The 118,210-nt window shown below is 31.7% G+C and overlaps 11 protein-coding genes and 1 pseudogene across 18 annotated transcripts; 10 read left to right on the forward strand and 2 right to left on the reverse strand.

Moving 5' to 3' along the window:
• Nucleotides 1-4,229: 4,229 nt before the first annotated feature.
• On the forward strand, nt 4,230-7,702 carry LOC110821975 (ARM repeat superfamily protein). Its single transcript, XM_022051964.2, has 2 exons — nt 4,230-4,968; nt 6,697-7,702. Exons 1-2 carry the CDS (start codon nt 4,487-4,489, stop codon nt 7,541-7,543), a joined length of 1,329 nt encoding a protein of 442 aa, XP_021907656.1. The 5' UTR covers nt 4,230-4,486; the 3' UTR covers nt 7,544-7,702.
• A 2,460-nt stretch (nt 7,703-10,162) lies between these two features.
• On the forward strand, nt 10,163-27,651 carry MEE18 (maternal effect embryo arrest 18). 5 transcript variants are annotated; one of them, XM_088206838.1, is made up of 14 exons: nt 10,165-10,542; nt 11,435-11,551; nt 15,787-15,907; nt 16,654-16,750; nt 16,960-17,003; nt 17,347-17,503; nt 18,878-18,949; nt 20,879-20,962; nt 22,853-22,954; nt 23,546-23,593; nt 23,843-23,968; nt 25,991-26,101; nt 27,013-27,223; nt 27,354-27,651. In XM_088206838.1, exons 1-13 carry the CDS (start codon nt 10,368-10,370, stop codon nt 27,106-27,108), a joined length of 1,350 nt encoding a protein of 449 aa, XP_088062964.1. In that variant the 5' UTR covers nt 10,165-10,367; the 3' UTR covers nt 27,109-27,223; nt 27,354-27,651. The 5 variants fall into 5 exon arrangements, with proteins under 5 accessions (XP_088062965.1, XP_088062964.1, XP_088062967.1 ...); XM_088206837.1 differs by having other exon boundaries at nt 10,167-10,542; nt 15,775-15,907; XM_088206840.1 differs by having other exon boundaries at nt 10,169-10,542; nt 15,775-15,907; nt 26,009-26,101.
• A 1,801-nt stretch (nt 27,652-29,452) lies between these two features.
• Nucleotides 29,453-31,116, forward strand: LOC148252896 (senescence-specific cysteine protease SAG12-like). The gene is made up of 2 exons (XM_088206842.1): nt 29,453-29,989; nt 30,346-31,116. Exons 1-2 carry the CDS (start codon nt 29,560-29,562, stop codon nt 30,918-30,920), a joined length of 1,005 nt encoding a protein of 334 aa, XP_088062968.1. The 5' UTR covers nt 29,453-29,559; the 3' UTR covers nt 30,921-31,116.
• A 10,156-nt stretch (nt 31,117-41,272) lies between these two features.
• Nucleotides 41,273-42,908, forward strand: LOC110821918 (senescence-specific cysteine protease SAG12-like). Its single transcript, XM_022051887.2, has 2 exons — nt 41,273-41,808; nt 42,165-42,908. The coding sequence occupies exons 1-2, from the start codon at nt 41,379-41,381 to the stop codon at nt 42,737-42,739; spliced, it is 1,005 nt and encodes a 334-aa protein (XP_021907579.1). The 5' UTR covers nt 41,273-41,378; the 3' UTR covers nt 42,740-42,908.
• A 2,255-nt stretch (nt 42,909-45,163) lies between these two features.
• LOC110815518 (senescence-specific cysteine protease SAG12 pseudogene) lies at nt 45,164-46,441 on the forward strand (annotated as a pseudogene).
• Nucleotides 46,442-48,121: 1,680 nt separating this feature from the next.
• LOC110815527 (senescence-specific cysteine protease SAG12-like) lies at nt 48,122-49,525 on the forward strand. Its single transcript, XM_022043360.2, has 2 exons — nt 48,122-48,641; nt 48,869-49,525. Exons 1-2 carry the CDS (start codon nt 48,200-48,202, stop codon nt 49,447-49,449), a joined length of 1,023 nt encoding a protein of 340 aa, XP_021899052.1. The 5' UTR covers nt 48,122-48,199; the 3' UTR covers nt 49,450-49,525.
• An 18,640-nt stretch (nt 49,526-68,165) lies between these two features.
• Nucleotides 68,166-69,828, forward strand: LOC148252897 (senescence-specific cysteine protease SAG12-like). Its single transcript, XM_088207981.1, has 2 exons — nt 68,166-68,702; nt 69,058-69,828. The coding sequence occupies exons 1-2, from the start codon at nt 68,273-68,275 to the stop codon at nt 69,630-69,632; spliced, it is 1,005 nt and encodes a 334-aa protein (XP_088064107.1). The 5' UTR covers nt 68,166-68,272; the 3' UTR covers nt 69,633-69,828.
• Nucleotides 69,829-79,979: 10,151 nt separating this feature from the next.
• Nucleotides 79,980-81,636, forward strand: LOC110821998 (senescence-specific cysteine protease SAG12-like). Its single transcript, XM_022051992.2, has 2 exons — nt 79,980-80,508; nt 80,866-81,636. The coding sequence occupies exons 1-2, from the start codon at nt 80,079-80,081 to the stop codon at nt 81,438-81,440; spliced, it is 1,005 nt and encodes a 334-aa protein (XP_021907684.1). The 5' UTR covers nt 79,980-80,078; the 3' UTR covers nt 81,441-81,636.
• Nucleotides 81,637-90,763: 9,127 nt separating this feature from the next.
• LOC110822088 (Ribosomal protein L34) lies at nt 90,764-94,012 on the reverse strand. 3 transcript variants are annotated; one of them, XR_015813482.1, is made up of 4 exons: nt 93,648-94,012; nt 92,434-92,688; nt 91,257-91,315; nt 90,764-91,066 (listed from the first exon to the last, which is right to left on the reverse strand). XR_015813482.1 is itself a non-coding variant. In XM_022052094.2 (3 exons), exons 1-2 carry the CDS (start codon nt 93,874-93,876, stop codon nt 92,435-92,437), a joined length of 483 nt encoding a protein of 160 aa, XP_021907786.1. In that variant the 5' UTR covers nt 93,877-94,012; the 3' UTR covers nt 90,764-91,066; nt 92,434. The 3 variants fall into 3 exon arrangements, 1 of the variants encoding a protein (XP_021907786.1); XR_015813481.1 differs by having other exon boundaries at nt 91,157-91,315; XM_022052094.2 differs by lacking the exon at nt 91,257-91,315.
• A 9,884-nt stretch (nt 94,013-103,896) lies between these two features.
• Nucleotides 103,897-106,699, forward strand: TBL38 (TRICHOME BIREFRINGENCE-LIKE 38). The gene is made up of 5 exons (XM_022052130.2): nt 103,897-104,365; nt 104,491-104,662; nt 105,499-105,680; nt 105,850-106,008; nt 106,141-106,699. Exons 1-5 carry the CDS (start codon nt 103,929-103,931, stop codon nt 106,427-106,429), a joined length of 1,239 nt encoding a protein of 412 aa, XP_021907822.2. The 5' UTR covers nt 103,897-103,928; the 3' UTR covers nt 106,430-106,699.
• A 1,188-nt stretch (nt 106,700-107,887) lies between these two features.
• Nucleotides 107,888-111,605, reverse strand: LOC110821994 (50S ribosomal protein L34). Its single transcript, XM_022051989.2, has 4 exons — nt 110,924-111,605; nt 110,713-110,789; nt 110,103-110,214; nt 107,888-108,148 (listed from the first exon to the last, which is right to left on the reverse strand). Exons 1-4 carry the CDS (start codon nt 111,214-111,216, stop codon nt 108,019-108,021), a joined length of 612 nt encoding a protein of 203 aa, XP_021907681.1. The 5' UTR covers nt 111,217-111,605; the 3' UTR covers nt 107,888-108,018.
• A 992-nt stretch (nt 111,606-112,597) lies between these two features.
• On the forward strand, nt 112,598-116,351 carry LOC110822106 (Tetratricopeptide repeat (TPR)-like superfamily protein). Of its 2 annotated transcripts, none has more exons than XR_015813470.1 (6): nt 112,598-114,043; nt 114,445-114,576; nt 114,675-114,856; nt 114,939-115,050; nt 115,816-115,970; nt 116,104-116,189. XR_015813470.1 is itself a non-coding variant. In XM_022052112.2 (6 exons), exons 1-6 carry the CDS (start codon nt 112,820-112,822, stop codon nt 116,233-116,235), a joined length of 1,920 nt encoding a protein of 639 aa, XP_021907804.1. In that variant the 5' UTR covers nt 112,600-112,819; the 3' UTR covers nt 116,236-116,351. The 2 variants fall into 2 exon arrangements, 1 of the variants encoding a protein (XP_021907804.1); XM_022052112.2 differs by having other exon boundaries at nt 112,600-114,043; nt 115,833-115,970; nt 116,104-116,351.
• The last annotated feature ends 1,859 nt before the right edge of the window (nt 116,352-118,210 follow it).

Consider the following 118,210-nt stretch of genomic DNA (forward strand, 5'->3'; position numbering starts at 1 on the left):
AAAAATTTAAATTAAATTCATTTTTATTACCCACTAAATTCAATAATTTTTTCGTTTTAAGAGAATTTGTAAAAAAATCGAAACTTAAACGAAAATAAAATTATAAATTAAATGCGGAAGATAAATAATAAAATTAAAGTTTACGTTCTTTACGCAATACTTTAAAAGGTCCGATAGGATTACGAGAATATCCATTTTAAAAGATCAAACGAAAATTAAAAAAAATAAACGAAAGACAAATAACTAAGCAATTCTAGAACGACCTTCACTATCTCTTGAAGGGAGTCCGGATGGTGAACTATTCACAACTCCATTGTTGATCGAGATCTGGATCTTGATCTTTTTGATTTGAAATAGTTAATGAAGGAGTGAGTTATAGTAACCCATTAAAACTATCATACTAATCACAGATACAAAAAATTAAAGATTATTAAAAATCAGAAAAACAACACTGGAGCCCTTAATTTCATGTAAATTCATTTACTATAAAGAAAACTATTTATTTCATATCGTGTAATAAGTCATTCCCAATAATAACTTATGAAAACTCATATTCATGCCCTATTATTTATTACATATAAGATGACAAAAAATGATCATTTTATATTTTTACTCACTTACTGGTACCCTGGGAGTTCATAAGGATGTCCTCCTACTCGTGAACTCAATATTCAATTAAAAAATTAACTGACCGTCCCTATATCCCGTCCGGTAATGGGCACTAAATATTCTGGTATGAAGGTGAACCATATCTTTCAAACTTTACCGGTAAGAAACTTCTTACCGACTGAAGTAACATTCATGATAGGAATTTTTATGTACCGGACTTATTCGCCATTTTCCAAGTACCCAGTAAGTCTTTCCTATACAGATTTCCATCAGCATAACAATCAACCATGCAATAATGATGTCTCATTTTATATTCACCGTTCATTTAAATAACAATATAACTTAACACAGCCAAATAACCAATGACTAGAATACTGACATGCAATGGAGGAGAAACAATTAACAAAATAACTAAAAAGATCCTAAAAACTATCAACTGAGTTATGCACAATATAATAGTAAACAAATATGAGTAATATAAAAAAATAGACAGAAAATCAAAATGACTGTTAACTAAGCGGTTCCAACTTCACTAATGACGTATAATTTTTTTTTAAGATTCTCTAATTTTTTCATAAAAACACATAATTATTAATTATTAAGCCATAATTTGCTGTAGCGGAGAAAATGGTGAGAGATCCTAATATGAATCGATGTCCAAAATACTGAATTTTCTACTGCACCTACTAACGGTCCCTAGATTTTCTGAATTATCCATACAGAATCTAAAACACTTGTCACATATATAAAAATATCATAGGAATAAAAAATCGATGTAAAAAATTCTTTTCGACCAATTTTGGGATTTCAGCACAACTACACCACCGTGCTTGGGAGACGGCACCACCGCTCACGGTGACGGTTTGCCTTGGCCTGGTCGTTTTTGGTCAATTTTGGTTAGTTTCGATCGACTTTATACGTATTTCTGCGAAAAATACGTTAGGGGGACTTAGTTGGCCGAAAAAAATTAGAAAATGAAAACCTACAGGCAGTGGGGCTTTCTGGGTGCGGCGACTCTGGCGAATCATCTTCCCAGTTGGAAGATAATAGTAAAAAAATCGCACAAAACTGGAAACGAAAAGGGGTTCATCGGAGAAGGTTGTGTGTTTTGCCTGCGGCAGTGCTGTCGGGCTTTGCCTGCAGTTTTTAGCTTACCTGTTGTTCATTTTGCTCTGATATGGCCATAGGGATACTCGAAATCGAATTCCGGGGGAGTAAAATTTTTTTTACCTTTTTTGGTGGTCGAAGGTGGCTCTGGTGCGACGTTGGTCGACTCCCTTCTTCGGCGATTGGTTCTTCTTCTCCAGTGGGAGGCTGTCGGCTAGGGTTTGGGTTTAGTATAATGCGAAATATTTATAATCATCTCGCGTTTATCTAGACTGTTCATCGCATTTGATCTCGACCATTCTATCGCATTTAAAGAGAAAATAAATCTAAATTATTCATTGCGATTTAATCTCGATCATCCGATCGCGTTTAAATAGAGAATAAATTCGGACCGTCGACGCATGCAGGATTGATCCTGAGCCGTTCGATCTCAGGGCACACGGATCGCCCGTGTGGCATCCCACGTGGCACCAACATTAGTGCGCCTTGCCACGCGACGTACTCTCGTTCGTCGGGATTGTTGATTGGGTAGTCCTACGTAGTAAATTTTTTTTTATTTGCACTATAACCCTCAAGTTTTTGATTTTTTTTTTTCAAAAACACCATCCGAATCCGAATTTTTACATATTTTTTTCAAAATTGTTTTCAATTTCATCCATAACATATATTTTCATAAATTCAACAAAAATTAAAATAAATTAATTTAAAAATAATTTTTTTTTAATTTTTTATATATTTAAAAGGTTAAAATTAATTTCGGGTTTAAGTATTACAGAATTAAATTGAGATTAATTAGTGGGTAATTCATTTCAATAACTTTCTTTACTTTGCTAGTATTTACCAAAATAAACGTGAGATTCAAATTCTTGAAGTCCAAACAAAGTGTATGAATAATAATTTACTTACATTCTTTCTATTAAATTGAAAGAAAGAGCATTTCTTAACATATGAATTAATTTAATTATTAATATATAACATTAGTTAAGTTGTGTATATAGTACTATAAATTATTACATAAATACCTCCAAAAAACAAGGAATTACCGACAGTGAGATTTCAAAACAAATAAAGGGTGTGTGTGTGTGTGTGTATGTATATATATATGTAATATGAGAAAATTTAATAATGCTGGAATATTAATGTTTAATACAAGGTATTGGGAAATTTTAATGAAATGTCAGTGATCCATTTCCTTCAGATAAAAATACAAAATCTGGCATATCCCATGTGACCATATTTATCATACCCCGATGCAGATCACATTTCTTGATTACAAAAAATTATAATCTAAAGAAAAAGTAGATTTAGAATTTGACAGCCTTATTTTTCACTGCATGGTTACGATATGAAAATAATGCATTATATTTTGTATGTGTGTGTGTGTGTGTGTATATGTACCTTCATAAGTATTTTTGGTTACTAAATTGCTATTTGAAGTATATTAGTGAAGTTTATGAAAGGCTAATTGTGTCTTAAAAGTTAATAAAACTATAATTTATTTTGTTTATAATCTAAAATAAGGTTACAAAGATCTTATTAAGATAAATTTTTCTTAAGTTGATAATGTTAATTGACTATAGTATTTTTTTTATCAGATTAGTAATAAGATTTTTATAGAATTACATATTTATTAACGCTTAATTTAAATTATATATGCTGGGTACTTCTACTACTAGATCAAATTATATATATATATGTTTATTTATTGCAATATATACAGCCCGAAAAAATATGGTGATCATTTAGGAGTTACAAGTGCTACGATTTAGGGTATCAAAACTAAGCAATATCCGTAGTGGGTATATAATTAGAAGTTACATAAGCAGGGTGACAGTTAGAAATATGTATGTCTATATACACTATATACATATATATATATACACATTGTTAGCTTAAGCGAGGAAAAATTAAGGGTATAATGAATACCCAGAAAAAGAATTAAGTGTAAATTTTTTTAAAGATTAATATGGTCAGCTTGTGGTTTTGTATATTTGTTTATATATTTTTGTATATTAACAAAAACATGAGTCACTATTTAATAAATTTTCATTACTTTATTATATTTGAATAAAAAATTCATACATTTTAACTTATCTGATTTAAGTTTGTATAATAATTAAATATTGAAATTCAGTCTTACGAATGGGCTTTAAAAAGAATTACAATATTTTCTCGTAAGTAAATTGACTTTTTTTAAAAGTAAACATTTGACTGATTAGGGTGTGTTTGGATGAAGAAGAATGAGAAGAAAATGAGGGGAAGGAAAAGGATAATCACTTCCTTTCTCCGTCATTGAGAATCATGTTTTTGAGAGAAGACCTTAATTAATCTCATTAATTAAGGTTTATTATAGTTAATAAGGGCAGTTAGTGATTTTTTTGTTAAGGTCCAAGAAACTTCCCTAAAATGGGGTTGGGTGGCAATCCACACTCTTTATTAATTAAATTAACAAAAACCCTAATTAATCTCCTGTCCAAACACATGCATACCAATACATGTATAGAAAATTAATTAACATTTTTTCTTTCTGCTCTCTAAATTAATCTCTGCATGTCAACATGTCTCCCAGCTTAAGCAGACAACACTGTTCTTTTACATGTGATTTCATCTCCTAGCTGCTACTCCTATATTGTTCTTGTCTTCCATTTTTCCTTCTCCCTTGTCGCCATCTACACACATACATATTCCCCCCCTTCTCTCTCTCTCTCTCTCTATATATATATATATATATAAACGCCCATAGAAGTCTTTCTCTCATCAGGAGCAGATCATGTCTACTTCTTCCTCGTCTTTCCCATCATCAGCATCATCACCACCATCATCATCATCATCATCTCCTTCCTCTGTTTGGTTAGTTGCTTACATGAAGCTAAAGTTCTTCACTCGAATCCGTAGATTCCTGCGATCCAAAGCTCCCCACAAGCGTAACAGGGCAGCGTCCGATCATCACGCCGCAGAGAAACCAAGAATAATAGATGCTGTTGTTGATGACGATGAGGAAGAAAAGAAGGATACGGATAAATCCATGGTGTTGCAGAAATCGGTGAAGAGGCTTCACTTTGGTACTTGGGAAGAGAAGGAAATGGCTGCCGAACAGATACAGAGGCTCGCCAGAGATGACGTCAGCGCCAAGAAGTTGATCGCGGAGCTCGGTGTGATACCGGTTCTTGTTTCCATGGTCGCCGCCGACGAGTCTGGTCGCCGTCGAGCGGCCATTAAGGCCTTGTTGGAGCTCGCTAATGGAACTTACACGTAAGGTTTTATTATTATTATTATTAAGTGTATAGTAATTTATTTTATTAAAATATTATAATCATGCATGATAAACAATATCTTACCTCGCCTACATTAGAGGGTGAATTAATTATCTCGCTTAATTTTTTTTTTAATTTGTCAAAATACTGTAATTAATTACACTTAGTAAAAATCTCACCTCATTAATTATTTTGATAAATGTTAATTGAAATTGAAATTGATAAATATTAATTTGGTAAAAAAAGAAAAATAGTAGCAAGTGTTTAAAATGTTGAAATTGGAAGGATAAGATGGCATCTTTTTGTACAACTTGTGGGGTTACTTTCCTCCTTTCTACAAATCAGAATTTGGAAAGGCTGCAAAAATTTGTCTTTCTTTCCAACATATTTTGAAATAATGTTTTTCTACATCTTTCTCATGTTCAAAATTAAAAAAAAAAAAAAAAAAAAAGTTTATGAAATTCATAGTAGCTTTCAAAGACGTTCTTTCTATGTTCTACAAGAATGCATAAAAGATTGTCAACTCTCATAATTTATTAAGATGACATTGAATAATTTTGTGCATCTCGTATATTTGTGTTTATTATACAGCTTTTAATTCTTTAGAAGTTAAATAATTATTATTTTTACATTATTTTTTAAAGTTAAATATATTTGTAATTAATCTCATTTTGTTGGAATTTAGAAATTTTAATTAATATTTGTTTAATAATAAGATGGTGTTGCATTAGGAAAGCACGAGTTAGATGCTCCTCCACTACTTCATTTGTGGGTAGGAAGACTTATGAGTTTTTCTTTAAAAAAAAAAAAAAAAAAGAATTATTCAGAGGAGGAACAAACAACACAAGGTATAGAAAATTTAAAGCAATACCAAATTAGGAAGAGTTTGATTTGAAGATGTTTAATTATATAAACCCATTTGCTATTTTCAATGGGTCAATTGGTGGGTGGGTTGAGTTGACTACTAAATTTAATTTAATTTAATTTAATATTTTAGACGATAGACTACATTATTATACATACATATATATATATACACACTCAATTGGAGATGCTAATTACTAAAATATTTGGTATGATTATTTTGAGATTCCAATTTCTAAGCCATTTTCTTTCTCAAGATTTAATAAGTTTACTTATTGATATGACATTGAATCTTGTTGACTCTATTGCTAAACTAATTAAATTCTTTATATTCTTTGTTTTTTAGTGGTTAAAATATGGATTATATATTAATCTATAACTAGAGATCTTTGGCTGTGGTTCTCTTTCCACAGGCTTATGCTTCTTAGCTACTTGGGTTTTTCTTTTTTTGTTTTTGTTTTTGTTTTTTCACAAATTTTGAAATAATTATTATAATTTTTTTAGATGAGTAAAAAATAGAATCCAAATTTAGTGTCAATAACTCTATAAAGTAAATGTCACACTATTTAAATATAAAATTAATCAGTAAGTACAATAATAATGCCACACTCCTAATTATAAGCCTTTTAATAGTTGTGGGTTTTAGTTTTTATTCAAATTAATTAAGAATTGTTTGTCTATTTATTAAGTTTTATGATTTATATTTCAGTAAAAAATATAAATACAAAAATAAAAGAAGAATTTCTGAATTCATGTGGGTTTAACATATAAAAATTATTTAATTGTCAAAAAAAGTTTAAAAATTAATAATAGCAAAAATTATGAGATGAATTCTAATCAAGTGTGATCTTAAATATTTCAGGAACAAAGCTCTAATAGTGGATGCAGGACTTTATACAAAACTACCAAAAAATATAGAGGAGATTGATGAATCAACAAGACAAGAGTTTGCAGAACTTATATCTTCATTATGTTCTCTGGCAAATACCCAATCTTGTCCTTCGTCATATGAAATTATATCATTTCTTATTTCCATTCTTGAGTCGAAGAAATCAAGCATAGAAACGAAAGAAGTCAGTTTAGGTGCACTATATAAGCTATCAATAGTATTAGAGAATGCAGGAGCTTTGATCTCAAATGGGGTAGTTCAGACTTTATTGATGCTTTCATTAGAAAAACAACTATCAGAAAAAGCCCTAGCAATATTAGGGCACTTAGTGGTGACCCTAATGGGGAAAAAAGCAATGGAAGAAAACCAGATGGTGCCAGAAAGGTTGATAGAGATTTTTACATGGGAAGAAAAATCTAAGTGTCAAGAACTTTCGGTCTACATTTTGATGATATTAGCTCATCAAAGCTCAACTCAGAGAGCTAAAATGGCAAGGGCAGGGATAGTGCCAGTGCTTGTTAAAGTGTCCTTATTAGGGTCACCTCTAGCTCAGAAAAGGGCGACAAAGTTATTACAGTGGTTCAAGGATGAAAGGCAAGCCAAGATGGGTCCTCATTCTGGTCCGCAAACAGGAAGAATTTCAATAGGTTCACCATGTAATCCTAGGGAAGCTGAAGAAGGTAAGAAAATGATGAAGAATTTGGTGAAGCAAAGTCTTTATAAGAATTTAGAGATGATTACTCAAAGAGCTGCCTCTCCTTCCTCTTCAAATCTTAAATCTTTTGCTATTAGCACAAGCTCTAAGAGCTTGCCTTATTGAAATCTTTCCTCCTTTAACACCATATTGTGTTTTGGGATTTATTTTTATTTACTCTCATACATATACAACTCAACTCTTTATAAGACCACGTTGTAATTCTTATATTGACAAAGAAGATTGTATATCACAACAAATCAAATTAGTGTCAAATTTTCTAGAGATGGAAAAAACTGTATATAAATAGAAATTTTTTTTTTCCAAATTATTATTAAGCCTAATATGTCAAAACGATGAATTATATTTGCATGACATATTTAGTAATCATACATTTTGTATTTATGTGCTTGTAAATTTTCTTCAATCCATCAAAAAAATAATAATACAATTTAGATTCGTAACTAATTTTGACTCGTATTCAAGTATTGAATCAAAATAAAATTTATAAATTTCATAACTAATAGCCAGTAATGTAAAATTACTTTAATTTCACACTTCTAGAAAATAACTATTGGTTATTTGGATGTTTATACTCAAAAAACAATCAAGTCACAAAATAAAATATTTTCAAGTGCTTATAGAAAAAAAAACAACTAATTCTTATTTGCTTTCACTAGGTAAAGTTATAAATTTGTTTTAGTTTTTTGAATCTATAAACTATTTTCTTAGATTAAAAAAATTATAAGCATCAATAAGTAGAATTTCACCTTGATTTACAACCAATAGATAATTATGTTATATAAAAAATATTTAAGTGCTGAGCTATTATCTCAAACTTTTCATATTTTTTTTGATGTTACTGTAGAGACCCAGAACTTAAATAGAAATAAATTCATAAATTAAATGCGGAATCAAATAATAGAGTTAGGATTTACATTACTTACACGATAGTTTAGAATACTAAATAGGAATATGAGAATGTTCGTTTTAAAAAATAAATGGTAATTAAAGAAAAACGAACAAATAAATATTTTAGAACAATCTTCACTAGTATTTGAAGGAAATCCGGGTGGTGAACTGCTCATAACCCTATTACTAATCGAGATTTGAATCTTGGTATTCTTGATATGAAATGCTTAATAAAAATGTGAGTTACACTAGCCCAGTAAAGATATCATACTAATCATAGGTACGAAAAACTAAAAATCAGAAAAAAAAACTAACAGAACCTTTAATTTGATGTAAATTCATTTAATATAAAAAAATCATTTATTCTATATTTACGTAACGAGTTTTTTCAAAAATAACCTATCAAGATCCATATTCATACCACTTTTTATTTTCATGCTTATGATAACAAAAGATGATAATTTTTCTTTTTTACCTACTTACCGGTCCTCTTGGGGATTTATAGGGATGTCCATTTACTCGTAAATCCAATATCTAATTTAGACAATTAACCGACCGTCCCATACCACGATCGATAATGAGCGCCAAACATTCTATCGCTTCAATATCTCGTCCGGTATGAGCATGAACTATATCTCCAAAACCTTATTGGTAATATTCATGGTAGGGTTCCCTATGTACCAGCATTCTCTGTCATTTTTCGGGTACCTAATAAGTCTTTTACATACAGATTTTCATCAAACAAAACAACTAATCACATAATACCAATATTTCATTGTATATTCACAAATCAATAAAATGACATTTAAGCAAGCAATTTAATTTATCATAACCAATAACTGAGTAATCGGATAATCAGATAAATCATGAAGGAAGGGACCAAATATCCCAGATAATCGAGAAGACTATGAAAACTATTAATGTAAACATGCACAATGTAGTAGTAAACAATTTAAGCTGTACATAAAAATAAACAGAGAATCACGGTAGGGTTATTATAGTTACTATCCAACATTATTTTCAATCATGTACAGTACAGGAGTGCAACACCACATATGCAATAACTTACCACCCAAAATAAAAGAATTTTTACCAAACTTCATCATAAAAATATCAATTACAACATCATTAATTTCTAATACTATAACAATCGTATTTTTATTTTTATTTTTTTCTATCAACTTTATTGTCTTTCTTTTTCTCTACGATCCCCCTTCTCTTTCATTTTTCGTATCTTAAACAGCAGTTGAAAACATCTTCAGTAGTTCTTGAATTTCAAAATGTTACATACTTGAAAATGAGGCTATCATACAAAAATAATTATTAATGCAAACTCTCGCACGCCTAGCCTTATAATTGATAAAATGAATAGCTATTGCTTTTGATCTTTCCATTGGTTAATTTCTTATGATTGATTTTTCTACATTATTTGGTACGTGTCTAATTTATCCCTCTTGAAACATTTGTTCTTGTAAATGCAAAGTTCCATTAGTAGATCTTGCCACGTAAAAATTAGAATAATAATTATACATAATACTTTTTTGTCACTCATTAATTATTTTTTTATTTATTTACACTTGTGCTTGTCACTCAATATTTTGTATCTTTTTCGACTTCTTTCACTAATTTTTTTTTTTTTGACCTTTACGTCTGCTAGTATGCGAAATGCTTTTAAAATAAAATATTATTGAAGATATTGGTAATTAAAAAGATTAAAAAAAAAAAAAAAAAAACTAAAGAGATTTGTAAATTATAATTTATTTATTTATTTTAAAACTTGGACAGATGGGTATATACTTAATATATCCAAAAAATAAAGAAACAAAAAAAAAAAACTTACATAGCAGGTGGAAAGGAAAGGTCAACCCTTAGCCAGACCGGAGATCCGCCAAGAACTTTATGTATACATATAGATATATATATATATATATTATACTGTTGGTGGTTCGAATTCGATACTTTCCTTTCTTAATCGCAAATATTTGTGTCTATTTATTTATATACCAAAAGCGAAAAAATCTGGAGTAATTGCGGGAATATGGCGGACAGTTGGTGTTCGTCAGGTCCCGTTTTATCCAAGCTTCCTGTCTCGCCTTTTCGATTCTGTTGCCAACATCTTCCTTCCAGACCTTTCTTCGTTCCAATGGCTTCTCGTTTCCGTTGCTCCTCCTCCGCAGCTGCACCCGACCTGCCCTCATTGCTCGTTTTCTCAGGTATTTACGAACGAAACAAGCAGAGGATGCTTCTTGATTCTTCTCTGTTTTTCTCGTATTCTACATATATTTGTGCAGGATATCTTTGAAGAATTGAATTATTTTTTCACCTAGTAATGCACATAATGTTGACAGGGAACTGGTAAATTAATACTTTAAATTACATGCACATTTTTGCTTTGACGGGGAGTTCAGATTTTGAATTAGAGGTGATTATGAGAAGTTAGGAATTTAAAGAATTAGGGTCATTTTTAGTTTAGTGAAGAAGGTTTGATGTATTATAAGATTAATGGAATTAAACATTGTTAGATTAATTAAATTCAGAATTCTAATGAAAATTTCAGGTACTCGCTGTTTTGTGTTTACCTTATTAATGTAGTGATGGTAAAATGTGTTCCTAAGAACTTTTTATCTTGATTGATCTAATATTGAGGACGTTAAAGTATAATAATGATTACAGAAATGGGACTACACCAACGTGATCCATTTTAACTCAGGTAGGTTGCATAATTTATGTGTTCTTCCTTTAGGTATGGTATTGCCTGTTAACTCTCTGTTCTTGCCAAAAGGAGTTTTGCATGCAAGTTTAAAACTCAGTATTGGTACTTGCTTGTACGTTTCAAGTGAAGGAACAAAATTCATGTGATGAAATATAAAGATTATAGGGGATGTTTGATGAATTTTGCCTATGAGTTGTCCTGCATATTGTTTGTTGTATTATATTTCTTTTTGTTACAAGATCCCCAAGAACCTGTTAAACATTGGAAGTTCAGCTCTCTTAAATTATTTTTCTCTTAACTGCAATGTTATTAATATTATTCTTTAAAAAGAAATGATGTAAATCCAAGCTTGGTTCCAGAAAAGTTTTTCAATTAGTGTAATGTTGATGTAGGTGGCACTGGATTTAATGGTGTTGTTGAAGAGCTCCGGAGGTTAACAACTCGTGTTGCCCATGTCCTTCCTGTTTCTGATGATGGAGGAAGTACAGCTGAGATTGTTCGTGTTCTTGGTAACTTTCGTAACGATCAAAAGCCACACAAGCGCACATCACTCACAAATACATACATAGATCAGTTTGATTTGCTCCTGTTCCTAAATCTAATTGTTAGTGCCTTGTGCACTAAAATTGAACTGGACATACCAGAATGCTTCTGATTCTTCCTCCCTTTTCCTGACCTATTTGAACTAAAATTATTGGAGCTCGCTGGAGAGGACCTAAGATCTCCTAGAGTTGCGTACTCAAGAAACTTTGTAAATTTTCTCTGCATAATTTCAGAACAGCCTTTTACAACTTACAACAAGAAGAAGAATAACTGCTTGTTACTATTCCTAACAAATAGTAAGTCTAACAAGTGTATTTTAAATGGACTACTGATATGTAATTGACAATAATAAAAACAGTAAAATCCCTAATCTATAAGATACTATTCAGAAAGTTGTCTTCACAAATAAACAGACATACTGCTCTGATTAAGATTATCCGTTTGTAAGAAGTTGCCGATTAACTGGTGGCTAGGATCAAAGTATTACTCCCCTCTCTTACTAGGCTCTTTTCCTCAAGTGCAAAGGTTGGAACTACAATCTTTGTGATGAAGTTCAGATTCACGAGAATCTAAAATGCCCTATTATGTTGCAAACTCTAATTGATCTTCTAAAGCCTCTGGCTACTAATGCTTCTTAGACTGGTGATCCGGTGTAAACACTTCATCATAATTAAAACAAAGACCTTTGCCCATCTAACTCCAATTCCAGGCTGGCTGAGGCATTTAATTGCCTGTGTTTGAGAAGAAAGAAGGATCTGGACCATCCCTTCTAGTGTTAAGAACTCATGTTGATGAGGACTACCCCGGCATTCAGAAGTATTCTCACTCCTGGCACTTGTCAAATCTGTTGGTTGATGTAGTTTTGATGTAAGATAAAAGTAGAGTTAATTTTTCTACTCGGACAATTAGGGAGGAAACCTAAACATTACACCTAGGATTTCTTAAATATCACACCAAATAATTCTTAAACATCGCACTTAAGGATTTGATCACATTACTCATTAGAAAATTGAGAAAATTCTCAAAGAAATCTTCATTGAATAACTGAACTGTTTTAAAAAGTGAGATTATGTAGGCACTTGCAGTGTTTTACAAGTAACATTTGCCAAATAGGATTAAACTAATAAATGCTAATGCTAATAGAAAAGGAAAACTAATTAATAAAAAGCATAAAATCTTTTTTTGTTTTTGTAAAAAGACACTGGTTCACCCATACTGACTGAGCCTCTTCTAGACTAGTTTTAAGATTTAATACATTTATTTTTTTTAAAAAAGGTTTGATACATGTTCTCTTTTGACATGGTCTTCTTGCATTTGTAGTCTTCTTCACCAAAATTGCACTATACTGTTCTTTGATGAAAAATTTTCCAGTATGTGGAAATCAAGAAAGAGAACATGTCATCTTCAGTAGATGTTAGACTTGATAAATTTCTCTTCATTGTAGTTAAACACAACCGAGCACTTAAAGTGGAAGAAAGTTGGAAACTTTTTCCAATTTTAAAACCCTAGTAAGTTCAGGAAATAGAAGTAGGAAACTTGTCATTCGTGAGGATTGTTGCAAGAACTTCTTTCAATTCCTATAGTTGAACAATTTTGTTTTGAAAGACAGTTAAATGACTTAATCTTTCAACATAATGACATCTCCAACTATACATATTAGCTTGGATGGATAATATACTTATTTTAGTAACTCGACAATGTGATATTTTTATTATCATGGTGCTTATTGTGTAAGGTAGGACAAATAGGATTAATGTGCCTACTTAAGTATTTGGGCATAAAAACCAATACATTTATCTAGGGTTTTGTGGAGATCGTATCTAATAAATCTCAAGTATCATAACATTTAAGAGTTTGATTGCATTACATATCGAAAAATTTGATAATAGTCTCAAAATACTTTATTGAATAATTGACCTATTCATTGCTTATGTGCTTGCTCATTGGATTGAGTGTGTGGTAGATACTTTTGACCGAACTGCTCTTTGCTTCACCAAATATGCTGTTTTCTTCTATTTATTATAGAATCATTTTTAAGTCACTTCGTTAGTGTTCCGGGAAAGCAAAAGATTGAACAAAAGATTGACTATATTAAACAAGCAAGCACAAAAATCAAAGCTGTTATTTTTATATAAGTAACGGCCCAGTACATTGAAAGTTCCTATGTATAAAGATTGATTCTAAAAAAAAAAAAAAGAGTTCCTTTGGAATTGTAACCTCCCATTGCTCTATCGGAGATAGCATGCAGCCCATAATGGGGACAGATATATAGAAAGTGTGCAGTGAGGGAGGTAGTCAGTTTTTACTTAACTCAACCCAAGCTTGACTTAGTAGTCCCAGTAATGCCCAAAGACTCCCATGCCTTTCTTGGTTGGACCTTCCTAACCAGCGATTTCCGTCTTCCTGAATTGGATTCGTCAGAATCAGTCTCTCTTTCTTTTTTTTGGGGGGGGAGCAGAGCGAGAAAACCAAGTGGGCTGCGGTGATGTCAGAATTTGCACCTATTTGTATCTATTTAGTGATTAGTCCGCTAGTTTCTTTGATCCTACTCAGTCTTCCTTTTCTATTATCTTCCAATAGTTCGACCTATCCAGATAAATTGTCGGCCTACGAATGTAGTTTCAATCCTTCCGGTGATGCCAGAAGTCGTTTCGATATGCGATTCTATCTTGTTTCAATTTTATTTATTATCCTTGATCCGGAATTCACCTTTTTCTTTCCTTGGGCAGTACCTCCCAACAAGATTGATCCGTTTGGATTTTGGTTCATGATGGCCTTTTTATTCATTTTGACGTTTGGATTTCTCTATGAATGGAAAAGGGGTGCTTCGGATCGGGAGTAATCACTAGTGATAGGGCAAAAATAAGGGAGAAGGACAAAGGATTAGGAAAGTGAATTACAAACAGAACTATAGTTTTAACCTACCATTAACTACTCTATGATATAACTTGGTATTAGCATCACCCTTCTTAGTCCTTTTAACCTAATTTTTGGTCTGTACTTTTGCTCCTTTTTATTCAAATCTCCTCGAGTTCATTATTGATTTCGATCATCCTAGACGTTTGGCTTGGGGAAATTGTATTTTTGGAAGCCAAATTATCCAAAACTTTAGCTTCTCAAGGATGTCTGCCTTTCTTCTTCCTAGTGTTGCCAAAAACTTATTTGCTCATGCCTAAACTTGAACCCTTCCCACATCTAATCAGATCCTCCTGCCACCATTCCTTCACTCTCTCTAAAAACTCAGGATCCTGAGCCCATATTCTGAAAGGGGTGGGATCCCCAACTCACCCATTGGAAATCCAGAATAATTGGAAAGTGATCAGATACTAGACATGGTATTTCCTGTACAAAGTCAGGGAACTTATCCTCCCAACATGATGATACGAAAAATTGATCAATACGGGATGAAATTCTTTCTCTTCTAACCACTGTCCAGGTAAATTGGGCATTACTCACCAGTAAGTCCCACAGCTCAAAAGTCCTATTTAAAGGCATTAAAATCTCTCATATCCTTGTCTCCCTTCCCCAAGTTTTTTGTGGGGAGACCTACATGAATTCAAATCACCCTCAGTGCACCAATGTGGATTACATAATCCTAAAAGACAGGACGGTTCCTCCCAGAATTAGTTCCAGTATATAGTGGTCGGTGGCCCATAAACACAATTTGTTGACCAAGATCTTTTCCCTTTCACGTCTACTATAACAGACAAAGAGAAGGATCCTTCGAGCACATCCATTCTCGTAACAACTCTGGTACCCCCAAACAATTAGCATGCTACCTTAAGAATCAGAGATGCGGCAATGTGAAAATTTTTCCTTTCTACCGGGAATGTGGCATTCACCCTCTACCCATTTCTAAACTCAAAATTCTGGACTAAAATCGAATCAAAATTCATTGAATAATACATCCGTATATATACAAGTTTTAGGAATAAGAGAAAGAAAGCTACAATTAATTACAAATAGTGTAGCCGTTGAGGAAGAGCAATGGGAATTAAACAAATGGGAGTTACTCTGCACTAAGATACATGCTAGAAAAATAAAATAAAATATTATTATGGTATTGCTCTGATTATTATGTTGAAGAAATAATATATGGTATTTATAGAGTTATCTATCATAAGAACAGAAAAACTCAAAAAATATTTTCTTTATATGACCGGAGATTAACTGGGTAAATGTGTTTTAGGTGGTCCTGCAGTTGGGGACATAAGATCGAGATGTTTGAGATTGTCTGACCAAAGTACTTCTGAGGCTCTTGCTGTCCGAAGATTACTTGGCCATCGTTTGCCTATAGATGTGAAGAAGGCAAAAGCAGAATGGTAATTTATCGTTGATATTTTTTATAAATTATAGTAAGCTGCGGAGATTATGTCTGCTAATGAATGTTCTGGATATCCTATTTAAAGTTAGTCTTGATTACATTTAAGCTTATCCTCCTTTGTCTAGGTCATAATGTAGCAATTGTTTCAATTTACATGTTCTTTCTGTTTCATCCTCTAAATGGCTTATTGCGCATGTTTATTTATACTTTTTTTTATTTAATTTCTTTCACAAATATCTTCTCTTCATATATTTTTTCCATTTCTCCTCACATTAGCTTATGGAAAGCAGTTGATGAAGCCACATTAGCAAATTGAACTTGCTAATGAAGTAGATAACCGACAGTAGACTCAAGTTTGCGAATTTTTACCGGTGCTATGTTTCAATTTGACCTGCAATATCATACATTGCACATGCAAAAATTCATAAACTAAAAATTAGTATGTAAGTAAACTGTAAAATTTAATATATAAGAAAGCTGTGAAATTTAACATGTAATCTTATGTGTTATTTGTAGACATGTTCCATTATTGTATATCTTTTCTCACTACTTTTCCCCTAATTTTTTAATAAAAATAATATTTTATTCTTTTAAATCCTTTAAATAATGAAAAATGTCAATGTCCTCCTATGTCATACCGTTTGGCCATCATATATTATATTCTGAATTTCTTTCATTGATTTGCTAGGTGTGACTGTGGTGGGGGTTTCTGAGTAATAGTGTGCTGAGTTGGGAATTTGACAGGTATGATATTGTGGAAGGGAAACATTCTTTATGGGAAGGTGTATCAAGGCCCTATAGGGAAACAATTCTAGCTTTTCTGGTGTATTTTCAGAACGAGGTAAGCTTCTTAGGAGACTCAGTTTGAGTGTTTTACTTGTAATTCATGTTTTGTATCTGCTCTGGTTTTTGGCCCAATGCATTCTCCTGTTCACACGCACATGTGATCTATTTTACAAAGCATTTTCTGCTTTCCTGCTTCCAGAATAATCTCGTAAAGATTCTAAAATAATGCTTGATATGAAACTAAGATAGACTCTACAAATGCAGGTCCTCCGCCGGCCTAGTGAATCATTTTGTTTCAGTAATGGCAGGTACTTCTACTTTTGATTGTTTCTAGTTTATTGTTTCAGATAGATATGTCGTATCCTGCAAATTATGATGAATATAATCTTAGATATACTTGGTTGAATTATACTTCCTGTTGTTTATTCTTTAGTAGTAGTTTGGCAGCAAACATTTTGCTGTATCATTCTTGCAAAATTTATATATTATATCATTTTTGCAAAAGCTAATCAGAAAACAACCTCCCTGGCCGTGTTTTGAGACATTTTGCTGACCAGATTTTTGTAATTTTGCTCCATTGCTCAGTTGCAGTCACTTCATGTATTTATTTTTTCTGATTTATTTTTACTTGCTTATGCTGTCATTTTGCAGCATAGGAAATTTTTTCTTTGCAGGAGCAAGAATATTCTTTCAGTCTTTGGATGCTGCAATTTTTTTGTTCTCGCGCGTTTCAGATATTCCTTCTGAAAGCCTGGTTCTCCCTGTGATTTCAACTAATGACAGGCTTACATTAGGATGTGAATTATGGGTATTATTAACAATGACTCTCTCCATATACACATATTTATTCTTTTGCTAACAAATTTTATATTTAGCCTTCTTAACCTTTCAGTAGTTTTTCTCCAAGATCTTCAGATATGATACATTAAGTTTTGTAGAACCACCTACTTTCATGTCTCCCTAATATGGTTCATTGAGAATATTTTTACCTGATTGGACATGCTAACAATCAATGAAGAATGTATCTGATTCAATATTTTGCTGTACTACCGTCGTTGCTAATACTGTTCTAGTCAAAGAAGCTGGGGGAAATTTATTAGTGATTGTTTGGCCAGGCTCCCGCCTCTGCTTTTTTTGCTAAAAAGCAGAATTCTAGCCAAATACTAAAAAATTGGTTTATAGGTAAATATAGCTTCCATTTTTTGATTTTGATAAAGGTGAGATCAAAAGCTGAAACAGATACTTCTGAAGTATGACATGTGTGTTGGGAGATCAGTATATTTTTTATTAGTATATTCCTTAATTTTATATTTTTTAATATATTATTCATTGTTTTAAAATAAAAATATAATAGCAAATGATTATTACTTGTTTTATTATGAATTATTTAAATAATTTATTTTGAAATCAAATAATGATAATTTAAAATTCATATTTATATTAAAAAGTAAATAAGATAATTAAAATAAAAAATATATTTAAAGTCTAATTATTAGAACAGTTTTAAGGGAATATTATTTAAGTAGTATGATTATTACTTTTTATTTTTATGCAATTTTTATCATTTTAATATTTATTAGTAATCTAAAAATTATTAAACATAAATATCCCATTTATTTTAAAAGTACTTTTTATTACAAATTTTGTTGAATGCTATACTAATTTCACTTTAGAACTGTTTTTACTAACAATTATTTTATAGTACTTTAGCAGCTCACAGCATAGATATTAGTCAAGTTAAACTGACCTTTAGTCTAGGTGCTTGTGGAAAATTTATATCATACTCATGTTCATAGTGTTTTACCGAATGTGAGGGTACAAACCTACTTACTGATAACAAAAGCACAACTCAGTTAACAATTTTGGATGATGAGCCCCCTACAGCTACAAATTGATGTGTTGGATGGTGGGCCAAGAGGTCTCTATTTGTAATATCTGGGGCCTGAGAGGCGATAGCCCATAATCATTGTGAACGTTTCAATATTAGGAGCTTGCGACACCTTACAAAATTCATTGGAAGTGTTTGACGAAAAGTGATGCTAATAATTTTTGAAGCACTCACTTCAAAAGCACCAATGCTTTCGGATGATGGACTATGGTGTTAGTCATTATAATAAGAATGTTAATCTCTAGAATCCTTCCCTGTTTCTTGCACTCATTTCATTCTTAAACTTATGTGTAGGATGGGACTATGATACGGGGTCAGAATGAAATTTCTCATCCAACAAATGGCTCTGTGCAACCAATTGATAAGGTAACCAGTATTTTTTTCTCATGTTTTCAGCTGATAATGTTTTTAATTCTTTCTCATTTCTGATGATAATCGGTGATATAGGATTGAAACCTTACTAGAGAATTAAAGGAAATTTAGGTGAGAAAATAGAAGTGTGGAAAAAAAGTAAAATATTTCTTAACAAATAAAGGATACGCGTTCAGTATTCATATAACAAAGGTGTGCCTAATCAAGAAAATTTAACCTTAGAATCAATTTTGAAATCTGGGAATCCTAGGATTTAGGAATCAATTAATCCAAATTATAACCAAAGAGAAATTAGGGGCTGAACATGATTTCTTAGCTGTTAAATAAATGAGTGAATGTTGTACATATATGGAAGTAAATGAGCAGTGCTGAAGATAAATTGAGAGTCATGGCAGATGGAGTTTGTGATTTATTATGGTGGAAGATAATCATTGCTCCTTAAAATAAAAGGGGCCTATGAAGCTCCACTCAGATAATAAATTTGCCATCAATAGTGCACATAGTCCATGCAATATGTTGGAACTAAAGACATCTAAGTAGATAGCTTCATATAAACATTCCGTAAAGGAGAAGTATTTCATGAAGAGAGTCAGCATCTCACAGGACAATTTGGCTTGAAGTGGCGATTGTACAATACTAGTCGGTGTCACTTGTGGTGGTCGAGAAGTTGGAGATCTAGCAACGACTGAGGTTGTTCATCATTTTTTTTGAGTAAAAAATTGTGCTTTCTAGCGATTTCTGCTGTCAAGGTTCCTGGTATAGGTTGGTCGGACTTGTCTGAGAATAGCTATTGTGTGGTGTTAATGAACATTCAACCATCGCTGAAGATTTTAAGTTGTCGATGGTGAGTTTGAGTCTGCATTTTATCTTTATTTTCATTTCATTTTTCAGGCTGCTAGGACTGTTTGGAATTGTTTGATGGTATTCTGACAAAGAGGGTTAGAAACTAGTTTATCCTACTATAGTAGGGAATGAGAGGAAATTTAGATGAGAAAACAGAAATAGGAGAAAGATTAAAGTAAATCCAAGATTAAGGTGCACGGGAAGAGACAAACAAGTTAAATAGGGTGGAAGAAACAAGAATCATAGAAAGAGCAATAAGGAGATAACATGGAATAAAAAGCCTAGTAAAATAGTTCTGAATTCAACATTGTTTACTGTGTATAGGTTAATAACCTTATATAGGCACTAATTGCAACTAATGAGGAAAATACCAAAAGAACAAAAGTGGAAAGAAAATTCTAAATCCTAATAAACCTCAAAAAGCTGTCCTTTCCTTCAGAGAAAAAAAGTTGAATGACACCAAACAAAGCCCAAAGAAGGTGTCACCCTGTACATTTCCAGATCTACGTACATTGCCTAAATAACTAATGATAGGAAGTAGTTAAAGTAGTAAAAATAATAATTACATAGAAAACCTCCTGGACACTAATTACCCAACTTAGGATCTTTATTTTTATGCATCAATCATTTAGCTAGCATCCATTTAGTGAATTTCACATTAGGAATTTGAAGTTGCTAACTTGTAATGGTTGGGAGATAATGGATCCTTGTGATCGCAATTACTGGGATGTAATGGCAATGGTGGTTTTATGGTGTGAGCTCTAGTTTTTGTAATTGACTTTTTATATTGCTTTCTGATTTCAAACAAAATGACTTTGTACATTTTAACTCAGAGCAGCAATTGATTATTCTAATGTATCCTTGAAAAGGACCTGATGATGGTTAAGATTACTTTGGTGCTTGAGATTTCAATTTGAATTTAGATATGCATGTGTATTTGAGATGCACATGTACAACTCTGAGTGTATGTAATATTCACTTATATCTGTCTTTGTGTGCATGTAAGGTATGTCGCTGCTATTCCTTGTACTTATGTTTCATATCCTTCTCATTCCTTAAAGTGGTAAGTTTTAATTGTAGGAAAATTCTTCAGCCTCTGTGCTTCCTTCAAGAATAAAGAGGGTGTTCTACATGTCAAGTGAGGGCAATAATTTTCTACATGAGGTGAGTCTTTTGTTTCTCCCATGAGTTGCATAAGAATATTTTTGTTGATTTATTTACATGCTTTTTGCATATTGCTTTTGGAGAAAACATGTTTGCTGCTAGAAATTTCACAGGAGGTAATGATGTAGGACGCGCTTTCACAATTATAATGTGTTAACAAATATTTTGACTGGCTGCAGTTCTAGCCAAATGTTAAGAGGGAGAAAGAAAAGATTAGGACAGAAGAAAGAAATAGCAGGGAAAGACAAGAGAAAGGTGGTGGAAAAGCAGAAGGAAAAGAGGGAGAAAGAAAAAGAGAAGGACAGAAGAAAGGACTTGTTACCTTAATTTTAAGAAAGAGGCTTCAAATTCTATTTGGATAACTTAATAAGTTTACCAACTCTATTAAAAAAATCCATTAGTCATCTTGTTGACAAATGAGTCCAATAAGGAGCTGCTTGAACCAATGAGAAACAAGACCACTTGACATCTTGGGATTGCCACCATTTTTCGACTAACGAGATGTGGCACAAGTTGGCCAGTTTCTTTTGCCTCTTTCCACTCAATCAAAATCTAATACGTAAAAGAACCAATGGAGAGTAAGGTGGTGCATCTCTTAACCAGTAGTAATTGAGATGTCAACTTGTCCAATCAATAGGAGCTAAGATACCACATTATCCTTCTCATAGGAAGAAAGATAAAAGACAGAAAATAAATAAGACTAGAAAAGTTGAAGTTAAGATGCAAATGATATTGCAACCAGAGTTATGAAGGTATTTCAACTTCCAGTCTTGCGTATATAAATGAGTCTAGAGTCTCTTGGTGCATTGGATGGTCCTCCCTCAGATAATTATTTTTTCAACTCTTGCACTTCGCAAGTGTTGAGCCTGAATCTCCCATACGGTGAGAGCAGGGGGTAACCAATGGGTAAAACAGCCGTTTGTGATAAAAATGCTGAACTTATATTTAGGAGTTTGTGGGATGTTATGTTTATTGTAGAATCTTCCTGTAACTGTCATGATGGTAAACTTTATATCATTACGGCTCAGCAATCAATAGAAATAATGATTTATCTTCATTTAAAAGTTGTTTTTTTCTTTAGCATTTATGTTGCGCTATTCTCTCTTTGTCTTTGTTGCATCAAGGCTGAACCATCTCCTTTTTTTCCTTTCTTTTTTCTTTTTCTGAGGGTATCTAATCCTCCGCCATTCACTTTGTATACTCCTTTTCTCTTACTATTAATTTTTATATTTAAGAAAGCAATTATACTTTTTGTGTTCAAGAGTTTCCCATGAAAAAATGGGAGAAAAGGAATTAATATCTCAAAGACAAGTAATGATGTGAACAACTAAGAAAGCACTAGCTCTTTATTGATATTTTACTATGTCATTTTTTTCTGAAATATTTACTAAATCATTTTAACATAAAAGCTGAGCTTTTTAATTTCTACTGTCATTCAGTGTATTTTGACGTTATTGCCCATTGCTAATTCATGGATGTATCACATCAGAATTAGAAAAGAGAGAAAAATAAAAAAGTTCAGTTTACTATTAGAGGGATTGACTATCCATAATTACCAGGTCGGAAAAAATAAACATAATCACAAGGTTTGGATAATATCAATGACATGACTTTTTTCAGGTCAAAAGTATGGGATAATATTATATGTTATGCAGAAACAATGCATAAAATAGAGAATCACACATGTATTTATATTACTCTACTGGAACAATAACTTTGGAAGGCATTCCTAAACCAACGAGAATACACTCTCCCATCTAAGCTCAGAGTCTCACATCCTTTATTTCTGAAACTTCAATGTCTTTCATACTCATTCTTTGATGTTACTAGAACATGCCTCAATGATGGATGGAGTGCCAATCTTGTTTATTTACTATGTTACTTAACCAGGTCTTCCCAGCTGTGAACCCAACTGTTCTAGACCAGTTGCGCAATGTGGATTGCATTGTTTATGCTATGGGATCTCTTTTTACTTCCATCTGCCCATCTCTGGTAACATTTTCTTGAACATATTCACATGCTTTATGTTGCAATCGCTTTCCTTTGTGAATTTACCGATATCATGGTAATATAATTACTTTCTCTTTGTATTTAATATAATTGGCTTATATATTGAGTTACCATGAGATAATGCTCTTTAATTCATAATTGTCAGATTTATTAATTTATTTTGTAAGCTTGTCATGCAGTATGAACATTGTGTGTCTATGGTGCAAAAACTTGTCTATGTGTTTTTGATGTTCCAGTATATAATTGCAACTTTCGATGAGCACGTAATTCGTGGGGTTGGGGTGACAATCACTTGATAATGCCAAGTGATTATGTGACAAACAGTGAGCACGTGCAGTGTTGTTATCAAGAATGTCTTAGTCGGGTTCTCCTTGTTCTTTATATCCAAAAAATTGATAATATTCATATGTAAATCATTTTTTTGTGTGTTTATGGATAGGGTTTTAGGAGTCCAGGCACGATATTCACCATCGAAAAGCTTAATCTGCAAAATAGTTGGGACTGTCTTTATGTTTTGTATCTTCTGATACCTGATAACTGGAATAATGATAACAACCTATTTCTTACTTTCAGGTATTACTTGGTATTGGAGAGGTTATTTCTTCTAGGTCAGTTCCCAAGGTACTACAAGAAAAACTATTTTGGTGTTTTTGGGTAAATTTATTAACAAAGTTTCTTCCTTGTTTATTTATGTGTCATCTACCTTTGTAGTCATCTTAATTAGCCACATCTGAGAATCTTAGTTTCATAAGTTCATAATTCTTTTCCTCCTTTAACACCTACATTAATTAGTGATTGAGTATGAGAGGCCACTATAATTAATAGGAAGCTTACTATGTGTTTGTATCAACTTGTTCCGCACAATATTAGGTACTTTTGTTGAATGGCACTCATGATCGTGAGACAAGTGGCTTTTCTGCATCTTGCTTTGTAACTGCCATTACAGATGCTCTAAATCGGACACATGGAGATCCTCATAACTGTCTATACAACGCTGTGAGTGATGGAGTTATGCTTGTTTAGCTGTGATTGCACATACTTTCATTAATAATTCTTGTTATGTTTGGTAAACATATAGATATCTATTCTTTTGGTTATGAAAATTAAGTTATTTCCAATATGGAAGCGCCTCTTATGGCAATATTCTTTGCTTATTAATTTCCCTTTTTTCCTATAAGAGTCAATCAGAGTCAATAAGAGAGTTTTTCTATTGAGAGAATCTTTTCTACAGCTCTGTTGGGAATTTCTGGTTCTCTTTTTCTCTTTTTTTTTTTCTTTTTTTTTTCCCCGGTTTTTACCTTTTCCTTTTTCCAAGAAAGCATTTAACGGTATAGAGAGAGTCTCTTTGATATGGTTCAGGGAGCAGAAATCCAAGATATTCTTTAGGTTGTTGAAAATTAAGTTAGAAACAAATTTTTGATTTATCCTTTTTACACGTAGTTGTTACGTGGCCTTTTGAGATCTCCATGTGAGTCCCTTTAACTCAGAGGTCATGACTCCTGGATTACAGTTCAGAAGGAGAGGATCAGATCCTTCTTTTTAAGATGAAATAAAATACTAGAGAGGTCAGTGTTCGGAGATCGGAAGGCACAAAGGTTCCATGAGGATGCTGTTGGTTATAGAAGGCGCCAATGTTTGTGGAGATTAATTGGATTGTATCTTTGAACTTGAGGGGTCTAAATAACTTCAGAAAAGTGCTATGATGAAGGGGTCCATAAAGGAGTGCAGTGATGACTTAATTTACCTTTAGGAATTGAAGGCTGAAGAATTGCGGATGGACTGATGCTCTTTGATCTGACTATTTGGTGGCACCTGGATTTGTCAATTTGATGAAAAACATCATCTTTTTCTCTTAATTGACATATTTTTTGGGTGTCTTTTAAGGCTTGAGGACATGATGCTGAATTGGCACAAAAAATTGCTCCTCTGAGTCAGTTCCGATCGCCACCCTCTTTGTTTTCTGAGTGGATAGATGGGTCTTACACCCATAAGTTTTGAGATTGGTGTTAATGGCATTGTTTTGATGAGTTAATTAGTAGCAGGTGGGAGGAGGAGAAATTTGAGGGTTGTGCTATCTTTTAAGTCCCCAGAAAGCCTGAACATGTTAAGAAATAGGTCAGAGTTCGGAGTTCCATTTTTTTAGCGTGGGGCTGCTGCAAAAATTATTCTGACAAAGTGATACAGGATAAAGAGAGCTTGAACAAAATACTTGGAAAAATTTACCAAGAACTAAAATTGAAGATGTCGGATCTCAAAAATCAAATTAATGACTCATTGTTTGTATAATCATCATATTAATAGTTTACCTAATACTAAGTTAGGGTATCCTATTTATAAGTACTAGATTAACAAAAGATTTTAAATCTAGCTAGGAATTCAATCAAATAAGAAAATTAGCTAATTAATTAGAACCTACTGTAGAAAATAACTAAATAAGCTATCTAGATGCTAGTTCCTTAATAAGCTAAATGCCTTAATAATATATTAAGTTATAATTACATTAATATATTTTATTATCGAAATCTGTCTGCTTTAGGACATTCTTGTTCTGCTTCACATAAGGAGATTAACGAGCTTACATAAATGTGCCAGTTTTGGCCCAGACTTTTAGAGGGAGAGTTGATAATAGGCAAGATTGGAACTCCCCAATCCCCAATTGGATGCTGATGGATCAGGTGGTTTGGAGGCATATGTCCAGATTTTTATGAATTAGAGAGAGTGTTGTGGTCCCGGTTTATAGATCTTCATGATGATGATTAACTCGAAAATCAGTAGGTGTCATGTCTGCTATTATAGCTATTGATCTTAAAAATCTTGAATATTTTGTTAAAGGACCATCATGTCTTTGATGGAAAGGCTCTAAGAAATTTGTTGATCTTTCATTGTGATTTGTCTGTGATTTTTGTAAATGAGCGGCATCCCGTTGGTGCCCTCATGGTCAATTTTTTTGTATTTAATGACAATATCTTCTTGTCTTAAAAAAAAAACTTTGCTTCTTGAATTTCTTGCTTATTGCAGTTGTCATGTTCCATGCAGCCAAGACAGTACATCAATACTCTTCTGGTGCCAAAAGATGGTGAAATTCCTATAGATTATGAATGCTTGGCTGGCCGGGGAATTCTGGATGTGGTATGCATGCTTTTCCCAAGATTTTTGCCATCATAGTTTTATGTTATTGCTTGTGCCGTTAGTGAATAATATTGTATTTTCCTTACAGCCTTTTCCAGTTGGCTTCTTCATTGGTCATAGTTCTCGGTGTCCCTTTGGTTTATTTTACTTCATATTCTTTTTACCAAGTTAATAATGTGTTCTTACGATGCAGCAGAGGATCATAATTTCCGTGTTTGCATCTTTCCACTGGTACATTGAATTCTTTAAGAAAAATGCTATTCCATACTTCTTTAAGCTAGAATTATAATCCTATTTCCAAGGATCCAATTTAGGAGTGAAATTATTATATCACTCTACTTTGAAGTATATGTTCGTAATTAAATGAAAATAATAGAATGAGAATTGCATCAAATGGGTACCGATATCTATGGGATTTCTTGTAACTTTTCTTTATTCTTCTCCTATAAAATTAAACTAGCTATTTCATGAATTGGCTTCAGTTTCCGAAGCTTACATGAATTAGTGAATATGTAACAACTCAATTTATTTTGATGAAGGCCATATGCCACGTACAGTTAAACTACCAGTATCTTTGCTTGCTTTTGAAGTTGAATTGCTGATATCCAGTTCCTTCTTGCAGATTTTCCATTTTTTACTTATTTTCTTCCCCCATTTTGTGGAACTATTTGGCTCCTCTGGTTAAGAACATTTTCCAATATGCTAATGTCTCTTAACTTGCTTTATTAGTCAGGTTTCTCATAAATGTTAAACGTTCTAGGCCTGAAAAGGGATTTCCATCACTATTGCCCCTTCCATTTGTATATAAGAAATCTAAGTAGGGCCTTCTGTTTTCTTAACAATTCCTCGTTCCATTATTCAATAATCATTGGCTACAAACAAGAATGTGAATATTGATATTGTCTTTGCAGATCAAAGTTGACTCTGTACATGATCCAAAAGTTGGAATAGTATTTGACTCGAAGTCGTTAATAGATGCTCTTGCAAATCTGTTGGGGAGAAAGTAGGCAAATAACATGGCAGCATAGAAAGTTTTGATCGTACAAGCAAATTTCCTTATCAAGTATGATGAACTTTAATCGAATATCCACTCAAGTTTATTTGGTACGATCTTTCTCAAAGGTACAGGTTAGAGGGAATTGATTGCCATTTCTTAATTCAAAAATCGAAATCTGGTTATTCTAATAATATTATCCTGCAATTTTGTTCGCATTAATATTGAAAATGTATAAAGATATTTTCTGATTTGCAGGTGAACTCTCTTATGTATTGTGTTGATTGTTTTCGAACAACTGGTTGGAGAGGAAAAGATGCAACTCCTTCAAAATCCTACTTTTCTGCTGACTGCAGAAAAATGCTGTACCATATTGCCTTCTATGTTTGATGCTCCACTTCTGACTCCAAATAACAAAGAGGGTGCGTCCAACTTTGCAATTTGCAGTCCTTGAGATTATATATACATATATATAAATGTATCATGACATTATGCAAATTTTGTAGTATGTATGAACAGTTTGTTTTCTATTTGGTATATAGTCATGCTTGCTGAATGGAAGATTTATGCAGTGTTTCTTGAGAAAATAGGTTCTGACAAGGTCTGAAGTGTATTTTCACAAGCTGATATATAGCGAATATCACACCAATAAACAAGCGTTCATGAGAAAAAACATCTGAAGTGAGATTTATTAAAGGTAATAGCTTATTTTAAGTTCCTTAGAAGGAGTTTTGGAGATGTACTTAATAAAAGGATCTTCATTTCCAACATGAGAATTGAACAAGAGGAGAAATTTATGGTATGTTTGGAATATGAAAATGGGGTTAACAAATGAAAGTGGGTTGACCAGATTAATTAGTACAAACAAAATTAGGGTATTGCAAGAATTACTTTTGTGTCTCAACCGGATTAATTATAAGATATAACCTAAAGTTTGTAGGTCTATGTAACTTTACTTAATTACATTGTTAATCAATAGATTGATAATCTAACTAAGTACTAACTAGATAATTAAATGTAATATGTTACGTATGTTAATCTAATATATCTTTTTCATTATTTGAATGATTGGATTACTGTTCCATATATTGAGATAATCATAAAGTTAAATCAATGATATTAATTAAATTTAATATTATAAGATTTTATTACAGAATTTAATGAAAAAGTATGTGAATTAAGATAGAAAGACAATGACTATGTCTCAACATTAGGTCAATTTAATTACGTATGAAAATATAAGTTATCACAAAATTTTATAAATGAAGTAATTAAAATCTATCAATTCAAGAAAAATAAAACATAATCAAAGCAAACGTATACAAAAAATTATATTATTACCAGCCCATGCAGACCATCATAATACATATTATTCCTCTAAAATAAATCCCTAGATCGACTTGACTGCATGTAAAGACTTCCACCATGACTTGCGGCAAAACTCATCAAACACAAAATTACTTCAAACGCCAAACATGGTCTTTGCTTTGCTAATAAACCAGAGTCAACCCAAATCGACAAATAATACTTTAAGACTCACTTTGCCGTCAACTTTCGTTGTAGGAGTCATATTTACACACACACACACACACACATCAATTAGTACTTGTATATATATACACACACACACACACATCTCAATTAGTAAATTTATTGACTGCGTAAACACATTTCATATACGGGTCATATCAAGAAACACATATTAACATTTAATATGTAAATATAATAATTAATCTAAAACATATATAATTATTTTTTAAAAATTAGTAATCAATACATAATCATATTTTCAATCTAAGTATATTATACGCTTACTAAATTCTCAAAGTAGTTAAATATATCTTTAAAAAATAACATATATATGTATATATAAATTAACAATCACCTATATAATATAAAATTGAACAACTACATACCATATTCACAAAACAATAAAATCAGGATCCTGTTGATCAAGTGCAATTTTGTTCTTCTAAATATTTTTGTATGAACAAGCAAAGGCATTCATATAATTTAAATAATTCCATATAATTATTAATTTCAATTTTATTTATAATAATTCAAGTTAATGCATCATATGCTTCACCAAGAATATGAACAGATGGTTACATATATTAATCTATTACAAACGTTATATATATATATATATATATATATATACATACATACATAGCTGTATGCCGATTTTGAATTGATTTACACGGCAAATAGAAAAAATGTTTTTTTTTTTTCCAATTTTCTCACAAAAATTTCTTTTCAATTAAGCAAGAATTATTGGAAACAATGCAGTCTCATTCAAAACCCTACATGAAATAATCTCAAGCTATTCCACAACATCCTCTATATATACCGACCTTAGCTCTATATATTTTTATCTCAAGCTGTGCCTCAATACCTCTACCTTGTTCCTCTCTCCTTCATTAAACCTTAAACCATTCGTACAATCTCCAGCAAGTATTCATTAATGGCTTTAAGAGTTGAAGCAAAAATCATCATCATCACCTTGGTGATGATTCTACAAACTATCGATTTTCTGGTAATGTCGCGGACGCTTCAAGACACTCTCATAGTCGAGAAACATCAACAATGGGTGGAAAAACATGGACGTGTTTATAAGGACAATGCGGAAAAAGAAATGCGTTTTAAGATATTTCAGGACAACATCAAATATATTGAGAATTCCAAAATTGCCAGAAATCAGAGTTATCAATTAAGTCTTAATAAATTTGCAGACATGACTAATGAAGAATTTTTAGCTTATTATACAGGATTCAATATGCCCACAAGGTCTGCATCAACCACATTCAAATACGATAATCTAGCTGACGTCCCACTCAGTGTCAACTGGGTTGAGAAAGGAGCTGTTACTGGAGTCAAGAATCAAAAGCATTGTGGTAACTAAAAACATCTCTTATCTTATAGCAAATTTTAATTTGATATTTTATAGTTTAAAATTTTTTAAGTCAAGATTATTTATTTATTTTTTTTACACCCACTATCTTATCATTTAGATATTAATCAAATTATTAATCTGTCTCTTTTATGAGTGTGTAATATAATTCTTTTTTACTTTTTTAAATAAAAAAGTAATGAATTTAACTAAAATCTGAATTATGAGATCATAAATTATAAAAAAATATTACAATATCTCAAATTAAAAACTTTAAGCACAGTGATTCAAATTAAATTTTGCCCGTATAAATGCATACATAATTATTTAACATAACCATATTTGTTTATTTGCTTGCAGGATCTTGTTGGGCATTTTCAGCAGTGGCAGCAATTGAAAGTATCAACCAGATCAAAAGCGGTAAATTGGTATCATTATCCGAGCAACAACTGATAGATTGTGTATCGAAAAACCATGGATGCTCTGGTGGTTGGACGGATTACGCATTCGAGTACGTGAAAAATAACGGAATCACCACCGAAGAAAATTACGAATACACAGAAAGCGACAACGGAGTTTGCAACACAGAAACTCCCGTCGTGGAGATCATTAATTATGAAGATGTACCAAAAAATGATGAGAAAGCATTACAACAAGCTGTTGCAAATCAGCCTGTCTCAGTTGGCATTGATGCCTACGGAAGTGATTTTCAGTTTTATTCAGGTGGGATTTTTACTGGAAGCTGTGGAAATTCACTGACTCATGCAGTAACAATAGTTGGTTATGGGAGTGAAAATGGAATGGATTACTGGTTGGTTAAGAATTCATGGGGTGAAAATTGGGGTGATGCTGGCTACATGAAAATTCAAAGAAATGCTGGTGTGGAAGGAGGACTCTGTGGGATTGCAATGGCAGCTTCTTACCCAGTTGCTTAATTAAACTTATATTATATATCTATATATATCTACTTGTGTTTCTTTCAATAAATTCTCTATATGTGTCTGTGTGTTTTGGCCCATTTTTTGTTGTGAAATTGCCAGTTTTTTTAGCTGGTAATTTTGTTGTAATTTTACGTCAATGTAACTGAGGATGATTACGTATTAATGGAGTTTTAACTGTTTTAAACTTAAACTAGCATTTTTCATGAATTGGCTTCAATTTTCGAAGTTTACATGGACTATTGAATATGTAACAACTAAATTTATTTTGATGAAAGCCATATACCATGTATAGATAAACTACCAGTATCTTTTCTTGCTTTTGAAGTTGAATTTCTGATTTCCCGTTGGTAGGTTTTCCACTTTCTACTTCATTTTCTTCCCCCATTTTGTGGGAACTATTTGGCTCCACCGGTTAAGAACTGTGATTCCAATATGCTAATGTCTCTTAACTTGCTTTATTAGTCGGGCTTCACATAACTGTCGAACATTCAGGCCTAAAACAGAGATTTCCATCACTATTGTATATAAGAAATCTAAGAAGGGCCTTCTGTTTTCTTAACAATTTCTTGTTTCATTGTTCAATAGTCGTCGACTAGAAACAAGAATGTGAATGTGATTTGTCTTTGCAGATCATGGTTGATTCCGTACATGATCCAAAAGTTGGAATAGTATTTGACTCAAAGTCATTGATAAATGCCTTACAAATTTCTTTAGAAAGTTTTAATCGTACATGCAAATTTCCTTTAGCAAGTATGACGAACTTTAAGTGAATATCTACTCCTCAAGTTTATTTGGTACAATCTTTCTCAAAGGTACAAGTTAGAGGGAATTGATTGCCATTTCTTAATTCAAAAATTGAAAGCTGGTTATTCTAATGATAATATCCTGTAATTTTGTTCGCATCAATATTGAAAATATATAAAGATATTTTTTGATTTACAAGTGAGCTTTCCTATGTATTGTGTTGATTGTTTTGGAACAATTGGTTGGACAGGAAAAGGCGCAACTCCTTCAAAATTTTATGGGAGCTCTTATTTAAAATTCTACTTTTCTACTGACCGCGGAGAAATTGGTGAAAAACTGAGATTTCAAATGCTGTACCATCTTACCTTCTATATTTGTTGCTCAACTTCTGACTCTAAGTAATAAAGAGGGTGTGTCGAACTTTGCAATTTGCAGTCGTTGAGATTATAAATGCATATATATATGTATATCATGACATTATGCAAATTTAGTAGCATGTATGAACTGTTGGAGTTAGGAGGAAGAGGCTAGAGAGACTAATGAGAAAACTTAAATTTTTTATATTATGGTTGTTCGAAAAAAGCTTCAAGTATATGACTATTTATAGACACTATTACAACTATTATAATTAATTATAACCACAAACAAATATAATAAATCTAATTTATGACCCACAATTACTAACAAACCAAAAGATAAATAAATATTCTAATGTATAAAGTTCAACTACTAAGAAACTGATTAATTATATTCTGATTTGCAAATTAATTCTTAATACTCCCCCTTAATTTGCAAATCTCCTTTTCAATCCAAGATTAGCTTGTACCTTTTGAAAGACTTCAAACTTGAGCTGTTTGGTAAAAATATCCGCCATTTGATCTTCAATCTTTACGTGCTTGAGCTCTACTTCTTTTTTAGCAATGCAATCTCTAATAAAATGATATTTTGTGTTTATATGATGTTTCATTCATGAAATACTAGGTACTTGGCTAATGCTTGTGCGGACTTATTGGCAATAAAAGTTTTAGTATCTTTGTCCTGTGTCAAATGAAGTTCTTTAAATAATCTTTTAAGGCATATGACATGATAAGCACAAGAGATTGCTACTACATATTTAGACTCACAAGTTGATAGTGTAATAATGACTTGCTTCTTAGAACTCCATGTAATTGCACAATTATCCATAAAGAGTACAAAACCAGTTGTACTTTTTCTATCATTAATATCTCTAATGAAATCACTATCACAAAATCTCACAAGTTTGAAATCATTATAAGATGAATAAAATAACTCAAAATCAACAGCACCTTTAAGGTGACGTAGAACTCTTTTAACAATATTCATGTGGGAGACAGTATGAGGTTCCATAAAAGGACTTATTAGTCTAATTGCAAATATAATATTAAACCTTGTAAATATCAATTATCTCAAACTTTTCATAAGACTTTTAAAGAGAGTGGGATCGACTTTTTCTCAATTATCAAACTTTGATAACTTGACTCCACATTCCATAAGCGTATTCACAGGATTGCAATTAAATATTTTGAATTTCTCTAAGACTTTTCTTGCATAGCCTTTTTGAGAAATAAAAATATTATCTTCCGTTTGCTTCACCTCAAGGCCTAAATAGTAAGACATGAGCCCCGTATCAGTCATTTCAAATTCAAGTAACATGTTTTTCTTGAATTCTTTAAACAAACTTGGATTGTTGCTTGTGAAGATGAGATCATCCACATATAGACGCATAAATAGAATATCACCATTAGAACGATACTTCACATAAAGAGCATAATTCATGAAGGCAACAAATAAATCTATTATCTTCAAAATACTTGTTTATATGGCTATCCCATACTCTTGACGCTTGTTTTAGCGTATACAAAGCTTTCTTCAATTTCAACACTTTATTTTCATGTCATTCAACAGTGAAACCCAATTGTTGTCCTACATAAACCTCTTTATTAAGGTAGCTATTGAGAAATGCCGATTTTACGTCAAGTTATAAAATTTTCCGCTTCATTTGAGCTAAAATAGCTAAGAGCAAACAAATAGTCTCCATGCGAACAACTCGTGCAAAAACCTCATCATAATCAACCCCATGCTTCTGCTTGTATCTTTTAGCCATAAGTATTTCCTTGTACATTTTCACATTTTGTTGAGAATCTTTTTTAGCTTTACAGACCATTTGACACAAATAACTTTATGTCCCTTAGGAAGAGTGAATAGCTCCTATGTGTTGTTATTTTCTATGGATTTGATCTCTTCCTCCATGATTGTTTCCACTTACATCTTTGATGGCTTCATCAAAATTTATTGGTTCACTGTCAAGAAAAAGACAAAACAAATAATTTCAATCAAAGTTAGTGATGTCCTCAGTTTCATCATAGAGATCTTGAATGCTCTTTAATTTTCATGGCCTTTTACCTAAACTTCCTTGAGAAGTGGGTGATGTAACATGAGTTGGAGAATGAGGTGGAGTTGCCTTTTGCAATGGTACCATGGTCCCTTGGTCTTCCTCTTCAAAGTACGGAAAGAAATCATAAGTATTTTTTTCTTTCTTCTCTCAATTCCATGTTGCTTTTTCATTAAATTCAACATCTCTACTTACCATGATCTTGCCATTGCTTGAATTATATAATTTATAGCCTTTTAAGTTTGCATCATACTAATGAAAATATACTTGACACTTCGATCATTGAGCTTGAATCTCTCTTATTGTGGAATATGAGCATATGTAATATTTCTAAAAGCTCGCAATCGTTGACATTAGGTTTCATTCCACTCCATGCTTGTTAAAAAGTCATGTCTTTCAAACTTGATGTGGGAGACCTATTAGATAAATATACTGCACAAAAAATTATTTCGGCCCAAAATTCCTTGGGCATGTTTTTTTACTTTCAACATGCTTCTAGCCATATTAAGAATAGTTTTATTCTTTCTCTGTATAACTCCATTTTTGTGTGGTGATTTTGGAACCATTAACAGGCGACGAATTCCATTAGATTCATAAAAATCATAAAATTCTTTAGAAGTAAATTCACCTCCTCTATTTGTTCTCAAAAACTTTATTTCACAACTACAATATTTTTTTACAAAAGCTTTGAAATTTTTAAAAACAGAAAAAAAATCTAATTTTTGCTTTAAAAAATGTATTTAAGTCTTCCTACTAAAATCATCAATAAATAGTAGAAATTATTTGTTTTTACCAAATGAGGTGGATTGATTGGCCCACACACATCGGCATGCACAAGTTGAAGTAGTTTAGTTACTCTTGTAGTAACTTCTTTTGGGAAACTCCTTCTTGAATGCTTTCTAAATAGACATGCTTCATATAATTGATTAGGATGGTTGATTAATGACATCGATTTCACTATTTTTTCTTCTTGCATTGCCTTGAGTGCGCCAAAGTTGAAATGGTTAAATCTTATATGTCAACATCGTGCTTTATCTTCCACACTAGCCTTCAAACATCTTGCTTCAATAGTTTTGAGATTCAAGATAAACATTCTATTATTTGACATATGCACCTTATTAATCAAATTAACTCTTTAATCTCTAAACCAAAGACATTATCTTTCATGTGAATTTCATATCCATTTTTAAGAAGCTGTCCCAAACTCAAAATATAACTCCTTAACTTTGGCACATAGTAAACATTAGTAATAAGTACATGCCCATCATTTTTTAAAAGAGATTAAAATTGTACATTTTCCTTGAATTTGAACTTTTGAAGAGTTTCCAAAAGAAACATTGTCATTAATCTTCTCATCAAGCTCAATAAATTTTTCTTTATTGTCGTACATGTGATTGCTTGCTCCATTATCCAAGTACCATGAATTATGGATATCACTATCTCCCTCTTTACATGTTAGTAATAAAGTTGTTTCTTCCTCATCTTGTTTATCATTGACAAAATTGGCTTGTTCCTCCTTCCTGTTTGAAGTGTTACGATATTATTCCTCTTTCCCAAACATAATGTCCATATATATGACAATTGTAACATTTAATATTTGATTTGTTATAATTTCTATAGTTAGCTCTTCCTCTTTCTCTTCCTCTTCCACGGTCTCTATTTGACAGTTAACCTTTGTCTTTTATTATCAGCATCATCTTGTGTAACATCCACCCCTTTTATTTGTGAAAAATAAATAAAAAATTGAGAATTGGATTTAAATGAAAGGATGTTATTAATTTTGAGCGTTTTAAGTAATTTTAAGGACTTAAATGAAAGTAAATAAAAAAAATGGGGGTAAAAGTTTAAATAAGTAGAAGTGGAATGAGGCAAAAAGAAACAGAGAACGGATGGTCCTGATCGAACTGTATGAGGAAATCGAATGGCTGAGATTTAATGGAGAACGGACGGTCTAGATCTAGTTAGTGAGATCCAATGGTTGGAGAGGATAGGTATAAAAAAGAAAAGTTTAGAGTTTCTTTTCATTTGGGTGGGTAGTCGAGAGGAGGAGAGAAAGAGGTGAGCCGATTGGGTAAGAGGGACGAAAGGAAACTGTCGTGCACGGGGAAGCCGAGAGGAAGAAATAAGGAGAGGAAAAGAGAAGGGAGGCCGGAAAAGGAGAGAGGAAGGAGAAAAAAGAAAGAAGAGTGGCCGAATGAGAAGGAGAAGGGGAGCCGAGAACGGTCACCGCAAGGGAAGAAAAAAAAGGAAGAGAAGAGAGAGGCAGAGGCGAGAGAGTTGTGGAAGCCGAGCAAAAAAGAAAAAAAAGGAAGAAGAATCGACCGAGACATTATGCGACGAGGGAGACCGATACAAGGAAGGTAAGAAGATTTCATTTTTTTTTTCATTTTTCTTCCCCTATTCTCTTTCAATCCTTTTCTATTTTACATTAATCGATTTGTAGGTTTAAAAATAATCATCCGAATTTCAAGCAAGCTAGGGAGCCACGGGGTGTCCAAGAGGAAACAACTGGGAGCCAAACCTAGATTGAATCGCCCCATGCCAGAAAGGTAAAGCATTTGTTTTTGTATTTTTGGTGGCTGTTGAGCGGCGGGGGAGCAATGGTCGGGTGTCAGATTGGCCAGGCGAGCTCAGCCTGGCCACCTACCCGCACGAGAATCGAGGAAACTTCCACAAGAGTGGAAAACTGGCCCACCAGTGGAATCCGAGGGGCCTTCCTCGGGAATGGAGGCTGGATTCACCCTTTTGGGATTCCGATTCACCATTCGGGTAATTGAAAAGTCTTCCTCGAGTATGGGAATTTGATCCGCCAAATGGAAAGCTGAAAGGTCTTCCTCAGGTACGTATCCCAATATTTTCGAGATTTTCCATCAGATTATCATTGAAACCCGTAAATTCGATTAGATTAGTTTTGTTTAGTACTTAAATTATATTAATTAATTTGTGTCGTGCGCATACAGAAAATTAGGATGTTTAGGCGGATCTGGAAAGATTGTTGCGTAGGAGTGTAAGTATTTATGATTCTGAACCTAGATTTGGATTTTGAAAATTTCATGTTTTTTATTAATTTATGTGTATTTTAAAATTTGAATCGATATTGACCCGATTTTTAATGAAGAATAAAACCTGAAACTATAATCAGGGAACCTAAGCTATTGGAATTTATGAAGAGATGAAACCAGAAACAAACCCAAAGACTGAGGAATACTTGGACTATGATGAGAAATTGATTTTAACCTAAAAGAAAATTACTAGTTAAGTGGAAAGTTGAAAAAGAAAGAAAATAACATAAAGAAATGAATAAAAATAAAAGAATTAATTATGATGGTGAAATGATCAATTTAAATAAAATTTCAGAGAAAATAGAATGAGAGTAAAATAAATGCGAAATCAGAAATGAGAGAATGAGAGTGATTTAGGGTATAAACCCTGAATACCCCTTTTTATTTAGTCTGAATCAAAGAGGGGAGTGTGTGTGTGTAGCTGAAGTTCAGTGGGTATGGTGAATCTGCATATGGATAGAATTTGAAATCTAATCCAAACATGGACAGATGTTTATGAGTGTGATCACCTAACAAACGTATCTGTTACGACCATTGTGAGATTCTGTGTGTGGTTGATATCCATGCGATGGGGGGATCCATTTTGTCTCTCCCCAATGACGACATAACCAACATCGCGTGATGAAACCTTAGAAAAGACATTTCGAGTATACATGTGATCTTTCGTATGTATGTGATTATGTGGTCATATTTTGAGGCTATGATTGACATTCAAGTGTATATATATGTTCTTTCGAGAGTATGTGCATATACATTTGAGGATTATATATGATATTCGAGAGATTCAGAAATCTTATAAGAAACATATAAAATGGTGAAAATAAAAAATGAATTTTACATTGAAATATCACTATTGTACTTGTCTTATATTATGTGTTTTGCATTAAATCTTATATAGGTTGAGAGAATGAAAATATTTATTGAGTTGATAAAACTCATTAAATTTTACTTTTATATTTTTCAGATGAGAAAAAAGAGCCAGAACCGCTGCCAGGCGAGTAGAACCTATAAAAAGAGTCCCTATTTGTATATTTTGTGCATATTCGAGAAATTTTAGTTTTGTTTTGTTAAACTCTAAATTTTAATTTCATGTTTTGTATATATAACTACTGTATATATAACTATTGTATATATCACATTGGATGTTAGGTTATATGATAAATTTTGATATGTGTATATGTATATTTTGTGGGCCATTGCATGAAAATGACATGAGCATGAATTACACCTCATATCAAGTGTGGGGTGTTGCATCTTGAGTGTCATTTCTTTTTAATGCTTGACAACAACCACGAACACATCCTCTACCTCTTCCTCGTCCTTTTTGCTTTATACGAGGGCTTTAACTTGAGAACTTATTCCAAAGGCTCTTCTTGTCTTCTTTTTATTTTTTCTTCATGAACTTGTAGAGATCCCTCTAATTAATCAAAATTTAAAGTGTTTAGATCATTTGATTCCTTAATGGCACAAACCACATAGTCGAATTTTGGTGGCAATGATTGAAGAATTTTTTGCCATATCTCCTCATTTAGCTTACCATAAACTTTACCTTTGGGCAAAAATCTGAAATGGATTCAACATCCTTCATTTACAAAGCTTCAAATTCGTATTGTAAAGTTTGGAGTCGCACCTTCTTCACCTTGTCAACTCATTGGAGGGAATTCTTCAAAATCTCCCAATATTGCTTTGTGTTGGTAGCATCGGCTACCTTTAGAAATATAGATTCATTCAAACCTTGATTGATGAATGCAAGGACTACTTGATCATTCTTCTTTATTTATGTAAAACAATTCTTCTCATTTTGAGTTAAGGATCCTTCATCTTCATGTGGAGTAAAATCTCTTTCTACAATAACCCACATATCTTGGGGGCCAAGTATCATTTTCAAACGAAGGCACCAACTCTCATAGTTTTCTTTTGTAAGATAAAGAAATTGGAACGAAAATAGATTTTTGCTGTCGTCTCTCTAGAATTTTAATAAGAAATCAAGATCTAATACCACTTTGTTGGAGATAAGAGAAATAGGCTAGAAAGGCTAATAAGAAGAATCAAATTTTTTCTATTGTGGTTATAAAAAAGCTTCAAGTTCATGACTATTTATATGTACTATTACAAGTAATAGAATTAATTATAATTACCAACAAACATAATAAATTTAATTTATGATCCATAACTATTAACGAACCAAAAAATATAGAGAGACTCTAATTTATAAAGTTCAACTACTAACAAACTAATTAATTATATTTTGATTTGCAAATTAATTTTCAACATGAACAGTTTGTTTTCTATTTGGTATATATTCATGCTTGTTGAATGGAAGATTTATGCAGTGTTTCTTGAGAAATTAGGTCCTGACAAGGTCTGAAGTGTATTTTCACAAGCTGATGCATAGCGAATATCACATCAATAAACAAGCGTTCAGGAGAAAAAATATCTCAAGTGAGATTTATTAAGGGTAATAGCTTATTTTAAGTTCTCTAGAAGCAGTTTTGGAGATTTACTTAATAAAAGGATCTTCATTTCCAATATGAGAATTGAACAAGAGGAGAGATTTATGGTACGTTTGGAATATGAAAATGGGGTTAACAAATGAAAGTGGGTTGACGAGATTAATTAGTACAAACAAAATTAGGGTATTGCAAGAATTACTTTTGTGTCTCAACCGGATTAATTATAAGGTATAACCTAAACTTTGTAGATCTATGTAAATTTACTTAATTACATTGTTAATCAATAGATTGATAATCCAACTAAGTACTAACTAGATAATTAAATGGAATATGTTACGTATGTTAATCTAATATATCTTTTTCATTATTTGAATGATTGGATTATTGTTCCATATATTGAGATAATCATAAAGTTAAATCAATGATATTAATTAAATTTAATATTATAAGATTTTATTACAGAATTTAATGAAAAAGTATGTGAATTAAGATAGAAAGACAATGACTATGTCTCAACATTAGGTCAATTTAATTACGTATAAAAATATAAGTTATCACAAAATTTTATAAATGAAGTAATTAAAATCTATCAATTCAAAAAAAATAAAACATAATCAAAGCAAACGTATACAAAAAATTATATTATTACCAGCCCATGCAGACCATCATAATACATATTATTCCTCTAAAATAAATCCCTAGATCGACTTGACTGCATGTAAAGACTTCCACCATGACTTGCGGCAAAACTCATCAAACACAAAATTACTTCAAACGCCAAACATGGTCTTTGCTTTGCTAATAAACCAGAGTCAACCCAAATCGACAAATAATACTTTAAGACTCACTTTGCCGTCAACTTTCGTTGTAGGAGTCATATTTACACACACACACACACACACATCAATTAGTACTTGTATATATATACACACACACACACACATCTCAATTAGTAAATTTATTGACTGCGTAAACACATTTCATATACGGGTCATATCAAGAAACACATATTAACATTTAATATGTAAATATAATAATTAATCTAAAACATATATAATTATTTTTTAAAAATTAGTAATCAATACATAATCATATTTTCAATCTAAGTATATTATACGCTTACTAAATTCTCAAAGTAGTTAAATATATCTTTAAAAAATAACATATATATGTATATATAAATTAACAATCACCTATATAATATAAAATTGAACAACTACATACCATATTCACAAAACAATAAAATCAGGATCCTGTTGATCAAGTGCAATTTTGTTCTTCTAAATATTTTTGTATGAACAAGCAAAGGCATTCATATAATTTAAATAATTCCATATAATTATTAATTTCAATTTTATTTATAATAATTCAAGTTAATGCATCATATGCTTCACCAAGAATATGAACAGATGGTTACATATATTAATCTATTACAAACGTTATATATATATATATATATATATATATATATATATACATACATACATAGCTGTATGCCGATTTTGAATTGATTTACACGGCAAATAGAAAAAATGTTTTTTTTTTTTCCAATTTTCTCACAAAAATTTCTTTTCAATTAAGCAAGAATTATTGGAAACAATGCAGTCTCATTCAAAACCCTACATGAAATAATCTCAAGCTATTCCACAACATCCTCTATATATACCGACCTTAGCTCTATATATTTTTATCTCAAGCTGTGCCTCAATACCTCTACCTTGTTCCTCTCTCCTTCATTAAACCTTAAACCATTCGTACAATCTCCAGCAAGTATTCATTAATGGCTTTAAGAGTTGAAGCAAAAATCATCATCATCACCTTGGTGATGATTCTACAAACTATCGATTTTCTGGTAATGTCGCGGACGCTTCAAGACACTCTCATAGTCGAGAAACATCAACAATGGGTGGAAAAACATGGACGTGTTTATAAGGACAATGCGGAAAAAGAAATGCGTTTTAAGATATTTCAGGACAACATCAAATATATTGAGAATTCCAAAATTGCCAGAAATCAGAGTTATCAATTAAGTCTTAATAAATTTGCAGACATGACTAATGAAGAATTTTTAGCTTATTATACAGGATTCAATATGCCCACAAGGTCTGCATCAACCACATTCAAATACGATAATCTAGCTGACGTCCCACTCAGTGTCAACTGGGTTGAGAAAGGAGCTGTTACTGGAGTCAAGAATCAAAAGCATTGTGGTAACTAAAAACATCTCTTATCTTATAGCAAATTTTAATTTGATATTTTATAGTTTAAAATTTTTTAAGTCAAGATTATTTATTTATTTTTTTTACACCCACTATCTTATCATTTAGATATTAATCAAATTATTAATCTGTCTCTTTTATGAGTGTGTAATATAATTCTTTTTTACTTTTTTAAATAAAAAAGTAATGAATTTAACTAAAATCTGAATTATGAGATCATAAATTATAAAAAAATATTACAATATCTCAAATTAAAAACTTTAAGCACAGTGATTCAAATTAAATTTTGCCCGTATAAATGCATACATAATTATTTAACATAACCATATTTGTTTATTTGCTTGCAGGATCTTGTTGGGCATTTTCAGCAGTGGCAGCAATTGAAAGTATCAACCAGATCAAAAGCGGTAAATTGGTATCATTATCCGAGCAACAACTGATAGATTGTGTATCGAAAAACCATGGATGCTCTGGTGGTTGGACGGATTACGCATTCGAGTACGTGAAAAATAACGGAATCACCACCGAAGAAAATTACGAATACACAGAAAGCGACAACGGAGTTTGCAACACAGAAACTCCCGTCGTGGAGATCATTAATTATGAAGATGTACCAAAAAATGATGAGAAAGCATTACAACAAGCTGTTGCAAATCAGCCTGTCTCAGTTGGCATTGATGCCTACGGAAGTGATTTTCAGTTTTATTCAGGTGGGATTTTTACTGGAAGCTGTGGAAATTCACTGACTCATGCAGTAACAATAGTTGGTTATGGGAGTGAAAATGGAATGGATTACTGGTTGGTTAAGAATTCATGGGGTGAAAATTGGGGTGATGCTGGCTACATGAAAATTCAAAGAAATGCTGGTGTGGAAGGAGGACTCTGTGGGATTGCAATGGCAGCTTCTTACCCAGTTGCTTAATTAAACTTATATTATATATCTATATATATCTACTTGTGTTTCTTTCAATAAATTCTCTATATGTGTCTGTGTGTTTTGGCCCATTTTTTGTTGTGAAATTGCCAGTTTTTTTAGCTGGTAATTTTGTTGTAATTTTACGTCAATGTAACTGAGGATGATTACGTATTAATGGAGTTTTAACTGTTTTAATAAAGAAAATAACATAAACATAGAATTTAATTTAATTTAATATGTTAATATAATATATAATTTTTTTCACTCTTTCAGTGATTGGATGATTGTTCTACGTATTGAGATAATTCTGAAGTTAAATCCATTGCATTAATTAAATTTAATGTGATAAAGCTTCATTATTGAGTTTAATGAAAAAACAACATATATAATTATAAAATTAAAAATATCAATAGTCTCATTAATTACATTTAAAAATACAAATTACCTAAAATTATATTAATTAAATAATTAAAATATGTAAATTAAACAAAAATAAAACATAATCAAAACAAATGCAACGTAAAATATGCAAAAATTATATTATAATTAGCCCCTCCTGACCTTCATAAATATTATTGTTCAAATTAATTCTTAAATTGCATACAATTACAATAAATTAAAAGTAGAATAAAAAAGATAATATATAATACACGTAGAATGAAATTCATTAAAAATTTTTTTATCGTATATTTAAAAAAATTATACATGAGTTATTTATTAAAACAAATATAAAATATTCCTAGATAGTTAAACTCCTCTAAAATAAAATTCTCAGCTGAACTTGACTGTAAGTAAAGTTCTGGGTACTTACGCCATGACTTCCGGCGAACCTCATCAAGAACAAAATTATTTTGAAAGCCAAACGTGGCCTTTCGCTTTGCTGATTAAACCAGAGTCTAGCTGAAATGGACAAAAGACTTAAAAGACTCATTTTGCAGCAACTTTCGTTGACTAATATCTGCTATTATATATTTTTAATTCTTTAAAATTGTTATTATTTTTTTAGTACAATATAATATAATATATAATAAATTTAATTATATATATTTGTATTGTATGTAGAATTTAAATAATATTATTTATGATATATATTGAATCATTCTACTAAAGCTGATAGAATTTTCTTTTTGTTGAATAAATTATAGGATTGAAAATACATTATTCTAATTATATGTAAAATATCTGTTTCTAATATAAAATTAACATATTTTCTAATTAAATTAAGTGTAAATTTGTAAATAAATTTTATATAATTTTAAAAGATTTATTCTAAATGTAACTTTAATTAATATTATGATATGTGATTTTTTTTTTCTTTTTTAATCATGGATCACTTCTCTATTATGGATACTAATGCATCTCCTCCCCTTATAAATTGTAATTAAGTAACGGCGTGTGTATACATATATATATATATATATATATATATATATATATATACACACACACCCACATATATACATACATAAATAAATTAGTAAATTAATTTACTCGGTAAGCACGTTTCATGTACGGGTTATATTTAGAAATACACATTAATATTTAATATGCAATAAAATAATTAATTTAGAACATATATAATTATTTTTTTAAAAATTAGTAATAGTTATCATTTGTAATACGTCAAAAAATATTAGGAAATATTATAAAGAAAGATAACTAATAAAAGAAATCAATAGGTAGTCATATTTTAAATTTAACGCGATTATACACTTGTTAAATTCTAATAATAATTAAATATATCTTTACAAAAATAAGATAAAAACATATATACATAACAATTACATATATAATATTTGATTTAAACCATAAACTGCATACCATATTCACAAAACAATAAGATCAGGATCTTGTTGGTCAAGTACAGTTTTATAAGTATAAATTTTTTTTTTGTATGAACAAAAGAAGGCATATTTATAATTTAAATAATTCCATGTAGTTATTAACTTCAGTTTTGTTTATAGTAATTTAAGTTAATGTATCATATGCTTCACCAAGAATATGATCAGATGGTTATGTACATTATCTATTATAAATATTGGGTATATACATATATAGCTAAATGCAATTCTTTTAATGATTTATCTGGCAAAGAGAAGATTATCGTTTCCAATTTTCTCGAAAAAAAAATTATTTTCAATTTAGCAGGAATTATCGGAAACAATGAAGTCTCCTTCTAAAAAGCCTACATGAATTAATCTCAAGCTGTTCCTCAAGAATCCTCCATATATACGTAACTTGCTCTATATATTTTTATCTCAAGCTGTGCCTCAATACCCCGCTCCTTCTCCTTCTCTCTTCAATTACCCCTAAACCATTCATACAATCTACAGCAAATATTCATTAATGGCTTTCAGATTTGAAACAAAAATCATCATCATCACTTTGGTGATGATTCTACAAACTATTGATTTTCTAGGCATGTCGCGGATGGTTCAAGACACTCTCATAGTCGAGAAACATCAACAATGGGTGGAGAAACATGGACGTGTTTATAAGGATAATGCAGAAAAAGAATTTCGTTTTAATATATTTAAAGACAATATTAAATTCATTGAAAATTCGAAAATTGCTGAAAATCAAAGTTACCAATTAAGTCTTAATGAATTTGCAGATATGACTAACGAAGAATTTGTAGCTTATTATGCAGGATTGAAGATTCTCAAAAAGTCTACAACAAGCTCATTCAGATATAAAGATTTGACTGATGTTCCACTCAGTGTTAATTGGGTTGAGCAAGGAGCCGTCACTGAAGTTAAGAACCAAAAAAATTGTTGTAAGTAGAAACATCTTTTATTACAATTTAAAATTTTTTAATTTAAGATTTTTTTGTTCATTTTTAAAATGTGTTATCTTCTTATTCAAATGTTAGTCAAGTTAAAATATAGTATTTCTTATGAAAATAACGTTTAATTTTGTTTTACTCTTCTACAGTAAAAAAAAAAAAAATGAATTTAACTAAACTATAACTATATTATAGCTATGTTCTCATATGCTTCTTTTCTGCTGTTCAAAGATATCTCCAAATCGCTTCTCTTTCTTGGTTTCAGATCAACTAGCAATTCTTGTCAAATTAAAATTTATCCCTATAAATATATATATAGTTATTTATCATAACTATTTTTGCTTGTAGTGTCTTGTTGGGCATTTTCAGCTGTAGCAGCAATTGAAGGTATCACCCAGATTAAAACAGGTGAATTGATATCTTTATCCGAGCAACAACTAGTAGATTGTGTATCAGATAACCATGGATGTTTTGGTGGTTGGCCAAATAATGCATTCGAGTACGTAAAAAATAATGGAATCACCACCGAAGCAAATTACGGATATACAGCAAGCGACAACGGAGTTTGCAATTCGGAAACTCCTATCGTCAAGATCATTGATTAGGAAGATGTACCAGAAAATGATGAGAGATCATTACAGGAAGCTGTAGCAAATCAGCCTGTCTCAGTTGCCATTGATGCCCGTGGAAGTGATTTTCAATTTTATTCAAGTGGGATTTTTACTGGAAGCTGTGAAAATTCACTGACTCATGCAGTAACAATAGTAGGTTATGGGAGTGAAAATGGAATGGATTACTGGTTGGTTAAAAATTCATGGGGTCAAAATTGGGGTGATGCTGGTTACATGAAAATTCAAAGAAATGCTGCTGTGGAAGGAGGACTCTGTGGGATTGCAATGGCAGCTTCTTATCCAATGGCTTAATTAAACTTATAATATATATATATATATATATCTACTAGTGTTTCTTTCAAAAAGTTCTCTACATGTGTGGTGTGTTTTGGCCAATTTTTTGTTATGACATTGCTAGTTTTTTAGCTGGTAATTTGTTTCAATTTTATTAATGGAGTTTAACTATGAAATATATACATACATATATATATATATATATGTTGTTATTTTATGTAGAATCCTTGTTCTTGAACTAATAATATTATAATATCGTTAACGCAAACCAGTTCTCATATTCAACCAAATTCATACTGAAAATCGCAGCCAGCCACAGAGTATTTTGACATGATTCTATAAGCTGGTAAAGAAATAGATTAAATTAATAATGACATCATAATTAGAAAAGAGAATATAAATTAAAAGGGAAAATACTATATATATACATATATTGTATACATTACATTGGAGAATACCTTATATATTAAAGAAAAAATTAACTAGCTTGTAAAAAACGTAGAGCTAAATGCAGTATTTTAAGTGCATGAATTTTTAAGCAATTAACTATTAAAATTTTAAATTGTATCCAATTAAATGTTTAGTTTAGCATTACATAATTTTTAATTTAATAGAATAAATAATTTAATTCAATAGCATATTAGAGATATTGTATGACTAAATTAAATTAAATATCAATGAATTATTAAATTTCTGTATAAAAATAATATTATAAAATAATTAAGTTTTCTATTTTAACATAATTATAATGAATTAAAAATTTAATACAAATTTTTTATTTAAAATTAATGATATTAAATATTGTACGACATGATACATACATTTGGCTTACTATATGCCATACTAATGTCACACTATATGTTAATATATATATATATATATATATATATATAATAAGGAAGATGGGCATAAGCTTCTTGATTTTTTTTTGGTTACTGTTTAAGTAAAATATGATGTATATATATGTATACACTAATTTATTTAACATGTTACATAACGCAATATTTTATACCAAATGCAGAATCAACTATTTCCAAATCTCTACCAAGATAGTAAAATGACAATAAAAATGTATAACTAGAGTAACTGATTATATATATATATATATACACTGGTTAAATTTAATGTGTTGTCATATTTTTTGATTTCACTTACTATACATTTCTCAAGTTTTTATAGTAATTAAATATATCTTTGAAATAAAATAAAAAAATAAATATGTATATATGAACATAATATATAAATCAATAATTACATAATACAAAATATTTTATATTAACATATTGAAAAAAGCACATTAAAATCATGAGGGTTTTCTTGCATAACCATAGGAAGCGTATACGTTAAGAAGGCATATATATATAAGGTAGCTCTTCCGTAAGGCAAAGCTGTGAAAGAAGAAAGCTAGTTCATTAATTCAAACAATTCCACGATTGAAATTAAGCAAATAACCATAAGCTAAAATTGCAGTTTATTTATAGTAGTTATATACAATCCATTATCAATATTACCCATATATATATATATGTGTGTGTGTGTATAGCTAAATGCCAATTGTTTAATTGACTTATACGGCAGATTAAAGAAAGAAAAATTTCCAACTCTTTTTCCACGCAAATTGCTTTTCAAAACCCTACATGAAATGAAATAATCTAAAGCTGTTCCTCATCAGTATCCTCTACATAAATTATATATGTATATGTATATATGCCTACATTCTCCTCTCTCCTTCTCAAAGCTCAAACCGTTGATACAATCTCCAGCAAGTATTAGTTAATGGCTTTAAGATTTGAAACAAAAGTCATCATCATCACCTTGGTGATGATACTAGGAATTATGAAATTTCCAGCCATGTCGCGCACACTTCAAGACACTTATGTTGCCGAGAAACACCAAGAATGGATGATTAAATATGGGCGTGTTTACAATGATAACGCAGAGAAGGAAATTCGTTTTAAGATATTCAATGATAATATCGTATTTTTAGAAAATTTTAAAATTACAGAAAATTTTATTTATCAATTAACTCTTAATGAATTTGCAGATATGACTAACGAAGAATTTTTAGCATTTCATGCAGGATTTAAGATATCAATACAGTCCATAGGAATGCACCGAACAAATTCATTCAGATATAAAAACTCAACTGATGTTCCACTTAATATCAATTGGGTTAAACAAGGAGCTGTCACCAAAGTTAAGGACCAAAGTCTTTGTGGTAATAATTTTTTAGCAAAATTTCAAATATAATTCATTAATTATATGACATATACACAAATAATAACACAAATTTCTAATGAGAATACACAATACACATGACCCACAACTCAAACTCACAAACATGGTTTGTGTCTTTGTGGTAGTTAAATACATTCACAATCATATATTTGTGTGTATATATAATTATTGAACTATTTAGCTATGTTTTGACTGATTTGCTTGCAGGATGTTGTTGGGCATTTTCAGCAGTGGCAGCAATTGAAGGTATTATCCAAATCAAAACAGGCAAATTAGTATCGTTGTCTGAACAAGAACTAGTAGATTGTGTATCAAAAAGTGATGGATGTTCTGGTGGTTGGATGAATTATGCATTCGAGTACGTAAAAGAAAATGGCATCACCACTGAAGAAAATTACGAATACAAGGCAAATGATGGACATTGCAACTCGATAAAATCCATCATCCCAGCTGCCAATATCACAAATTATGAAAACGTACCACAAAATGATGAGAGAGCATTACAGCAAGCTGTAGCAAAACAGCCTGTCTCAGTTGCTATTGATGCCCGTGGAAGTGAGTTTCAGTTTTATTCAAGTGGGATTTTTAATGGAGTTTGTGGAAATTCACTGACTCATGCAGTAACCATAGTAGGTTATGGAAGTGAAAAAGGAATAGATTATTGGTTAATTAAGAATTCATGGGGTAAAACATGGGGTGATGCTGGCTACATGAAGATTAAAAGAAATGGTGGTGTACCAGGAGGACTCTGCGGTATTGCAATGCAAGCTTCCTATCCAATTGCTTAATTAAGCTAACATATTACATATATTTATGTAAACATAAGTACCTTCTAATAAGTATGTGGTAAGCCAATTGCTGATTGATCTTGTTCTTTTACTTAGTGAATTTATAAAAACAGAAACAATAAACATATAACACAAGAAAACACGTAATGAAATGCCATAATGTGCCTCCTTCACTCTTTTGTTATAATTTAGACCCAACCCCAAGGACAAATCTAAAAAGAAATCAAAAGATATTAATAAGCTATCTTTGAAGCTAAAACACGTCTCTCCAGTTAAATTTCATATGTCATATCTAAACAGACTCGTAAAAAATGAACGAAATAAAATGATGTCATACATAAATAGAACACTTCTTCAACAACATAAGATTCTATTACTAACTCCAGCATCAACTAAAAGATTTATTTTGAAAATTTTTTTTAAAAAAATTACTTTTATATTTTGAGGTTGACACTGAATTTATTTTAAAATTTTCAAAAAAAAAGTTATTTTTATGTTTTGAGGCTGACACTGAATTTATTTTATAGAACTGTTTATATTCCACCATTAGAAACCACACTCGGAACTTAACTAGTCATTTCTCTTGCCATATCCATCAAAACTATAGCCTTTAACCATAGTAAAAGAGGATTACTCTTTTGTAATTCATCACATTGATATATATGCTAGCATCTTCAAAGTGTAGGGTCCGAATAAAGATAAAATTAATTGTGTAAATTAAGTTAATATCAATTAATTAGTAGAAATTAATAATCATAATTCTAAATTAAATTGATGCACAACGAATTAAAAATAATAAATAAATAATAACTGAAAAATTAAATAGACACAGAATTTTACGTGAAAAATCTTTCGATGTAAATTGAATTAAATTCGCGTAAACAAACTCATTTAAACTTCACCGTAAAAAGGACGAAATTGTTGATGTCGGCGATGATGTCATCAATGAGAGAATGAAAACCACTTTTTCTTTCTTCTCTTGGTAGCCGCTTAACTTTTATATACATATGTATATATATATATATATATACAAGTTCTCTTCTTCCTTTCCTCTTGCCGCACACTCTTTTCTTTTTCTGCAACACACGTATATATACCAAAAAAACAAAGAGACTGCAACTCTAATTCTTTTTTTTTTCTTTTTTTTTAAATTACTGATTTGCCCTTTTTTTTGGTTTCGGCTACATAAAGAACCAACAATCTCCCCCTCCAGCTCATGATGAGATGTCCACCATACATTGCTCAATGTCCAATCAGTTCCATCTTCTTGGTGCAAAACTGATGTTTGTCACGAATCACCACCTTAGTCAACATGTCAGCTGAATTTTTATCAGTGTGAATCTTTTTCAATAGTATATCTTTATTATTCATTATATCTCATATCCAACAGTATCTTACATCAATATATTTTCGTACGACAATGATATGTGATATTCTTACTCAAATCTAGAGTATTTTAACTATTACAATTCATCACATATTCATCTTGTTTAAAACTCAACTTTTTCGAGAAATCTTTTTATCTAAAGCATTTTTTTACCTGTTTCAGTCAAAACTATATACTCTGCATCAATTGTAGATTAGACAATACATTTTTACAATTTAGAAAATGTAAACATATATCCTGAAGTAGACTTCATGTTATCAATGTCATCTATCATATATGCATATGCATATCCCTTTAGAATTGGTTCTGAACCTCCAAAATACAAGCACATCTTAGAAGTACCTCTCAAATATCTGAAAATCCATTTTACTGCTTCACAATGACTCTTATCAGGATTAGAAAGGAATCTGCTTGCCAAACCAATAGCATGAGCAATATCTGATCGAGTGCAAACCATAGCATACATCAAACTCCCAATTATAGAAGAGTAAGGAACAATCGACATTTCTTCTTTTTCTTCTTGAGTAACAAGACATAATTTTTTGCTAAGTGTTAAGTGATTAGCAAGTCGTGTGCTAACCGGTTTAGCATTCTTCATATGAAATCTGTTTAGAACCTGCTTAACATACCTTTCTTGTGACAACCATAATTTTTTAGTTTTCCTATCATGAGTAATTTGCATACCCAAAACCTGACTTGCTAATCCTAAATCTTTCATGTTAAAAGAGCCAAATAATTCTTTTTTTAAAACTACTAATCTCTATTGTGTCTTATCTTATTATCAATATATTATCAACATAAAGCAACAAAATGACAAACTTACCATATGGGAATGTTCTGAAGTACACACAATGATCTACATCTGTTCTGGTGTAGCCATGATTGACCATAAAAGAATCAAATTTCTTGTACCACTGTCTCGAAGCCTATTTCAATCCATAACTCTTTTTTAACATGTAAACCATGTGTTCTTTCCCTTTGATTTCAAAATCCTCTAGTTTATCCATATAGATTTCTTCTTCCAAATCACAATGAAAGAATGTTGTTTTTATATCTAGTTGTTCCAGCTCAAGATCTAAACTAGTAGTTAAATCAAGAATTACCAGAATAGAGCTCATCTTCACAACATGAGAAAATATCTAATCAAAGTCAATTCATTTCTTCTAATTAAAACCCTTTACTACCAAACAAGCCTTATATTTCACTAACTTCTCATCGTCCATCTTAAGCTTGTATACCCACTTATTTTTCAAAGCTTTTCTACCTTTTGGAAGTTCAACTAACTCATAGGAATTATTCTTTTTCAAAGAGCTCATCTCTTCTTTTGTTGCTTTCAACCACTGAGCCTTTTCTTGATGGTTCTAAACTTATTGAAAGCTTTATGGCTCCTCCTCTTCAGTAACTATAATATACTCAGAATTGGGAGTATCTAGTAGATGGATGATATATTCTAGTTGATCTTCTAAGCTGAGGTTCTTCTGTAACTTAGGATACAAGGGGCTGCTCCCCCTGCTCAATATAATATGGTGCTGACATATTATCAAACCCTTAGTCATCATGTAACTCTCCCTCATCTATGACATCTCTGATTGAAGGAGAAACTAGTGCAGGAAGAGAAATATCTTCACTTATAATCTTCTATGATGTCTCAAAGTCTAATAAGGTCTTGGGCTCATTAAAAATCGCATCTTTGAACCTAACGATTTTTTTCTTCACTGGATCCCATAATATATACTCTATATCTCCATAACCCAGAAAAATATGAAACTGTCATATCATCAAACTTTTGTCTCTACTTAGTAGGTACATGTATAAATATCTTGTAGCTAAATACCTTCAAATAAGAATATATGACGTCCTTCCCAAATCATACTCTCTGAGAAATATCAAAATCTAAATGAGCTTATGAAGATTGATTCATCAAGTAGCATGCAATGTAGAGTGCTTCACCCTCAAATGGTTTTAGTAAATTAGCTATTTTTAACGTGCATATGACCTTTTCAATGACAGTCCTATTTGTTCTTTCAGCTACACCATTATGTTAAGGAGTACCAAATACTGTCTTCTCATGTCTAATTCTATGTTGTAGGCAGTAATTCTCAAACTCTTTTGAAGTGTATTCACCACCATTGTCATTATGAAGATACTTTAAGGAAGTTCTTTCTCTTTTTTCACCATATCATGAAATTGCTTAAAATACTAAAGAATCTGGTCTTTTGTTTTCAATACAAACACCTAAACTTTTCGTGAAGCATCATCAATAAAAATAAGAAAATATTTGCTACCTCCTAAAGTTTCCACATCAATAGGACCAAACACATCATAGTAAGCTAATTCAAGAACATTCTTTTTTTTTTTCTCAGATGAGCTAGTAAAAGAAATTCTATGTTGTTTACTATACACACAATAGTCACAAGGATTTAAACTCATACCTTTTGCAGAGGGAATAAGGGATTTCTTTGTCAAAATCTGCAACCCCTTCTCACTCATGTGAGCCAACCTCTTATGCCACAAGTCTGGTGAAATATCATCTTCAGCTGCTTTCAGTGCACCTCTAATAGTATTCATCTGAGTTTTGTAAAATATATAACACAATTTGCCTCTAGCAACTACAATTGAACATTTAGTGAGTTTTTATTTTCTACCATCAAATAGATTGTAATAACAATTTAAATCAATCATATTTATAAAAATAAGATTAAGACGTAAATCTGGTACATGTTGCACGTTTTTCAGAGTCAATGTGCAACCAACATCTGTCTGCACACAAATATCACCAATACCCATAATATATGCGTAGCTGACATTACCTATCTTCACTCTACCAAAATTTTTTGCTTTGTACATTGTAAAGACATCTCTTCTGGGTATACCATGATAGGATACTACAGAATCAACAACTCACTCAGTATCAAAATCAGTGATGCAGCTATGATCCTCAATAAATAAAAGTATAACCAGTTATTTACCGTCATTAGCTACAATTGCGGTAGTATTCTGATCATTTGTCTTTTTCTGATTTTTTTTCACTATTATGTTCTTTTTTTCAAATTCTGTAATTTCTTTTCATATGTCCCTCTTTATCACAATGATAACAACTAAACTTACCTTTCATCTGTGATTTACCTCTAGATTTATAGCACCCCTTAGGACCTCTACTTTTACTTCTACTCATGCTCTCTATTGTTATAACAAGTGTCTGTGAAGTCTCAATATCTATATCTTTTCTTCTAGTCTCTTCATTGTGCAGACTATCTATTATCACAGGTAAAGACAAAATACCATTTGGAGTAAAATTGGTAAGAGACACTACTAAGGCTTTCTAACTGTCTGGTAAAAAGCTTAAGAGCAATAATGCATGCAATTCATCATCTAAAATTATTTTCATTGTATTTAACTCATTTACTAACTCTTAAAATTTACTCAAGTGTTCTGCAAGTGATTATCCATCTCTCAGCTTCAGATTTACAAGCTTTCTAATAATAAAAGTCTTATTCCGAGCATTTTTACTCTCATACATATTTTTTAATTTATTTCACAAAACTTGTGCATTTACATCTTTATTTATGTAATGTTAGACACTATTATTCACCCGCTGTCAGATAGTTCCTACAGTCTTTCTATGCATCTTCTCCCAATCATTATCTGATTTTTCCATTAGCTTAGAAGTTCATAACTTAATCAGATCATATAAATTCTTATAATAAAGAAGATCTTCCATCTTTGACTTCCAAATTGAATAATTTAAAGAATATAATTTTATCATAGTACCAACAAATTTCTTCATCGTAATTCACACAATTAATCTCATACCACAAATATATCAACAAAGCAATCAATCAAGTTCTGATACCACTTGTTGTATCCCGAACAAAGATAAAATTAATTATATAAATTAAGTCAATCTTAAATTGATGCATAATTGAGTAGACACAAGAATGTATGTGAAAAAACCTTCAATGTGAAAGAAAAAATTAGGATCAAGCTCGGAATTAAATCTACTTTTAATAAAATTAATTACAAGATAATTCAATAATAATTTAAACTTTCCTAATAAAAGGACGAAATTATTGATGTTGATGATGATGTCGTCAAGGAGAGAGAATGAAAACCACTTTTTCTTTTCTCTCTTGTTAGCCACTCAACTTGTATATATATATATATGTGTGTGTGTATATATATATATATACAAGTTCTCTTCTTCCTATCCTCTTGCCGCCGCACACTCTTCTCTCTTTCTCTCTTTTTCTTTTTCTGCAACAGACATATATATACCAAACAAAAAAGACTGCAACCCTATTTCTTTTTTTTTTCTTTTCTTTTTAAATTACTGATTTGCTCTTTTTTTTTTTTTGGGGCTGGATACATAACCAACACAAAGTCGCTTGGAACAATAAACTATTCCTATGGAATTCATCTCATTGTAGAAGCTCAATTTTTATTATGCTGTATAAAAAATTACTTTCTCAGTATGAATTTTCAAATGAATTGTACAAACAAGGTTAATCTTTAAACATACACTAAACTCAACATCAATGAATTGTGCAAATAAAACCCTTCAAAAACAAAATCTGTGAGAACTTGCGCCATGACTTGCGGCAAGAGTCTTTAAAAACAAAATTATTTTAAAAGCCAAAATGACCTTTGCTTTGCTGATAAACCAGAGTCTACCCAAATCGACAAATACTTGAGCTCACTTTGCCTTCAACTTCATTGACTAATATCTGTTATTTTATATTGTTAAGTTTTAAAAAATGTGGCCTTTTCCTTTTGCGCTTCGGACTCTTGTGATTGTTTCTTCTTCAAATTGAGGCCAAGGTGAGTTTGTGGAGATTAGGACTCTACTTGGGATGAAAAATCAAAGAGAGAAGAGTCCTTGAAGTGAGCAACCCGCGACAAGTTCATCTCGGAAGTCTTTCCATGCGGGTTGAATCCTTTTCACAAATAGGGACTTTATTTCCCACATGATTTTAGGAAGAGAAGTATAAACAATGAAGAGAGAAGCTTCCAACTATCCTACTTATTATTTTATTATTTCATTGATTATTTCAAGTTGAGATTAGACTAGACTATTATTTTATTAGTTATTTTAAGAGTATTTTAATCATAAAATTATGATAAATTATGAGTAAGGTAGAATTTGATTTAAATTCAAGTAGTTGCAGTTGTTTAAAACTATTCTAATATGAAGACAACACCCTAGGTAAATCATTTATATATGCCTACCTTGCTCTATACATTTTTATCAAGCTCCTCCATTCTTCGTTAAAGCCTAAACCATTCATACAATCTCCGGTAAGTATTAATTAATGGCTTTAAGAGTTGAAACAGAAGTTGCGATTGTCACGTTGGTGATGATTCTACAGACTATGGATTTTCTGGCTATGGTATAGACACTTTAAGACACTCTCATAGTCGAGAAACACCAACAATGGATGGCGAAACATGGACACATTTATAAGGACAATTTGGAAAAGAAAATGTGTTGTAAGATATCTAAAGACAATATCGAATTCCTTGAGAACTCCAAAATTATGAAAAATCGGAATTATCAATTAAGTTTTAATGAGTTTGCAGACATGACTAATGATGAATTTTTAACTTATTATATAGATTAAAGATTTCCGCAAGGCCTGCAACAACCTCATTTAGATACAAAAGTCTAACCAATATCCCACTCAGTATCAACTGGATTGAGCAACAAGCTATTACTGAAGTCAAGAACCAATACAATTGTGGTAACTAAAGACATCTCTTATCATATAGTAAATATCAATTGGATCCCATATGGTTTAAAATTTTTTCGTTCAAGACTTTGTGGTTTTCTTTTTATAACCCATTATCCTATGGTTTTAGATGTCAATCAAACTAGATAACCAGGCTTTTTCTATGAGCACGCCATTTTATTCTTTTTAACTCTTACACAGTAAAAAAGTAATAAATTTCATTAATGTCTGAACTAGAAAATAGTAAATTGATAAAAATCACAACGGGTCAATTAAAATTTGCCCTTATAAATGTATACAAAGTCATTTATCATAACTATATTTGGTTGCATGATGTTGTTGGGCGTTTTCAACAGTGTTAATAATTGAAGGTATCACCCAAATTAAAACAGGTAAATTGAGATCATTATCAAAGCAAAAACTAGTAGATTTTATATCAAATAACAATGGATGTCATGGTGGTTGGATGGATCATACATTTGAGTACGTAAAAAATAATAAAAGCACCACCAAAAAAAATTATGTATTCACGGCAAGTGACAGAATTTGCAACTTGGAAACTTCTGTGGTCAAGATAAATGACTATAAAGATTTACTGAAAGATGATGAGAGAGCATTACAGCAAGCTGTAGCAAATCAGCCTGTCTCAGTTGCCCTTGATGCTCGTGGAAATGATTCGCGGTTTTATTCAAGTGGGATTTTTACTGGAAGTTGTGAAAATTCACTTACTCATGCAGTAAATATAGTAGGTTATGGGAGTAAAAATGGAATGGATTACTGGTTGGTTAAGAATTCATGGGGTAAAAATTGGGGTGATGATGGCTATATGAAGATTTAAAGAGATGTTGTAAGAGGGGGACTCTATGGCATTGCAAGGCAAGCTTCCTATCCAATTGCTTAATTAAACTTATAATATATATATATATATATCTACTTGTGTAACACTCGGACCCGGGAATTAGGCCCAGTATAATTAAATTATAATAATAAGATAAATTAAAAAAAAATTGATTTTAATTTTTGATTGAATTTTTGAAAAAAATTATATTTTGGATGTATTTAAAAATATTTTGAAAAATTAGGGACAAAATAGAAATAAAGGATGACTTATTTGAAAAAAATCTGAAAATTTGGGGTAAAAGTGAAAATAACATAAATTTGGCAACGTGGACCGCCACGTCAATAACACGGCCGATCATCGTGCACCGTGTGGCAGACACACGGACACGCGTACATGCGGGAAGCCACACGGGCGATCCGTGTGCCAACAAATCCAACAACCCAGATCTCCTCCGGCGCACATGGACGACCCATATCCGTTTTTTCTTCAGGCACAATTGAATGACTAGATTTAATCTGATCGTACAGTCCAGATTAATTCTCTAAATATGAGTGATCCAACGGCTGGGAGTGGGTTATATGTCCCTGATCTCGAATTTTGCAGGTTTTCACACAAAACTAGCTGAAACCAGCCAGATCAAAAGGAGATGCCGCCGTGCTGAAACCCTAAATCGGCTGAAACCAACCAGATCAAAAGGAGACGCTGCCATTCCGAAACCTTAAACCGGCTGAAAAATTTAAAAACCCTTATTTTTGGTCTTTATGGGGTATTTTGAAATACGTGAAGTGTATTTTTAGTTTTCGCAGAAAAAATCCAAGAAATCCAAGAAATATCAGGAAGCGCAATGAAAAAAATATTGTTTCAAACACTAACCCGAGGTAAGAATCCCTTAATCTTTTCTTCCGTTACAGTTAATTAAAGTTAATAATAATAATAGTGTAATTTGTGAATATTAAAAACCTTTAATTAATTAAATATAGATCACCAATGGATACGGTAATTGGTCAGTATGAATTACTTACTTTATATATATTGTTCATTTATTAGTAGACTGTTATTGTTACTTATCACATGCACTTTAATTTATAGGTTTATTTGCTTTCTCATTTATTAATTACTTAACCGTTTATCCCTATCTGTTGATTAGTTTGAAATAGATGTCCTGATCACATTTTTCTTAATTGTTAAAGTATCAATTTGTATTGTATGTTTAATTGTTATTCCATTGTCCTTTAAATATGGAATGAGATGGTTGTGTGTTGTTGGCGGCTAGTTAATGATGTAAACATGCATGTAAAAGGCTTACCGAGTATCATAGAAAATGATGTATGGACTCGATACATAGGGCAACTCTACGATAGACACTACCTCAGTCAAATGGGACTCAGAAGTCCCATACCGAAAAAGGTTGGGAAGTAATTGTTCAGCCTCATACCGGACGGGGTATTGAAGTGATGGTACGTTGGGGTCCATTCCCAAACCGGGTATGGAGATGACCGGTTGATTAATATATTAGATATTTTATCCACGTGTATGGAGAACCCCTATGGACCAAGAGGTACTGGTAAGTATGTAAAAATATAAGGTTTGACTAGTATCGTTCCATAAAATGTGTAAATAATTACTATTTTAATTATTGCATTCACTAGTCGAATTTGAAAACTTAGAAGGTGGATATGAAATTTGCATTTTTATATTAAATGAATTTACCATAAAAGAAAAATAACTTCATTTGTTGTTTTGTGATTTTTATCCACCTTTAATTTTTCGTATCGGTTGTTAAGTGTTGACATTCTTACTGAATTAATGTAGCTCATTTCCCTTATTTAATCATTTCAAATCAAGAAAATCAAGATGCAGATCCTGAACATGAAGAAAGTTAGCGACTAAAAGTTGTTTCTTTCGTCCCATCAGAGTCATCCTATGGTGATATTTTTATTTTTGTTATTTTAATCTATTTTAAAGGATATTCTCGTAATTTTATTGAGCATCCTAATTTACTGTACTATGAATGTAAACTCTAAATTTTCAATTACTTCCTCTATTAGAGTTTAATGTCTGACACTCATACCGGATGGGGTATGGGGGCGGCTCTGTAATTAAGATTGTTAAGGGAAAGGATTCACGTGTAGGAGGGACACCCCTATGGATCCTCATGGATACTAGTAGGCTGGTGAAACGAGAAACGGTTATGATTTAGTTTATTATTAAATAATGTGAATTGTGATATGTTCTATGTTACTGATCGTGCATGAAGTTATGATCTGTATGATATTATTGCTTCTATAATTTGTTATCACAAATTCCCCAATGGTAAGTGAAGGGTAAACAGTTTTATTTTTAAATAAATGTTTTAGTTTAAATTTAGTGCTCCATTAGTTGTTTTGATTTTCTACCAACCTTTATTTCTGTGCCGGTGATATAATGTGATGTCCTTACTGGGGTAGTGTAATTCATCCTTTATTTAACCATTTTAGATCAGAAGGACCTGATTCCCGAGTCTGATCTGCAAGAAGATTGCGAGTAGATGCTAGATACTTTATATTTTCTTTTACTTTTCTCATTTCTCGTGTTTCTTTCAAAGAATTCATTCCGTGATATTTGTTTAGTACTTTTAAGTTATTTGTGTAAGGGATGTAAACATTAACCTTCTATTTCGCTTCCGCACTTAAATTATTATATATTTCCTTTTGGATTTCCGGGGTCGTTACAATATATAAAGTTTTTAAAAGCCAAACCGTGTTATAATTTATTATTAAGAGGATAACAAACATAGTGAATTAGTTTTGAGAGACTAACAAATAAACATTAGTATCAATTTAAAAAGTTGAGACAACTTGGTATATATAATGAAATAAGAGAAGATGAGAAATTCTAGTTGGATTAGGGATGGTATGATTAAGAATAAGGTGGTTATAGATCAAAAGATGTCACATTTATTAGAGATTTAAAAAAGAAAATATTTTTTTGCATCACTTAAAATCTTTCCCCTATCAGGGAAGAGGCAGTAGTAATGTGGGTGATGAGTTTTGCGTCAGATGGATTCTTGCTGCAACTTGAAAATTTTCTATTACAATAGATAACTGTTGTTTTTGTTTTCATTTTACCTTCACATCTCACTGTAGCTCACACTTTTTCAGCTCCAATGCTTAGTTTTGATTTTATAAACTTTTATTCATTATTTTCACTTTGTTCTTTACTCCAAGGTTTAAGAAGGAAAAATAACTTAAAGTAAACAAAAATCATAAAATTGAACTATTTGATACAATCTGTAAATCGCTAAGCAAAATAATTATCTCAAAATGGAGCTTTTTAATCTGACAAAAAAAAAGTGAAAAACTATGGAGTAATATATTTCTTTATTAACTATTCTAGCACAAAATCATTCACAAAACTAATCTCTTAATAGAACATGGATAAAATTTATTACTTTAAATGTAATATAGATGATTTTTTTTAATTCTAAATTATGATTCATTAGTTTAGAAGTGATTATAGAAGAGTGAAAGTTTTATTATGAAAAAAAGTTGACTTTTGGGGCAATAGATTTTTCATAATAGAGCATCGACACATTCTAATTGAAACATTTTTCTTTCAAAAAGAATCATCTCAGCAATATGACCTTAAACCAATTTCATATAGATGCAATAGGCCACGAATAATAGACCAAATTTACAAGTTCTTTTGAAGGTTATTAGTCATAGAATTACAATCTTATGACATTTATGAACTAATTTTAGATTGGTAAATACTGATCTTATTAATCACTTGAATGATCGATATAAGTACAAATATATTTATTTATTTATTATGTAATGAGTTCATTTATTGCAGATTCAAACAGATACATTATGAAATCTATACCTGCTGCATATTTATTTCAAATTTATAATTTTTTATCCGTATTCATCTAGTACTTTATTAATTATGAGTTTTTACATGCCCCATATGAGTCGAGTTAGGGCAAATTAACATTTAACTTATACCTATGCCCATTTTTAATAAAGAGGAGATGACGATTTTTTTTTTTTTTCATTCATATTTGTGTTTTTGAACTTAGTCACAAGCAAGATAGGATTAGCATGAGAAAACCTTTGGCAAAATATACCTTGACCTTGGCTCTTTTGACAAGAGATTTTACTAATTTAGTGACATTGGAGTAAAAAATGGGTCTGTCTTTGTTCCGAACCATAATTAGAGTGAAATATTTTAACACCATTTGGTGACATATGGACTCATATACCTAATTTTATTGCCAATGATACAAATGATACAATGGCAATGTATTATTGGTGTTTTGGGATTTAAATAAAATGTTTTAGAGAGTTGAATTAAAAACTTTGAAGTTGAATATCTTTAGTTTTTTCAAGTGTTATTATTATTGTTTTTTATGATTTGAATTATTAAATTAGATTTATGACATTGGAAGATAATTAATTATTTACGATCAGGATAGTTGACCTAAAGTGTAAATTTATTTTGTGATTTGAATTAAATATTATAGCTTATGAGTAAATTGTGATTTAAATTTGAATTATTTAATGTTTAAGTTTGGAGGTGCATGAAGATATTCTCTATATTGAAAATGTACAATACTAATAAAGAGGCAACTTTAATGGGCCATTTGGTTCATTTTATATTTAATTTTAAACACATTTTTTGTGTGCTTTTATTTTAAAAGTAAATGTTAGGTCTTATATTTGCAATCTATAGAACTAAAGAATCACAAAAAGGTAGATATCCTACTCTAATTTAAAACTTTAATACAAAGTAATAATAGTATTTTAGTAATCTCCCTTTGCATTTGGTTTACTATTGACAAATTTAAATTATATATATATATATTCAAATTTATATATTATATAGTGTATTGTAGAATACATTAGAAATGATGATGGTAACTTGTAAACTTTTTTCTTGTTTGTGATTGGAGAATGCAATCATGATCCATCGATTGTAGTTATGAATTGTCGTTTTGGGAAAGTCGTCGCTCTTCATCCAAAAAAGGAAGAGCAACCCAAAAAAATATATCACTCCAAAGTAAAATTGAAAAAACTTACTACATCAATAATTGAGAATGATGCTTGCAATTTGGATTTCGTATTCACTACGTGCTAAAATTATTTAAAATTTAATAATAATTATTTCTTCTCTTTGTTAATTATTTGATTTTTTTAATCTTAAATTTGTTATTTTACTTTTTAAAATTGATTCTATCAACTTGGTTGTTAAATATGGTTATGTGCTTTACAAGTACTCTTAATAATTTTAAATTATAAAACTATCTAATTGATATTAGTATAAATATAAAGTGGGTATTATGAAATTAGCTTTGGAAAATGTTTATAAAGAAAGGAAAAAGGGTTTTTGGATTGGAGGAGAGTGAGAGTGAGAGTGCTTTTAGCAAATCAAACCCTCATGATGAATTATTGTTATCATTAATTATTTATCCAATCTATAAGTACTTATTAAATTAGATTTCAACACTATTTGAATAATTCTTCAAGTGAGGAAAGAGACATAAAAATATAACTTTGGTTTTAGTGTTTTAAATGTTTAATTTTTTCTTTTTCAAAATAATATATATATATATATATATTACATGAGGCACCACATATCGTTTATGTTTCTACTATATAGACATCTAGTAAGCAAAAATTGTGTCACGCCGCATAAATTTTTTTTATGTTTGATCTCAGATAGATCGAATTTATTTTTTTTATATTAGAATATTATATATAAAAAATCAACACTAAAAAAAAAAGAATATAACTAATGTATATATCACATGGGATGTTAGGTTGTATGATAAATTTTGATATGTGTATATGTATATTTTGTGAGCCATTGCATGAAAATGACATGAGCATGAATTGCGCCTCATATCAAGTGGCGGGTATTACAACTTGAGTGTAATTTCTTTTTAATGCTTGACAACGACCAAGAACACGTCCTCTACCTCTTCCTCGTCCTTTTTGCTTTATACGAGGGCTTTAACTTGAGAACTTGTTCCAAAGGCTCTTCTTGTCTTCTTTTTATTTTTTCTTCATGAGCTTGTAGAGATCCCTCTAATTAATCAAATTTCAAAGTGTTTAGATCATTTAATTCCTTAATAGCACAAACCACATAGTTGAATTTTGGTGGCAATGATTGAAGAATTTTTTGCACCACACGAACATCTTCTATCATTTCACCAGATCTCCTCATTTGGCGTACCATAAACTTTACCTTTGGGCAAAAATCTGAAATGGATTCAACATCCTTCATTTACAAAGCTTCAAATTCGTATTGTAAAGTTTGGAGTCGCACCTTCTTCACCTTGTCAACTCATTGGAGGGAATTCTTCAAAATCTCCCAAGCTTGCTTTGTGTTGGTAGAATCGGCCACCTTTAGAAATATAGATTCATTCAAACCTTGATTGATGAATGCAAGGACTACTTGATCATTCTTCTTTATTTATGTAAAACAATTCTTCTCATTTTGAGTTAAGGATCCTTCATCTTCATGTGGAGTAAAATCTCTTTCTACAATAACCCACATATCTTGGGGGCCAAGTATCATTTTCAAACGAAGGCACCAACTCTCATAGTTTTCTTTTGTAAGATAAAGAAATTGGAACGAAAATAGATTTTTGCTGTCGTCTCTCTAGAATTTTAATAAGAAATCAAGCTCTGATACCACTTTGTTGGAGATAAGAGAAATAAGCTAGAAAGGCTAATAAGAAGAATCAAATTTTTTCTATTGTGGTTATAAAAAAGCTTCAAGTTCATGGCTATTTATATGTACTATTAGAAGAAATAGAATTAATTATAATTACCAACAAACATAATAAATTTAATTTATGATCCATAACTATTAACGAACCAAAAAATATAGAGAGACTCTAATTTATAAAGTTCAACTACTAACAAACTAATTAATTATATTTTGATTTGCAAATTAATTTTCAACATGAACAGTTTGTTTTCTATTTGGTATATATTCATGCTTGTTGAATGGAAGATTTATGCAGTGTTTCTTGAGAAATTAGGTCCTGACAAGGTCTGAAGTGTATTTTCACAAGCTGATGCATAGCGAATATCACATCAATAAACAAGCGTTCAGGAGAAAAAATATCTCAAGTGAGATTTATTAAGGGTAATAGCTTATTTTAAGTTCTCTAGAAGCAGTTTTGGAGATTTACTTAATAAAAGGATCTTCATTTCCAATATGAGAATTGAACAAGAGGAGAGATTTATGGTACGTTTGGAATATGAAAATGGGGTTAACAAATGAAAGTGGGTTGACGAGATTAATTAGTACAAACAAAATTAGGGTATTGCAAGAATTACTTTTGTGTCTCAACCGGATTAATTATAAGATATTACCTAAACTTTGTAGATCTATGTAAATTTACTTAATTACATTGTTAATCAATAGATTGATAATCCAACTAAGTACTAACTAGATAATTAAATTGTAGCGCCCGGACCGAGAAAAAAAAAAGCCACGTCGGAAGCCACGTCAGCAGGCCCGGTCAGCAGTCCCGGCCAACCAGGGCCTGCCACGTGGCAAGACCACGTCGCTCCGGAACGGGCCACGTTGGCGATCCGCGTGGGCGCGATCGGACGGCCCAGATCAATCGCGTGATCGGACGGCCCAGATACAATCGCACGGACGGCCCAGATTCAATCAAAAACGAACGGCCCAGATTAAAACAAAATGGACGGCTGAGATCAAAAGGCTAGGGGTTATAAATAGAACCCCCACACCAGACCACAAACCCTAGCCTCCTGCCGCTCGTCGGAGAAGACGAACCAGAGGCCGACCGCCGCCATCCGCCGCCGCACCGGGGAAATTTCCGACCGCTGATCGAGGTAAATTTCATACCCCGGACTCGTTTTTCCACGCTGATTCCTCCTGTGGCCAAATCGAAGCCAAAATCCCGGCCAAACGGCCGGAATACGCGGTCGAAGACCAGCGGCGCCGCCGCGCCCCCTCTCGATTTTTGCCTCCGACGAGGCCCTTCCCGGCCTCCGTTTGATGCAATTTTTATATCACCGTGATCACCATTCTTTTCTCTACAGGTTGACCGGAGCCGAATCACCAAACCACGAACCTCGCCGGAGAGCCGCCGCACCCGAGAGCGCTGCCGCCGGTAAGCTCCGCTTCTCCGTGATTTTTTGGCCCCCCGAGGGCCCTAGGGTTGTTTTCTCGCAGGGACCGATGCGAGTGTGGCCAAATTCGGCCGAAAACGGCTGAAAACAGCCAACCCGAGGCGAATCGCCGTCGCTTGCGGCGGCGCCGTCGCCGGAGCACGGCGGAGCCGCCGTGCCGGAGTTGCGATATTGGCCAAAAAGGGGCCCTGAGCCTAATTTGAGATTTTTTGGAACACGTGCAGGTACCGTTAGTGTGTTTCAGTTCCCCGGGAAAAATTCAGAGAAAATTAGGGACGGCCTGTACGCGCACTGTGAATCGTATTCGGATCCCGAAAACAAGTAAGGACCCCTCACCCTATTTCCTATCACGGTATTAAAGTTTAAAATGATAAAACGGTATTTCTTGAATTAACGCATGTGTGAAATTGCTTAAGGTTGCTAATGGAGCCCGAGTCTAGTGTGATTGATGATTCACTGTTATTTGGCCTGTTTTACAGCTTTAAATGCATTATGAGGTTTGATGTGTTCATTTTATAGTTTCGAGTGCATATATTACTGTTTTATTAATTATGGGTTGAATGACTGAAGAACTGATACTGTATGTTGTCTGTTTGGCATGAATTACGATTTGCTTGTTTAAATGTGAATTGATGATGCTTATTGAGGAAAAGGAAATGAAATATTGTGTAGACTGATAATTGTATGATGGGGTCAGCCTGACTAGATATTCTGGGAGATGGTGGACGGACCGGGTCTGTAGGGAACCCTACCGGGATTGTGGTCTCACATGCCGGACGGGGTATGGAGATCTTATGGTTTTGGCGCCCATACTGGACGGGGTATGGGGACGGCCCGTTTCACCCTCATACCGGACGGGGTATTGAGGTTTATGGTTTTGGCGCCCATACCGGACGAGGTAAGTGGATGGTAAAGGTTTTATCATAAATAAAAGGATTTGTTGTAAATCATGCTCCATTGGTCTTTTGTGTTTTTCTACCCACCTTTACCTCCGTGACGGTGAGATATCGTGATGTTCTTACTGGGCTAGTATAGCTCACTCCTTATTTAACCATTTCAGATCAGGAAGACATGGTTCCCGAGCTCGTTCCGCAGGAGGACGACGAAGGGGATGCCTAGAGACTCTGTAGTCATACTCATAGTTTTATTTTCGAGTTTCTCTTTTAGTTAGTTTAATCTTTTATATTTTAAGTATGTTTTTGGTTTTCGTGTAAGGGATGTTAACTGAAATTTTGATCTCGCTTCCGCATTTAATATTTATAATATAATTTTCATTTTGAATTACCGGGGCTGTTATATAAATGGAATATGTTACGTATGTTAATCTAATATATCTTTTTCATTATTTGAATGATTGGATTATTGTTCCATATATTGAGATAATCATAAAGTTAAATCAATGATATTAATTAAATTTAATATTATAAGATTTTATTACAGAATTTAATGAAAAAGTATGTGAATTAAGATAGAAAGACAATGACTATGTCTCAACATTAGGTCAATTTAATTACGTATGAAAATATAAGTTATCACAAAATTTTATAAATGAAGTAATTAAAATCTATCAATTCAAGAAAAATAAAACATAATCAAAGCAAACGTATACAAAAAATTATATTATTACCAGCCCATGCAGACCATCATAATACATATTATTCCTCTAAAATAAATCCCTAGATCGACTTGACTGCATGTAAAGACTTCCACCATGACTTGCGGCAAAACTCATCAAACACAAAATTACTTCAAACGCCAAACATGGTCTTTGCTTTGCTAATAAACCAGAGTCAACCCAAATCGACAAATAATACTTTAAGACTCACTTTGCCGTCAACTTTCGTTGTAGGAGTCATATTTACACACACACACACACACACACATCTCAATTAGTAAATTTATTGACTGCGTAAACACATTTCATATACGGGTCATATCAAGAAACACATATTAACATTTAATATGTAAATATAATAATTAATCTAAAACATATATAATTATTTTTTAAAAATTAGTAATCAATACATAATCATATTTTCAATCTAAGTATATTATACGCTTACTAAATTCTCAAAGTAGTTAAATATATCTTTAAAAAATAACATATATATGTATATATAAATTAACAATCACCTATATAATATAAAATTGAACAACTACATACCATATTCACAAAACAATAAAATCAGGATCCTGTTGATCAAGTGCAATTTTGTTCTTCTAAATATTTTTGTATGAACAAGCAAAGGCATTCATATAATTTAAATAATTCCATATAATTATTAATTTCAATTTTATTTATAATAATTCAAGTTAATGCATCATATGCTTCACCAAGAATATGAACAGATGGTTACATATATTAATCTATTACAAACGTTATATATATATATATATATATATATATATATACATACATACATAGCTGTATGCCGATTTTGAATTGATTTACACGGCAAATAGAAAAAATGTTTTTTTTTCCAATTTTCTCACAAAAATTTCTTTTCAATTAAGCAAGAATTATTGGAAACAATGCAGTCTCATTCAAAACCCTACATGAAATAATCTCAAGCTATTCCACAACATCCTCTATATATACCGACCTTAGCTCTATATATTTTTATCTCAAGCTGTGCCTCAATACCTCTACCTTGTTCCTCTCTCCTTCATTAAACCTTAAACCATTCGTACAATCTCCAGCAAGTATTCATTAATGGCTTTAAGAGTTGAAGCAAAAATCATCATCATCACCTTGGTGATGATTCTACAAACTATCGATTTTCTGGTAATGTCGCGGACGCTTCAAGACACTCTCATAGTCGAGAAACATCAACAATGGGTGGAAAAACATGGACGTGTTTATAAGGACAATGCGGAAAAAGAAATGCGTTTTAAGATATTTCAGGACAACATCAAATATATTGAGAATTCCAAAATTGCCAGAAATCAGAGTTATCAATTAAGTCTTAATAAATTTGCAGATATGACTAATGAAGAATTTTTAGCTTATTATACAGGATTCAATATGCCCACAAGGTCTGCATCAACCACATTCAAATACGATAATCTAGCTGACGTCCCACTCAGTGTCAACTGGGTTGAGAAAGGAGCTGTTACTGGAGTCAAGAATCAAAAGCATTGTGGTAACTAAAAACATCTCTTATCTTATAGCAAATTTTAATTTGATATTTTATAGTTTAAAATTTTTTAAGTCAAGATTATTTATTTATTTTTTTTACACCCACTATCTTATCATTTAGATATTAATCAAATTATTAATCTGTCTCTTTTATGAGTGTGTAATATAATTTTTTTTACTTTTTTAAATAAAAAAGTAATGAATTTAACTAAAATCTGAATTATGAGATCATAAATTATAAAAAAATATTACAATATCTCAAATTAAAAACTTTAAGCACAGTGATTCAAATTAAATTTTGCCCGTATAAATGCATACATAATTATTTAACATAACCATATTTGTTTATTTGCTTGCAGGATCTTGTTGGGCATTTTCAGCAGTGGCAGCAATTGAAAGTATCAACCAGATCAAAAGCGGTAAATTGGTATCATTATCCGAGCAACAACTGATAGATTGTGTATCGAAAAACCATGGATGCTCTGGTGGTTGGACGGATTACGCATTCGAGTACGTGAAAAATAACGGAATCACCACCGAAGAAAATTACGAATACACAGAAAGCGACAACGGAGTTTGCAACACAGAAACTCCCGTCGTGGAGATCATTAATTATGAAGATGTACCAAAAAATGATGAGAAAGCATTACAACAAGCTGTTGCAAATCAGCCTGTCTCAGTTGGCATTGATGCCTACGGAAGTGATTTTCAGTTTTATTCAGGTGGGATTTTTACTGGAAGCTGTGGAAATTCACTGACTCATGCAGTAACAATAGTAGGTTATGGGAGTGAAAATGGAATGGATTACTGGTTGGTTAAGAATTCATGGGGTGAAAATTGGGGTGATGCTGGCTACATGAAAATTCAAAGAAATGCTGGTGTGGAAGGAGGACTCTGTGGGATTGCAATGGCAGCTTCTTATCCAGTTGCTTAATTAAACTTATATTATATATCTATATATATCTACTTGTGTTTCTTTCAATAAATTCTCTATATGTGTCTGTGTGTTTTGGCCCATTTTTTGTTGTGAAATTGCCAGTTTTTTTAGCTGGTAATTTTGTTGTAATTTTACGTCAATGTAACTGAGGATGATTACGTATTAATGGAGTTTTAACTGTTTTAAACTTAAACTAGCATTTTTCATGAATTGGCTTCAATTTTCGAAGTTTACATGGACTATTGAATATGTAACAACTAAATTTATTTTGATGAAAGCCATATACCATGTATAGATAAACTACCAGTATCTTTTCTTGCTTTTGAAGTTGAATTTCTGATTTCCCGTTGGTAGGTTTTCCACTTTCTACTTCATTTTCTTCCCCCATTTTGTGGGAACTATTTGGCTCCTCCGGTTAAGAACTGTGATTCCAATATGCTAATGTCTCTTAACTTGCTTTATTAGTCGGGCTTCACATAACTGTCGAACATTCAGGCCTAAAACAGAGATTTCCATCACTATTGTATATAAGAAATCTAAGAAGGGCCTTCTGTTTTCTTAACAATTTCTTGTTTCATTGTTCAATAGTCGTCGACTAGAAACAAGAATGTGAATGTGATTTGTCTTTGCAGATCATGGTTGATTCCGTACATGATCCAAAAGTTGGAATAGTATTTGACTCAAAGTCATTGATAAATGCCTTACAAATTTCTTTAGAAAGTTTTAATCGTACATGCAAATTTCCTTTAGCAAGTATGACGAACTTTAAGTGAATATCTACTCCTCAAGTTTATTTGGTACGATCTTTCTCAAAGGTACAAGTTAGAGGGAATTGATTGCCATTTCTTAATTCAAAAATTGAAAGCTGGTTATTCTAATGATAATATCCTGTAATTTTGTTCGCATCAATATTGAAAATATATAAAGATATTTTTTGATTTACAAGTGAGCTTTCCTATGTATTGTGTTGATTGTTTTGGAACAATTGGTTGGACAGGAAAAGGCGCAACTCCTTCAAAATTTTATGGGAGCTCTTATTTAAAATTCTACTTTTCTACTGACCGCGGAGAAATTGGTGAAAAACTGAGATTTCAAATGCTGTACCATCTTACCTTCTATATTTGTTGCTCAACTTCTGACTCTAAGTAATAAAGAGGGTGTGTCGAACTTTGCAATTTGCAGTCGTTGAGATTATAAATGCATATATATATGTATATCATGACATTATGCAAATTTAGTAGCATGTATGAACTGTTGGAGTTAGGAGGAAGAGGCTAGAGAGACTAATGAGAAAACTTAAATTTTTTATATTATGGTTGTTCGAAAAAAGCTTCAAGTATATGACTATTTATAGACACTATTACAACTATTATAATTAATTATAACCACAAACAAATATAATAAATCTAATTTATGACCCACAATTACTAACAAACCAAAAGATAAATAAATATTCTAATGTATAAAGTTCAACTACTAAGAAACTGATTAATTATATTCTGATTTGCAAATTAATTCTTAATACTCCCCCTTAATTTGCAAATCTCCTTTTCAATCCAAGATTAGCTTGTACCTTTTGAAAGACTTCAAACTTGAGCTGTTTGGTAAAAATATCCGCCATTTGATCTTCAATCTTTACGTGCTTGAGCTCTACTTCTTTTTTAGCAATGCAATCTCTAATAAAATGATATTTTGTGTTTATATGATGTTTCATTCATGAAATACTAGGTACTTGGCTAATGCTTGTGCGGACTTATTGGCAATAAAAGTTTTAGTATCTTTGTCCTGTGTCAAATGAAGTTCTTTAAATAATCTTTTAAGGCATATGACATGATAAGCACAAGAGATTGCTACTACATATTTAGACTCACAAGTTGATAGTGTAATAATGACTTGCTTCTTAGAACTCCATGTAATTGCACAATTATCCATAAAGAGTACAAAACCAGTTGTACTTTTTCTATCATTAATATCTCTAATGAAATCACTATCACAAAATCTCACAAGTTTGAAATCATTATAAGATGAATAAAATAACTCAAAATCAACAGCACCTTTAAGGTGACGTAGAACTCTTTTAACAATATTCATGTGGGAGACAGTATGAGGTTCCATAAAAGGACTTATTAGTCTAATTGCAAATATAATATTAAACCTTGTAAATATCAATTATCTCAAACTTTTCATAAGACTTTTAAAGAGAGTGGGATCGACTTTTTCTCAATTATCAAACTTTGATAACTTGACTCCACATTCCATAAGCGTATTCACAGGATTGCAATTAAATATTTTGAATTTCTCTAAGACTTTTCTTGCATAGCCTTTTTGAGAAATAAAAATATTATCTTCCGTTTGCTTCACCTCAAGGCCTAAATAGTAAGACATGAGCCCCGTATCAGTCATTTCAAATTCAAGTAACATGTTTTTCTTGAATTCTTTAAACAAACTTGGATTGTTGCTTGTGAAGATGAGATCATCCACATATAGACGCATAAATAGAATATCACCATTAGAACGATACTTCACATAAAGAGCATAATTCATGAAGGCAACAAATAAATCTATTATCTTCAAAATACTTGTTTATATGGCTATCCCATACTCTTGACGCTTGTTTTAGCGTATACAAAGCTTTCTTCAATTTCAACACTTTATTTTCATGTCATTCAACAGTGAAACCCAATTGTTGTCCTACATAAACCTCTTTATTAAGGTAGCTATTGAGAAATGCCGATTTTACGTCAAGTTATAAAATTTTCCGCTTCATTTGAGCTAAAATAGCTAAGAGCAAACAAATAGTCTCCATGCGAACAACTCGTGCAAAAACCTCATCATAATCAACCCCATGCTTCTGCTTGTATCTTTTAGCCATAAGTATTTCCTTGTACATTTTCACATTTTGTTGAGAATCTTTTTTAGCTTTACAGACCATTTGACACAAATAACTTTATGTCCCTTAGGAAGAGTGAATAGCTCCTATGTGTTGTTATTTTCTATGGATTTGATCTCTTCCTCCATGATTGTTTCCACTTGCATCTTTGATGGCTTCATCAAAATTTATTGGTTCACTGTCAAGAAAAAGACAAAACAAATAATTTCAATCAAAGTTAGTGATGTCCTCAGTTTCATCATAGAGATCTTGAATGCTCTTTAATTTTCATGGCCTTTTACCTAAACTTCCTTGAGAAGTGGGTGATGTAACATGAGTTGGAGAATGAGGTGGAGTTGCCTTTTGCAATGGTACCATGGTCCCTTGGTCTTCCTCTTCAAAGTACGGAAAGAAATCATAAGTATTTTTTTCTTTCTTCTCTCAATTCCATGTTGCTTTTTCATTAAATTCAACATCTCTACTTACCATGATCTTGCCATTGCTTGAATTATATAATTTATAGCCTTTTAAGTTTGCATCATACTAATGAAAATATACTTGACACTTCGATCATTGAGCTTGAATCTCTCTTATTGTGGAATATGAGCATATGTAATATTTCTAAAAGCTCGCAATCGTTGACATTAGGTTTCATTCCACTCCATGCTTGTTAAAAAGTCATGTCTTTCAAACTTGATGTGGGAGACCTATTAGATAAATATACTGCACAAAAAATTATTTCGGCCCAAAATTCCTTGGGCATGTTTTTTTACTTTCAACATGCTTCTAGCCATATTAAGAATAGTTTTATTCTTTCTCTGTATAACTCCATTTTTGTGTGGTGATTTTGGAACCATTAACAGGCGACGAATTCCATTAGATTCATAAAAATCATAAAATTCTTTAGAAGTAAATTCACCTCCTCTATTTGTTCTCAAAAACTTTATTTCACAACTACAATATTTTTTTACAAAAGCTTTGAAATTTTTAAAAACAGAAAAAAAATCTAATTTTTGCTTTAAAAAATGTATTTAAGTCTTCCTACTAAAATCATCAATAAATAGTAGAAATTATTTGTTTTTACCAAATGAGGTGGATTGATTGGCCCACACACATCGGCATGCACAAGTTGAAGTAGTTTAGTTACTCTTGTAGTAACTTCTTTTGGGAAACTCCTTCTTGAATGCTTTCTAAATAGACATGCTTCATATAATTGATTAGGATGGTTGATTAATGACATCGATTTCACTATTTTTTCTTCTTGCATTGCCTTGAGTGCGCCAAAGTTGAAATGGTTAAATCTTATATGTCAACATCGTGCTTTATCTTCCACACTAGCCTTCAAACATCTTGCTTCAATAGTTTTGAGATTCAAGATAAACATTCTATTATTTGACATATGCACCTTATTAATCAAATTAACTCTTTAATCTCTAAACCAAAGACATTATCTTTCATGTGAATTTCATATCCATTTTTAAGAAGCTGTCCCAAACTCAAAATATAACTCCTTAACTTTGGCACATAGTAAACATTAGTAATAAGTACATGCCCATCATTTTTTAAAAGAGATTAAAATTGTACATTTTCCTTGAATTTGAACTTTTGAAGAGTTTCCAAAAGAAACATTGTCATTAATCTTCTCATCAAGCTCAATAAATTTTTCTTTATTGTCGTACATGTGATTGCTTGCTCCATTATCCAAGTACCATGAATTATGGATATCACTATCTCCCTCTTTACATGTTAGTAATAAAGTTGTTTCTTCCTCATCTTGTTTATCATTGACAAAATTGGCTTGTTCCTCCTTCCTGTTTGAAGTGTTACGATATTATTCCTCTTTCCCAAACATAATGTCCATATATATGACAATTGTAACATTTAATATTTGATTTGTTATAATTTCTATAGTTAGCTCTTCCTCTTTCTCTTCCTCTTCCACGGTCTCTATTTGACAGTTAACCTTTGTCTTTTATTATCAGCATCATCTTGTGTAACATCCACCCCTTTTATTTGTGAAAAATAAATAAAAAATTGAGAATTGGATTTAAATGAAAGGATGTTATTAATTTTGAGCGTTTTAAGTAATTTTAAGGACTTAAATGAAAGTAAATAAAAAAAATGGGGGTAAAAGTTTAAATAAGTAGAAGTGGAATGAGGCAAAAAGAAACAGAGAACGGATGGTCCTGATCGAACTGTATGAGGAAATCGAATGGCTGAGATTTAATGGAGAATGGACGGTCTAGATCTAGTTAGTGAGATCCAATGGTTGGAGAGGATAGGTATAAAAAAGAAAAGTTTAGAGTTTCTTTTCATTTGGGTGGGTAGTCGAGAGGAGGAGAGAAAGAGGTGAGCCGATTGGGTAAGAGGGACGAAAGGAAACTGTCGTGCACGGGGAAGCCGAGAGGAAGAAATAAGGAGAGGAAAAGAGAAGGGAGGCCGGAAAAGGAGAGAGGAAGGAGAAAAAAGAAAGAAGAGTGGCCGAATGAGAAGGAGAAGGGGAGCCGAGAACGGTCACCGCAAGGGAAGAAAAAAAAGGAAGAGAAGAGAGAGGCAGAGGCTAGAGAGTTGTGGAAGCCGAGCAAAAAAGAAAAAAAAGGAAGAAGAATCGACCGAGACATTATGCGACGAGGGAGACCGATACAAGGAAGGTAAGAAGATTTCATTTTTTTTTTCATTTTTCTTCCCCTATTCTCTTTCAATCCTTTTCTATTTTACATTAATCGATTTGTAGGTTTAAAAATAATCATCCGAATTTCAAGCAAGCTAGGGAGCCACGGGGTGTCCAAGAGGAAACAACTGGGAGCCAAACCTAGATTGAATCGCCCCATGCCAGAAAGGTAAAGCATTTGTTTTTGTATTTTTGGTGGCTGTTGAGCGGCGGGGGAGCAATGGTCGGGTGTCAGATTGGCCAGGCGAGCTCAGCCTGGCCACCTACCCGCACGAGAATCGAGGAAACTTCCACAAGAGTGGAAAACTGGCCCACCAGTGGAATCCGAGGGGCCTTCCTCGGGAATGGAGGCTGGATTCACCCTTTTGGGATTCCGATTCACCATTCGGGTAATTGAAAAGTCTTCCTCGAGTATGGGAATTTGATCCGCCAAATGGAAAGCTGAAAGGTCTTCCTCAGGTACGTATCCCAATATTTTCGAGATTTTCCATCAGATTATCATTGAAACCCGTAAATTCGATTAGATTAGTTTTCTTTAGTACTTAAATTATATTAATTAATTTGTGTCGTGCGCATACAGAAAATTAGGATGTTTAGGCGGATCTGGAAAGATTGTTGCGTAGGAGTGTAAGTATTTATGATTCTGAACCTAGATTTGGATTTTGAAAATTTCATGTTTTTTATTAATTTATGTGTATTTTAAAATTTGAATCGATATTGACCCGATTTTTAATGAAGAATAAAACCTGAAACTATAATCAGGGAACCTAAGCTATTGGAATTTATGAAGAGATGAAACCAGAAACAAACCCAAAGACTGAGGAATACTTGGACTATGATGAGAAATTGATTTTAACCTAAAAGAAAATTACTAGTTAAGTGGAAAGTTGAAAAAGAAAGAAAATAACATAAAGAAATGAATAAAAATAAAAGAATTAATTATGATGGTGAAATGATCAATTTAAATAAAATTTCAGAGAAAATAGAATGAGAGTAAAATAAATGCGAAATCAGAAATGAGAGAATGAGAGTGATTTAGGGTATAAACCCTGAATACCCCTTTTTATTTAGTCTGAATCAAAGAGGGGAGTGTGTGTGTGTAGCTGAAGTTCAGTGGGTATGGTGAATCTGCATATGGATAGAATTTGAAATCTAATCCAAACATGGACAGATGTTTATGAGTGTGATCACCTAACAAACGTATCTGTTACGACCATTGTGAGATTCTGTGTGTGGTTGATATCCATGCGATGGGGGGATCCATTTTGTCTCTCCCCAATGACGACATAACCAACATCGCGTGATGAAACCTTAGAAAAGACATTTCGAGTATACATGTGATCTTTCGTATGTATGTGATTATGTGGTCATATTTTGAGGCTATGATTGACATTCAAGTGTATATATATGTTCTTTCGAGAGTATGTGCATATACATTTGAGGATTATATATGATATTCGAGAGATTCAGAAATCTTATAAGAAACATATAAAATGGTGAAAATAAAAAATGAATTTTACATTGAAATATCACTATTGTACTTGTCTTATATTATGTGTTTTGCATTAAATCTTATATAGGTTGAGAGAATGAAAATATTTATTGAGTTGATAAAACTCATTAAATTTTACTTTTATATTTTTCAGATGAGAAAAAAGAGCCAGAACCGCTGCCAGGCGAGTAGAACCTATAAAAAGAGTCCCTATTTGTATATTTTGTGCATATTCGAGAAATTTTAGTTTTGTTTTGTTAAACTCTAAATTTTAATTTCATGTTTTGTATATATAACTACTGTATATATAACTATTGTATATATCACATTGGATGTTAGGTTATATGATAAATTTTGATATGTGTATATGTATATTTTGTGGGCCATTGCATGAAAATGACATGAGCATGAATTACACCTCATATCAAGTGTGGGGTGTTGCATCTTGAGTGTCATTTCTTTTTAATGCTTGACAACAACCACGAACACATCCTCTACCTCTTCCTCGTCCTTTTTGCTTTATACGAGGGCTTTAACTTGAGAACTTATTCCAAAGGCTCTTCTTGTCTTCTTTTTATTTTTTCTTCATGAACTTGTAGAGATCCCTCTAATTAATCAAAATTTAAAGTGTTTAGATCATTTGATTCCTTAATGGCACAAACCACATAGTCGAATTTTGGTGGCAATGATTGAAGAATTTTTTGCCATATCTCCTCATTTGGCTTACCATAAACTTTACCTTTGGGCAAAAATCTGAAATGGATTCAACATCCTTCATTTACAAAGCTTCAAATTCGTATTGTAAAGTTTGGAGTCGCACCTTCTTCACCTTGTCAACTCATTGGAGGGAATTCTTCAAAATCTCCCAATATTGCTTTGTGTTGGTAGCATCGGCTACCTTTAGAAATATAGATTCATTCAAACCTTGATTGATGAATGCAAGGACTACTTGATCATTCTTCTTTATTTATGTAAAACAATTCTTCTCATTTTGAGTTAAGGATCCTTCATCTTCATGTGGAGTAAAATCTCTTTCTACAATAACCCACATATCTTGGGGGCCAAGTATCATTTTCAAACGAAGGCACCAACTCTCATAGTTTTCTTTTGTAAGATAAAGAAATTGGAACGAAAATAGATTTTTGCTGTCGTCTCTCTAGAATTTTAATAAGAAATCAAGATCTGATACCACTTTGTTGGAGATAAGAGAAATAGGCTAGAAAGGCTAATAAGAAGAATCAAATTTTTTCTATTGTGGTTATAAAAAAGCTTCAAGTTCATGACTATTTATATGTACTATTACAAGTAATAGAATTAATTATAATTACCAACAAACATAATAAATTTAATTTATGATCCATAACTATTAACGAACCAAAAAATATAGAGAGACTCTAATTTATAAAGTTCAACTACTAACAAACTAATTAATTATATTTTGATTTGCAAATTAATTTTCAACATGAACAGTTTGTTTTCTATTTGGTATATATTCATGCTTGTTGAATGGAAGATTTATGCAGTGTTTCTTGAGAAATTAGGTCCTGACAAGGTCTGAAGTGTATTTTCACAAGCTGATGCATAGCGAATATCACATCAATAAACAAGCGTTCAGGAGAAAAAATATCTCAAGTGAGATTTATTAAGGGTAATAGCTTATTTTAAGTTCTCTAGAAGCAGTTTTGGAGATTTACTTAATAAAAGGATCTTCATTTCCAATATGAGAATTGAACAAGAGGAGAGATTTATGGTACGTTTGGAATATGAAAATGGGGTTAACAAATGAAAGTGGGTTGACGAGATTAATTAGTACAAACAAAATTAGGGTATTGCAAGAATTACTTTTGTGTCTCAACCGGATTAATTATAAGGTATAACCTAAACTTTGTAGATCTATGTAAATTTACTTAATTACATTGTTAATCAATAGATTGATAATCCAACTAAGTACTAACTAGATAATTAAATGGAATATGTTACGTATGTTAATCTAATATATCTTTTTCATTATTTGAATGATTGGATTATTGTTCCATATATTGAGATAATCATAAAGTTAAATCAATGATATTAATTAAATTTAATATTATAAGATTTTATTACAGAATTTAATGAAAAAGTATGTGAATTAAGATAGAAAGACAATGACTATGTCTCAACATTAGGTCAATTTAATTACGTATAAAAATATAAGTTATCACAAAATTTTATAAATGAAGTAATTAAAATCTATCAATTCAAGAAAAATAAAACATAATCAAAGCAAACGTATACAAAAAATTATATTATTACCAGCCCATGCAGACCATCATAATACATATTATTCCTCTAAAATAAATCCCTAGATCGACTTGACTGCATGTAAAGACTTCCACCATGACTTGCGGCAAAACTCATCAAACACAAAATTACTTCAAACGCCAAACATGGTCTTTGCTTTGCTAATAAACCAGAGTCAACCCAAATCGACAAATAATACTTTAAGACTCACTTTGCCGTCAACTTTCGTTGTAGGAGTCATATTTACACACACACATCAATTAGTACTTGTATATATATACACACACACACACATCTCAATTAGTAAATTTATTGACTGCGTAAACACATTTCATATACGGGTCATATCAAGAAACACATATTAACATTTAATATGTAAATATAATAATTAATCTAAAACATATATAATTATTTTTTAAAAATTAGTAATCAATACATAATCATATTTTCAATCTAAGTATATTATACGCTTACTAAATTCTCAAAGTAGTTAAATATATCTTTAAAAAATAACATATATATGTATATATAAATTAACAATCACCTATATAATATAAAATTGAACAACTACATACCATATTCACAAAACAATAAAATCAGGATCCTGTTGATCAAGTGCAATTTTGTTCTTCTAAATATTTTTGTATGAACAAGCAAAGGCATTCATATAATTTAAATAATTCCATATAATTATTAATTTCAATTTTATTTATAATAATTCAAGTTAATGCATCATATGCTTCACCAAGAATATGAACAGATGGTTACATATATTAATCTATTACAAACGTTATATATATATATATATATATATATATATATATATATACATACATACATAGCTGTATGCCGATTTTGAATTGATTTACACGGCAAATAGAAAAAATGTTTTTTTTTTCCAATTTTCTCACAAAAATTTCTTTTCAATTAAGCAAGAATTATTGGAAACAATGCAGTCTCATTCAAAACCCTACATGAAATAATCTCAAGCTATTCCACAACATCCTCTATATATACCGACCTTAGCTCTATATATTTTTATCTCAAGCTGTGCCTCAATACCTCTACCTTGTTCCTCTCTCCTTCATTAAACCTTAAACCATTCGTACAATCTCCAGCAAGTATTCATTAATGGCTTTACGAGTTGAAGCAAAAATCATCATCATCACCTTGGTGATGATTCTACAAACTATCGATTTTCTGGTAATGTCGCGGACGCTTCAAGACACTCTCATAGTCGAGAAACATCAACAATGGGTGGAAAAACATGGACGTGTTTATAAGGACAATGCGGAAAAAGAAATGCGTTTTAAGATATTTCAGGACAACATCAAATATATTGAGAATTCCAAAATTGCCAGAAATCAGAGTTATCAATTAAGTCTTAATAAATTTGCAGACATGACTAATGAAGAATTTTTAGCTTATTATACAGGATTCAATATGCCCACAAGGTCTGCATCAACCACATTCAAATACGATAATCTAGCTGACGTCCCACTCAGTGTCAACTGGGTTGAGAAAGGAGCTGTTACTGGAGTTAAGAATCAAAAACATTGTGGTAACTAAAAACATCTCTTATCTTATAGCAAATTTTAATTTGATATTTTATAGTTTAAAATTTTTTAAGTCAAGATTGTGTACTTTTTTTTTTTTACACCCACTATTTTATCATTTAGATATTAATCAAATTATTAATCTGTCTCTTTTATGAGTGTGTAATATAATTTTTTTTTACTTTTTTAAATAAAAAAGTAATGAATTTAACAAAAATCTGAATTATGAGATCATAAATTATCAAAAAATATTACAATATTTCAAATTAAAAACTTTAAGTACAGTGATTCAAATTAAATTTTGCCCGTATAAATGCGTACATAATTATTTAACATAACCATATTTGTTTATTTGCTTGCAGGATCTTGTTGGGCATTTTCAGCAGTGGCAGCAATTGAAAGTATCAACCAGATCAAAAGCGGTAAATTGGTATCATTATCCGAGCAACAACTGATAGATTGTGTATCAAAAAACCATGGATGCTCTGGTGGTTGGATGGATTACGCATTCGAGTACGTGAAAAATAACGGAATCACCACCGAAGAAAATTACGAATACACAGAAAGCGACAACGGAGTTTGCAACACGAAAACTCCCGTCGTGGAGATCATTAATTATGAAGATGTACCAAAAAATGATGAGAAAGCATTACAACAAGCTGTTGCAAATCAGCCTGTCTCAGTTGGCATTGATGCCTACGGAAGTGATTTTCAGTTTTATTCAGGTGGGATTTTTACTGGAAGCTGTGGAAATTCACTGACTCATGCAGTAACAATAGTAGGTTATGGGAGTGAAAATGGAATGGATTACTGGTTGGTTAAGAATTCATGGGGTGAAAATTGGGGTGATGCTGGCTACATGAAAATTCAAAGAAATGCTGGTGTGGAAGGAGGACTCTGTGGGATTGCAATGGCAGCTTCTTATCCAGTTGCTTAATTAAACTTATATTATATATCTATATATATCTACTTGTGTTTCTTTCAATAAATTCTCTATATGTGTCTGTGTGTTTTGGCCCATTTTTTGTTGTGAAATTGCCAGTTTTTTTAGCTGGTAATTTTGTTGTAATTTTACGTCAATGTAACTGAGGATGATTACGTATTAATGGAGTTTTAACTGTTTTAAACTTAAACTAGCATTTTTCATGAATTGGCTTCAATTTTCGAAGTTTACATGGACTATTGAATATGTAACAACTAAATTTATTTTGATGAAAGCCATATACCATGTATAGATAAACTACCAGTATCTTTTCTTGCTTTTGAAGTTGAATTTCTGATTTCCCGTTGGTAGGTTTTCCACTTTCTACTTCATTTTCTTCCCCCATTTTGTGGGAACTATTTGGCTCCTCCGGTTAAGAACTGTGATTCCAATATGCTAATGTCTCTTAACTTGCTTTATTAGTCGGGCTTCACATAACTGTCGAACATTCAGGCCTAAAACAGAGATTTCCATCACTATTGTATATAAGAAATCTAAGAAGGGCCTTCTGTTTTCTTAACAATTTCTTGTTTCATTGTTCAATAGTCGTCGACTAGAAACAAGAATGTGAATGTGATTTGTCTTTGCAGATCATGGTTGATTCCGTACATGATCCAAAAGTTGGAATAGTATTTGACTCAAAGTCATTGATAAATGCCTTACAAATTTCTTTAGAAAGTTTTAATCGTACATGCAAATTTCCTTTAGCAAGTATGACGAACTTTAAGTGAATATCTACTCCTCAAGTTTATTTGGTACAATCTTTCTCAAAGGTACAAGTTAGAGGGAATTGATTGCCATTTCTTAATTCAAAAATTGAAAGCTGGTTATTCTAATGATGCTATCCTGTAATTTTGTTCGCATCAATATTGAAAATATATAAAGATATTTTTTGATTTACAAGTGAGCTTTCTTATGTATTGTGTTGATTGTTTTAGAACAATTGGTTGGAGAGGAAAAGGCGCAACTCCTTCAAAATTTTATGGGAGCTCTTATTTAAAATTCTACTTTTCTACTAACCGCGGAGAAATTGGTGAAAAACTGAGATTTCAAATGCTGTACCATCTTACCTTCTATATTTGTTGCTCAACTTCTGACTCTAACTAACAAAGAGAGTGTGTCCAACTTTGCAATTTGCAGTCGTTGAGATTATAAATGCGTATATATATGTATATCATGACATTATGCAAATTTAGTAGCATGTATGAACTGTTGGAGTTAGGAGGAAGAGGCTAGAGAGACTAATGAGAAAACTTAAATTTTTTATATTATGGTTGTTCGAAAAAAGCTTCAAGTATATGACTATTTATAGACACTATTACAGCTATTATAATTAATTATAACCACAAACAAATATAATAAATCTAATTTATGACCCACAATTACTAACAAACCAAAAGATAAATAGATATTCTAATGTATAAAGTTCAACTACTAAGAAACTGATTAATTATATTCTGATTTGCAAATTAATTCTTAATACTCCCCCTTAATTTGCAAATCTCCTTTTCAGTCCAAGATTAGCTTGTACCTTTTGAAAGACTTCAAACTTGAGCTGTTTGGTAAAAATATCCGTCATTTGATCTTCAATCTTTACGTGCTTGAGCTCTACTTCTTTTTTAGCAATGCAATCTCTAATAAAATGATATTTTGTGTTTATATGATGTTTCATTCATGAAATACTAGGTACTTGGCTAATGCTTGTGCGGACTTATTGTCAATAAAAGTTTTAGTATCTTTGTCCTGTGTCAAATGAAGTTCTTTAAATAATCTTTTAAGGCATATGACATGATAAGCACAAGAGATTGCTACTACATATTTAGACTCACAAGTTGATAGTGTAATAATGACTTGCTTCTTAGAACTCCATGTAATTGCACAATCATCCATAAAGAGTACAAAACCAGTTGTACTTTTTCTATCATTAATATCTCTAATGAAATCACTATCACAAAATCTCACAAGTTTGAAATCATTATAAGATGAATAAAATAACCCAAAATCAACAGCACCTTTAAGGTGACGTAGGACTCTTTTAACAATATTCATGTGGGAGACAGTATGAGGGTCCATAAAACGACTTATTAGTCTAATTGCAAATATAATATTAAACCTTGTATTGCCTTGAGTGCGCCAAAGTTGAAATGGTTAAATCTCATATGTCAACACCGTGCTTTATCTTCCACACTAGCCTTCAAACATCTTGCTTCAATAGTTTTGAGATTCAAGATAAACATTCTATTCTTTGACATATGCACCTTATTAATCAAATTAACTCTTTAATCTCTAAACCAAAGACATTATCTTTCATGTGAATTTCATATCCATTTTTAAGAAGCTGTCCCAAACTCAAAATATAACTCATTAACTTTGGCACATAGTGAACATTAGTAATAAGTACATGCCCATCATTTTTTAAAAGAGATTAAAATTGTACATTTTCCTTGAATTTGAACTTTTGAAGAGTTTCCAAAAGAAACATTGTCATTAATCTTCTCATCAAGCTCAATAAATTTTTCTTTATTGTCGTACATGTGATTGCTTGCTCCATTATCCAAGTACCATGAATTATGGATATCACTATCTCCCTCTTTACATGTTAGTAATAAAGTTGTTTCTTCCTCATCTTGTTTATCATTGACAAAATTGGCTTGTTCCTCCTTCCTGTTTGAAGTGTTACGATATTGTTCCTCTTTCCCAAACAAAATGTCCATATATATGACAATTGTAACATTTAATATTTGATTTGTTATAATTTCTATAGTTAGCTCTTCCTCTTTCTCTTCCTCTTCCACGGCCTCTATTTGACAGTTAACCTTTGTCTTTTATTATCAGCATCATCTTGTGTAACATCCACCCCTTTTATTTGTGAAAAATAAATAAAAATTTGAGAATTGGATTTAAATGAAAGGATGTTATTAATTTTGAGCATTTTAAGTAATTTTAAGGACTTAAATGAAAGTAAATAAAAAAATGGGGGTAAAAGTTTAAATAAATAGAAGTGGAATGAGGCAAAAAGAAACAGAGAACAGATGATCCTGATCGAACTGTATGATGAAATCGAATGGCTGAGATTTAATGGAGAACGAACGGTCTAGATCTAGTTAGTGAGATCCAATGGTTGGAGAGGACAGGTATAAAAAAGAAAAGTTTAGAGTTTCTTTTCATTTGGGTGGGTAGTCGAGAGGAGGAGAGAAAGAGGTGAGCCGATCGGGTAAGAGGGACGAAAGGAAACTGTCGTGCACGGGGAAGCCGAGAGGAAGAAAGAAGGAGAGGAAAAGAGAAGGGAGGCCGGAAAAGGAGAGGAAGGAGAAAAAAGAAAGAAGAGTGGCCGAATGAGAAGGAGAAGGGGAGCCGAGAACGGTCACCGCAAGGAAGATAAGAGAGAGGCAGAGGCGAGAGAGTTGTGGAAGCCGAGCAAAAAGGAAAAAAAAAAGAAGAATCGACCGAGACATCATGCGACGACGGAGACCGATACATTAATAGGTAAGAAGATTTCATTTTTTTTCATTTTTCTTCCCCTATTCTCTTTCAATCCTTTTCTATTTTACATTAATCGATTTGTAGGTTTAAAAATAATCATCCGAATTTCAAGCAAGCTAGGGAGCCACGGGGTGTCCAAGAGAAAACAACTGGGAGCCAAACCTAGATTGAATCGCCCCATGCTAGAAAGGTAAAGCATTTGTTTTTGTATTTTTGGTGGCTATTGAGCGGCGGGGGAGCAATGGTCGGGTGTCAAATTGGCCAGGCGAGCTCAGCCTGGCCACCTACCCGCACGAGAATTGAGGAAACTTCCATAGGAGTGGAAAACTGGCCCACCAGTGGAAGCCGAGGGGCCTTCCTCGGGAATGGAGGCTGGATTCACCCTTTTGGGATTCCGATTCACCATTCGGGTAATTGAAAAGTCTTCCTCGAGTATGGGAATTTGATCCGCCAAATGGAAAGCTGAAAGGTCTTCCTCAGGTACGTATCCCGATATTTTCGAGATTTTCCATCAGATTATCATTGAAACCCGTAAATTCGATTAGATTAGTTTTGTTTAATACTTAAATTATATTAATTAATTTGTGTCGTCCGCATACAGAAAATTAGGACGCTTAGGCGGCTCTGGAAAGATTGTTGCGTAGGAGTGTAAGTATTTATGATTCTGAACCTAGATTTGGATTTTGAAATTTGTATGTTTTTTATTAATTTATGTGTATTTTAAAATTTGAATCGATATTGACCCGATTTTTAATGAAGAATAAAACCTGAAACTATAATCAGGGAACCTAAGCTATTGGAATTTATGAGGAGATGACACCAGAAACAAAGCCAAAGACTGAGGAATACTTGGACTATGATGAAAAATTGATTTTAACCTAAAAGAAAATTACTAGTTAAGTGGAAAGTTGAAAAAGAAAGAAAATAACATAAAGAAATGAATAAAAATAAAAGAATTAATTATGATGGTGAAATAATCAATTTAAATAAAATTTCAGAGAAAATAGAATGAGAGTAAAATAAATGCGAAATCAGAAATGAGAGAATGAAAAAATAACTCATAGGAATTATTCTTTTTCAAACATATAACACAAGAAAACACGTATGAAATGCCATGATGTGCCTCCTTCACTCCTTTGTTATAATTTAGGTCCAACTTCAAGGACAAACCTGAAAAGAAATCAAAAGATATTAATGAACTATCTTTGAAGCTAAAATACTTTTTTCCAGTTAAATCTCATATGTTATATCTAAGCAGACTCGTAAGAAATAAACGAAGTAAAAAGATGTCATACATAAATAGAACACTTCTTCAACAACATAAGATTTTATCACTAACTCTAGCATCAGCTAAAAAGTTTATTTTGAAAATTTCAGAAAAAAATTTATTTTTATATTTTGAGGTTGACACTGAATTTATTTTGCAGAACTATTTATATTCCACCATTAGAAACCACACTCGTAACTTAGCTAGTCATTTCTCTTGCCATATCCATCAAAACTATAGCCTTTAACCATAGTAAAGGATGATTAATCTTTTGTAATTCATCACATTGATATATATGCTAGCATATTCCAAGTGTAGGGTCCGAATAAAGATAAAATTAATTGTGTAAATTAAATTAATATCAATTAATTAGTAGAAATTAATAACTATAACTCTAAATTAAATTGATGCACAACGGAGCAAAAATAATAATCAATAATAACTGAAAAATTAAATAGACAGAATTTTAGGTGAAAAATTTTTCAATGGGAATAGAAAAACTACAAGTTAGGCTTGGAATTAAATCCGCGTAAACAAACTCATTTAAACTTCACTGTAAAAAGGACGAAATTGTTGATGTCGGCGATGATGTCATCAATGAGAGAATGAAAACCACTTTTTCTTTCTTCTCTTGGTAGCCACTTAACTTGTATATATATATGTATATATATATATATATATATATATATATATATATATATACAAGTTCTCTTCTTCCTTTCCTCTCGCCGCACACTCTTTTCTTTTTCTACAACACACGTATATATACCAAAAAAACAAAAAGACTGCAACTCTAATTCTTTTTTTTTCTTTTTTTTAAATTATTGATTTGCCCTTTTTTTTCGGTTTGGGCTAGATAAAGAACCAACAATCTTCCCATACAGCTCATGATGAGATGTCGACCATACATTGCTCAATGTCCAATCAGTTCCATCTTCTTGGTGCAAAACTGATGTTTGTCACGAATCACCACCTTAGTCAACATGTCAGTTAAATTTTTATCAGTGTGAATCTTTTTCAATAGTATATCTTTATTATTCATCATATCTCATATCCAATGGTCTCTCACATCAATGTACTTTCATACGACAATGATATGTGATATTCTTACTCAAATCTAGAGTATTTTAACTATCACAATTCATCACATATTCATTTTGCTTAAAACCCAACTTTTTCGAGAAATCTTTTCATCTAAAGTATTTTTTTACCTGTTTCAGTCAAAACTATATACTATGCATCAATTGTAAATTAGACAATACATTTTTACAATTTAGAAAATGTAAACATATATCCTGAAGTAGACTTCATGTTATCAATGTCATCTATCATATATGCATCTGCATATCCCTTTAGAATTGGTTCTGAACCTCCAAAATACAAGCACATCTTAGAAGTACCTCTCAAATATCTGAAAATTCATTTTACTGCTTCACAATGACTCTTATCAGGATTAGAAAGGAATCTGCTTGCCAAACCAATAGCATGAGCAATATCTGATCGAGTGCAAACCATAGCATACATCAAACTCCCAACTACAGAAGAGTAAGGAACAACCGACATTTCTTCTTTTTCTTCTTGAGTAACAAGACATAATTTCTTGCTAAGTGTTAAGTGATTAGCAAGTTGTGTGCTAACTGGTTTAGCATTCTTCATATAAAATCTGTTTAGAACCTGCTTAACATACCTTTCTTGTGACAATAAGATAAATTAAAAAAAAAAATTGATTTTAATTTTTGATTGAATTTTTGAAAAAAATTATATTTTGGATGTATTTTAAAATATTTTGAAAAATTAGGGACAAAATAGAAATAAAGGATGATTTATTTGAAAAAAATCTGAAAATTTGGGGTAAAAGTGAAAATAACATAAATTTGGCAACGTGGACCGCCACGTCAACAACACGGCCGATCATCGTGCACCGTGTGGCAGACACACGGACACGCGTACATGCGGGAAGCCACACAGGCGATCCGTGTGCCAACAGATCCAACAACCCAAATCTCCTCCCGCGCATATGGACGACCCAGATTCGTTTTCTCTTCAGGCACAATTGAATTACTAGATTTAATCTGATCGTGCAGTCCAGATTAATTCTCTAAATATGAGCGATCCAACGGCTAGGAGTGGGCTATGTGTCCCTAATCTCGAATTTTGCAGGTTTTCACACAAAACTAGCTGAAACCAGCCAGATCAAGAGGAGACACCGCCGTGCCGAAACCCTAAATCGGCTGAAACCAACCAGATCAAGAGGAGACGCTACCATTCCGAAACCCTAAACCGGCTAAAAATTTTTAAAACCCTTATTTTTTTATCTTTTTTAGGTATTTTGAAATACGTGCCGTGTATTTTTAGTTTTCGCAGAAAAAATTCAAGAAATCCAAGAAATATCAGGAAGTGCAATGAAAAAAATGTTGTTTCAAACACCAACCCGAGGTAAGAATCCCTTACTCTTTTCTCCCGTTACAATTAATTAAAGTTAATAATAATAATAGTGTAATTTGTGAATATTAGAAACCTCTAATTAATTAAATACAGGTCACCAGTGGATACGATAATTGGTTAGTATGAATTACTTACTTTATATATACTGTTCATTTATTACTATACTGTTATTGTTACTTATCGCATGCACTTTAATTTATAGGTTTATTTGCCCTTTCATTAATTAATTACTTAACCGTTTATCCCTATCTGTTGATTAGTTTGAAATAAATGCCCTGATCACATTTTTCTTAATTGTTAAAGTATCAATTTGTATTATATGTTTAATTGTTATTCCATTGTTCTTTAAATATGGAATGAGATAGTTGTGTGTGGTTGGCGGCTAGTTAATGATGTGAACATGCATGTAAAAGGCTTACCGAGTATCATAGAAAATGATCTATGGACTCGATACATAGGGCAACTCTACGATGGACATTACCTCAGTCAAACGGGACTCAAAAGTCCCATACCGAAAAATATTGGGAAGTAATTGTTCAGCCTCATACGGATGGGTATTGAGGTGATGGTACGTTGGGGTCCATTACCGGATGGGGTACGGAGACGACCGGTGGATTAATAGATTGGATATTTTATCCACGTGTATGGAGAACCCCAATGGACCAAGAGGTACTGGTAAGTAGGTAAAAATATAAGGTTTGACTAGTATTGTTCCATAAAATGTGTAAATAATTACTATTTTAATTATTGCATTCACTAGTCGAATTTGAAAACTTAGAAGGTGGATATAAAATTTGTATTTTTATATTAAATGAATTTACCATAAAAGAAAAATAACTTCATTTGTTGTTTTGTTATTTTTATCCACATTTAATTTTTCGTATCGGTTGTTAAGTGTTGACATTTTCCTTATTTAATCATTTCAAATCAAGAAGACCAAGATTCAGATCTTGAACATGAAGAAAGTTAGCGACTAAACGTTGCTTCTCTCATCCCATTAGAGTCATCCTACGGAGATTGACCTTATAGGATTTTTAATTATATTTTTATTTTTGTTATTTTAATATATTTTAAGGAATATTCTTGTAATTCTATTGAGCATCCTAATTTACTGTACTATGAATGTAAACCCTAAATTCTCAATTACTTCCGCTATTATTTCATTAATTCAATATTCTATTTTAATTAAATTTTGGGCATTTACAACTTGTGTTTCTTTCAATAAATTCTCTACATGTATGCGTTTGTTTTGTCTCATTTCTTGTTCTGAATTTGCAAGATTAAAAAATTATTAGTCCACGAATTCCATTTTTCATTTTTAATAAACTTTTTGTTCATGTTAATTAGCACAAACGTAGAATCAAATATTTGCAAATCTCTGCGTAGATGGTAATATACCAATAAAAATTGACGTTTTTTGTATTTTCATGTAAATTTTGAATTATAATTATTTATATACTAAATTATTCTGTCAAAATCAATGGAATATATATCTAATATAATTTTTATTACAAAACTTACATTTTTAATTAAATTAAGAATTAATTTATAAATAAATTATACAGTATTTTAAAATTTATTCTAAATATAACCTCCATGAATTTTCTTGAGGTGTCACTCCTATGTGAGTCTTCACTTTTAACTGTCGAAATTTCCCTTTTGACCATCATATTGTTTAAAATGTTAGGTTAAAGACACATTTAATTTTGAAATTGTTATAAGTTGTCTTCTTTATTATGATTGAAAAAATGTGTGTGTGTATATATATATATATGTGTGTGTATATATATACACTGATTAAATTTAATATGTGGTCATATTTTTAGAATTTCACTTTACTATACATTTCTCAAGTTTTTATAGTAATTAAATATATCTTTGAAATAAAATAAAAAAATAAATATGTATATATGAACATAATATATAAATAAATAATTACATAATATACAATATTTTATATTAGCATATAAAAAAAAGCACATTAAAATCATGAGGGTTTTCATGCATAACCATAGGAAGCGTATACGTTAAGAAGGCATATATATATATATATATAAGGTAGCTCTTCCGTAAGGCAAAGCAGTAAAAGAAGAAAGCTAGTTCATTAATTCAAACAATTCCATGATTGAAATCAAGCAAATTACCATAAGCTAAAATTGCAGTTTATTTATAGTAGCTATATACAATCCATTATCAATATTACACGCACATATATATATATATGTGTGTGTGTGTGTGTGTGTGTGTGTATGTATAGCTAAATGCCAATTGTTTAATTGACTTGTACGGCAAATTGATCAAAGAAAATTTGCCAACTGTTTTTTCACGCAAATTTCTTTTCAATGTAGCAGGAACCATCATAACTCATGAAGTCTCTTTCCAAACCCTGCAAGAAATGAAATAATCGAAAGCTATTCCTCATCAATATCGTCTATATAAATGATATATAAATGCATAGGTATGTACGTATGCCTACATTTCTCTCTCTCCTTCTCAAAGCTTAAACCCTTTATAAAATCTCCAGCCAAGTGTTAGTTAATGGCTTTAAGATTTGAAACAAAAGTCATCATCATCACCTTGGAGATGATTCTAGGAATTACGAAATTTCCAGCCATGTCGCGCACGCTTCAAGACACTTTTGTTGTCGATAAACACCAAGAATGGATTATTAGATACGGACGTGTTTATAAGGATGATGCAGAGAAGGAAATGCATTTGAAGAAACTCAATGACAATGTGCAATTTATAGAAAATTTTACAACTGCAGAAAATCAAGTTATTAGTTAAGCTTTAATAAGTTTGCAGACATGAGCAACAAAGAATATCTAACTTTTCATGGAGGATTCAAAATACCAATACAACCTACAGGAACAAACTCATTCAGATATAAAAATCTAACTGATGCTCCACTTAGTGTTGACTGGGTTGAATAAGGTGCGGTCAGTGAAGTCAAGGACCAACTTCTTTGTGGTGATCATTTTTTAGCAACAATTTCTTATAGTTCATTAATCATATGGCATATACACATAAATGATAACATAATTTCTAACAAGAATAAACAGGATGCATAATGTACAACTCAAACTCACATCCACTATGGATAATGAATGGCTGGTACTTTTGTGGTAGTTAAATACATTTGTGATCATAGATATATAACTATTGAACTATTTAGCTATGTTTTGACTGATTTACTTGCAGGATGTTGTTGGCCGTTTTCAGCAGTGGCAGCAATTGAAGGTATTACCCAAATCAAAACAGGTAAATTAGGATTGTTGTCTGAACAAGAACTAGTAGATTGTGTGTCAAAAAATGATGGATGTTCTGGTGGTTGGATGGACTATGCATTCGAGCATGTAAAAGAAAATGGCATCACCACTGAAGAGAATTACAAATACAAGGCAAATGATGGACATTGAAACTCGACAAAATCATTCGTCCCAGCTGCCAAGATCACAGATTATGAAAATGTACCAAAAAATGACGAGAGATTAAAGAATAGAACAATAAATCTTCGAGAATGGCACCACAGAAAATTCAACAAAGCTAGCATTAGCATCTGGGACATGTTCCTCTCTAATAAGTATGTGGTAAGCCAAAAGGTGATTGTTCTCGTTCCTTTACTTAGTGAAGTTATAAAAACAGAAACAATGAACACAAAACACAAGAAAACAAATATCAAATGCATTTCACATATATCATCCAGTGATAACATTCAACTAATCATGTATTCAAACTGAAGAAACACAAAACCTTAAGCACGTTTCCCACTGTTAGGATTGGACTTGGGGCAAAGAACCCATCTTCCCTTGGCACGTCGGCGCTTCAGTACAGCTCTGCCGCTAGTGGTTCTCATTCTCCTGCGGAAGCCATGTGTCCGTGCCAAAGACTTTCGAGATCTATTCCTCTTGGTCTGACAAAGAGCTGCCTTCCCAGCTCTCACCACTAGGCCTCGACGTGCCTCCTTAACCCCTATGTTACAATTTAGACCCAACCCCAAGGACAAACCTGAAAAGAAATCAAAAGATATTACTGAGCTAGCTCTGAAACTAAAACATTTTTCTCTAGTAAAATCTCATCCTGTCATAGCTAAGCAGAACGGTAAGAGATGATTGAAGTAAAATGATGTCATACAGGATTAGAACACTTCTTCAACAACACAAGATTCTATCACAGCATATTCTGCATCAGCTGAAGGGTTTATTTTGAAATTTTCAGAAAAAAAACAGCACCTAACCTACAACAATGTACAACAACTCTGCAAGAAGAGAAGAAAAAGTTTTATTTATTTTGAGGTTGACACTTCTTTCATTTTGCAGAATTGTTATATATTTCCCCATTAGAGACCACACTTGGAACTTAGCCAGTCATTTCTCTTGCCATATCCATCAAAACTATAGCCTTTAACCATAGCAAGCAAGGATTATTCTTTTAGTGTAACCCAAAATAATATTTGAAGCATTCTTCTCCATTCCTAAGTTTGTAATTTATTATATTCTTATATATATGCTAGCATCTTCAAAATTCGGTTCTTCTTTCACTCTAAGTTTCCGCTTGGAACAAAAGCTCAATTTTTATTAAGTTGTATAAACATTTCCCTTCTCAGTGTGAATTTCCAAATAAGTTGTACAAATAGAATTAATTTTTTATAAACATACCTTACACTGAAATTCAAAGATTCCAAACTTGAACCTAGAAGAAATTAAGCGAAAATTATTTCCCTGGAAACCCCAAAATTGAATCATATAGCACGTAGCAATCACTCAATCAATTCATCAAATTAGAAAACCTAAAATCAACCAATATTAGCAAGAAAAACTGACTCTCTAACTTCATTTGTTACAAAAATTGTGAATAAAACCAAAAAACAGCCTACATTTTTATCACTCCAAGCACCACCATTATGTTTCCAAAAACACGAAATACTCATGAATAAAAAGAACAAAATAACAGAAACTCAAGAATACCTGAAAAAGAAGAAGGAAACGCGAGGGACAAAGAAGAAGGAACGAAGGAACAGTGAAGCAACCCAAAACGAGTTGCGTTTACACCTACAGCCACATTAAGAGATGAAGAGCTCCTCCTCCTAGAACCAGTGAGGATTGAGAGAGAAGCTGAAGGAATGCGACTAGTAAAGCCTCTGTTTGTTAGCCATGGCGTTGATGCAGTGGATGCTGCCAGAGATACTGAAGCCATTTTCAGGCTGTATTTCTTTGATGTATCGAGCTCTCAGTCACCTCCCTCTGTAATGTTATCCTCAACGTGAAAGCCTGAGAACGAGAGTGGCTTATCGGGTCACCGTACGATCCAATTCCAGGCCATGTGAGAGTAGGGATCCAGTGGAAGCAACTTCAGTTTTGGTTGTTGATGGAATTGCCAGGCCCACCTAAAATCTAGTGGTCTCAATTCAAAGAGATTATATGGCAGGAGAGAGGATTTCATCAATAATAATTTCAAATTAGTATTTATTTTTATATTTAATAATTAAATTAAATAAATAAATTTCAAGATAATTTACATAATTAGAATACTTTTCTGGAAAATAATATTATTTACATAATTTTAGTAATTAGTTTTTTTATCGTTGTATAATATTTTATCAGTTTAGTATTCATTATTGATTTTATAACATAATTAATTAACTATAACACCATGGTTTGTATTGAAATTATTTTTTACAGTAAATTTTAGTAAATATTATATTATTTTTTTATGTTAAAACTATTTTTAGTAGAAATTATTTTGAAATATTACCAACCCATATTGAGATTATTTTTTTATTTAATTAAATGGAATTTAAGAAGCACTAGACTATCTACGAACCTACATGAAGCCCATCCAACTAATCTTTATAGGCCCACAAAGAAGAAGCCCATGTTTTAAAGGCCCAAAAGTGGGGCCATGATAGAACAGCTATTTTATGCTGGCCAAAATTAATTCTAAGATTTGTTCTTATTTTTTTATAAAATCCCCTCATTTATACATAATATTTTTATTACATTTATAATTATTATTTTTTTTTTAAAAAAAAAAAAAAGAAAAAGAGAGAGAAAGGTGTGATTGTGATGATTGGGAAATTGGAAAATAAAATGAAATAAAAAATAAGGAAATGATGAAACAATGTGAATGTCCAACTGTAAGCCACTGTGTCAATTGTTGAAGGAAGTGGGTTTGACTCTTGAAAAATATGCAGCCAGCCAGCCATCTGTTGTTTTCTTTGGTCCACAAACAACCACCATTCGGCTCAAAATTTGAAGTGGATAAATCTGTTACCCAATTATCACCCACTATATATATATATATATATATCTCAATTCAACTCCATCATGCTCCAACTACCACTTCATACCTATAATGTATATATTATATTTCACATGTTATGTTTCCTTTTAAAAGAAACAACAATGAGCATTACAACCTAATCATTATTGAATATGGAGTTGGGATTCTAATTTTGGGTGATTCAATTACTATCAAAAGATTAGATTAATAATTTGTGTTGATTTGATGTTGATTATTGTAAACTTAAAAGATAATTTAAATAATTTGGTATTTTAAGATTTAGTATTTATGTAGAGTCGTGTTAATAAGTGATTAATTAAATTTTTATAAAATAAAAAAAAAAACCAAATCAAATTTAATAAAGTCAATGTTTTCTTATACTCATTTATTAATTATTTTGTCTTATAAAATTACAAAAATTATTAAATTTTTTAAATTAAAAATGAAAATCTAAACCTAAGCCGATTGTCGTTGTTGTTCCAAACCCAAATATCACATCTCCCACATGACTATGTCTTCAACTCACTCACGCTCAAGTCTTAACTCCAACGCCTTTGAAAATTAAGCACCAACTCCAGCACCTCTCACTCATCGACCCTCATTCTCTAGCTACAACAGCACCTCAACCAATTAGGCCTTAGTTCCAACCTCTAGTTCTAGTGCCTCAGGCAGTCAAGTCCTAACTCCAAACTCTAGGGCCTCTCACTTATTGGCCCTCGCTCTTGAGCTCCAGTAACACCTTAACCTTAACTCCAGTTTGTTACTCTCCTCAATTCCTTAGCTCAGCTCTTGCCTGAGTTGTCTCTTTTGACTTAGCATCGCCTGAGTCGCTAAATCTCTCAACCTCTATATATATTATTCTTATTCTTTTTTGTTTTTAATTCTCTATCTTTTTCTATATATTGAATATTCACATGCATATTTACATATATATATATATATATATATTATGTGCATATGGGTAAAAAAGTTTTTTTTTTTCTTTCTTTTTTTTAGTATAGTTTTTCTATAAGTTTTTTTATCACTAGATTATTTAGCTTCTTAATTTAGTTGTTTAAGGTATTTATATACACTTAGTTTTATGGGGTTTTATTCTAATTTTTTTAGTATTGATTTTTTTAATATAATATTCTAATATAAAAAAAATAAATTTGATCTATCTGAGATCAAACATGAAAAAAATTTATGCCCCGTAACACAATTTTTGCTTACTAGATATCTATATAGTATAAATATAAACGATATGTGAGTGACTCATGTAATATATATATATATATATATTATTTTGAAAAAGAAAAAAATTAAACATTTAAAACACTAAAACCAAAGTTATATTTTTATGTCTCTTTCCTCACTTGAAGAATTATTCAAATAGTGTTGAAATCTAATTTAATAAGTACTTATAGATTGGATAAATAATTAATGATAATAATAATTCATCATGAGGGTTTGATTTGCTAAAAGCACTCTCACTCTCACTCTCCTCCAATCCAAAAACCCTTTTTCCTTTCTTTATAAACATTTTCCAAAGCTAATTTCATAATACCCACTTTATATTTATACTAATATCAATTAGATATTTTTATAATTTAAAATTATTAAGAGTACTTGTAAAGCACATAACCATATTTAACAACCAAGTTGACAAAATCAATTTTAAAAAGTAAAATAACAAATTTAAGATTAAAAAAATCAAATAATTAACAAAGAGAAGAAATAATTATTATTAAATTTTAAATAATTTTAGCACCTAGTGAATACGAAATCCAAATTGCAAGCATCATTCTCAATTATTGATGTAGTAAGTTTTTTCAATTTTACTTTGGAGTGATATATTTTTTTGGGTTGCTCTTCCTTTTTTGGATGAAGAGCGACGACTCTCCCAAAACGACAATTCATAACTACAATCGATGGATCATGATTGCATTCTCCAATCACAAACAAGAAAAAAGTTTACAAGTTACCATCATCATTTCTAATGTATTCTACAATACACTATATAATATATAAATTTGAATATATATATATATATAATTTAAATTTGTCAATAGTAAACCAAATGCAAAGGGAGATTACTAAAATACTATTATTACTTTGTATTAAAGTTTTAAATTAGAGTAGGATATCTACCTTTTTGTGATTCTTTAGTTCTATAGATTGCAAATATAAGACCTAACATTTACTTTTAAAATAAAAGCACACAAAAAATGTGTTTAAAATTAAATATAAAATGAACCAAATGGCCCATTAAAGTTGCCTCTTTATTAGTATTGTACATTTTCAATAGAGAGAATATCTTCATGCACCTCCAAACTTAAACATTAAATAATTCAAATTTAAATCACAATTTACTCATAAGCTATAATATTTAATTCAAATCACAAAATAAATTTACACTTTAGGTCAACTATCCTAATCGTAAATAATTAATTATCTTCCAATGTCATAAATCTAATTTAATAATTCAAATCATAAAAAAAAAAATTAATAACACTTGAAAAAACTAAAGATATTCAACTTCAAAGTTTTTAATTCAACTCTCTAAAACATTTTATTTAAATCCCAAAACACCAATAATACATTGCTATTGTATCATTTGTATCAATGGCAATAAAATTAGGTATATGAGTCCATATGTCACCAAATGGTGTTAAAATATTTCACACTAATTATGGTTCGGAACAAAGACAGACCCATTTTTTACTCCAATGTCACTAAATTAGTAAAATCTCTTGTCGAAAGAGCCAAGGTCAAGGTATATTTTGCCAAAGATTTTCTCATGCTAATCCTATGTTGCTTGTGACTAAGTTCAAATACACAAATATGAATAAAAAAAAAAAATCATCTCCTCTTTATTAAAAATGGGCATAGGTATAAGTTACATGTTAATTTGCCCTAACTCGACTCATATGGGGCATGTAAAAATTCATAATTAATAAAGTACTAGATGAATGCGGATAAAAAATTATAAATTTGAAATAAATATGCAGCAGGTATAGATTTAATAATGTATCTGTTTGAATCTACAATAAATGAACTCATTACATAATAAATAAATATATATATTTGTACTTGTATCGATCATTCAAGTGATTAATAAGATCAGTATTTACCAATCTAAAATTAGTTCATAAATGTCATAAGGTTATAATTCTATGACTAATAACCTTTAAAAGAACTTGCAGATTTGGTCCACTATTCGTGGTCTATTGCATCTATATGAAATTGGGTTAAGGTCACATTGCTGACATGATTCTTTTTGAAAGAAAAATGTTTCAACTAGAATGTGTCGATGCTCTATTATGAAAAATCTATTGCCCCAAAAGTCTACTTTTTTTCATAATAAAACTTTCACTCTTCTATAATCACTTATAAACTAGTGAATCATAATTTAGAATTAAAAAAAAAAGCATCTATATTTTATTTAAAGTAATAGATTTTATCCATGTTCTATTAAGAGATTGGTTTTGTGAATGATTTTATGCTAGAATAGTTACTAAAGAAATATATTACTCCATAGTTTTTCACTTTTTTTTTTTATCAGATTAAAAAGCTCCATTTTGAGATAATTATTTTGCTTAACTATTTACAGATTGTATCAAATAGTTTAATTTTATGATTTTTGTTTACTTTAAGTTATTTTTCCTTCTTAAACCTTGGAGTAAAGAACAAAGTGAAAATAATGAATAAAAGTTTATAAAATTAAAACTAAGCATTGGAGCTGAAAAAGTGTGAGCTACAGTGAGATGTGAAGGTAAAATGAAAACAAAAACAATAGTTATCTATTGTAATAGAAAATTTTCAAGTTGCAGCAAGAATCCATCTGACGCAAAACTCATCACCCACATTACTACTGCCTCTTCCTTGATAGGGGAAAGATTTTAAGTGTAATGCAAAAAAATATTTTTCTTTTAAATTTCTAATAAATGTGACATCTTTTGATCTATAACCACCTTATTCTTAAGCATACCATCCCTAATCCAACTAGAATTTCTCATCTTCTCTTATTTCATTATATATACCAAGTTGTCTCAACTTTTTAAATTGATGCTAATGTTTATTTGTTAGTCTCTCAAAACTAATTCACTATGTTTGTTATCCTCTTAGTAATAAATTATAACACGGTTTGGCTTTTAAAAACTTTATATATTGTAACGACCCCGGAAATCCAAAATAAAATATATAATAATTTAAGTGCGGAAGCGAAATAGAAGGTTAATGTTTACATCCCTTACACAAATAACTTAAAAGTACTAAACAAACATCACGCAATGAATTCTTTGAAAGAAATATTAGAAATGAGAAAACTAAAAGAAAATATAAAGTATCTAGCATCTACTCGCAATCTTCTTGCGGATCAGACTCGGGAACCAGGTCCTTCTGATCTGAAATGGTTAAATAAATGATGAGTTACACTACCCCAGTAAGGACATCACATTATATCACCGGCACAGAAGTAAAAGTTGGTAGAAAATCAAAATAACTAATTGAGCACTAAATTTAAACTAAAACATTTATTTAAAAATAAAACTGTTTACCATTCACTTACTATTGGGAAATTTATGATAACAAACTATAGAAACAATAATATCATATAGATCATAACTTCATGCACGATCAGTAACATAGAACATATCACAATTCACATTATTTAACAATAAACTAAATTATAACTGTTTCTCGTTTTACCAGCCTACTAGTATCCATGGGGATCCATAGGGGTGTTCCTACTACACGTGAATCCTTTTCCTTAACAATCTTAATTACAAAGTCGCCCCCATACCCCATTCGGTATGAGTGTCAGACATTAAACTTCAATACCCCGTCCAATATGAGGGTGAAGTGGTCGTCCCCATACCCCGTCCGGTATGAGCACCAAATGACCAAGTCTTCATACCCCGTCAGGTATGAAACAATGTTCACGGTAGGGTTCACTATGAACTTGGTTCATCCACCATCTCCCAGGATATCCAGTGAGACTGTCATCTTATCTGTTTATTAGATCACACATTTTTCCTATTTTTCTTTAGTCTCTGTTACCAAATCAAATATAATCACATAAACAAATAAACATGCATCCGGTAATGCAATCATATCTTAAATCCCAAAATCAAACAGTAGTCAGGTAAGGCAGTAATACATACATTTAAATTATAAAATATATAAATCAGATACCATCATACCTTTACACTGTAAAATAAATAAACAGAAATCAACAGAGAATAATGTCTGATTCGGGCTCCATTAGCAATCCGTAATTAATTATGCACATCTTTTTAATTTGTACAAAAGACTATATTATTATTTATTCAAACTTCAAATCTATAATAGAAAATAGGATTAGGGGTCCTTACTTGATTTAACGCTAAAAAGCTAAATTGTTTACTGCGCCTGCGGGCGATCACTAAGTTTCTTGAATTTTTCTTCGGGAACTGAAATGCGTTTATGATACCTACAAATATCCCAAATAAACTCAAAAATCAGTCCTAGGGCCTACTCGGCCAATTTCGAAAATCTGGCACGGTGGCTCCGCCGTGCTCCGGCGATGGCGTCGCCGATCCGTCTCAGGTCGACCGTTTTCGGCCGAATTCAGTCGATTTTACATCGATTCCTTTAGGCACATACGCTAAAGGGCCTCGGTGGGTTAAAAAATACGAAAAATCGAAACTCACCGGCAGTGGGGCTTTCCAGTGCGGCGACTCCTCCGATCATGTTGCAGTTGGGTGTTTCGCTTCGGTCAACCTGTAGAGGGAAAACAGTGATCACAACGGTAGAAAAATTACACGAAACGGGAATCGAAAAGGGTCTCATCGGAGGTGATTTGTGAAATTCCCCGCGGCGGCGCTGTTGGGCTTCAACGGTGTTTTTAGGCCAATTGACTTGTTCTTTCACTCTGATTTAGGCATGGGTGGGTTTAAAATTGAATTTCGTGCAAAAGGAAAAATGTTTACCTTTTTTAGCGGTCGAAAAAAGTTCTGGTGCGCCTCTGCCACTTGGCGCGTCCTGGTTGGTCAGGACTGCTGACCGGGCGTCTGCCGTGGCATAATTTTTCTAAATTATATTTTGACCCCCTGATTTTCAATTTTTCTTTCAAAAATACCTAAAAACTCAAATTTTTACTCTTTTTTCTCAAAATTATTTTCAATTTAATCTTTAAAATTTTTTACTTTTTTTTTCATTCAATTAAAATAAAATAAATTAAACAAATAAATAACTATATTATAAAAATAAAAAAATAATGTTGGGTGTTACATAACAAGTCAACTGCCAAATTCATTTATTTGTTAGTCTCTCAAAACTAATTCACTCTGTTTGTTATCCTCTTAGTAAGAAATTATAACAAGGTTTGACTTTTAAAAACTTTATATAGAACAAGTTAATTGCTAAATTTGTTCATGTGTGAGTTTTAAAATTTTACCTACGTCTTTCATATATTGATGTCTTGTAATTACTATTTATTTTTGATTGAGACATATGCTACGTATCAAAAATGCATTTTCAAACTTCAAATCTACTATCTTTAATCCCAACATCTCTCACTAAGTATTTTTAAATGTAACTACTTATTTGATATGATTATTTTTCCTCAGCATCTTATAATTGTAATTTATTTCTCATATTTCAGTTTTTGAACCTTTGATATGAGTGAACTTCCTCTAATAGTCTATCATTGTATCTTATATGTCTCTCACCTTTATTGTGAAATTAACTTTATCTTTGTTGCCTCTTCACTTAAGTCGAATATTGAGTTTATACACAAAATCACATAATTTTTCAAACTCTCGTGCCTTGCGTGTCAAACTTGCGCGTGGTGGATATTATGTTAATTTCGAAACATGTTATAACATTTGATATAATCCTTATTTTCACATAATTAAAAGGAATCATTAACAAAATTTCTTTAAGATAATAATTTTTTTTTGGGGTATGAGAATATTGCAATTATCCAATTTGCACCAAATTATAATTAAAAGAGAATTTTGTATAAAGTAAATATAACCAACCCCAAAGGCGGAGGGAGTTTAAGGAGTGGGGCCCAGCAGAATGTCGTTAAGCCCAGTACAACAACTTTACGCCAATAGACAAGGTGGTGGGCCCCTTGATTTCTTTGGGAAAGGGAAACTACACTACTTACGCCATTTTGTGGGCTTGTGGGTCCCACTCCTCTCTTTTTTTTTTTTTTTTTTTTTTTCTTTTTTACTTCTAATCATAATTATGATTAAAGATTTGCAACTTGCGCTGATTAATTTCTCGCTAATCCTAAATTTAAAGCTGCTTTAACGAATTTATTCCAAATTTAATAGATTTATTTAGAAAAAAGAGATTCTTAATCAACTCTTAATTAATTAGAAACCTTGAGATTATGATTTGTTATTTATTTAATATTTTGATCTAATTACAAATAATAATTTTCTTACAATCTCTTTTGAATTTTTTAATTGCCAATAATTTAGGGTTAGTTGAGGATTGGAAATGCTGCTATCAAATTAAGTAATAAAAAATATTTATTTAACATTTTTTAATCTGAAATCGATTTTTCTTAAGAATATTAATAAACGAAAAATAAGCATGTAATTACAAAATTCAATTAATTATTTTAATTTTGTCTTTTTTTTCGCTGTTCTTGAACAATCTCTTTTGCGTGTCCAATCCTTCTTAATTTTTTCCCTTTCTATTTTCTTCCCCATAATGTACATATACATACGTACATATATATATATATAATGGACGTTTCTATTAGTGTTAATTATTTCCAAATTCATTAATTTGGATATTTTTTATTTTGATTCACCATTTAGGCTACACAATCAAAGTGGGTCTTCTTCACACACACACATATATATATATATATGTGTGTGTGTATTTGTCTCTCTCTCTCTCTCTATATATATATATATATGTATATTTATTTATGGACCAAAATTCATGAAGTAACTTCAAAGAAAGAAAAGATCAACACGCAATCCCTTCTAATTTTAATCATATGCAAGAAGATAGTTTTATCTAACTAAAAAATGATTTTCTAATAATGTCAGTGTATATGATATTATCAAATAAATATGAGATTATGGTAAAAATGTAATTTACAATTAGAAATATATTAGGAGGATTAATTAATTAACATATAATTAACATTTCTTATAGGAGAATGTTTAAATCTGTGTGATTGTACGAAATTAATTTTTTGCCGGGAATATTCTGATTTTATTATTACAAATTTTCCTTAAAAAATTATAAAACAATATATTTATATGTATACAGATATAAATATACATAGAAGAAAACAGCTGTAGAGAGCTAAAGTCTAAATCATGTGATAAATTGACGTACCAAATTATGATTATACACCATAAAGATCATGATTAATACACTCGTGACATGGAAAATTAATATAGAAATTAATCAACGTTAATTCAGAAAGAAAAAAAAAAAAAAAAAAAAGAGAGAGTATATATACAGTGAACCATGTGCAAAATTGACGGCCGTCACAATTATATACTATTAGTGCACCCCGTGACATGCTGTATATATCGATACAAATATTATCTGTGCTTATAAATTATTGGTAATTAAATATTATTTTGTGGGTTATATTTACAGTTTGATTTTCTCAAGTAATTAATTATAAGAGAAAATCAACAACAAAATAGTATATCACTTATAAGTTATGCCGACTTAATTATTATATGAAGTAAATTTAATGATAATAATGTACAGTTATAGAATGATTTATTCGATTTTAGAGATAATTTTTTTTTATTTATATTACAACAAATTTCATGGGAAAAATATTAATTTTTTCGTCATACATGATGTAAAAAACCATGTTGAAAATATATTAAAAAATATAATAATTTTTTTAAAAAAATAAACTAATTGACAAAGAAGAAAATGGTGAGTAATGCAAAAAAAAACAAAGGCATGAGAGAGCTTATAAGAATCCTTCCAAGATCTCCCTCCTCCCTATGGTCAGAAAACATGAAATATCAGTCTCGCTCTCCTTCCATGTGAACCCACCAACCAACCCTTCTCTCTCTCTCTCTCTTGCGGTACCTACACACACACGCACACACTCATACATACATACATATATATATATAGATACGGGAAGTATGAAGTGGGTTTTTGCAGTAGTGTTGGTGGTGGTAAGCCAAAGTCTGGTGATATGTTCGTGGGGAATTAAAGATCATGAGAAGCAGCAGAGTAGAGTTCTGAGAGGAAGAAAACAAGGGAATGTCTGCAATTTGTTTGAAGGAAAATGGGTGGTGGATAATTCTTATCCTCTCTATGATTCATCTTCTTGTCCATTCATTGACCCCGAGTTTGATTGTCAGAAATATGGTAGACCTGATTCACAGTACCTCAAGTACTCTTGGCAACCTCTCTCCTGTAACTTACCCAGGTATATTTTTACACATATATGTACATACATATATATATATAGAGGTATCTCTACTTCCTTCTCCTCTCTTGAATTGAATTCTCAAGTTTCCAGCTCATTGAGTCTGAAATTGTGTTGTATTGTAGGTTTGATGGGGTGGATTTTTTGAAGAGATGGGGAGGGAAAAAGATTATGTTTGTGGGTGACTCACTGAGTTTGAACATGTGGGAATCGCTCGCCTGTATGATTTACTCTTCACTTTCAAATGCCAAGACCACTATTCTTAGGAGGACCCCACTCTCCTATGTCACTTTTCAGGTTACTTTCTTTTTTTCTTTTTTCTTTTTTATAAATAATATCAGAAATTTAATTATTACCCACATAAAAATTATATATATTAATTTTAACGACCATATAATAAATAAAAAATTAATTAAACTGCTAATCATTTTTTTTTACTTAATATAATTAATACATGACTCGACAACACAACATTCGTCTCACCTTTTTTTTTTTTTTTTTCCCACTCAAATAATTTTATTTAATAATTTCCATAAATCATCTTTATATATTTAATTGTGTGGTTATTATCCTCTTAGTATTAAATTCCAAAAAATTGTTATCAATTTTCCTCTATTAAAAAAATAGGGAAATTAAAATTTAAGGTTCATAAATTATTTTTATTAAAAATAAATAAAAAAGTTGACTCGCGGCAACCAAAAGTCAAAAAAGAATAGGGTTGTCTACGACAGAAGAGAAACCACAGACAGCTGTGGAGAGCAACCTGCCAAGCTGTTATGGTCGTGACTCTCAGTTTATTTCTTTATAATTATTTTTAGCACCCTTCTCACGTATTCCACTTTCTTCTTTATATAATTTTAATATATTCAAATAATTGAATTTTCAGCTCCATATAATTTTAGGCTTCAACTTTTTGCTTATTTCAGTCTCTATCTTGATCCCCAGTCTTACATCTATGAAATTATTGACTATGTTTTAGTATTAAAATATTGTTCTCATAAATTTAAAATCAAATTGAAATATGCAGAATTAAAGACTGAATTTTCTAAACATTTGGGTTAAATTTTTTAATTTACTAATTTGAATCAAATCATGTATTATGTTGTTTATAATTAGTATATATATAAATGCAGGATTATGATGTAACTTTATATTTATACCGTACACCGTATTTGGTGGATATATCTAAAGAAAATGTTGGACGAGTACTGAATTTGGGCTTAGTTGATGGTGGTGGCGATGCATGGAAAGGAATGGACGTACTAATCTTCAATTCATGGCATTGGTGGTTACACAAGGGATCAAAATCTCAAGGGTAATACTAAAATCTTTTTCTCTCAATTATTTTTATTATATATAATGTTAGAAAGTAAAATTCAAATTTAAATTATCAGTTTCATCGTATTATATGAATTATATATTTATGATCATTTTCATATATTTTTATACACAATTATAAATAAAAAAATTATTTGATAATCCAGTTGGGATTACATTAGAGATGGAGCAACGTTGAAGACAGATATGAACAGGTTAGAAGCATTTTACAAAGGATTGATCACGTGGAGTAATTGGGTTGATCTCAATGTCGACACTACTAAAACCAAAGTTTTCTTTCAAGGAATTTCTCCCACTCATTATGAGTAAGTACAAATAAGTCTCTTCTTATTTTGATTATTAGGTAATTCAAGAGCGTAGATGAGTTAATGTATCTTCTCATGAAATATCTTATAACAACTATGAAAAATAACAACAAGATTAATGATTGAAAACAGGGGCAGAGATTGGAATCAGCCGAGGAAGAATTGTTATGGAGAAATGCAGCCAATGTATGGATCCACATATCCAGCCGGTGCACCTCCCGCAACTGTTATTGTCAACAAAGTTTTGGGAAGTATGAAGAAACCAGTATATTTACTCGACATAACAACACTCTCTCAATTAAGAAAAGATGCTCACCCATCTGCTTATGGAGGCGATGGCGGTAACGACTGCAGCCACTGGTGCCTCCCTGGTTTGCCTGATACTTGGAACCAACTCTTGTATGCACTTCTTATTATGTGAACAACAAAAATTATTTCTCACACAATTCATCATTTACTCTTGTAGATGATAATAAAAGAGGCAAAAAAATTCAATTGTAAAGGGAATTGCTTTTTCTTTAAAGAAAAGAATAATTGCTTTTCAACATGTTCAAACATAGGAATAACTAGTTATATTGTGATATTATCTCAATCTCAAAAAAGGGTCAACTAAAAATCATCAAGGGTAGTCTTGTATTTAATTACAGAGTTGTTGTATTGAAGGCATAGTTATAAACTCCATTTTTTTTTATCTCTATGGCCTCCATATTTGTACTTCTAAAATTTAAATATATTTTACCATGAGCTCAAGAATATGGTTATTAGTTCGTTTTTATCTTTATAAAAGCTCTTTAGGCCATGGGTTCCAAAACAAAAAAAAAAATTACTTTTACTTTTTGTTATAAAATTTTATATTTTATGTATTGAAAAGTAAATTTTGGATTTATTCATTAAAATAGAAATAATGTACATACAAGAATCTTTTAACACTTGAATACAATTAGAAGAATCTTATGTGATAAGATCACATAAAGGGATAAATGTTTCCTACAGTATGCAAGATATTTCTAAAAATTTCTCTTTAAGATATCAATTTTACTTCTCTCTCTCTCTCTCTCTCTAATATGATTGAGGTCACCAACAATGTTCTTGTAGAAGAAAACTAGAAAAATCTCCTGATATGATTTGAGGTCAAGCATTTCCCTTGTGCCTTCAACCATCATACTTCAGCAGCTCTTTATGTGATCCAATTTTTGGCCAAGGATTCAAGGCGTGGTTTGGTGCTCTAGGTGCAACATCTAAGATTTCAGTTGGTGACTCCTTGAGCCAACTGAAACGGATCTCCAAATTCACAAACATGGTCTTCGCAAAGACTTGTAACTTGTGAACCTGAACCTCAACATGGTTTTCTCGAGAAGTAGTTTGTGATATGTGAAACTGGCCAATTGAAGCTTGAGTCTACTTCGAGATGAAATAACTTATGAGGAAAAGAGGTGTCCAGGAAAGAAAAATAGCAAACGTTTAAAAGATTGAAGGATTTCTGGATTCTCAAATCTGTTTGGCTTAAAAGAAAGTGAGGAAAGAAAAAATAAAGGTAAATTATCAAATTAGTGCATGAAGTTCTAACTTATGATATCTGATCCCTAAACAGGGATCAGGGGCGAGTTTGGAAACCGGGATTCCTAGATAACTGGCTGGTCATGCCCAGACCAAGGGGAGAGTGCTTGTTTGATACACGAATAAATTGCACCCGGATTTTCAATGTTTTGTTTGAACTCAATTTGAAGGATCGATTATGAATCACAAAAATCTTAGAAATCCTCAGTTCCTCATAAAAAAAATTCAGTCAATTCAAAAGGCCGTCGGAAATAAAGAATGTAGGAAAATATAGATTAGAGAGAACTTGTTATGCGTAATAAAGAATCAACAAAGATGAAGGTCACAGGAATTAACTGTTTCATGGAAGAATATATTTAGATTAGAAGTATTTGCTATACATGGATCACAAAGTGGACATCAGGAACAAACACCTACCTTGGAAACTCAAGGAAAAACAAGGATGATAAGAAACTAGTAACCAACATATACTGCAGCATTGACTACGTAACAGTCATCATTTTTGTCTCCCATTTCTTCCACATACACACCACTTGAGCAAATCAGTCCTCCATCCACAACTTCAACATTGAGAATCTTCCCACTGCAACAATTGGAAAAGGGAAGAAGAAAAAAGGAAATAACCTATAGAATGTAAAACTGTTCACAAGGATTAAAGCAAATCAAGTAGATTTTATCTATGTATCGTGCCAATGACATAAAAAATAATGCAGAATATAATACAATTACCAAAAGATGTTAAATACAGGTTTCACTTATTAGCATGCTGAATATTCATGGATACAAGGCTACAAGAGTTTGTATTGCTGTTGGTCGGGAAAATTGTAGAAGTCTATTTTCCACAACAAATTTATTAGTCCAGGCTGGTAATATACTAAAGGCACTGTCACATTCAAAATTATTATCACCAAACTTGCTAGTTGGAAGAGGAATTTTTTATCGAAGGGAGGCTTACCCTTATGAAAAGCACTATGGACAATTTACCTATTTACTACTTATCTACTCTTACGTCCCGGTTTGTGTTGCAAAAAAATTGGAAGCCATTCAAAACAGGTTTCTTTGGGGTGATGATGAAGAGAATCAGAATTTTCACTTAGTTAAATGGAAGGAGGTCAAAAAGCACCCCAGGCATGGTGGGTTGGGAATCAGGTCCATGGTTGAATTGAATGTGGCCTTACATAGCAAATTGTTGTGGAGATTTTGTATGAAGGAAGACAGATTATGGAGGAAGATTGTTACGGTTAGATGGGGTGACCTGAACTGGGATAACAGAGATGGAAAGAGATCTAGGAAGCAGCATGGCAAGAGTTTATAGAAAAAAATTTTAACGCAGTGGCCTCGCTTCTAGAACAATCCTCCGTGGAAAATTGGTAGGGGAAACAGAATAAAATTATGAAGAGATGTTTGGATCGGAAATAAAAGCTTGATGAGCAGATTTCCCAGAATGTTTGCTATTGTACAGACAAAAAATATGCTTGTTAAGGATGCTTACAGAATCAGCAATGGCTGTGTTGATTGGTGGATAATCCATCAAGAAACTTACAAAATTGGGAAGTCAGAGAGTACGAAAATTTGCTGCAGACGCTTGCTTCACAGCAGGTGAATCTTGAGGAGGATAGGATTGTTTGGAATCTGGAAAAAAGCGGTAGATTTTCAGTTAAGTCGTATTACAGTCACTTAACCAGAACAGATCATGTACGACTTCTAAATTTCCTTGCGAGGCAGATATGGAAAGCTAAAGTGTTACCAAGAATTGGGTTTTTTTGCATGGGAAGCTTGCAGGAAGTGTATATTGACTATCGACAAATGCTATATGTGTATGAAAGCAGAAGAATCGAGTAACCATGTTTTGCTGTGGTGTCCTGTGGCTTTTGAGCTTTGGAGTCTTATTTATAACCTTCTTGGTATCAACTAGGTTATGCCAGGGTCTGTTAGGGAGGAATTATGGACTTGGGATGGAGTGCATTTAGATAGGAAATTGACTAAATTGATTCCATCAACCATTTTTTTGGGTTTTTTGGAAAGAAAAAAATTCTAGAGCTTTTGAGGGTAAAGAGGTAGAATTGTATAGATTGAGAGATAGATGGATGCATTATTTTGAGTTTATTTTGTTAGAATATGACATTATTAGTGATGAGAATTTTAAGAATGTCATTGACACACTAACGACCTTGTAAAGCTTTTGTAATGGGTGGTACCCCCTGTTTTTCGGTACCTTGTTAATATATACTCTTTACACTTTTTATTTCAAATATATATATATTTCAGAGTGGACTTATTGTTTGTCAAAGACAACAGATGGTCCTTATGCAAATTACTTAATCATAGTCCACGGACATAAAAAGAAATAGACATCATACTAAAAGTTGCAACAAGAATAAGTACTGCAGTGATGTCTGTAAGATCCTGTTTTTAACAACCACCATTTGAGGAAAAAAAAGAAGAGATAAAAATCACCCCAGATACAAACTGAGGATGGATTCAGTTTTCATGCATAGCCTACCATAACCAACTATTCAATAGGCGTGGACACTCACTAAGGAAAGACAGACTTGATTCTTTCAATATCCAACGAGTGCTGGAGAGAATTAGGGACTCCAAGCTTGATGTGCAGTTTCATTTGTTCAAATGTAACGCCAGGTATGGAACCTGCAGAGTTCGATCTTATGATAAGACTGATGAAGCAATTTTCATCACAAGTACATTAAAGGTATCCCCAGATAGCTACCAGCATCCCCCACAAGATAGTTTCAAAACCAATAAAGTCTTTATAATAAGCAAGTTAAAACTGATACCCTAGTTTTAGTATCTTTCAATGAATTATATGGTAGAAGTGAGTATTTTCTTACATTGAAATGCCTTTCAAAGGGAGAGCTTTATTTGTCATTGGTTAGTTTAAATGAGAAGTTTAAGATCGTGTAGCATAGAAAGCATTAACCTCAGGTTTGTTTACACGTAATATTCATAAAAATTGAAGAATACTGAGATTGGATTGGCTCTAGAATACAGAGACCTCCATTAAAAAAAATGATTTTAACATTGAGATGAAAACATTCATTATAATCTCTAATGAACTGTATCACTCTCATTGCCCATGTCGAATCAAAAAAAAAAAAAAAGAAAAGAGAAGCAAAGAGAAATTCAAACCTCTCCTGAATGCAGGAATTGAATTGGACGAGATAGCGTCCCTGCAAGCCCGCATCGCTGCAGCTGTAACATCTTGCCTGTTTTGTAGCTTACACATTTTATATTCGTATCATCACCTCGTAACCAAACAAAGAGAGAGAGGAAATTCCTAACACGAATGAATCAAAAGGCAGAAAGGAAAGACCTAATAGGCAAGGACCAGAATACGCACCCATGTTGATCATAACCAACTCCCATCTCGACGAACAAGAGCTTCATCGTCGAGTTGGGATCCTGACTGGTGGTTATGCTCCCAACCTGGTCGGTTTCCATGGCTTCGGTTGCGGCGCTGATTGGGCGGAGAAAACGAGGGGATTGGAGGATAGGAAATATGTTGCCGGTGAGAGAAACGAGCGGGTGCCGATAGTTCGGATGGTTAGTTTTGAGGGTGCAGTGACAGAGAGAGCGAAAGTCAGTGGAAGATGGAAATGTCGGATTTGGGGCCAAGTAAGCGATCGTATTCATCCTCTTCTTCTGCTCAGTAAGCACTGAATGGAAGATGGATGCCTTTTTTTTTTACCCCCCTTTTTCTCCTGTTTTCTTTATTAATCTTTAATTCGGATATCTATATATATATATACTGTACAAATTATTATCTTGATCCCTAGTGAGCTCTAAAGAGTTATTGAAATGGTATGAAAAAATCCCTAAGAATTTGTATAGTATTCGAGAGAGAGAGTACAAATGAAAGATGAATTTTATATTTTGACAAATAGACTGTCAAGCTTTGATAAACAAATTTGAAGGGAACACGAGTGAGAGGTAAACTTGACGTCTTGATAAAAAATACATGCAGTGCTGGTTGGAAAGAATACGAATGGTTGGTGATTTGAACACTATTTGTTAAAAAAAGATTTGTACTCTCTTTGTTTTTCTTTTTTTACTTTGATTTTGTTGCTCGTCATCACTGGATTAATTGGAACGAGAAACCAATAGCTGACTCTGTGGGTGGTCGGGGTTGATGAAGACAAAGTGGATTTTTATATGGGCTTGGGCTAGTCTGGGTTAAACATTAGATTCAAATGGGTTCAGTTCGGCTTAAACGGATCAGGCCCAAAAAGGGTTGGATTTCAAGTGAACCATAAACATACATGGATCGTTACTCAAGTGTTTGGTGTTTTATAAAAATATTAATTGTTAGTTTCTTTTAATTTAAAAATTATTTTTCTTGTATTATAATTAATATATATTATGTAAACAACTTTTGCGTTTTAACTTTAGTGGTACAAATTTCCAAATGTGTGCCAAAGCTTGCTTATATGGGTTCAATCCCCAATTATGACAGGACAACAGCCCTCAATAAAGACTCTAAGATTTAGTCATGTCATCAAGTATTTGTTCGCTTATATATGTATAGCAAAACATTAGCAATATCTAAGCTTCCCGTGATGCTTGATTTATAAGTCTAAAACTTAGCTTATTTGTGTTTGATGTGATGATGATGATGATTAAATTAATAATTATATCAATAATCATGATGTTTTTTAGTGGAAAAAATATATATATTTTGTGTAGTAGAAATTAAAAAAAAAATAAAAAAAAAAATCTGGACTTTATTTTTTTATTTCTGAAAAAAGTATTCATTATATGTATATATTTTATACGTGTCTCCTGAATAAATATCTCCAATTATAAAATAGTCATCTGAAACAGACAAAAGGTTAAGACCCGGCTGCCTGTTAAAAAGTTACCTAGTGACCGCACTATTTTCGGAGTTCATAGATTTAACCGCAGTAACTTTAATTGGTAAAATTTTTCAAATTTAATATCACGAGTTTATTTATTTATTTTTTGACCGTTCCTCGGTGTCTGTGCCCCACTTTCTTTGTGTCAGAGCTTGCACTCGTTTCCCCCTGCCCTCTCTCAACGGTCTTTCTACTTTTTCTCTCTCAAATTTCTCAAGAAAATTAGAAAGAAAAAAGGAATAAGAAAACTCTTTCTGCAAACCACGCAGACAAGGACTTTGTCGTTTGGTTGTTCAAATCTTTTGGAGATTAAAAACAAGAGGACTGGAGAAAACCCAACTTGATCAATCAGGGAGAAGGAGAGAGATTAAGCTATCTCATCAATGGTAGCTGGCAAGGTAAGACTGGCAATGGGGTTACAGAGATCGCCGGCGAAAAGGAAGCAGGAGACCCCACCTAAGCCGCCGCCATTGCCGTCTCCGGCTAGCTCGACCAAGTCTGGGTCGTCGCAGAAGCCAGTTTTCTCCCGCTCTTTTGGGGTTTACTTCCCACGAGCCTCCGCTCAGGTTCAGCCTCGCCCACCTGATAACGTCGCGGAACTTCTGCGCCTGGTCGAGGAGCTTCGCGAGAGAGAGTCTCGTCTAAAGACCGAGCTTCTTGGGCACAAGCTTTTGAAAGAATCCGTCTCTATTATCCCCTCTCTCGAAGCCGAGATAGCCGTCAAGAACGCAGACCTCAAGCTTTCACTCGACAAGGTTGAGTTCTTGGAAGGTGAGAACGAGAGATTAAGAAGAGAGCTCGATGAGTTTAAGAAAAAGATTGAAGAAGAGAGAGTGGAGAACGAAAAGAAAGTGAAAGATATCGAAACTGAGATCGCCGAGCTTAAGAAAACGACGTCGTCTCGTGGCGGCAGTAGCATTGAGAGCGAGGAATGTAACTTGCTTTCTTCCTCGCAGAGGTTTCAGGGTTTAATGGAGGTAACTGTGAAATCCAATCTGATCAAGAACTTGAAACGAACCGGGTCCTCCAAGTCTGTCGACGCCGGCCCGAATTTTGATAACACGAACAAGAATAATGAAGGCATTATTAATGCTGGTAGTAATGGTAACGATTTCAAGAGAGAGGAAATAGAAAATGAGAAACCCAGGCACTCGAGGAGTAACTCGGAGGAACTCGCTGAGTCGACTCTTTCCAACCTCAGATCTCGTGCACCTCGGGTCCCAAAACCACCTCCCAAACCATCATCATCGGCATTATTATCTTCATCCTCGTCTGCAGGGAGTTCATGTACGTCAAAATCAATCTCATCAACGCCAAATGACGGTTCTTGTGAGTCCACGGAAAAGCCCATTCCGCCGCCTCCTCCACCGCCGAATCCGCCACAGGCAAGAGCCGCTCCGCCACCTCCGCCTCCTCCCCCGAAGGGAACAAGAGCTGCGGGGGCGAAGGTGAGAAGGGTGCCGGAGGTGGTGGAGTTCTACCATTCATTGATGAGGAGGGACTCCCGGAGAGATTCAGGAACGAGCGGGGCGGAGGCTTTACCGGCAACGGCGAACGCCCGTGACATGATCGGGGAAATTGAGAACCGATCGGCTCATTTGCTCGCTGTAAGTAAGGGTTTCCGGTTGGTTATTTTATTTAATTAGGGAATTGGCACCAGTGGCTTTTTGTGTCAGTGACAAGTGACTGGTCCTACTGTGTCTTTATTGTTTTTCTTTGGATTTTATCTGCATCTGGCAAGATGAGACACTGTCTGGATTCGATTTTTTTCAAAAGTTTTTTTTTTCCTTTAAAAAAAAGAAAATAAAAGTGTAATTTAGTTGAATGTTAGTGGCAATTTGGAAAGATTCAAGATCAAGTTTAGAAGTCAACTTCATTGAATTTAAATCAAAAGGATACATGTATATATGATTGATGAGAAGTCAAGTATAGTAAAGTCTGGTAATTTATGGTGAATTATGATTCAAAATGTTCATTTTTTTCTTTTTTGTTCTCTCTGGTTTGACAGATAAAAACAGATGTGGAAACACAAGGGGATTTTATAAAATTCTTGATCAATGAAGTGGAGAATGCTGCTTTTACAGCTATTGAAGATGTAGTGCCTTTTGTAAAATGGCTGGATGATGAACTCTCCTATCTGGTATCTGATCCATTTTTTTCGTTTCTAATAGAAATCAATCTCCTAAAATATTATGTTCAATCTAATTACGATCAATACCTCATTATTTGTTGTTTTAGGTGGATGAAAGGGCAGTGCTTAAGCACTTTGAATGGCCGGAACAGAAGGCCGATGCACTGCGTGAAGCTGCTTTCAGCTATTGTGACCTCAAGAAGCTTGAATCAGAGGCCTCTTCCTTCCGTGATGACACTCGCCAGCCTTGTGCTCCAGCTCTTAAGAAGATGCAAGCTCTGCTTGAAAAGTATATACATTTGTTCTCTTCACTGAGAATTTTGGACGGGGACTGTTTCAAACTCTAATTTTCGTGTCTTGATGAATAACAGGTTAGAGCATGGTGTTTATAACCTGTCAAGAATGAGAGAATCAGCAGCTAAGAGATACAAAGGTTTCCAAATTCCTATGGATTGGATGCTGGAAACTGGAATTGTAAGCCAGGTAAATCAACATGATTGATAAGAGATTGTAGATTTGAGTGAGGATGTGGTCTCGAGTAAGTCGCTAAGTTGATTGTGTTATTATCTTCATGAAAATGGTATAAAATTATTGAAATTTACGAACATTCGTGCAAAAAATTACAATTATATTAAAACCCAGTTTTAAGCATGCATGATTTGTTTAATTGGTTATAGAATTTAGGTGGTCCTCCCTTATATTTAGCTTTTGGCACTGTCTGCTACTCATTATTATAATGTGTAGGAGTAGAAAGTATAAGATGACAAAAGAGAACGGTTAATTTCTTAGGTGTAGCGCTTTAAGTGCACATGTGAACTTCCAGATCTATCAATATTGCATTTGCTTGTCTTCTTCCTTTTTAACTTTGGGATTCATGAGAATCTGATTCTCTGAGTTGACTATCATTTCTACATGCTCACACTGTTACACCCTTTTTTATTGATCCTCCATTATTTAATTGTATATCATCACCAGAAATATGCTAATATGTAGTATACTTTAAGGTTCTTGCTTGAGGGGACACGATTAGATCATAGATTTTCATTACGAAACAAATTTGATTGATATATGTTGCCAGAACTACTAATGTTGCTCCTAATTTTGTTGAGTCATAAAATATATAGCGTTGCTCATGACAAGTCACTAAATTCGTGATTTTTGCTCGGGTCGTGTTTTGTTATCACAATAATTCTTCTGTCAGGCTAATCATACTCTTGGCTCATATTTTTTTTGACTTGTTCTGATAAGTATGCGTGGAATTATAGATCAAACTAGCATCTGTCAAGTTGGCAATGAAGTACATGAAGAGAGTATCCGCAGAGCTTGAAACAGTAGGGGGTAGTGGTCCCGAAGAAGAAGAGTTAATAGTACAAGGCGTTAGATTTGCTTTCCGCGTCCATCAGGTAATAATCGCCGATTAACTTTCTTTAAAAGTGAAATTAAATTTGATTCCAACATGTTGATAGAAATTTAACTTCTTAGAGAGGGCTCTCGAAACTGATAGTAGAATTGAATTTGATTCAAACGTGTTGTCAGTTTGCGGGAGGATTCGACATAGAAACAATGAGGGCATTTCAGGAGCTTAGAGATAAGGCGAGATCATGCCATGTACAATGCCAAAATCAGAATTCACAGAAATTTTTATGCAGGTCTGCAAGTAGTTGCTAAGGATCTGTAGCAATCTCAGCTTCAGAATTGTTATTATCCTCCCAGCTTTTTGTTGTAAAGATTAGGGAGAAATTGAATGATATGTGTTTGTGAATATCTGTTTAGCATTTCCTCCCCCTTGATGGCTCGTGCATTTTTGCCTATTTTTAAAGTAATATATATTCTTGTTATTAGGAAAAAATATTGGTAAAAGCAAAAATATAATAAATAAAATATAAAATATATTAATTTTAACTTGCTATATTTAATTTGAAAACAAATATTATTTAATAAAAATACAATTATTAATTAATAAAATGTAAAATTAATAAATATATTCATTAAAAAATATTATTTACTTTTTATAGCACAAATTATTTTTCAAAAGTATATATTTTTTCCCTTTTGATTTCATCTTTTTTACTTTTTGGCAGTAAATAATAAAACATATACTACGCTAAACAAATACTTATAATGCCGAGTATGCACATACATACACACAATTTACTTTTTATATTATCAAAATATTATATATTATTCAGATAGATACCCATATTTCTCAAAATGCTCAAAAGTATTACAATTAATATATATATATATTTTTATTTTCACATCTTCCAACGACAATACTATAAACTAGTAGAAGATACAATAGTATGTATCTCTATAATAATAATAATAATAATATAATATAGTTTAAATTTTATACTAAAGTAGAATATTAGGTATAATCAGCTGAAGCTGGTTAAATTGATAGAAGAAAAAAAAATGTTACATTACCCATATAAGTAGTTCAATAGATCACACCAATATAAAATTAATAAATAGTTGTTATAGTATTATAATTTTCAAAATAAATCATATTTGATAAGTTTTTTTTATTTTAAATATTTTACATAAAAAATACTTCATTATGGTTATATTTTTAATCATCTCTATATGTGTCATTATAAGATAAATATGTAACTTTACAGTAAATGATTTATTTTAAACATAGAATACCAAATTATAATTATTATTCTTATTTTATTGACTAATTAATTTTAGGAATTTTCTGAATTATCCCCTGTTTAAAGTAATTAATTTTTTGTGCAAAAGACTATTATTCTAATAGGATATACCCACCAATCTACTTTAGATATACAGTATTTGTTAAGAATAAAAAATTCTTTTGCAACCAATATTTTATTATTATAATGTTTAGAACTACCATTTATTTAATTAATTTATTAAAATAAATAATATTTTTTTTTTATAAAAAAAAATAGACAAAAACATAATTTTTTTTTAAAAAAAAATTAACCATGTAAGTTAAACCAATAAAGAGTATATATTAAAATTTAATAAAAATAAGATACCAATTAATGTAACACCATTATATAATATTTGATGTGTGTATATATTAATAACTAAAAAGGATGAAATAATTTCTTTTGATTTATTATTATTATTATTATTACTTTTTTTGGTGTGAAATAAGAGGAATTATTGAGGGGGAGTGGAGTTGGAAAAAGAGAATGTGGGAATGAGAAGTGGTCCTCCTAAATCCCTATCCACTTCTTCTTATGAACCATACTCATCAATAAATTTGGTTTGGTTGGTGAGCCAACCAAAAAGGGTGTTAATATTGTATGCTACTACCCCTCAAATTCTTGGTTATTTTATACTTTTAATTTCATATTAAATTGATGTTAATCTTTAGTGTAGTGGTACGAGTCTCTTTCTGTAAGGTCAAAGTTTCGAATTTGTTACCAATTTATTAGCTTTTGATTACATTTATGGTATCAACCGTTTTTTTTTTCTTTTATCATCTTGGATTCACAAATTTGCAAAAAAAAAAAAATTACTTTCATGAAAAGAAATACTGTTGAATACATGTTTTTTTAATCTGGTTAAGTTATATAGAGATACTCAGTCTCATGATTACATAAATTTGAGTTATACTCAATAACTAATATGATCAAAATATATAGATATGATAATAATCTTTTAGCAG

This window comes from Carica papaya, chromosome 7 (genome assembly GCF_054855325.1).
Source record: "Carica papaya isolate Zhongbai chromosome 7, ASM5485532v1, whole genome shotgun sequence".
Lineage (NCBI taxonomy): Eukaryota > Viridiplantae > Streptophyta > Magnoliopsida > Brassicales > Caricaceae > Carica > Carica papaya.

Coding starts and splice junctions, on each gene's coding strand:
- LOC110821975 (XM_022051964.2), top strand. CDS start 4,487: ATGTCTACTTCTTCCTCGTCTTTCCCATCATCAGCATCATCACCACCA. Junction 4,969..6,696: donor CTCGCTAATGGAACTTACAC/GTAAGGTTTTAT, acceptor TAAATATTTCAG/GAACAAAGCTCTAATAGTGG.
- MEE18 (XM_088206837.1), top strand. CDS start 10,368: ATGGCGGACAGTTGGTGTTCGTCAGGTCCCGTTTTATCCAAGCTTCCT. Junction 16,751..16,959: donor TGGTGTATTTTCAGAACGAG/GTAAGCTTCTTA, acceptor CTACAAATGCAG/GTCCTCCGCCGGCCTAGTGA. Junction 23,969..25,990: donor ATAACTGTCTATACAACGCT/GTGAGTGATGGA, acceptor TGCTTATTGCAG/TTGTCATGTTCCATGCAGCC.
- LOC148252896 (XM_088206842.1), top strand. CDS start 29,560: ATGGCTTTAAGAGTTGAAGCAAAAATCATCATCATCACCTTGGTGATG. Junction 29,990..30,345: donor CAAGAATCAAAAGCATTGTG/GTAACTAAAAAC, acceptor ATTTGCTTGCAG/GATCTTGTTGGGCATTTTCA.
- LOC110821918 (XM_022051887.2), top strand. CDS start 41,379: ATGGCTTTAAGAGTTGAAGCAAAAATCATCATCATCACCTTGGTGATG. Junction 41,809..42,164: donor CAAGAATCAAAAGCATTGTG/GTAACTAAAAAC, acceptor ATTTGCTTGCAG/GATCTTGTTGGGCATTTTCA.
- LOC110815527 (XM_022043360.2), top strand. CDS start 48,200: ATGGCTTTAAGATTTGAAACAAAAGTCATCATCATCACCTTGGTGATG. Junction 48,642..48,868: donor TAAGGACCAAAGTCTTTGTG/GTAATAATTTTT, acceptor ATTTGCTTGCAG/GATGTTGTTGGGCATTTTCA.
- LOC148252897 (XM_088207981.1), top strand. CDS start 68,273: ATGGCTTTAAGAGTTGAAGCAAAAATCATCATCATCACCTTGGTGATG. Junction 68,703..69,057: donor CAAGAATCAAAAGCATTGTG/GTAACTAAAAAC, acceptor ATTTGCTTGCAG/GATCTTGTTGGGCATTTTCA.
- LOC110821998 (XM_022051992.2), top strand. CDS start 80,079: ATGGCTTTACGAGTTGAAGCAAAAATCATCATCATCACCTTGGTGATG. Junction 80,509..80,865: donor TAAGAATCAAAAACATTGTG/GTAACTAAAAAC, acceptor ATTTGCTTGCAG/GATCTTGTTGGGCATTTTCA.
- LOC110822088 (XM_022052094.2), bottom strand. CDS start 93,876: ATGGCTTCAGTATCTCTGGCAGCATCCACTGCATCAACGCCATGGCTA. Junction 92,689..93,647: donor GTTTCCTTCTTCTTTTTCAG/GTATTCTTGAGT, acceptor ATTTCTTTTCAG/GTTTGTCCTTGGGGTTGGGT.
- TBL38 (XM_022052130.2), top strand. CDS start 103,929: ATGGTCAGAAAACATGAAATATCAGTCTCGCTCTCCTTCCATGTGAAC. Junction 104,366..104,490: donor CTCTCCTGTAACTTACCCAG/GTATATTTTTAC, acceptor GTTGTATTGTAG/GTTTGATGGGGTGGATTTTT. Junction 105,681..105,849: donor AAGGGATCAAAATCTCAAGG/GTAATACTAAAA, acceptor TTGATAATCCAG/TTGGGATTACATTAGAGATG.
- LOC110821994 (XM_022051989.2), bottom strand. CDS start 111,216: ATGAATACGATCGCTTACTTGGCCCCAAATCCGACATTTCCATCTTCC. Junction 110,790..110,923: donor GTTGGTTATGATCAACATGG/GTGCGTATTCTG, acceptor GCTACAAAACAG/GCAAGATGTTACAGCTGCAG. Junction 110,215..110,712: donor AATTCCTGCATTCAGGAGAG/GTTTGAATTTCT, acceptor CGAACTCTGCAG/GTTCCATACCTGGCGTTACA.
- LOC110822106 (XM_022052112.2), top strand. CDS start 112,820: ATGGTAGCTGGCAAGGTAAGACTGGCAATGGGGTTACAGAGATCGCCG. Junction 115,051..115,832: donor AAACTGGAATTGTAAGCCAG/GTAAATCAACAT, acceptor GTGGAATTATAG/ATCAAACTAGCATCTGTCAA. Junction 115,971..116,103: donor TTGCTTTCCGCGTCCATCAG/GTAATAATCGCC, acceptor ACGTGTTGTCAG/TTTGCGGGAGGATTCGACAT.